Below are 144,179 nucleotides of genomic sequence, written 5' to 3' on the forward strand. Positions count from 1 at the left end.
GAAAATATCATCAATGTATTTCAGGTATAACATTGGTTTTGTAGTGCGTTTTCCCAGAAATTCTTCCTCAGTGTGGCCCATGAAGAGCTTGGCCTACTGGGGAGCCATCCCAGTATCCCTGTGTTCCCATGGTTTGGACAAAGTGTTTGTTGTTGAATGTAAAATTGCTCTGGGTAAGGATGAAATGGATGAGTTTGGTGATGTGTTTGGGGTGGATACTGAGTGTTGTCCATTGTCTTGTAGATATTTGATGCAGGCAGAGATGCCATCATTGTGAAGGATGTTGGTGTATAGGGAAGTGACATTCATAGTGACAAGGATGGTATTCTGAGGGAGGTTGTTAATGTTGCAGAGTTTCTGGAGGAAGTCAATTGTGTCCTGGAAGAAGTTGAATCTTTGTGTGATGTATTGTTTAAGGATTTTTTTTTGTTTTTGGAGTCTTGAATGATATTCCTTCTGTAAGAGTGCTATGGTCAGATATGATGAGTCAGCATGGGTTTCCATATTTGTGCATCTTGGGAAGCAAGTAGAAGGTCCCTGGGATGGGTTCGTGATGACTATGTTAACGAGGCCAACTGACAAGTCTCCAACACCACCTTCTATAAAGAACTCAAAGACGACCCCACACCACAATTCACCCAGGAATTTAAGGATATCATCAACTCCTTCCTGAAAAAACTCCCAAGACAAACTCTACAACCTCTTCCCCCTTCTACTATCAGAGCTATGGTTTGTTAGCCAATAGCCTAATAATTTAATATCCATCAGGTTAGTCATTCATATTCCATACTAGGTCATCTGGATGCTCTTCGTAGGAGTATAGCCCAAAAATACCTGCTGGTTAGTGTTCTCTCCTAGTGTACTGTCAATTGCAATTCAAACTGCACTCCACTTTCAGTACTGGATTAATTAATTCATGCCCTGATTTCAGAGTTGGGTTATCAGTAGTCAGCTCTTTAGAGCTCAAACCTTCAAAAAAGGGTTGCAGCTATGTCTGCACTACAAACTTTGGTTGACACAAGTTACAGCAGCATATAGCCACCAAAGTTGGCATATCACTCAGAGTCGTGCATATTTGTTTGCCTGCATCAGTGCTGCACGTACTCATCATGAGCGCTTGCTGTATGCAGGGAAATTCTTCCCCAACAGGCAGAATATCATTGGCGATGTGGAAATGCTAAACTCAGTCTAGCCCCTTCTCCGCTCTCTCATGAAGCTGTACATTGGCCAGCTGGACAGCACCAACTCTTGGCTCAGAAGGTGCAGAATGTATTATGCAGTACACAATATGCAGCTAAAACTATTGGGATGTTTTTCTTGCTGAAATCTAATCTAGTGAGTAAACTATGTTAATGACACTTCACTCTACAAAAGCATATTCCAGAGTCGTTCTGTCCGGAAATAGTGTCTGCCTTGTGTAATTTAAATTATGTATTTGGGGGTTATTCCCTGCTGTAGCTATTCTGTTGTGCCTGCTGCAAATTATAAATACTGCTGGGCCCAGGGATTTTCCTCCTGCCTTGAATTGTGTGGGGACGCTTGCTTTACATTTATGAAGATGGCTGGGTGTTTTCCTGATGTGATGAAGTCTGTGGTGTTTGGTGTGCATTTATAAGTACCATTTGATTTTGTGGCTGCTGCTATGCATTCTGTAATATTTGTTGTGAACTAATAAAGATATTTGGAGAGCAAAAATTCAGTGCACAAAATCAAAGTGCAAAGAAACATGTACAAGGTTATGCAAACTTCTAACATAACAATGTCATGAACTTCTAACATACCCATTGAAAAGTAAGTAAATATTGATGTGCATTTGTGTAAACAAAAAGGTAGTCTAATGTAGTCTGTTGTGCTACACATACACCAATCTGTGGTTTTCAAAAGTCCGTGTATGTGAAGCTGTGATTTTCCATGTTGCCCCTCTCCCCACCTGGCATGGAGCGGTAGGGGTAAGGATGCAGTCTGTGATGCTGTGGGTGATGTAGATAGCAGCAAGCATGGAGTTCTCCAAGGACTTCAACAGGTGGGCAGTCTAGGATTTTTGGACCTGTATATCAGCCAGGGTCTGCAGCATTTGGGTGTGCTGCCTAAGAGGACCCATTACATCTTGGTGCATTTCCCGCTCCTGTGCTCCTGGGACTCTCAGGCCTTTTGCCTGTCTGTAGACGTCCGCTGTTGGGGTCGCCCCTCCCTGGGGCGACTGGGAGCCAGGCCGCCTCACTACACGAGTCCGGTGAGCTGGTGAATTAGCCTGGTGAGGCAGGAAACAGTCAGGAGCTCAGGCCCTCAGGCAGGGGCTGAGCAAATAGTTCCGTATTGTAAGCCCAGGCCCTAGAGCAGGGCAGGGCAGCGAACAACAGTTCAGGGCTCAGACCCTTAGGCAGGGGCTGAACAAACAGTTTAGTATTCAAGCCCAGGCCCTAGGTCCTGAGCAGCCAGGGAGAGGGGGAGTCTGCCACCCGTGAGTGGGGTGGCAGGGGGGACGCGGGCCCACCCACTCCTCTGTGTCCCAGCCCGGGGCCCTAACAGCGGCAGGCAGCCTGCTGCTGTGTCAGTGGAGATTCCTGGCCGCAACACACTGACATTGGCTCTGGGTGTGCTGCAGCCAGACTAGGGTCGGCTGCCCCCGGGCTACTTCCGACCTCCCCCTCTACCAGTATCTGCATCTCAGCGGAGTCTTCCAGGGCGTCCAACACCATGGGCTCCTTGGGATACTGAGCGAGGGGTAAACTGGGCAGCTCCTCTGGGTCCCTTTGTACTGGTCGGCTTACTGGCTCTTCCGGCGTCTGGTCGGCGTCCAGCCTCTGCAGGTATGGCCAGTCCTCGGGTCGGTCACAGGCGGCAGGAGTCTCCCCAGCGGGAGCTAGGGCATCAGCGTCTGGCCTCTCCAGTGGCCAGCCAGCTTCTGAGCCCTGGGGTTGGGCTTTTATACTTCCTGCCCTGTGCCTTGACCTCTGGGGGGCGGGCGCAGGCTCCAGCAACTCCGCCCACTTTGGCATCCGTAGGGGCTTGTCCCTCTCTGGGGTGGCTGGGGCCGCCTCGCTACACTGTCCTTTCTGTTTTTCTCAGTGCCGCTGATCATATTGGTCCTTTGTGCATAGTCTACAGCACTGGGTTGTAGGAACTCCCAGAACTTCTCCTCCCTCGTCCTTTTCATTCTCATCCTCATCAGGGCCAAGCATTCTGGGGGTGCGGAGGGGGCCCTCCATATGGCCACTGTGCCAGAAGCTTCTGATAAAAACAGACAGACTTAGCACTGGATTTACAGTCACAGCGGAAAGGGAAAAGTAATTTACAAAATTCCCATCCTGTACTCCCATAAATACTTTAAACAAGAAATGCTTATTGACATTTCAGCAACACACTCCAGCTCCGCCCATGGTGAACACAGCCTGATGGGAGTGGGTGGGGTTTTCTGTTGCATGAAGCTATAAAATTCTGGCCCCTATTCCATGGCTACGAGTATAGGGCAACAGCAGTGAATACTGGCACTATTGTTCACAGGCAGAGGTGATTTTGGCTGATATTTCACTCCTGGGGGTCACAAAGGCACAGAGAATCCAGCTGCTACTGGTGTACCAAAGCTGCTTGGGCCCATATGCCACTAGCCTATTTTCTGCAATGGTGCCAGCCAAACTCATCAGAGTGGCATGGGAAAGTGTCCTACCACAGAAGAGGAAGCCGCCATCCCTAGATACCTTCGGGTGAGGATTGTGGAGTATCTCCATGGAAGCTGAATGGAAATGTCTCAGGAGGATAAAAGGCATATCCCTGTTCACATAAACAAAGGGCTCCCAGTGCCCTTCTCCTTCTATCACCCAGCCCAACAAGGGAATGAAAAGCAGCTGCTGACTCTACCTCTTCCTGAGCTCAGGACATCGAAATGATGCAGATCATGTAACTGGACTGCCCTACTAGGGGTCAATACTTTGTTTTGAATTTGCTTCCTAACTTTTTAGTTTCTCACAATATACCAGTAAAGCAGTGAGGTTGATACCTTTGTCTTGTAAACTTGGGGATTGACCAGGCGCCATCTTTCAATGCCAGGGGGAGGGAGGAAGGAAAAACAAATAAAACGTTGTAAGGAAAAATGCATGTACATACTTAACTAAGCTCCTTTTCTTCACTGAGCTCCTTCATCAGCAGGCTCATCCATGCTTGATGGACTGGCTAGACTCCTGCAGAGTTTCAAACAGGTCCTGGTTTGTAGCACGGTTGGAGTCCCCCACTGTATTTCCCCCTTCCTCCTCTTCCTCACTGTTCAGAGCAAGGAGTCTCCGTCTTGGTCTCCTTGTAGGTATCCACACTTGTCTGTGGGGCGCTGGTGGGGTCATCGCCAAGTATGGCATGCAGTTCACTGTAAAAGTGGCAGGTCTGTGGCTCAGCACCAGATTTCTTGTTGCCCTCTCTTTCCTTGTGATATCACTGGCAAGATTCCTTTGCTTTCACGCAGCACTACTGCTGAGCTCTGTTGTACCCCATTTCCTGCATCCTCTGTGCAATCTGCTCATAGATGTCCATGTTTCTGCAGTTGGTCTATAGCTGTGCCTGCACTGTTTTCTCCACAGGCTCAGGAGATCTAATACTTTCTGTCTGCTCCAGGCAGGAGCATGTTTAATGCATGGAGCTGGCATAGTTGGCTGGGCAGTTGCACACTCAACTACAGTCAAGGCTCAATTACTAGGAGTGCTTGCCATGGTGGGCAATTAGGAAAGGGCATTACAAAAACATGTAGGATTTTTAAAGGGGGAGAGGGGCTTCTGGTTACTGTGACGCTAAGCACTGGCGTTTAAAGCTGTGAGCAGAGCTGTCGCTGTCACAGTACTGGGGCATTGTGGGACAATGGCTGAAGAACTTTTAGGGTCAGCATAGGTCATACAGTGTCTACATTTATACTGTGTCAACCAAAGTAGGTTGACCATGGCTCTACACTGTGCAGGGAGATGGTTGTCCCGTGTTGCTGTAACAGAATTCTTATGTTGGCTGGAGACAAATTTAAGTGTAGACATACACATGTATAGGTCAAAGCAAGGCAACTTATATTGACCTAACTTTGTAGTGTAGACCAAGCCTATGACTTTGTAATGTAGACCAAGCAGGCCAATCTGCAAAGCGTACATTCAAAAGGAGACAGCTAGTGTATCCTCTCCCAAACCAATTGCTAAGAATTCCTTAAACCACAAATGAAGGTTGAGGTTGAACAAGTCCAAACCAGTCTTTGACAAATGCACTCCTTTGTGATGGAAGAGCTTGAGATACTCTAACATAATGTTCTAATGGTCCAGAACCTTCCACCCATGCTCAAATGCAAATAGCTTCATTTCCCAGCAGCCACTGGATTCCTGGCATGTGGCTGTACTTGCTGGGGAAGAAGGCTGGAGAATACCAGTACAGCCCTTGAGACTAGATGTGGTCATTCAACACGCTCCCACGAATCCTTCTCAAGGGATGCTCATTCCAATTCCTTGCTGGTTTTCACTGGTAGGCAACTCACTATAGCCTGGACGGATGCAGTGCAACCTCACATGGCGCACCAGTGACATCTAATATTCTCAGTGCATGCATCTGAAGATGTAGAGTGTGAATTCAAAACCACCTCTAAGAGCCCTGCTTCCTTTCAGTTGCTTGTTTTTATGTCCAGAAAACAATACCGTGACTACATAACCATACTTGAACTGGAGGGTTTCTTCTGGGATGAAAGCTTCTAGAACATTTGAGGCACATACATAGGATACGATGCGTAGGTCAGATGCCCTCTAGGTGTACGTCTGCTTTCAGCAGTCTGAAAAGCACTTCCTATTAGCCTGGATATGGAACGTGCATCACTGAGATAGGCTGAGGTAGCTGCCCCTATCTTTGAGTAATGGGTGCTAAATTAATTTTTGGAGGGGGTGTGCATACAAGAGAGAGAACGAACCCCCCAGAAAAGTCAATGGTTTGCAAAATACCACTGAAAATTAACAGCAAGTCAGAGGGCTACCCCCATGGCTCTATGTACATGAACAGCAGCCCTTCCATGCTTGGTTGAATTGAAAATAAGTTCCAAGGCATTTGCCAAGCAGGCTGGCTTGGTGACACTACAGAGCCATTCTGCTATCTTTAGAGTAGCATCATCAGAGTCCAGGCTTTCTGGACTCCATTGAAAATCAGTCAAGAGCAGAGCCCCTGGCATGGCATAACCCTGACTCATGGGCCTGCAGCTATACTGCCCACCTCAAAGGCCTCCAGCAACGTAACAGTGAACACAGTCCTACAAAGGAGACACTTGGTACTGGAACTGGCCACCCTGGACAAGGCCTAGTAACCTTAGTAACTCTGTTTTGACTGGGTGTCACCTGTCTTGCATCTGGCCCAACCCTTTATCATTTTCTGTGCCCTAAGGCCCCAGTGAGGGTCAGAATAGCTGCCAGCCTATGATGTGAAGGTAAAACCAAGTGGTCAGGTGAGCACTGAGTGGCCAGGCCCTATGTAGCTAGAAAAGCACTGAAAAATTCCACGTATTTCTCTGGCATTGGCTAATTATGAAGTAAATCTGCTTTTGCGCAGAATTGGTAAAACGTCTGAAAGACAACATGAGATGCTTGCCATGTTCCTGGAGCCAAGGACAGCAGTCATGAACCCAAACCCCATGAACCCTTGTCTCCCACACTGCTTCAGGCTCCGCTCTGCCTCCTGAGCCAGCTGGAGGTAACTGTTCTGTCTGGAAATAGGAGAGAGAATCAACAATATTTTAAAACTTGCTAGGCACAAGGCCTGCCTGAAAATCTGTAACACAAAGGCCTAGAAAGCATTCCTTACTACAGGCTCATTGACAGGTGTGCCACTGAACATGGACCCCTTGTGGTTATGAGCCTGGTCCTGCAGACAAGGTGCTGGTATAGGCTAGTTTGTTGCCCCATTCATGTGTGGCCAAGGGAACCTATAGGCCGTGCATGGTTAGTGCCAGGCTGTGCTCCATGTGGGCACCCCCTGGTGACAGACCATGGAGTGGAGCAGACTGAAAGATAGTGACGTTTTTAATGGCTAAATTTCAGAACGTTTCAGCCAGATGTAAACTGGAAGCCAGGTGGCAAGTCCATGGCTGGAGGCTAAGTTGGAGGTGCTCCAATGTCAGTGAGATGTTCTTTTCCCCTGGACACCCTACTTTCACCAAGTTCCAGAGGCTCTCCCTTCCTCAGGGGCCTCCTAAGAGGCACGGCTCCTCTTGCGGGAGCAGTTCGGACAGATCATGCTGCTGAAGCATTGGTGTGGCTGCAGCCACAGCATTGTGCTGTACTATTTACACAGGAGCCAGTGGCTGCTACTGCGCTAGCCACCTCCTGTCACTGAGTTTGTTACAAGACCTCCTTCTTTCCCCAGACTCTTCTCCCCTGTTCCCTAGCCCAGCTCCAGAGGCCACCTCCACTTCATCTGTTGCTGCTCCAGCTGGAGCTGCTTTCTTTAGGACACTGGTGTTCATCTGGTGAGGGCGGGGGCTGGGTGCGGGGGGAGTTACAGTTTCTCCATTCACCCCACAGCTGCTTCCTGCAGACTGCTGTGACACTAAATGCTCCTGCAACTCCTGGATACATAGGCATCCAGTATGAGCCTGATGGAAGGGAACCATCTGCAAATGACCCAGGAGACCAAAATGGAGTAAGATGAAGGCCTGACTGGGCAATCCATACAACTAGGCAATCCAGATGGCAACTTAGCGCTCACTCTTTCTCTCAGCATAGTAGTATAAGCAGTTATATGGCATGGAAGTGGCTAAGCCTCAGTCTGCAGCTGCTCCCTTGACAGCCACAGCCCCATGCTGCAGCTAAGAGCTCTTTGCTTCCACAGCTGGAAGAAATTCACGTAGGAGTGGTTGGAGTATGTTTTGCAGCCTCTTTGAAAGGATACAGGCCCCAGTGTGTCTGGCTGACCAGGAACGTGCTTCCTGGCTGCCTGGATTGATCATTTTCTGTGGTCTCTTCTCTCCATGGTCAGCCCAAGGGGAGGCAAAAGGATTGTTGTGAATGTTCACAACCTACTAGAACCCATTTGTTATTTTCTTGGGGGGTGGGGGAGGCATGAAACATACTGAAAACACACGACACTTTTGTGAAATGAAACACAAATGAAATGAATCATGTGTTGTGTGGTTCAGTGTGTCAAATATTAATTCCTCAAAAACACACAAAGGCACATATTGTCCAAAGTGTAGAGTTTGCAATTTTGTAAGTAAAATGAAAGGAAACTTAAGAATCTAGAGTCCTAGTCTACCAACTAGTTAGGTAGGTCCCTGATATTTTGTATTTGTGTTTAGCTACCAGTACAGTTTTGCAAATTTACTGCTTTTTTAGCATCCACCCTACTATGAAGTTTGAACTGATCCTAATATACTAAAACCACAATCGACTGATTCAGAGCTGGCTGGATGAGAGTGCAAGTCTGTTAAAAATTGGAAACATTCTGAATTCAACTCTCCTGCCCCCTGTGACTTTACTCCCATATTATTTTTACTCTTGTGATGCAATAAACTGTGATAACCTTCTTTGCAAACATAGATTTCAGATACAAAACTGGATCTCCAGTTTAAAATGCTAGAAGAGAGGGAATGAACTATTCCATCCTTGTGGTGGTTCCATTTCTTTGTTGTTAATTAGCTTGAGCTAGATTTCCTCGTCAGCCAATAATCCAATAAATCCCTCTGAAACCTCCTTCAATTGCTTTTGTAAATTTAGTATCTCTTGGTACCATCCCTTGATGTACAAAGTTTATGCTATGTTTTGATCAAAGTCCTCCTCATCCTTAGTGCAAATTTCAGCATAGTTACATTAGTTGAATAGAAATACAGTGACAGCTGTGATCAGCAGAGACAATCAAGATGAAGTCTCTCAGTTTAAGTGAGAAGGGACTGATAATGAGGGCCTATCAGTTTTGACACCTGCTCCTCACCTTGGTCCCAAATAATCCAGGACTAATGCCTTTCAGTCTAATGCTCTGAAAGTCTAATCAGTTTACTTGATCTTTTGGAGTGGGACAAATTTAATAGGGGATGGTGTTTATGCAGTAGGGAAGTTTTATTGGAGATCATCAGTTGGTTAGCTTATGATTTTAATATATTTTTAAAAAAATTATGTGCTAGAGTGTTAGATGTTTTATTTATATCACACCAGAAGCCTAAATTAATAAATGTAGAGACACAATCTGTCTGGGAGTTCTGGACAGTATTGTGAAGCTGTGTCATCAATCCTCTTGTTCCTCAATCAACCAATCACAGAGATGATAGTGACTGTGGAAGAATTTTTGAATTCCCACAACATGTTATTGAAGCGTGTTAGATGTTAAAACATTTCACCAAGGTTCAAATAGAAGCTTAGCAGCCTCATGTCAGAAGTTTAGGATGATTGTACCTGAGAAGTTGTCTGATTCTTTTCATTTTATTCTTGTCTGAGCAAACGGACAAGACCTCCTTGTCAAATTTCTTTCTGCATTGTCAGGCAGCATCTTCAGCAGCTTGGACGAAAATGCCACAGTTTCATTTCAGCCGTAGAATGAATAGTATCATGTAGGAATGTATTATTCCTTATAAGGATGCTTTTAGGAATTTTTAGATCATATCTCGAGTGTGGCTAAACAGCTTGCTGTAATGTGAATGTTGGTTCTTTTAATTTTTACTATAGTTCTTCACCAGTCACATCTAGTAGCAGACCTGCAAGTTGAGATCTGTCTGTACAGGTACATCTGCGGTGAAGTGCCTCAATCGTAAATTGCTCATTTTGTGCTTCACTGCAGGCACAGTAGATGGAGGTGAGGTGCAGTAAGGACATGCCCACATTCTGCCAAAATATCCACAAGGATCATCCATGTTTAAATGAAAGTCTGTAAGAAGCTTTCACATCAGAGTACACTTTAATTGTACTAAACCAGCTGATCACTAGATGGCCTCATAACCTAAGAGATTCGGGCAGATCTAGGTTTAGGACATTGTGCGATTACCAGCCTTACTTTTCAAAGCTTTGGGATTTATAGTTGTCACTTCAGAGGACAAGCAAGACTCCCTTTAAAAGGCTGTTTGCTAAATTTCATACTGAGTGTCAGAAGGATTCTAGAACAAGAGACTTGTGCTTTTGTACTCAGCAACTCAGGCTGTCAGTTGAGACTCCCAAAGCGTATCACCAGGGAGCTTCAGGGCCATGCACATGTGTGAAGAGAGGTAGAAAAAGGCAGGTCATAGCCTCAAGAGAGCCCTGATGTGCAGCAGCAGCACCACTCCTTCCATTCTCCTCTGGGGGGTTGCTGATCAGCCACACAAGGAGGCAGCACCAAATTCAGTCAGCAGAGGGAACAATAGACAAGAGTCCAACTTTCACCCCACTGGTTGCACACAAGGGGATTTGCCTGGACTGACTGGGGAAGGAAGAGAGGAGGGAGGCCCGCTGCTGGTTAGTAACTAGGATGTGGGCAGTTGGGCCTTGTGGGTAGAGCAGGAGTCAGCAGCTAGGAATAGGAGTCCAGAGTCAGAACTGGAGTAAGAAATCAGGAGTCAGAGCAAGGTTACCTGGAGTGAAGCAAGGCAGGAGCAGGGCTGTGTCACAACACAGACATGAGCAGCTGCCAGCTTGCTGCTGGGCTGAAAAGCTGATCTGCTGACTCTTCCCTGCAGTCAGGTGGTGTAGCCAATCATGCAGCCTACTACAGGCCAGCTGTGCCCATTAGGTTGCCTGGAGACTAGTTCTGCTGCAGACCCTGATTCCTGACACCACCCTCTTCCCAGTCTCAAAGTGTAAAGGCAGTGCTGGGAGAGAAATGGGGGAGGACAGAGAGGATCAGATGAGGGGATTTGAGGGAAAATTGGTGTTGGGGCAGAGGAAATCCATCAGGAGGGAAACACATAGGTGGGAGAGACAAAGGTGACCTTGTGGAAGAGACAGGGAGCAGAGGGGATCTGTAAGAGGGAAGCATACTGTAAATTTGCTTGAGGGACAGATACAGTATCTGTTTGCAAGGGGAGGGAATGGTCCCAGTAAATCCTTTTGAAAGGGGCTGTTATAGAAAGGCTGGCAAACCCTGATCTAGGCTGAATTAACTTTATTTCACAGAGGCTCTATGAGTGAGTGAAGGGGGAAAAAAACCCCAAACCTTCACTATTGTTAAAAATAGGTACAAGGTGTAAATCCATTTCCCATCCGGATTGCTTTTATTTCCATTTTTAAATGTAGGGTTAGTTTACCCCAGTTTGCAAGAATTTTTCCAAAATCTTTTTTTTATGTTAGGTCCATGCTAGAAGTTTAATCTCATATCTGTATGACAGATGGTCAGATTTTTAAGAAAATGATACTATATTTTATTGAATTTGGTGCTGATGAGTTTGAGTTTTATGAATATAGATATCTTATAATACACAAGAACATAGTGATAGCAACAAAAATAAATACAGTATCATTAAACAATGAGATATTTCATATGCATTAATTTAGGTTACACTTTCCACTCCTCTTTCAGAGTTTGATAGAATTTAGATGGATAACTCCTATTACAGTCAATGACAGTGTGATTGAAGCCTGTACCAGCCATTGAAGAGTCAGGCCCTGATCGTATAAATATTCATTCACATGCTTAATTTGATGCACTGTGGTTGAAATCCTGCACCACCCCCACCCCCTAAGTCAATGGCAAAACCCCCAATAACTTTGATGGGGTGAGGTTTTCACCCTGTGAGTAGTTCTGTTGTAGTGAGTGCAGGATTGGAGCTTTAGGGTTTTACTTCCTAGAAGCCAATATTCACATAGCAAAAACAATCTCAAAATAATATGGTTTTCAGTTACAAAATTCTATCAGTGTTTTTATCTAACATCTTGAATTTCTTCCACATAACTGATAAAACTAATAATTGATGTTTTTTCCCCTACAGGAACATGTTAGAAAATAAGCAGGACAGAGGCCTGTGAGCAAGACACAGGCCCTCGAACATAAGCAAGACAAAGGCCTTGGAACATAAGTAGGGAGAAAGGCCCGTGTCAGCTATTATCAGCTTACGCTTGGCCTGTGTTAGCTAACGCTTATCAGTCGGCCTACGCTTGGCGTAAAGTGTATGCAGCTGTCTTCTCATGCTTGTAGCCAAAAGTATTTAGTATAATGGGTCAAAAGGGATATCTTATGTCTTCCTTACAATGATAAGTGTATCCGCCACAGCTGTACCATTGTGCTAGGGCATGAGAACCTGAAAATGAAACTGACTAGTTTATTTTCAATGTCCTGGCTGAGAGAAACACAAAGAGTGAACAATCCGTGTAAGGAGTGAAAAGTAAATTAGACTGCAAGGATTGTTTCTGATTTTGTAATCTGAGTTGCTCTCTTTCCCATAAGGAAGAACATTTGGCTTCTTAAAAAAAGATGATTTTTAGCCAGACTATTCCTATATATAATCCCAATCTAACCTCACCAAGAATCGCAGACGTTTAGAGATGGCAAGAGGCCTGTCTGAGCTGTCTCCCTGCCATTGCAGGATTTTTCACTCAAGGCAAATCCAGCAGCAGTCCTACTATATCAAACACTGCCCCCTTTAAGGGATGTAAAGGAAAAAGCATGCACGGGGCTTCCAGAGCAGATCACGAGCCTGATGATCTCACCGTGCTGGTGCACGTGAAACAGGAAACAGAAGCCAGGCAAATGCCATTTGCTCTCTCAGCAACAACACAAATTGCAAAAAAAATAACGGAGAAGGACAAATGCATTGTGCAGACAGACTCCAGGTTAAGATGTCACAGTAATAAACAAGGTAGGTTTTTAAAAAAAGTTTAAAAGTTAAAATCTTTTCTGCAGTAGCGTTAGCACAGTGTTAGCAGCACTTTCCTAACAAAGACTGCTTTTACTAGCTCAGTCACTGCTCCCCTGGCCAACGAAGGCAGGGTTGGAACTGTTAGAACATTGTACAAAGCTATGCTGAGCAGCAGGCTGAAGCCATGAGGTTTTTAAGAGCGGCTGGGAAGAGAGGTACATGGTCAGTGATGCAGACCTGGCAAGTCTCACTCTTTTGGATTAATTTTAAGGCCGTTTTAAGAATCCCTTATGTTTGGATTAATTTTATCCAAAGAACACAATTAATTTGAAATCTAAAAAAGAAAAAAAAGGGTAGTGCTATACCTGCATTTGAGTCCTTCTATCAATGTATGTATTTTTACACTCCACATTTATTTTTAAAAACAGATTTTTTTCCTCTCCTGTTGCTGAGGACAAACCCATACAACTAGGAAAACTGACTAAACAAGGAAAGTCATGAAACTGACCATAAAACAAAGTGCTATCAAATGCACTGTACAAACAAACTGAAAATTCCACCCCCCTTTTGATAGATTCAAAGATTTTAAAGACAGAAGTGACCATTAGATCATCTAGTGAGTCTGACCATCTGTACAACACAAACCACAGAATTTCCCATAGTTCTGTAATGTCTCTCAGCTTCATAGATTCATAGAGTTTAGAGCCAGAAGGGACCATACTGTCATGTAGTCTGACCTCCAGTATATGAGCCATTAACTTTCACCCAGTTACCCTTATCCTGAGCCCAATAACTTGTGTCTGACGAATGCTTAAGTTATGTTTGACTAAAGAATATCTTCCAAGAGGGCATCCAGTCTTGGTCTGAAGACATCAAGAGATGGAGGATACACTACTTCCCTTGGTGGTTAGTTCCAGTGGTTAATCACACACACTATTAAAAATGGCAAAGAGTCCTGTGGCACCTTATAGACTAACAGACGTATTGCAGCATGAGCTTTCATGGGTGAATATCCACTTCGTCGGATGCAAGTAGTGGATAAATGAGGTTATCGCTAGCCTGATTCTTGCTTGCATATTTATACCTGCCTCTGAAAATTTCCATGACATGCATCCGACGAAGTGGGTATTCACCCACGAAAGCTCATGCTGCGATACGTCTGTTAGTCTATAAGGTGCCACAGGACTCTTCGCCGCTTTTACAGATCCAGACTAACATGGCTACCCCTCTGATACTATTAAAAATATGTGTCTAATTTCTCATTTGAATCTGCCTGGCTTCAGCTTCCAGCCATTGGTTTTTGTTATATCTTTCTCCTCTTGATTTGGTACCTGGCATTTTCTCCCCAGGAAGATACTTATACACTGTAATCAACTCACTTCTCAATCTTCTTTTTGATATTCTTAACGGATTGGGTTATTTAAGTCTGTAGCCCCCAAACCATTTTTGCAGCTCTTTTCAGAATCTTCTTCAATTTTGTTACCTTCTTTTTTAAATGTGAACACTGGACATGTACACAGTATGCATCTCACTTATGCTGTATACCAGGGGTGGGCAAACTACGGCCTATCCTGCCCGGCCCCTGAGCTCCATACTTTGTTTGAATGGACCCAGGTTATCAAGTGATCTAGATGGCTCTGTATTATTGTCCTGTTGTCGTCATTTAGCACTCCACTCAATTTTGTGTCATCTGCAAATTTTATCAGCAGTGATTTTATATTTAATGCCAGTCTGGCTGCTCTCCCGAAAAAGTGAACACTGAAGCTTATATAGATCAAAACCACATTTAGTTACACATACTTCCTTATTAATATTTCCCCTTGTTAGGAATACAGATAAACAAGCTTTTCCTGTTATTCACAGGTTGTTCTTTTGCGGTTAACGGCTTTCCTAACACTAGTTATTGCAGTTACATTAAGCAAGATTGGCTGTTGCAAATGTGTTTAGGTCTACTTAATTTTCCTTTATACTGGCCTATAATTATCCACTTTTAAAATTAAGAGATTTTAAATATCTTGCTCATTCAGATTGTTCCCACAGTTTGACAGCCCAGTCAGTGCAGGATTTTAAGCAACATTTACATCAAAATCCACAGGAGAGTCAATAATAGAGCTCTTCTTGAATGACAAAAATTAGAGGAAAGAGAGACCTTATATTTCCATCAACTTTCAAGGCAGCACAAATTGTCCGCAGAGGTGTGAGCTAAGTGATAACAGCTTAGTCATTGCTCTCATTAGTTTTCGGATTTGATTTTGACAAGAGGTTACAAAAGCTTAAGGCATGCATTAGGATGCACTAAGGGCCCAGCCCTGCACTCCAGTGGCACCCCTTGGCTCTGTTAGTGTTCTGGGTGCACAAGAAATGCATAATCATGCCCTACAGGTACATTTTTGGTCAATTAATGCCTATTCCATGCCTGCCAGGGACTTCCTTTACATTGGGGAAATTGCATAGGGGACAGCAAGGCAGCTTTTTGGCCACTTTGCTGGCAGAGCTGGTGTAAGGTGGTTGTGGGGCATCAATGAATTGGAGCCACAGCCTCTTTGTTAGGGTCCTCCTCCCAGTGAGTAGCTCATCTCTGTCCCCCCCCAGGAGCAGTGTGAAATTGACTGGAGTCATGGCAGTTTTGTTGCTGCCCACCGTGTTTTGAGTGGCAGCAATGAAGCTGCCCAGTGTTGTTAATTGCACTCTGCTACTGCGTGGTAAAGCAGTGAGCCTCAGCACAGGTGCTGAAGCCCTCCCTTTGCAGACTGCACTACAGCTCACATGTGGCTGGCACCCGGTCTTGTTTTAGGGAAAGCTTAAAGTCCCCAGAAATTGATGGTTTAATGCCTCCCACTTGCCAGGGAATACTTCTTACTCACCCCTGGAGAGCAGATAGTTAAGTACTGCAATATAAATATCTTAAAGAAATTCAAAGCAGCCATTGGACCTTTAATTAGCATTTCTATAGCCACTTTAAAGTTCAGGCCACATTTAACAACAAGGAGGGCTCTCTGCTATGCCTGTGCATAATTGCTTAGATTAAACATTCACTGGAAAGCACTAAGTGTGAACATCCTGCTGTTGTGTTTATCTGTGGGGAGCAGGAAGGCAGATGCTAAAAAATGTGTGTATTTAATCTTCAAATCTCAATTCAACCACTGGCATTGTATGTCCTTGGAAGTGTTTGAGACACTTCCCCATATGCAGTTCCCTGACTTGTTGACTTTAATGGCTCATTCCCTTGAACACTACCACCACTGTCATGGGTTTTATTTTAAGTATCCAAAGGCACTGTAGAGCACAATTAAAAGTAATACCCTTCCCCAAACCTTTTCAGGCAAAGGTGCCATTTAATGGTTCACTCTCTGTGTCATCCTCCGCTTTGTCTTTGCTTCTCTCCTTCCCAATGGAAATACCTGCTGCAGAATGTGAGATTAGTAGCTGAGGCTTAGACCAGGTCAATGCTAAGAGCACTCGGCCAGTATAGCTACTCTAGCATACTGTACTGGACACAGATCCCCCACTTGCACCCGCCAAGTAAAATAAGCTATGCTGGCAAAACCACAGTTTTACTGGTTTCAGAGTAGCAGCCGTGTTAGTCTGTATCTGCAAAAAGAACAGGAGTACTTGTGGCACCTAGTCTCTAAGGTGCCACAAGTACTCCTCTTCTTTTCACAGTTTTACTGGTATAACTGCATCTACACTTTTGCCGGCACAGCTGTGTCGGTCAGAGATTATACCTTCACACCCCTTCCTGACGTAGCTATGCCAGTAAAAGTTTGTAGCATAGACCTGGCCTTAGATTTAGAGACACAACTCACATGCCTGTACCAGTTGCCATCCAAGGTCTAAAGTTGAAATTAGAAATCAAATCCATCTAAATGGCAAGCCCAGCAGTAACAGTATGTGGTGTAATTTATGCACAGTGCGTGTTTATGTTTCCTTAGGGCCACTTCTTAGTCATACTGAAGTCAGTAAGAGTTTTGCCATGGACTTTAGTGGATCCATGGTTTGGCCCATTGGGTTGACTTTATCTCCTCCTGCCATAACAGAACTAGAGTAATGAGCTGCCACATGAACTGTTGCTTCCCATCCAACCCCCCCCCCCCACCCCTTTCCCCACCCCACTATCCTCCAAGTTTCTCCATCCCAATGTAGGATTTGCCTTTTCTGGAACTACATTGTAGACCTGTGACCTGGGGAAATATGAGCCTGATAAACTTGAGACCTTTCATCAACATACAGCAACTCCCATCCAGCTGCTGCCTCTTACTGCATTGATGGTTGTTAACCTTGAAATAGATATTTTATCATTAATACGTTGCTCTTGCTTTCAGGAATTGCCATCCATTGCTACAAAACGAAACCGCTTCTGAGTTGGTTTCAAACACGTCTCCCCACACACTTACAAGATAAACCTTTGCTGTGCAGCTGGTTTGAATTCAGATCAGGAAGGATTTTACCAACGGGGAGGCATGGTGTTCTGCTGCTTGAAGTGGTTTATAGGCTTTGGCAGTAGGGCTGTCCTCACAAAAGCTTCAAGGAGCAGTAACAGAAGCACCTCTTTGATATGGAGATGCTGCTATCACAGGACTCCAGGAAGCTTCCTGGATCCTGAGATGAGAGCATTTCTGGAGGAGAACACTGAAATCAGTAGCAGCGGGCACCTCACACCAGAGATACGACTGCGACTTCTGACACCTCGCTGCAGATTCTGGCAGGAAAGAGCTGACTTGTGGCCCTATGGCGACCCCTTCTGGGCAATCTACTGGCCAGGAGGCCAAGCCCTGTCCAGGTACAGTGCACAGTGACCGACTAGAGTAAATATGTACTATCACCCCCTGCTGCATAGAATACCAGATTTGCTTGTGATAGTACTGCACTCTAGTGGCTGCAGCCAAAGGAGTATATAAGCCCTAGCACAACTACACCTAACACAGATTCTCCTTTAGCTCAAGTGATAGAAACCTGTGGCTTTGGAATAGAAGTACTATGTCCCAAGTACCATGTCTGCTGATGACTATGAAGTCCATGCAGCTGCTGTATGTAGAATAACTGTTGGCTGTTAAATCTGTTGACTTCAATGGAGTAGCATGTGTTTACACCAGGACTGAATTTGGATGCGTGGGAAAGTTTTGCATTTTCCACAAAAATATTGCAGGCTATTTAATCACATCATTTAGTGTCACTTCAAGAGGGGAATACTTAGTTCACAATAACTCAGGGTTATTCCAGGAGGAGACAAACATGCTCATGGAAGCAAATCTGTGTCCACTGAAAAAGGTAGAATTCTGCTGGTGCAACCTTTGAGTGTAGACAAGGCCTAACCTATATCCAGATTGGTTCTAAAATCCTAAAAAAGGGGGTGAAGATGTACATAGGATTCTTTTATAGTCATCTGACAGTGTTGCACTCGTTTACAAACTGTGTGCCATATTTTGTTTCTGACAGTATGCTGTCAAAATGCAGATGCTATCTCTGATTCCCAGGGGCTGTTGATGTTCTTACATCACCCAGAAGTATCTTCTCATACCTAACGACATAAAAAGTCACGAGTCATTACTGCAAACAGCCAACCTTCAGCCATCTCCCATTGAATAAAAAGGGAAAGGTTTGATTTGGGGTTGGTTTGGGGGTTTAATATTTTTAATTTTTGTCATTTTATTTATTTTTTACTTCAAAAAAGCAAAAATCAGAGGCTTTTTTAAGTTGGAAAAAAGAAGTCTCACAGCTAAATTATGAAAGTTGATTAAATTGACATTCAACACAATTAAAGTGCTGCTAAAAACAGTAAGTCAATTAGGTACTGCAGTTAATCTCATCTCCATGTTTTGTTATCAGATGGTGCCTTTTCCAACTAACCATGCGGTTAGCAACATTAGTTAATTCTCTGGCATTTCACCAGCTGATTTAACAACTATTTGCTGTTTTGCTGACTTGAGAACTTCAGTAATTAATTGCATAATCTGAAAAAGTGAAAAATGGATGGTGCATAGGGGAAAAAATGCTCTTTCCACAATTACTATTTTCCACAACATCTAAGGTCTCTTATGACAAAGTTTCAGAGTACCCTTCACAATGTAACCTGAGATACCTTATTAACCTAGCCTTGCAGACAACTGGCTCCAGCACTAAGGCAATCTATTTCCATGCTGAGCATTTAGGCCCCACCTCTTTTTTGAACTTCTGAAGTGAACATCAATATAACAGCCAATCTGAGAAACGCTGAGTTGGAATCAAGGTACTTAAAAATATTCTGGGCACAATCACCCTCTCTACTTGCATTACTTCAGAGCCAAGCAGGGTTCTGCTGCATGCTCCTCCTTTTCTATGAATCCTCTCCATATATAAGTTATGGGTTCATCTGAGAGAGAGCAAGGCTGCCATAGGGGAAAGGGTGCCAGCAGGGCTGGATTAAGGTTATGAGGGGCCTAAGGCTAATGGGAGGGAAGGGCCTAAGTATGAACCGCATATTGCAAAAACAATTATGAAGTCATCAAACATTTATCTACATATGTATTTACATATTATTTATTTATGTAAAATTAACAAGTTTATTCTTCTCTCACGACACTCAATTATTCAAACAAACAATTTTTCCCCCTAGCTTTAGCTGTGGCAAAGTCATGAATGATGTCATTGTAATTCAAAGACCTGACAATTTCATTCTCAATGTTGAAGAGGGACAAAGCACTGAGATGCTCTTGAGTCATGGTGGATCGGAGGACATTTTTGACCCTGGTTAGAAGAGAGAAGGAACGTTCTTCACTACAGTTAGTGATAATTAGTGACACATACAGCCGTAATGCATTTTCAACATTTAGGAAACATTCTATCATATTGGATTCAATGACAACTCGGTACATCCAAATAGATTTGCTTTCATCATCTTTTCTCTATATATCCGAGAGCGATGCGAATTCAACAAATTAGTAAAATCTATGGGGAGCTCATCTGGGTACTTCTGACACAGACATTTGATACCTTCACTGACTTCGGAACTTGAAATCTTAGGCAAAAAAATTGTCAGTACACTGTCAATTGTCAGTGACAAGTTTTTGTCAATATTTTTGTAAGCCTCGATCTGATGTTCTAGTGCACTCTTCAGTTTGTCGATGATTGTGATGAAGGTATTGGCTCCGAAGGCCTCCTTGTCACTGAATGAGTAGGCAGTTGCATCATTGTTTGTCTTCTGTCTTTTGCAGCATTTGGCTGACTTACACTCCTCATTAGCAGTCCTTGCAGCCCCCTGAATTTCATACTCATTAAAACTATCCTGCATTTGTTGAAGAACAGTTCCAAGACTCCTCACTAGGTTTACAGGAGTGGAAAGGTCAATTTGAGCACTTTGCAAGCTTAGACTGCACCTGCTGAATGGCTGAAGTATATCATTCCAGACCTCACACAAAATATCAGTTTCTAAAGTGTGCATTGCATCACTCAGGATCTTTGCATCTTTTCTTGTTACTGATTTTTGAGATTCATCATCCTTGATGCTCTCTAGCACTTCAAGGATGTTGGGGTATCCCAGAACAACTGCATTCACAGCTTCAGCATTGGCACTCCACCATGTCCCTGAGAGTGATTTGGGCAGTGGGCATCCCTTTGGTAGTGAATCTCTAAGAATCATCCAACGACGGTTGATGCAGAGAAAAAAATTGTACAATTCTTGGACAAATCCAAAAAAAGAAACTACTTCAACACAACAATCCATGGCAGACTGGCCAACAAGGCTGAGTGGGTGAGCAGCACATGCTATATAATCAACAAAAGCATTGTGCTCTTTTATCTTTGCCTGCATCCCTAAATATTTGCCACTCATATTACTTGCATTGTCATAGCTTTTGGCCACGACAACTGCTAATGTCAATCCCATTTTCGGTGAGGAAATTGACTAGGTATGAGCAAGTTTCTCCCCTGTGTAGCCGGTGATGTTTATGAAGGTCATGAAAAGCTCAACTGGTCCGCCGGGTAGCACATAACGCAAGATGACAGTCAGCTGATCTACATGTGACATATCTGGTGCTGAGTCAACAGACACTGAAAAATATCCCACATCTTTGATCTCATCTACAATGGCTGATAGAATCTTCTTTGCCAGCAGTGCAATGAATTCATCGCAACGTCTTTGATAAATATGATGCATGGTCTTTTCCACAATTTGCATCTTCATTAATGTACTGAGCAAAGAAAGGTTGAACTTAGCAATTAGCTTTAGAACACCAAGGTAATTGCCATTGTGTTTCAATCCAGCAGTCTCATCTGAGCCATGGAATGGCAGACCACGCTCTGCAAGAAAAATTATGGTTTCAATTACACATCTGAGAATGTTCTTCCAATAAGCATGAGCTTCCAAAAACTGGTTTTCCATTTGGGTATCAATTCTGCCGCTAACTTCCTTTTGGGCATGGTAGCTGCTGACAATGTATGCTGCTCACTCATTGCATGATTGGTAATGTATGCAGTATTCTTCCAACCACTGAAGCCTTTGCAGAACATTCCTCACTTTTTGGTATCAGAAAACAGACCGCAATAAAAACAGTACACTTTCTTCTTAGAAGGCGAATAGATGAGCCATTCTCACTCGCCAATCTGTTTGTTAGGCTTCACATATTCAAACATTGATTTGGTCAGATAACGATTCTCATTGGTGTACTCTCTCTTTGTCAGTGACAAGTCAGTATCTAGATTCTGGCATTTCTGTGAGCCCTTCTCAGTCCAATACGTAATGATATCTTGAGAAGTCATGTCCCACACGCCCGGATGGCTGGAGAAGGATATTTTTGTATTAGGTTTCAGAGTAGCAGCCATGTTAGTCTGTATCAGCAAAAAGAACAGGAGTACTTGTGGCACCTCAGAGACTAACAAATTTATTTGAGCATATTTGTAGCCCACGAAAGCTTTTGTTAGTCTCTAAGGTGCCACAAGAACTCCTGTTCTTTTTGTATTACTATCACTGGGAAAGTCTTGAGAGACACTGCAGCTAGAGAAGTCACAGGAGGCTGCTCCTTTTCATCAAGCGCAGGCCCAGCAGGTTCACTTGGACTGGTATTCTCCTGGATTTCCTCACCACCAGACTTAGTAGGAGGAAAAACGTTAGGAGCGAAGGAATACCTTTCAGTGCTACATCTTGTCTTTGCCATCTTTCTTTGCCCTCCTTCAATTTCTGCCATCCTCCTTTCTTCGACATGGTTTCTATTGTCCAGTGTAGGCCTACTGTGTACAAAGTTCAATATTGCTTGGGCCCATAAACACTTGCTTAGCCCACAAAGACAAAATCTCAACCACCATAAATTGAATTCACAATCTTGATAGATTAATTTGTACGGAGCAATATTGAATGAGAAAAAAATTCTGATGGCCCTGCTACCATTGCTCAGCTGTTACTTCAATATGGAATGGAGAGCCTAAAAATTAGGACCTAAAGTAGGGCCTAAAACTAGAAGGGCCTAAGGCTATAGCCTTCTTAGCCCATGGGTTAATCTGGCCCAGGGTGCCAGGCAATATTGCTACTGGGCCACCACATAAATTCCAGTCCCTTTTTTGTTGGTGCCCTCTGATCTACAGAATATCCCTGTGGATCTCAGAACATCTGCACATTAGGAGGGTTATGCTGCCTGCCCACTGTATGGAATAAGGGAAGGATGATTGGTAAACCCCATCCCCATGGCAGAATAGTTTGAAGAAACCTATGGGGAAGATTCTCACCTGGTGTATATTGTCATAGCTCCTATGAAGCTAGGACAACTTTCATCCCACCCCCCGCACATAGGGGAGCAAATTACACACTGTATTTAATAATAATACCTAGCTCTTATATAGTCTTTAGGATTTTCCTCCTCAGTTCCAGGTTAGAGGTATTTGTTTGTTTGCTGATTCTTCACAGCAGGATGGTTCTGGCTGTCATGGTGCCTAGCATAATCTCACATTTATTGTTAGTCTTATTTTTCCAGTTACTCCTGTCTGTGTCGTATTTCAGTGGAATATGAGCATGTGGCTCTTAAAAACCAGAAAAGGAGCTCTTGTTGCAAGTTGTCAGATAAATCATGTGGCAAGACGTGAGTGAGTTGCTTTTCAGTTACAGAACTTACATCTCGGAGGCTGAGTGCTGCATCAAACTATCCAGACCTTGCTGTTAAAACGTTCATATTTGTACTGATCGTTGTAACTGTAAATTCACTACTATCAGTTACAGTTGTTCCATTTCCTGCTTTTAGTGTCAAGCTTCATAGCCACCATCCAGTTTTAACCCATTCATTCCATGTTTTAAACAGACAGAATGATCTGATTGATTGAAACGAAGGCTGTAGCTTGTTGCTATTATCTCACTGCGTGCACCCTCTGGTGGTTTTTGGTATTAGCACAGACACGCTGGTTTGCATGAGAGACTATGTGCAAGGGCATACATGGAATATCTTCTGAATTAATATCATGTATCATTACATCTATGAAGTGGACGCTCACACAGTTTTCATTTTATACTCAGGTATATCTTAGATAACCCGGATGCTGTCAGAATGGGATCAGTACTAGATCTTGGAAGTGGATGTGGAGCAACAGCAATCGCTGCTGTGATGAGCGGTGCATCCCAGGTCCAGGCTAATGACATCGACCCCAGTAAGACACTTCTTTCCAAGCCCTGCAAAAGGCCATTTTTCAAGCACATTTGAGGAGTAGCTTTTGTTTCAGTTGTTTGGAGAAATTCATGGTTTCAAATAAAATTAGAAGGAAGCAAAAAAGTTACACAGGTCCTGCCCAGTGCTTCAGTTTACAGCACTATCAGCAGAGCTGTCCCTAGGGGATAGCGAATGGGGGAGACTGCTCCAGGCCCCACGCTTTGGGGGCCTGCGGTCAGTGTGATTGGCTGGCGCCACATAGGTGGCAGGTGAACTGCCTCCCCCAGCCCCGCCCCTTCCACCAGAGTGAGAGCGCGCCGGGAGGAGGAGAGCGCGTGGCAGTGGGGCGCCGTGGCCCCAGCCCCCTGGAGCCCAGCAGTGCTGCCAAAAAGGGGCCCTGGGGGGATGGAGTGCACACAGGGCCACGCCTGTTTTTTGGGGGGAGGCACCACCTCCCTCAGCCTCCCCTACCTGCCCTCAGTGCGGTCGGTCCCTTCTGGTAACATCACTTCCACCCCAGGCTCCCCATAGGAAAGGCCCTGACTATCACTCTAGCGTAGTGGTCCCCAACGTGGTGCCCACGGGTGCCATGGTGCCCGCCAGGGCATCTATATGTGCCCGTGTACTGTCTGGCGTTCGAGCATCCGCTGAAATGCCACCAAGAAGAAGCGTCATCCAGAGGCGTCGCCACCGAAATGCCACTTTTTGGCAGCGACGCCTCTGGATGATGATGCTTGACGGCATTTCAGCGGCAACGCCTATTGACGTTGCCGCTTCTCGGTGGCATTTTGGTGGATGCTTGGCCATGGTCCTCGATGGCTCGTCGTCAGGCGCCCGCTAGACGAAAAAAGTTGGGAACCACTGGTCTAGCACCTTTGGCAAAAATTAAGGACTACAGTCTGTCATCCTTACTCACATGACTAAGGCCATGTCAACACTACAGATCTTACAGCGGCACAGTTGTACCGATCTCTCATGTAGAGCTCTATGCTGAGAGCTCTCCTGTCAGCATCATTAAATCACCTCCAATGAGCGGTGATAGCTTCTCCCACTGACATAGTACTGTGAACACTAGTACTCATGACGGCGTAATTTATGTCATTCAAGGGGGTGGAATATTCACACTCCTGAGTGACATACGTTTTGCCGACATAAGTGGTAGTGCAGACATGGCCTAAGTAGTACCTCACTCTGTGATCATGCCCATTGAAATGAATGGGAGGGTACATTTTCTAATGTACTGTCCCTAGCAAGATGGCTTCCTGTTTTGGAAGACCCTCCAGGGGAAGTGGGTAGTTTAGTCTCTCTGCTGAATCAGGCCTTGACCTCTCTGCCAAGCCTGCAAATTTTAGTGGTGCTTTTTGTGTTGTGGGCACCAAGTCACTAGGAACTGGACTGCAGTGGAAGGCTGTCTAGTGATAGACCATAGGATTAGCAGGAGAACTTGGTTCCATTTCCAGCACTAGAATTGACTTGCACATTGACCTTGGGCAAGTCACTTAACTACTCTGTGTCTCAGTTTCCCCGATGTAAAAATGGGGATAATATTTATCAGAGTGGTGCCATGAGGCTTAATGTTTGTACAACTCTTGGAGTTCTCTGGCCAAAAGTGCATAGTAATTTTACACACACACACACACACACACACACACACACACACACACACACACACACACTCTATTTTTTCACAGTGGCCCTTGCAACCATCTGTCATGGGATAACAAGTATAAGTCATTAACAGCCTGGATCACATCAAAACTGGTGATGCCTTTAATATCTTCTGCAGCATTAAAACTTGATGCAAAACTGGCTCTGTGAATTTACTCAAGGCCTCTTGTAACAATAAAAATGTCAGACTTAATATATTTTTTCAGCTATCTCACAGAGTCACCTTCAAACCTGACAGATACTTGGATGGTGATTTCTTTTATAAGAGTTGCCAAAAAGCCTCCCTGCCTGCCTCACAAACCTTGGCAAGTCTCTGCTTCTGTTTTCTTGACCTAAATGTCTGCGTTCCCTTGGTAACTTGGATATACACAGCTTTTTAACCACAGCTTCCATGTAGCAGCAGTCCTGTATCTGAACTCAATACTGTGTCACACTCAGTATACACCATTGGTTAGCGGCTAAATGACTTCACCTAGGTGGTCAGTCAATAGGTTAACTTGCATTTATGAACCTTTCTTTGCTGATACATTTTGGTAAAGAAATAGATCTATTCTCTCCAATTTCGATTGAAAACAAACAGTCTATTCACTATTTATCTCAATACTGTCTTTAATCAAATATTTTCTGTATCTGTTTTGAAACAGCTTATCACCTCTAGAATGGGATAAGTCTCGTCCTTAACAATTTGTTCTTCATACTTAGGTCAAAGAAACCCAGACTCGATTTCTAAAGTATGTGCAAATAATCCAAGTTAATATTTGAAAGATGACTGCTGATTATCACTACCAAAACGTTCCCCACACTCTTCAGTCTGCTGGATTACACTGCTTTGGATTTGTAATCTAGTTAAAGCAAGATTACACACACATGCCCCTCCTCCCCCCAACACACACAGCTTCTAGAGGAATTTAAAAATTAACACTTTTTACATAGGAAATGTAGAACTACATGTTTATACTTTAAGGCTTGATTTATTTTCAAAGTGATTGATTTTGAGTGTGTCAGTTTTGGGGTGCCCAATTTGAGACACCTTAAAGGACTGATCTGAGTACTCATCCTCTGAAATTAGGCCCTGTTACCTTTGAGCATTTAGCTCCTGATTCCTAACTTTTATGCACTTTATCCATATTTCAGCACTTACGTGAGTGAGGTCATTTTCTAAGGGGTTGCACACCCACAATTTTGACAGCTGGCCTGTGGTTTTAGTTGCCTTAGGGAAAGAGACTAATGAGCTTTATTTTATGGATTTTATTTTTTAATAAACCACACTGATACCGTCTCCATTCCTGAGGTAACTCTGACTTCTGGGAAGTTACACCAAGAATGATTTGTCCCTTATTTACATGTTCTAATAATTATTTTCTGATTATGTGGCTAACAGCAATTTACATGTTATTTTTACTTGTTTTCCCTTTGGCACCCTTTACATTTGATTGATTCTTATTAATTTACTTAACATTCTCTGTTGACTAGGGAGGAAGTATTGTCTAGTGGCAAAGGCACTGAACTGGGATTTACACTAGTGGGTTCAATTCTTGGCTCTGCCACAGATTTCCTGTGTGACTTCAGGCAAGTCACTTCATCTGTGCTGTGCTTCAGTTCCAGTCTGTAAAATGGGGATAATGCCTAACAGGGATGGTCTGAGAATCAAATCCATCAGTGATTGGGAGGTACTAAATTATTACCTTAATGAAGGCTATATAGATACCTAATAGAATAACACTGATATTTAAGGGATTATCCAAACAAAGAATTTGTGAAAATATTAGAAGAGTTTACCACTACAGATGGCATTTAAGTATAGAATTCTAAATCACTTCTCATGTACTTTGTGCTTGTTCTCAGTTGCAGGAATGGCCATGGTATTAAATTGTGAGCTGAACAATGTGAACCCCTTCCCTATTCTAAATAAGAACATCATTGATACAGAGCTGGACAACTGGGACCTCATTGTTTTGGGGGATATGTTTTATGATGAACAACTTGCAAACCGTCTTCATCACTGGTTGAGGAAATGCATCAGGACTCATGGAACTAAAGTGCTAATTGGTGACCCCGGGAGGCCTCAGTTCTTAGGCCACCGCATTCACAGTCAATTGCACAAAGTGGTAGAATATTCACTTCCTGAATCCACTAGGCAAGAAAACAATGGATTAACCTCAAGCACTGTCTGGAGTTACCAGCCCTGAGCTCTCCGTTTCTCCAAAAGCTGCTAACACTGGATTTAGAAGAAGTATGGTCTTTAAAATAAGAAATGTGTTCTCTGTTTATGAAGTATGAAAATGGAACATTGGAAAATGGGCAGATCCTCCGCTGGTGCAAACTACTGTAGGGCCACCGAAGTCCACACAGTTACAATTCACTCCTGCTGAGAATCTGGCCCATAGTTTGGGAGAAGCCTTACAGGTATATTCCACCCTCAGATGTGCAGGTGCCCCTCGCCCTGCCCCATTGAAGCCAATGGAAGCTAAGTGTGCATGTTCAAAGGCTGAACAGGATGTAACCAAATAAAATATCAAGATAAACTGGGAGACGATCACAGAAATTCAGTGTAGCGGCGTGCAGCTTAGCGGGTTACCACAGACTGTTCCTGCTAACTGCTGCACCAGTTGATAAGAATCTAGTTTTCAATGTCTGGTGACGATAAGTGTGTTGAACTATCTGGCCGCTTCACAAATTTCCTTTGCTAATTATGAGGCTATTTTGTCCCAAGAAGTGACAGTTTTATCCAGCAGCATGTGCCTGCAGTTCCTCTGGGGGGATTTAAATCTCCTTCCTGTGTGTAATTCAGTTATGCATATCCAGGTGGATAGAGCATTCTTGTGAGCTTTGTGTCCCCTGCAACTAGGATGTATTCACGAGAATAAAAATAGCTTAGTCCTGGTGCTGTACATGTACAAACAGTGTGGCGCTAGCCCTTTTAAGACCAGTGCATCTGTGCTGCATCAATTGGCCCATATTAGGCTTTAAAAGCAGGCACTTGGGCTGAGAAAGAGCGACACTAGGTGAGTCAGAGCTAAAAAAGCTGCAGGAAGCAGCAGGACTGCCAGAGTCCCCGGGAAGAGAGACAGTGAAAGCCTGAGTAGTAAAGGGGAAAAGTCCCCTGGGGATTGTAGCCCAGGGTGAATTGAGGAATTGGGCTTGCTTGAGTTTTGTTTAAGTTTGGTCAATAAAACTGCCTCAAAAGAGACTGTGGGCATGGCAGTGGATCCTAAAGAAGCTGGGGAGAAGTCCGGGCTAGTTACACATCTGTCTTCTGGATTGCGCTTGGGGTGAAAGTAGAAAAGTGGGAGCACCATGTCTTGGGAGTGTTGGTATATTGTGTTCCTCTTTTAAATAAACTTTCCCATTGACCTGAGGTAAACAGGGTCTGCTTTATGAGTCCTCTCCCTCTGAAGTGCTCTGTTCAGTGCCATATCCTGTATCATACTGCATGCTGTCCAGACTTCCTTTATGACAGCCACCACTTCTTCTTGGGTCGGCCTCTGTCTTTTTCTTTCAGTCTTGATATTTTGGACTCTCTCACCTATGTAGTTGTCACTGCTGCACTTTTCATGACAAAACCTACTGAGCCTGCTCCCCCCTCATTTTTTCATTTATGGATATTACTTTGAGCATGTCTCTTACATATACATTCCTCACATGGTCTTTCTTGTTTTCGCCACTCATCCTTCTCAACATTCACATTTCTTCTTTGTTGCCCAACACTCGTTGCCAGGACAAGCCACCATTGTATAAATGGTGCCTTTTAATCGTACTGTATCATGGCATGGCACTTCTTTCCTAGGAACTTTTTTCCTTTCTAGAACTTCCTGCCTTTCTAGATTGGGCCTTTGAAGTCTGCAGCTGCATGGGTTTGCCAAATTTAAAGTGATAATTCTGCAACTGGTAAGAACTTACGTTTTCCCTCTCTCTTATTGGTGAGGAGCTGGCAAATTCTTATGTCAGAGGAATTGCTTTGTCAGCATACAAGTGCTGCCTTGCATAGATCCTGCAGAGGCAGGAACTTCTGGACAGAGATGAAGGGGCAGGTTCCAGGACCACATTGTCTGATTTTTAGAGGTTAGTATATTGTTATACGCTCTCCAATTTATCTGACCAGAAGATAATAAGGTTCTTTTTCTAGAATCAGGCTACACTGCATTCTATATCTTATAAGGACCCTTGGGGTTTATGGCAAGAACACTCACACTGAAGACAAAGCAGCCTTAGAGACTTTTATTAAAATAAGTGAAAAGGTTACCAAAGTTCCAAACCACAGAACCAAAAGGGAATAGTACAATTCTGGGAGTACCTATAGTATTACCCTTACAGAAGTTCCTTGGGGAACTGGTGGTAAGAGACAAAGGACCAGCCTCATCCCTGGCATGCGAAATGAGGGATGGTCCAGGTTCCTCAATGCTTGAGATTGATGGTGAATAATAGAGCTGAAAGGTCAAATTAGCTCATTCTCAAAACCTGTTACATCTTGCCTGAACTGATTTCTGATTGTTACTTCCATGTTTCTGTGATCACTGTTAAGCCTTGACTTTCTTAGGTAAACATGTCTAGTTTCCCAAAATTGACAAGGGTGACTTTTAGGCCATTTATATATATCAGAATCATAGAATATCATGGTTGGAAGGGCCCTCAGGAGATCATCTAGTCCAACCCCCTGCTCAAAGCAGGACTAATCCCCAGACAGGTTTTTACCCCAGTTTCCTAAATGGCCCCCTCAAGGATTGAGCTCACAACCCTGGGTTTAGCAGGCCAATGCTCAAACCACTGAGCTATCCCTCCCCAAGGGCAAAGGTTCATAAGCCTCCTTAACCATACTTATGTTAACTTCCTTAAGCTAATCATGCAGGATACAGGCTTGTAAGTTCCTTGCATTACAGACAAACAGAATAATTCAATACAAAAATACAAGCAATTCATCAGACAAAAAACTATATATTATATAGATATACACACAGTATGCATTTTAAACAAACAATTTAATACTGTTCACAGCTATGATGATTGTGAAGCTTGGTTGAGGTGGTGAAGTTAGAGGGTGGAAGAGGGAGGAATATTTCCCAGGGAATGCCTTGCTGCTAAATGATGAACTAGCACTTGGCTGAGCCCTCAAGGGTTAACGTTGTTAATGTAGCCTCTCACACAAGGTAGCATGAACAGGAGGGAGGGGAGACAGCACAGAAGACAGAGACAGACACACACCTTGTGTGTCGGAGAGAGAGAGAGACTGACCCACTCTTAAGTGCATTGTCTTTTTAAGTGGATCAGGAAGTTGAGACAGCAGCTGCTGCCCCAAGCTCTCTGTCTCTCTCCATTGGTGTCCCCTCCCTGCTCTATATGGAGAAGAGGTAAGCGGGATGCAGGAACAGGGTGGAAGGGGGACACCCTGACAGCCCCCCCCCTTCCCTCCCTGCACAGCAAGCAAGAGGCTCGGGAAGCAGCTCCAAGGCAGAGGGCAGGAGCAGCACATGGCAGTTGGGGAAGGGATAGCTGCAATTGCAATGCAGGCGGCTGCCAAAGGACGTTAGTAGGGAGCACTGCACAACTTTAAACGAGCATGTTCCCTAATTGATCAGCAACATAACAACAAAACAACATTAACCGGGAGGACCTTAAGTGAGGAGTTACTGTATAAACGGGTAGAGCGTGTTCAAGAAGGACAGGCAGAGTAAAAAGGGAGCAGGTGTAGCATTGTACATCAAGAACATATACACTTGTGCTGAGGTCCAGAAGGCCATCTGAGAGTCTCTGGTTAAAGATAAAAGAGGTAAAAATAGATGTCACGGTAGGGTTGTCAATAGAACAAACAACAGAAATATCCATAACTCAAGACCTGGTGGTAATGGGGGATTTTAACTTCTGGGATTATAGTGGATCACAAATTGAATGAGAGTCAACAATCTGATGCAGCTGCCAAAAAGGCTGGTATAATTCTGGGGTGTATCAACAGGAGTGTTATAGGGAAGACACGCTAGGTAATTGGCCTGCTCTACTCAGCACTGGTGAGACCTCAGCTGGAGCACTGTGTCCAGTTCTGGGCACCACACTTGATGAAAGATGTGGACAAATTGGAGAGAGTCCAGAGCAGAGTAACAAAAATGATAGCAGGTTTATGACAAATGGATGAAAAAACTGGCCATGCTTAGTCTTGAGAAAAGAAGACGGAGGGGCAACCTGATAACATTCACCAAATATGTTAGGGGCTGCTATAAAGAGGAAGATAATCGATTGTTCTCTATGCCCACTGAAGGCAAGACAAGATATAATGGGCTTAATCTGCAGCAAGGCAGTTTTAGGTTTGATATTAGGGAAAACTTTCTAACTATAAGGGTAGTTAAGCTCTGGAATAGGCTTCCAAGAGGAGTTGTGGAATCCCCTTCACTGGAGGTTTTTACAAAGACGTTGGAGAAACACCTGTCAGGTACGGTGTAGGTTTATTTGATCCTGCCACAGCACAAGGGGCTGGACTTGATGAACTCTCAAGGTCCCTCCCTTCCAGCCTTACATTTCTATGATTCTGAACTGCTTTTGACAGCTTGGAAGTATACAAATATGTCAATACACTTAAGGAACCTTTTAAAAAATATCTATCCAGCCCATCTAATTTAAAGGATTTAGTTTTCAGTACAACACAATTTCTTTTGCAGTACTCCTCTCCAAAGTGCACAACCTGACAAAACTTACCATAAGTAAAACAACTAGAGCCAAAATAGAATCTGAAGAATTAAAGCAAATCTTCATATAACTGCAGACAGTAGGCTAAGTTTCCATTCCCCCCCACAAAGCACCAACATTTTTACACACAAGTATTTTATAGTGCAATCACTGATCTCTGTTCCTGTGTAATGTGTTAGTTACACAGGTTATGGAAAACTGTTCAGTTCAATAACTCACTTATATGTAACTGAGGGAACAATTTTCTAACTTTGTTGCCTAAATTTCTATTTATTCACCAAAATCAGCACTAAGGCCTTGTCTACAGTGGGGATTTGCTCTAATTACAGTGTATCTATTGGGTTTCTGGGAACTGGGTGGGCGAAAGCCCACCCAATGCTAAAGGATCCCCCTCCCCAGCCTAAGGGGAGGATCTACAGGACCTCAGAAACCCACTGACTTCGGGGGACAACTAATAAAAGAACAGGGACAGGAGTGCGGTCAAAGGGTCATAAGAAGGGAGCCTGACGGGGACACCGAGCAAAGAACCCCGGACAGCGCCCACTGCTCCTCGAAGGCGTCAAGGGAGCCAGTGGACGCCGCCCAGAGGAACTCCGCCCAGATACGTGAGCAGACTAAGGACCGGAAACAAGCCCCACAGTCGCAGGAGTCTCCATTGGCCAACCTCCTCTCCCTGGTTGCGTAGACAGCCATTTTATCCAGGGCGAGGAGGAGGTTGACCAGGGGGTCCCGCGGCTTTGTGGGGCCATGGATAGGGAGTGCATAGAGAAGGAGGTGAGGGGAAAAGTGCGGCCAGAAACGTAACAGGATATTGGTGAGGAGCCGGTATAGGGGCTGCAGCCTGGCGCACTCTAAGTAAACGTGCGCCAGGGTCTCCCTCACGCCGCAGAATGGGCAGGTGTCTGGGACGGGTAAACCACACGAAGTACATGCCCGTGCTCACAGCCCCATGGAGGAGCTGCCAACTGATATCCCCGGTAGGCCTCGGGACCAGGGTAGAGTAGAGGCTGGCCCACCGGGGCTCCTCACCCTCCAGAGGTGGCAGGAGGTCCCGCCACTTTGTGTCGGGGCAGGACACGAGGGTGAGGAAGTGAAGGGTGTGGAGCACGAGTGTGTAGAGATGTTTCCTTGGCGCGGTTTGGAAGTGGAACAGCTGCAGATCGTGCAGCCGGCTTGCGGAGAAGGGGCGGGGGGGCCAGTCGGGTCCACGGGGCAGGGGCCCGATGAAAAGGTCCGGAGGGCTCGGGGTGGGGGGTGGGCGGGGCGTGCCCTCACGTAGGATTACAGTGTAGCGGGGTGAACACCCGCTCCAGCCTGGAAGGGGTTGGAAAAGCCCTGCAGAGGCCTGGGGCTGGGCAAGGGAGTAAAATCCCGGCTGATTGGGGGAAGTGGCTGCAGCCGGGGCCATGCCCCAAACTAAGCAACTGGGCCTTATAAGAAGCAGTCTCGCTCTGACTTGAGAGGGAGACAGGCCTGGCTGCTGGGGAACTCACCCAGGGGACCTAGAGGGAGGCAGGGCTTCGGAAAGGCCTTAGGAGCTGGGAAGCCCTAGGCCAGCAACTCCCCAGGCTGCAGGGTCTAGTTCTAGTCCTCCTAGGTAGGGGGCTTGCAGAGGGGCAGCCAGAGGGTGGGTGGGTAAAGGCAGCCAGTCCAAACCCCTGTGATGATCGACTGATAGACTGCAGTCTGCCCCAGGGTGCGGGGGCTAAACAGAGACTGGCAGTAGCCACGACTGAGGTGATGTGGGGATAGGGGGTGGGGAAACCCAGTAAGACTGTGGGGTACTGCAGGAGGCAGAACCCTGAGATAAGGGCACTGGGTTCCTGGGAGGGACACGGGGGCTTATGGCAAGCTGTCAGAGTCTACCCTCACTTGAAACTGGGCGGTTTCAAAGTGAGGACCCGCATGTATTCCCCCACCCTAAAATCTTAGGGTAGGTCTCCCCTTCGGCTGCCACCACCCGGTCAATTCCGTGGGCCGGGACACCCCTGTTCCCCCCTTGGGAACACAGATCAATTCACAGAGGAGGAACCTCCCCCCTCTTCCCTCTCTCCCCTGCTCCGGAGACAGAGGTGCCTGGATTCAAATGCCTTGAATCTCTACACACAGGGAAGCAGCCCACTTCCCCCTCCCCTTCCCCTGAATTTCCCCAAGGGAAGGAATTAACCAAGTCCAAAGAAAAGAAAAGAATTTATTAAAGACTAAAAAGAAAATACAGAATCTCTATGAGCCCAAGCTGGACACTCATAGGGTATAACCTTATCAATCTCTGGAGAGAATCCCCTCTCCCCCTTTTCTCAGTAAAAGCAATATCAGCAAACAGGAATAAAGCATTTCCTTTAGCAAACACACAATTGCAAATATAGAAATCAAATCATAAGACTAATTCGCCTTTCTAATTAATACTCACTATTAATTAGTAGAAACTACTCCAGGAGAACTTGGAGACATGACTGTCCTCTGTTAGATTTAAAAACAGTTCTTACTAAGACAAAGGCTTCCCTCCACAGAGATTTGAAAAAATCTTATCTCTGATTGGTCCTCTGGTCAGGTGGTCACCAGGTACTACATGTTAACCCTTTACAGGGAAAACAGACCTTAACCCTTAACTATCTGTTTATGACACGCCCCCCAAATCGCCAACAGTGGGAACTACTGGTGGTGATTTCCTCCTAGCACTGTAACATAAACAGATAAACAAAACACATGCACTATTACATATACTACTAAGTATGTAAACAACAAGATATTTGACACTGAAGAACACTTTGTATGCATTTGAGCGGACATACTTGGCATCGTCCTTGCCCATCCCCTCCCAGTGGAAGGAATGTTTTTAACCTGTTTTTGCTTTGTTGACCCCAGAATGCCCACTGGGATGTCAGGGCCCAAGCTTAAGAGCTTGTCCCAGTACTTAGTTGGAACTGCCAACTGTCTTTGAGGATGCTGGCCTTCCTGGTATTGACCAGAAAGAATGTCCTTATATAAAAGTCCTTGTTTTACAACAACCTGGAATTGGGTAGAAGAGCTGAGAGGCGGTGGGTTGCTTCGTGCCGCCGCCCAAGCTTTATTAAGGCTGTAGTCGGCTTCCTGCTCTGTCTGGAACTGTTCCCTTGAGGCGGGAGACACCAGTTCCTTTGGGAGCGATGTAGGTGATGAGGTTGTTTCCATTGACTGTGGACCGCTCTTCGCTGGTGCACAAGGTGATATTTCAGGCTCTGGCTGAGCCTCTTGGGTAGAGTTGTCTGCTGCTTTTGCCAGTTTAGGCCCGTTGGCGCCCCCTGGCGGTGGAGTTGCAAGCGCTGGCGTCAGTGCTGGCGCTGGTTCTGCCGCTGGTTGCTTTTCCAGTTCCGGTCCTGGGACTGGATGTACTATGGCTGCTGTAGTTGTTGGCATGGGATCCGGTTCCACCACCTCTGTCTGGGTCTATGGTAACACAGACGGGGTCTTGGTGGATGGCTCAGGAACAGGGATGGGAGTGCCTGCTTGTTTGGCCTGGCCGCGGGTGACCACTCCCCCCCTCTTGGCCAGCTGCACATGGTTGGCCAAGTCTGCCCCCAGTAGCATGGGGATGGAATAATTGTAATAGACAGCAAAAGTCCACTTTCCTGACCAGTCCTTGTACTGGTCTTCAGGGATGCTGTACCCATGGCAGGTCCTTTTAACCTTTTTGAAGAAGGCCTTAGTGTCCTCACCTGCCATGTAGGTGGGAAATTTGTTTGGATGGGGAACAGTGCCTTCTGGTGTTGGCCACACCCCTCTGCAGTCAGTGAATTTTATGTGTGGCTTGCTGGTGTTGCTTTTTGGTGCTGGCCACACCCCTGTGCAGTCAGTGAACTAGTTTCCCCAATTCCTAACCCTTTCTATTCCGAGACTGAATAGAAAAGAAACAAAACCTTTTCATTTGCAAATGTGTAGTTGCTGTTTGCTGATATACTGAGAAGACCAAAAAAACTGGTTTGTCCTGTTTCTAGCACTTGCTAAGTACTTCACAGTGGGGGTCCTTTATAACAAGCCTCCTAGAAAAACTTGCACCTCTTTCCTAGCTGTTTTTAAGCAGACAGAAAGAGAAAGAAAAAAAAAGGAGAAAAAAGAAAAGAAGAAGAAAAAAAAATCCTTTTCTAACACAGCCTGTTAGAAACCTTATGCCTCAGCTAAACCCAGCTGAAAATTTGTTTCCAAAAAAACCAATCTTCCTAATAAGCCCAGCTGACCGGCTGGTGCTACTTAGTACCTGCAGAAAAGTGTAGTAAATCCTTTCAGAGATTTGTATTCCCTGGCTCCAGAGGATTTGAAAAGACACAGGGAAAAAAAATCTGGCTGGAGGGTTTCTGTCTCCCCCCCCAAACCTGTTTTCCCTGTTGGATGGGAATGTACTTTGTCGAGCACTTCCCCCCACCTTAGGAATCCTGAGTGATACCTGATATCACAAAGGAAGGACACACCTCTAGGGAAGAGTTTTTTTCCTCAGCATAGCCAGCAGAGAAAAAAACTCCTCCTAACCCTGAAAACTGCTTGAAACTTGCCTTTTCCTCAAGCTGCCTGTGCAAGCAACAAGAACGAAAATATGCTTCCAACAAAGCCTGCTGGAAAACTAAATTGCCTCCAGCCAACCTGGCTGAAACTGTAAACTGCCTCTGCTCTGAGTTGCTGTACTCAGCAGCCCAGCTGAAAGGCTGCTGCTAACAATACCCCTGAGAAAAATCTGGTCTATTTCCTCAGGGATTTGTTTTCCTGTCTCCTGATCCTTTGAAAAGACACAGGGAGAAAAAAAAACCTGGCTGGAGGGTTTCTGTCTCCCCCCCCCCAAACCTGTTTTTCCTGTTGGATGGGAATGAACAAGAAGATACAGGAATAATTTATTTCTTCATATTTGTTTAACTTGCCATTAGCACAACATATGGATTTTTTTTTGTTTGCTTCATAATCTGGGAATGGATATTTGGAAAAAAAAAATCACATTTCAGATACTTTTATAGCTGTAATAGTTCAAAATTGTGCTGTTTTTTCTTTATACACTTCTACCTCAATATAATGTGACCCGATATAACACAAATTCGGATATAACGCGGTAAAGCAGTGCTCCGGGGGGGCAGGGCTGCAGGGCCGGCTCCAGGGTTTTTGCCACCCCAAGCAGGAAAATAAAAAAGCCGTGATCGCGATCAGCTCTACCGCCACCGCTTCAGTCTTTGACGGCAATTCGGTGGCAGGTCCTTCGCTCCGAGAGGGAGTGAGGGACCCGCTGCCGAATTACCGCCGAAGAGCCGGACGTGCCGCCCCTCACCCTTGGCCGCCCTAAGCAGCTGCTTGCTGGGCTGGTGCCTGGAGCCGGCCCTGCGGGGCTGCGCACTCTGGCGGATCAAAGCAAGTTCGATATAAAGTGGTTTCACCTATAAGGCGGTAAGATTTTTTGGCTCCTGAGGACAGCGTTATATCGAGGTAGAGGTGTACCTATAATAATAAAGCACCATCAAGCAACCAGACACTAGATTACAAGGACAGATGTTGGCAAGGTAGGGTTTTTTTTCTTTTATTATTTAATAAATACACTCAACAATCCCTCAACCGATTCAGTACTAGTTGGTCTTTTTTTTTTTTTTGGTAGGCATCTGAAAAGCTGTGGGTCTTGAGGTGGTTTGAAAGAGAAGAGGATAGTGGCCTACAGATCAATTCAAGAATAGCATTCCACATACATAGGGCAGCACGGCTGAAGGTGTGAAGATGGTTATGGAAGCTTGAGCTTGATGCAGAGGAAAAAGGGGAACCAGTGGAAGATTGAAGAGGGTGGGGATGGGAATGACAGGGTCAGAATGACAAGTGAAGATAATAACCTTAGCACCTTCTTAAGGGCTTTTCTGGTGCACTAATAAAAAAAGATCAAACGGAATGACAGGGTCAGAATGACAAGTGAAGATAATAACCTTAGCACCTTCTTAAGGGCTTTTCTGGTGCACTAATAAAAAAAGATCAAACAGATTTTTGCGGGCAATCTGCTTTTTTGTATGTTTAAAGTTTAAGTAATTCCTGGGCTAAGGCCAACATTGTATCCCTATTTAACATTTATATTGTGCTGGCAGGTCAGGGCTTCATTGTTCCAGGCACTAAGAAAAGAGCACCACCTAATGTTTAAGGTAGAAACTCAAAAAGAAAATGAAAGGACCAACAAAACAATTCCAAATTAAATCCAGCTGAACCACCTCCAGGGTAAATCCTAACTAAGGCCTTGATAAAAGAGAACACTTAAGCCAATGTTTAATATTAAAGCATCTGTTTAAGCACCTTCCTGAATGAGGACTAAGATACTTTGAGTCAGATCCCCAAAGAAAACTGCTTTTTCCATCTTTTCATTGACTCAATTCACTTCTCACTGCTGGAATGACCAATTACTCTTGCATCCAGGAGCGCAACCATACTTTTCCTAAGGAAGATGCCCAGAGCTCTCCCTCCCCAGCCCTGCACCCAGCTCCACACACTGCCCTCCTGCTGCTCCCACATGAGACTGAGCTCTCCCTGCCCCACACCCAGCACTGAGCTCTTACTCAGAGAGATGGTCAGGCTGAAGAACACCATCTCCAGCAGGGGCCAAAGGTCTGAGATCCCCAGATCCCTTCCTCGTGCATCTCCACTTCCCCAAGTGCCCAAAGTCCTGATCCAATCTGCCTACCCTTCAGGGGACTGGGGGTTCGCAGTGCCCATGGGTGCTGGAAGGATGGCAAAGGTGGTGGTGGGTGGGATGTGGAGGATGAAAAGTAGGAACATGGAGCCACAGTGATACTCAGATTTGGTCTAGCCACCCCTCCTTGGTCATGACAGAAGTGTGGCTGGGACAAATTTCCAGCTCCAGTCAGGGGACAAGGGGAGGGGCTACCCACCCCTCAGTGCACCCCTTGCATCATCAATACCAACTGAGTTTATTCATAGCTTGCTAAGTATTTACTCTTGATATTAGTTTTACCAACTGCAAAGCCACTATATTAATGCACAGTTAAAAACTGGCATTTTAATAATCACAAAAGACTCAGGAAAGATAAAGTTATGGCTTCCCATGGCAGCTATAACAGTACTCTTGAGCAGCCTGAATCTCCTCTCACACTAGCATAACTCCACTGACTTCAGTGGAGTTCCTCCTGATTTGGATCTGTGAGAAATTAGAATCCGGTTCCGCGCAATGTATTTATTTACTAGTTTCTACAGAGTCAACCACTGTGTGAGGTGGGTGGTACATGGACACACCAGATAGGTCACTTATGAAAACTAAGAACAAATGGGAGGTGGCATAGTCAGGTGGACAGTGGACTAGATTGGGAATCAGAAAACCTGAGGTCCTATTCCCTGGCCTGCTTGGGGATCAAAAAAAGTCACCACTATTGACACCAATATAGTTTCAGCTGCATACAAGGATTGGAAACAAAGCTCAGACAAATCAAAGAAAAACCCATTAAAAACAAAATCCTTTTAAATAAGGTATCAATTTTACCCAGTAAATTTTCAGAGCAGAACAGCACTTTAAAACCTACTACTTTTGCAACCTCTCCACCAATGCTGCATCTACACCAATATGTGCCTGACCTGTTGTTTCTTGGTTTTGTCTCTGTTCAGCTGCCAACTCTTGGAGGCAGGAACCTTGCCTTGCTGTTTTGGAAAAACCCTTGTCTATTTACATCACTGTCATTAATAATCATTTGTTATTTGTTTTCAGGAGCATCCACAACTTGGTAAGTGCTTTCAAGACAGAAAAAAGGCACACTCCCTGCACCATATTTTGGGCTGACTTTGGAGTGAATACTTTGCTGGCAATCTGCTTGATTTGACTAACCTGTTATCAGTGGGCATCCATGAAACAGCAGAATATAGATCTCCGGACAGCAGGTAAGGACAGCTTCCACAGCTACATCTGTCAGAGTCACACAGCGTTCCATGTGGATCTCCTATTATGAAAAAAAAAACCTGGTAACCACATCCATAACTTCTAAAGCACAACTTTTATGTTGTCCATTCTTATGTCATAGATCTGCACAGATGGTGATTTTTAGGTTAAATATCCAGCTCTGTAAACCAACTATGAAAATGAAGTCCTTTTTTATGCCCAAAGATTTCTGAGCAAACATATATTCACAAAGATGGGGGGAGGGATAGCTCAGTGGTTGGAGCACTGGCCTGCTTAAACCCAGTATTGTGAGTTCAATCCCTGAGGGGGCCATTTAGGGAAATGGAGTTTAAAAAAAAACTCAAAAACCTGTCTGGGGATTTGTCCTGCTTTGAGCAGGGGGTTGGACTAGATGATCTCCTGAGGTCCCTAAGTACCTAAGAAATCTTGGTACTTAGGTTGAACCTTAGTGGATAACTGTGACAGTCAGGATCCAGACACCCCAAAAGGGGAACAGAAGGTTTAAACTCCAAAAATGAGCACCTGAACCAACTGATCACATCCTATATTATTGTGCTATAGAAATGTATTGAGCAAAGTCTTTTATGAAAGCTTGTAATGTTTTGAACTTGATGATCATTATGAGGTATGTATACAGACTGTGGCTATGTAGTTTGGTACATATAAAAACTGAGCTCATAATTTGTGCTGCAACATTCAGTGCCTCCTCACTGTGAGGGAAGTCAGGCAGGGAGGGGCTTTCTCCCCTGCTAGATGAGACTAGCTCCAAGCACCAAACATTGTACAACCCAGGAGAAGACAAATGAGGAGATATTCAAGTTAATGGGAAAACACTGAAACAACTTGAAACTGAAAAGAAAACCCCAGTCTTGGAAAACTAAGGGTATGTTTACACATAGGGTATGGCTACACTTGCAAGTGTACAGCGCTGCTGCGGGAGCACTCCCGCGGCAGCGCTTTGAAGTGTGAGTGTGGTCGCGGCGTACTCCACCTCCCCAAGGGGATTAGCTTACAGCGCTAGGAGCCGCGCTCCCAGCGCTGGGGCACTGTTTACACTGGCGCTTTACAGCACTGTAACTTGCTGCGCTCAGGGGGGTGTTTCTTCACACCCCCAAGCGAGAAAGTTGCAGCGCTGTAAAGCGCCAGTGTAGCCAAGGCCTTAATATGCTACAGCAGTGCAGTGTAGCTGCAGTGCTGTAGCATTTCAATGTAGACACTACCTGCACTGACGGGAGGGCTTCTCCCATTAGCATAGTTAATCCACCTCCCGTGGGCATAGTAATCCACCTTCTGTTGACCTACCGCTGGATTTTCCACGATATCGGATGTAAATTCTGAGTGTAGACCAGGCCTAAGAAGGAGGGAGTTTTCCCCACGAAGAAAAAAACCCTGCAAACCATTAAAAGTGGAAGAGGTTTGAGCAGAAGAGCATCCAGAAATTGAGGGACAGCATCTAGGCTGCAAGAGGTCTGTGAAACGCTAGATCCTCCCTACTGTTAGGAGGGACGCTGGAAAGCTGTTCAAAGCCCATAGGTAACTTGTATTAGAAAAGGAAATATTAATGTAATTTAAAAGTGTAAAGCTTAAAGTTGCATTTTTATGTTTATTTTCTGCTCTTTTATATTTGCTTCCCTTGCTGTTTCATTTTTTAATCTGGGATTTTTTTCTATTAAATAAACTGTTTATTTTTATCTCGAACAGGTCTCTGGTGTGCAAAGTGTACGGAATGTATGTGCCAAAGCAAGTTGGTGTCTGGGGGGCTGGTTTCATGCCTTTGGGGGTGACTAACCAGAGGGGAAAAGTCTGAGTGCCTGGTAGTTGAGAGCTTGGGGTGGATGGATTTGGGGAGGCTTGGGACTGGACAGGCTGTTTGGATCATCCTCCAAGGGGTACCTAGGCTGGTGGAAGGCAGCATGAGACCTGTATGCTTGTGGGCTGGATACTGGTGTTAGGGCTTTGTGACATAGCAGCCCAGCATTAGGACACCCAAAGTTACAGGCAGGCAGTGACATAACCTCTTACTGGTCTGGGTGATCCCCAAAACATCACAGTAATTAAATGAGGAAATGTATGTAGTCAAAAAGGAATTAGTATAATCTTATTTTTCTGAATCTACTGACCTGTGAAGAATTGCATCCAGATGTCCAAAGAGGGAATACTGGTAATTGACAAAAAATGATTATCACACGTGTTCTGAAACACTGGTGATGAAACACTGGTGATTAACAAAGGGTGCCTATTACTAAGGCTATGTTTTAGTCATGGGTATTTTTAGTAAAAGTCATGGACAGGTCACGGCAAGAAACAAAAATTCACAGCCTGTGACCTGTACGTGACTTGTACTATAAACACCCCTGACTAAATCATGGATGTTCTGGGGGATGAGGGGGCAGCCCGGGGTGCTGCGGCTACTCTGGCATCTTCCGGGGCAAGCTGCCTGGGGCCACTTGAACAGCGGCCTGTGCAGCTGGCCCCAGGGCTGCCCCAGCTGCTCAGACAGCCCTGCGGTCAGCCACACTGTCACTGCAGAATCCGTGACTTCTGTGACCTCCATGACAGACTCACAGCCTTACCTATTACCAAAGATGTGTGCTGTGATTGACAGATGCTGGTGATCGACAAGGGTCTCCTATCAGCCACATGTTCTCTAATTGATGGGATAATGAACCATTGATTGATTTCTAAGTCAATAAGAGTCATTTGTTTTTATGGATAGTTTTGGTAATAATGTATTAGTTACAGATGTCTTTTACAATTAAGTAACTAGAGACACCTAAGATAGAACTCAGTTAAATCAATCATGAGAAAATAATTTCTTTGTTCAAACCCTACATAGGAAAAGAGTTTTGAGGCAGTTGAGTTTGGAGTGAATTGTGCTGCACTCACTTCTTCAGTTGTCAGATCGGTTTGGTAAAGTATAATATGCCACTGATGCCAGCTTTGATCAGAACTATTGGCCCAGCTGAAAACAGACAAACTCACAACAGGAAGTTAGGCCAGTTCACTTATGTATTAGCAGATAATCAAAGGAGGCTGTTAAATGTCAGTGTATATATTTGGTGTTTAAACATCATAAAATTAATGAGATTTTGCATGTACTGTTTTCATGTACCTGTATCTTAACTTTTTGCATTGTATATGACCCCCAATATCTAAATAACCCCCCAAACATGGAAAAAGCCTTGTATAATGCAAATAAAGTACTCTTATCAGAAAGGTAATGCATCTTCGCACTTCAAAGCAATTGGTTATTGTGAGGGCATTCAGAGTTCAAAGACTCTAAAAGCATTCCTCTCTCACTGCTATCTAAGAAAAAATCACCCCACGCACGGGATAGCTGTCAAGTCAGATTGTTCTAGGAGAACGAATAGAAATCTGGATATAAAGGAAAATCCTTCATCTCTGGACTGTTTGGATTCAAACAGGGCAGAATAACTGAACAAGAAGACAGATCCCCAGAATTATTCTCAGTAGCCCTAAAAGACTTGTGGGAAACTGGCAGATTATTACATCTCAGCTACCATTTGAAATTATAGACGGTGACTCATCTGTACATATATTTTACCTGCTTTAACCTTTCAATAGCTCTATTTTCTTTTTCTTAGCTAATAAACCTTTAGAACTGGCTACCAGTGTTGTCTTTGGTGTGAGATCTAGGATGCAACTCGGGACTCGTGGGACTGCGGGTAACCTGGAATATTTGTGATTTTTGGTGTAAGTAATCATTTATCACATAGTCCAACTTGCCTGGCTGGCAACATCGTATATAAGACTACTGTAGTACTTTGAGATTTCACTGGGTTGGTGAAATCTAATTATAAAACATACCACCAGACTGGGGTGTCTGCCCTGCTTTTGACAGTCTGCCCTGAGGTAGGCACTCACAGTTGCGAGCCACTCCAGACAACATGACATATACATTCATCTCTGAGTCCTGCTGTATAACTCTCTATTCTATAATCTCTGATTAAATATATTCCAATTAAGATAATTATTTGGCATCTCCTATTATCATTATTAAAATTCAAATATGCAACATCAGAAAAGACTAACTCTACCTCCAAAGTCTGTTTGGGCCCTTCTTTCAGGACACAGTTTTAGTCTTCAAACATAAGACTCACACGGTAACACCTGAACAAAGCTATTCTGCTAACCAAAGCAGGCTGCAGGGGCTGAGAGGTCTTTCCCTTGAATGGTCACAGGTGAGGCTGGGCCCAGCTCCCCTTAAAGGGCCAGCCACCCTGTGACACAGCCTCTTAGAGTTGTTAATTAAAAAGAAGAGACTGATTTTTAAGTTTTGAATGCACTCCTAGGAATTCAACTCTTCCTGCTCTGCTGACCCTTGTGTTGCCGCAGATTGCAATTTGCACTGGCGCAGCTACCTTACTGCAGCTACACTGATGTAAAAAAGACCACTGTAGAAAGGGCCTTAGTCTTTATGAACAATTTTTTCTATATGACTTGCTTTTTTTATTCCACTTTGGGCTGCTCTACTCTGAAAACTAACATTGGCATAACCATCTCTCAAGGGTGTGAAAAAGCCACAATCCTGAGAGATGTAGCTATGCCAATCTAACCCCCAGTGCTGACAGTGCTAGGTCAATGGAAGAATTCTTCCGTCGACCTAGCTATTGCCTCTCAGGGAGGTGGATTAACTACAGCGATGGGAGAACCCCTCCGAGAAAGTGGAGGAAGAGACAGTGGGGAACGGCGGGGATGTGGGAGGAGGATGGGACACGGGATAGTGGAGAGAGGAAGTGGGAGGGGATGGGGAAGAGAAGGGGATATGGGAATGGGTGGAGGGAAGCAGGAGCACGGCATGTGGCGTCCCGTCGGCAGTGGCAACAGCCCCAGCAGGGAGGCGGCCGCAGCAACAACAGAGCAGTGACATCACTGCAGCAGCCACTGGGGCTCCCCTGTTAAGCCGTCCTGTCCGCCCCCAGCACTGGCAACCCAGGTATCACTCCAGGCGGGGGGAGACAGTCAGTGAGCCACGCGTGTGCATTGCCTCCCACAAATGTAGCAGTCACACTATGCCTCTGACAAAAGCTGGTGACTTGAAGGCTGCCTAATACTTGATTCATGCCCACAGTCAGGGACGTCCTTAGGCATACGCAGCATACGCGGCTGCATATGGCACCCAAAAATTTTGGGCAACACCCTCGCTGGCTGCAGTGCAGAATCCTCTCCTCCCCCTCCCCCATGCTGGGCCGACCCAACCCCTTGGCCCCTCCCCTCCGCCCACTGACTCCTCAGCGGCCGCCTGAGGGCTCTGGCTTGGGCAGGGCATCATGGGGCCAGGAATGAAAGTTTGCATGTGAGTGAGCAGGAGGAGCCAGGCGGGGGAATACCTGGAGGCCGGGAAGAGATCGGGGAGCCAAGCTCGGGCGGGCGGGGTGAGCCGGGCATGGGACTTTGGGGAGCAGGGGGGTGCGGGCAGAGGAGGAACTGGGCTGGGGATGGCTAGGGGAGCTGGTCCAGACAAGGGGCAGGCTGGAAACAGAGTGTCGGGGGGGCGGGGGGGGGGAGATACGTGGAGGCTGGGAAGAGAGGCGGGGAGCAGAGCTCGATGGGGGGAGGGGTAGAGCTGGGTACGGGACTTCGGGGAGTGGGGGGGCAGAGGAGGAATCAGGCTGGGGGGAGCCAGGCTAGGAAGGGAAAAGAGCGGGGAGGTGTCTGTCTGGCTCAGTGAGCGAGCAGCGAACGCACTAGGGCCTCCTGGGGAGCAGGCTGGTGGCCCCGGGGGAGAGGTTCCGAGCAGCCCCACACTGTACCTGCCCTTCTCCCCTCTTCTGCCCACATGCCCTGCCCCATCGGCAACTCCCTGCAATCTCTCTCCTAGTCTCCTTTTCATTCCACCTCCCTCTTCTCAGAAGTTTAAGCCCAGATGCAGCATCCCCTTTGGACCGTCACCTCTCCTCCCTTCCCCAGCAAGGATCAGCAACAGAAGCGGGCTGGGAGGAGGGAGAGAGGCACACACACAACCAGGCTGGGGAAGATGGAAAGTTAAAGGAAAATAAAAGGTGGCGTTTGCTTTTTCTGCCCATGCACGATATTCCAGTGTCAACAGGAGGAAACTGATACTAAAACAATGGGAAGAGGGGGACGTAGCTGGAGCAGAAAAGCAGCAATCAGGGTTGCAGAATGCAAGGGAGGGAGCAACCTCTTAGCTGGGCAGGAAGATGGACTCGCACTTGACAAGGCCAGAATAGCTGAAAACTTTTATTTAGAGAAAAGGGACATGATTTTTTTTCTTGTGGATCCCAGTATCTCCAGGGCTGTCTCTTAAACTGGTAGCATTTTGAACGAGGGAGAGTTCTCAACAGTGCAGAGTTGAGTGGGATTTTAAAGGTCCCTTCACGAATGCAGCACCTTCTTCCTCACCCGGGGCAAAGACCTTTAAAAACGGCCTTCAATAATCCAAAACAAGAGCCACTGTTCAAATGAGACATGGCTGCTTATGGCTCCAGCCCCACTGTTGAAGCATTGTTGAAACTGCGTGCTGAGTTATACCCAGTACAATCCCACTGAGCCGTGTGTGGCAACCAGGTGTGTAAATCAGGGCAGAAAAAAAGGCTGGGTCCTGAATATAATTCCTTTTCTTATTAAACTGCACATCCCAAGCACCTCTTTACTTTTCAGGTTTAGAGAGAAATGCTCTATTTTAGGGAGAATGAAAAGCCATTTGGGAATTGATGGTCCAGAGCAGTGGCAGGCAAGGGCCTGGATGAGGGCTGGACTCAGCCATTGGTATCAGCTATTTCTTTTTTGTCAATCAAATGGATTCTGGGTCATGGCTGACATCCCAGCCATCACGTAAAATGCTTCCCTGTGGCCTTTTGACATGCACACAGAGATACCTCACCACCAAGTCCCTATCCTAGGCAAGGCCGGTGCCATTCTGCACCCTAGTCGAAACTTCCACCTTATACCCCCCCCTCTGTCCTGGGGAGCCAGGGCTGTCCCTTGCTATTTTGGTGCCCTTTGCAGCCCCCCCACAGGGAGGGGCTGTGTGGGGCCCCAGGCCTCCATGGGGGAAAAGGGGGAGCCCAGACCTACACGGGGAGGCTGTGTGGGGCTCTGCTCCAGGCCTCCATGGGAGGGGGGGCTGGTCCCAGGCCTCCATGGGGGGATGGCCACTTCCTGCAGGAAGTGGAGTGACCCGGCCCCAGCCTGGTCCGCTCCCCTGGCTCCCAGCCATGCCGCCGGCGAGTGGGGGGGGGGCGCGGTTCCCCCCTCCCCCTAAGCCTGGGAGCCATGGGAGTGGAGCAGGCTGGGGCCGGGTCACTCCATTTCCCACAGGAAGTAGCCAGCCCCCCTTCCCGTTCCCCATGGAGGCCTGGGGCCAGTCGTCCCTCCCACCGCTCCCTTCTGCGGAGGTCTGGGGCCTCAGCCTGCTCTGCCCCCCTGGCAGGGGCGGCTCTAGGCACCAGCGGGCCAAGCGCCCGCTTGGGGCGGCTTCCTGGGGAGGGCGGCATTTGGCCCCGGTGGAGCTCCCGCCGGCATGCCTGCGGCAGGTCCACCGGAGCCCGGGACGAGCGGACCTGCCGCAGTCATGCCTGCGGCGGGTCCCGTCTTCCCGCGGCTCCGGTTGAGCTCCCGCAGGCATGAATCTGGACCTGCCGCTGGCATGCCGGCGGGAGCTCCACCGGAGCCAAATGCCGCCCTCCCCAGGATGCCGGAGCCGCGGGAAGAGGGGACCCGCCGCGGGACTGGGGAAGGGCGGCGCAGCGCTCCGCGCTGCTTGGGGCAGCCTACTTTGTAGAGCCGCCCCTGCCCCCTGGCTCCCAGGCTTGGAGGGAAGGGGGAACCACCCCCCAGCACTCGCTGGCGGCGCGGCTGGGAGCCAGGGGAGCGGACCAGGCTGGGGCCAGGTTGCTCCACTTACCATGCGGTGAGTGCAGGGTCGGGCCTGGCTGCAGTCTTCAAGGGAGTGAGAGCGGGGGCCATGGGGAAGAACCAGGGACCCCCTCTGTGGCAACTCCTCGCCCCCCCTTCCGCAGCTCCCAGCCCTGCGGCACCCACCCCCAGCAGCTCCCTGCCCCCCCTCTGCCTGGGCAGCCCCTCTGCAGCAGCTCCCCACCCCAGCTCACCTCTGCTCCGCCTTCTCCCCTGAGCACGCTGGCACCGCTCCACTTCTCCCACCTCCCAGGCTTGCGGCGCCAATCAGCTGTTGGCAAGCCTGGGAGGGGAGGAGAATTAGAGCAGGGGCGGCGTGCTCAGGGGAGAAGGCGGAGTGGAGGTGAGCTGGGGCGGGGAGTGGTTCCCCTGCACATACACCCCCGTTACTTGCTGTGGGTGGCCCTCCCCGCGCCCCCCTGCCCCAGCTCACCTCCACTCCACCGCCTCCCCTGAGCGCACTTTTTGGCGCCCCCAAACACTTGGCGCCTAGTGGTTGCACCGGCCCTGATCCTAGGAGGCGGGGGAAGGCTGCAGAGTGATCTCCCACCACCATCCAGCCAGTGGCCAATGCTTGCCACTGCCATGCTGGAGCCTCCACATTTATTTATTGACAAAGTTTAAAGAATTTTAAAATATTGTGCACAGAATTTATTTTTTTGGTGCCAAATTCCCTCAGGAACATGAGGTGCTGGGCAGTTGGGATGGGGGAGCTGTCAGAGGGGCGCTGGACAGTGGGGGGGAGTCTGTGTGGGGGCGATCACTGGGCATAGGGACCTGTGGTGGAGATCTCTGGGTGAGGGGCCACTGGGCATGGGGGTTGCTGGGCATAAGGGGGCGTCGAGTACTGGGCAGGGTGATGGTGTGGAGGGGGACGCTGGCAGTGCAGGGCTGGGTTTGGGGGTGCAGGTGGGAGGGAAGTGTAGGGGCTAAGGGTGAAGGTGGCACAATTAAACTGTGTTTAATAAGGTGCATGTGGCAAGTTTTCCAATACTGTAAGCTTATGTTTGCATTACTAAGAGCAAGTCAGGCATAGGGGCACCCGTTTAATAATACTGTGTGGGCTCCATAAATCCTAAGGACGGCCCCACCCACAGTCATGGTAATTGTCCATGCAAATGTAAATGCATAACTTGATAATATAAATAAGATTTTTCCTCTGGAATTTAAAAAATGTACAAATGCATTTGCTTTTAACATTGCTTTGTACTTAGAACAGGTTAGATGAGTTACCTTTAAATTCTTTGAACACATCCCACTAACTAGTGCTATGACACCATTATCAGTCACCTAGAAAAAAAATAATCCATTATTGGCATATTGGATTAAAGAATGGCACGTACATATCTTTTTAAAAAGCAGTAATTTTGGAAGAACACCAGAAAGGGTGCAATGACGCATCCAGTGCGGTAATGCAACCGATCCCAGAGAAGCAGGGAATGTATTTTCAGTCATTAAACTTACACACTTTTTACATGCCCTGTGCTTTAGACTAAATCATTTAGTTTTCCTCTGAACTGACACAGGAGAGTTATGCAAATACATATTTTTACTCTACTTAGTGGTTTAAAATCTAGACGATAAAGGCATCCTGTTGTAGCACGTTCTTGCTGTATGATCCAGTTGACACTGCCACACTTGGGCTGTATCTACACTAGCTTTCTGTTGAGAAATTGTCAACTATTGCATTGCCACCGGTGCAGTTCTACCAGAGGTAGCAACAACGGGAGCGCTAGTCTAGATACAGCATGGGCATTTTTAATCCAAGGTGTTGAAAAATGACATGCCTGTTTCTAAAATGACTGAGTTGGGCCACAGGGAGATTTTCTGAAAAGGGGCAGCGTAGGCAACTTTTGGCAGTCTTCTCTCGGCTTAAAATTTTATTTCTGCCAGCCTTGAACTAAACATAAAATTCAAATGAAATACACACTTTTTAAAAATATAGAGCCAAATTCACGGCTAGTGTAAGTAGGCACGACTTCACTGACATTTACACCAAAAGTGAACTTGGCTCACTATGGTTTTGAAACTGGGTCTTTTAAAATGGGGGGACAAGGTGGGTGAAGTGATATCTTTTATTGGACCAACTTCTGTTGGTGAGAGAAAGAAGTTTTCAAGCTACACAAAACTCTTCTAGGTTTGAAAGTTTGTCTCTTTCACCAACAGAAGTTGGTCCAATAAAAGATCCACTTTGTCTCTCTAATATCATGGAACCAACACGGCTACAACACTGCACACAACAATCTTTTTAAATGGATCAGGCTGCCGTCAGCTGCCCAAACCAGGAGTACATTGTAATTTTAATCAGTTTTAGAACTGGTTAGAAAATGTCTCCAATGCAGACATACATGCCCATGTAGTTCTTTACATCCAGACAGGCAGACGTTTACTAGAAAGACAGCGTAATGTAAATCTTCAGACCCTTAATGAGAATTTGAAGTTTGCAAAATGTAATACATTCAATCAATGTAATTAACCTATTCATACAATACAGAGGAAAAAGCCCGCAAAACCATATCGGCTGCATTTGACTTTTTAAAATCAGAATGTTTTGATGACAACACGTGTCAAACCCCAATGCCCCAGCCCCACAGCCTTGTGTGTCCCTCCCCAACTAAATCCCAAACGAAATCAACCCAGGTGGGCCCTGCACCTCCCCAGGCAACACCCCGTGAAACCACATATGTCCCATCGCCACCTAACACCCCCCCCCAAAAAAAAGTTTGTATCCCCCTGGGAACAGTGGCCCCTACCGCTGAAAGAGGAAGACCTCCATCCATTCTGCCAACGCTTACGGTTCCACTGGGAGGGAAAAATTTGGGAAAGACGGCTCAGATGGACTACCAATGGGAAGGTACATGGGAAGGTATTCAATGTCACAAAAAAGTTTAACATGCCATCCAAGTCAATGCTCCACTCTGACAGCTGGCATTAAAATATGGTTACAGTGTTAGTCCCCAGACTATCAGCACCTATAGATTGCAGAGGGCAACACCTGGCAACTCTGGCCTATAAAACCCCCTCAAATGGTGTATAAAAACAAGGCAGTGCCAGGCCGCTATTATGAGGTGGGTCAGCACATCTGTTGGGAAGGGGAGGCATTGGAATATACCCCCACTGCAACACATCTGTTTACCAATACCTCAGCATGTGTTTGGAGAACCACCAACCCCAGCATGCTTCTCAACTTGCTGTTAAAATCACAAAACACAAAATTTTTCAGTGCATTGGCCTGCCATTATGCAACAGACTGTTAATGTTTCTAACTATGTTGTGTTTAATTTTTCGTAAATAACACCCATTGGCGCACACCCGAGAGCAACTTTCCGTATTCCAGACAAATGCCTCCTCCTTCACGATGTTGCAACACACATTTAACCTATAAAAAGCTGCCTTTGCAACAGCCATCCGGAGGGGGCATCTATGTCAACAGGAAATGTGTTATGCTATGTTACTAATAAAGCCAAAAGTCATTATTGGCTAGTGCAGTGGTTTCCAAACTTTTTTGATCGTGCACCCCTATCAGTAAAAAATTTTTGAGCACGCACCCCCTGCCGCACCGGCTCTACCATTTTTGCCAAAAATACAACAACAACAAAAAAACAACACCAGACTCACGCCCGAACTGCGGAAGCAAATAATAATAATAATAATAATTTTGTGCATGCTATATTGCTATTTATGTAAAAAACCAACAGTAACCCTTGCCATCTAAGTGGTGACCCCTCTCAACAAAATGTTGATTCGGGGTCAAGGAGGGGGGGGGGGGGACTGTCACACTCCAATGCTCCCTCTCCCTCAAGGGATCCCCTGGAAAAAGCAAATCAGCATTGTATATGGTTAATGCTATTGCAAACATCACAAAACATTTTGGGAAGCGTCAAAAGTTTAAGTGTAAAATGAAAAAATCCTTTGCAGGTCGCAAAAGGCCAGGGGGGCGGGGCGAAAGGGTTAACACCATGCTCCTGCTAGGCCCAAAAATAAAACGCTAACTCCAGCCAGCTCAAGGCCACAGCACACATCTAACTCTCGGCTGCCTGCCAAGAAAGGCCCAAAGGCCCCAAATCCACCAACTAGCCATAAAAAAATAAAATAAAAATTCAGCTAAACAAACCTGCAAAGCCCGCCTATAACAAACAAGGCAAACAAAAGCCAGCACACAAAAAAAAAAAACAAAAAAACCCAAAAAAACCTCCAAAAGCCAACAAAGTCTAGCCGGTGTGTTTTGGGAAAGTCGAGGAGACCACAAAAAGCCGGTTTTAACTGGCACAAAAAGCATCAAAAGCAAAGGTCCCTAAACACCTCCCCCTCAAACCCCCCCCCCCCAAAAAAAAACTTAAAACCCTCCTAAAAGCTGAAGCAATTCGGAGATCAGCAGCGGACCTCGAACAACCTGGGCCCAGAACAAAACTCCCGTCCACCCTCCTCCCTCTTCTTCATACCTTACACCCAGGTTTGGCCAGCCTCCAGTAAAGTCTGTGTAAGTATAAAAGTGGGTTAGGGCTTGGGGCACTAACACTTTCTTCCTTCCTCTGCGTGACGTGAAAGCTCCCGTCACTCACCGCTGTTATTTTGTTATTTTATTAATAAAGCTTTAAAACTTAAACACTTGATGTGTTTCGTCATCTCCTCCCCAAACGATCCTGTGGCCTCAGCCTGATCACCTGACGCCTCAAGCAAATTGGTAACAAAAATCTGCCACACATGAACCACAAGAACCACAGAAATGCGCTTTGAGTAGTGTGTTTATTTCATCATAAACCAGAAGTGAGATAAAGACCTATTTATAAAAATGGTAAATTTTGCTTTGTTCATTCCCAATTAACCTAATGTTACCCCCCTTTCACTCAACTGACTAACCAAAAATACGAGAACTTGTAGATTGTTTCTGTTGGGAAGATACCTTGGTGATGGAGACAGGTACTACTTTAATGCACTTTTGTTTATTTACAAAACTGTACAAAGTCCTGTTTCCCTGAACACAAGAGGAACCAAACAACAGAAGGTTATTTCCTTGCTCACAATCCCCCAACCTCATTTAGCCAGCATCCAACCCAAAGGCACCCTTCCATGCTTCTCTCAGGCCACACAGTGGGTTTTTTCCATGCTGCATCTGGAGTTTCCTCCTTTGTTTCTGTGTGCCTCTCTGTTTGTCTCTCACCCACTCTCTTCGCACTCAGAGATTATCTAGCAAGGCTCCTAGGCCTAACAATGCCTACATTGTTCAGTGGCCTTGGATGTGCCTTTGTTTTGGTCAGGGACTGCTATTATTTCATCAAGGAGCTGAACTATTGCAACTATCTTAAAGGAAGTGCAGGGGTAAGACCCACCAGGTGTAAATTAGGCTTAACCTAATTTATAACAAACACCGTGAATTTTTCTCATGGAAATATTCAATAATGTTACATTTTGTGTATGTTCAAGTAATTTGTTCTTTTTTGCTTGTCTACAAATAACACTAATTGTTTTGCCATTTAAGCAGTAAATCTAGCTCAGCTGACATTTAGTTGCTTTTGTAGTATGAGAATTTATTTTTAGTGGAAGTTTTGCCTGAGGAAGGAAATAGCAAAGACCACAGAATTTGTCCATTAGACTCTCAAAGTGTGATATAATTTATTTGAAACATTTATATGTCACACAAATCAACAGACATGAAACTGCCATACAATGAAATGAATACAAAACATTAGGGAAAGAACAAGTTAAAAATTACTTAGACAAGTTAGATGTCTTCAAGTCACCAGAGCCTGATGAAATGCATTCTAGAATACTCAAGGAGCTGACTGAAGAGATACCTGAGCCATTAGCGATTATCTTTGAAAAGTAGTGGAAGACTGGAGAGATTCCACAAGATTGGAAAAGGGCAAATATAGTGCCCATCTATAAAATGGGAAATAAGGACTGCCACGTTATTGATTTGAACTGGGACCGTATAGAACATGGTTGCACCCAAAGTCCTGTAGTGGCACCAAATGTTGTATAAATGGGGTCAAATGAGGTGTCTAAGACAAGGTTATGGTTTGCTGGCTATGATTATACTGTCTATATGTGTGTGTATCAATTTTGTAGTTGAAGTTATGAATATTGGCTCTATACTGTCTGTATTTCAAACTTATGCTATGCTTCTGGGAAACATCCCAGACCAGTTGGTGTTAGCTCTGCCTAGCCTGCTTGATGGCCCATTAAGGACCATTAGCTATACAATTGACCCACTGCGAGAAGGCAGATATGCCTTGTAACTCAGGAAAGTATGCAGGAACTTGCCCATGTGACTCCAAACTCCATTTTGCTATAATTTTCCACAATAAGAACAAAGAGGTGTTCTTACACCTGGAAAAGACTATAAATGGCTGATGCCTCATCTCCATCTTGTCTTCAATCCTGCTTCTTACCTCTGGAGGGACTTTGCTACAAGGAAGCTCTACACAAAGGACTGAATGACCCATCCCAGCTGTGGATGTACTGTACTCCAGAGACTTGATTTAAACCTGCAGTGTATTCTATCACTGCTACAAGCCTGAACCAATTACCCAGCGGTTCACAGTCATGCTGGAAGGGCATAACGAGTTGGGTCCCGCAGAGATCAGTTCTGGGTCCGGTTCTAATCAATATCTTCATCAATTATTTAGATAATGGCATAGAGAGTACACTTATAACGTTTGCGGATGATACCAAGCTGGGACGGGTTGCAAGTGCTTTGGAGGATAGGATTATAATTCAAAATGATCTGGATAAACTGGAGAAATGGTTTGAAGTAAACAGGATGAAATTCAATAAGGCCAAATGCAAAGTACTCCACTTAGGAAGAAACAATCAGTTGCACACATACAAAATGGGAAATGACTGCCTAGGAAGGAGTACTGCGGAAAGGGATCTGGAGGTCATAGTGGACCACAAGCTAAATATGAGTCAACGGGTCTTCGGGGCACTTCGGCGGCGGGTCCCGGAACGGAAGGGCCCCCCGCTGCTGAAGACCCCAGGCCCCCGGAATCCTCTGGGCGGCCCTGATGGGCTTAAATTGTAGCAGGGAGGTTTAGGTTGGATGTTAAGAAAAACTTCCTAATTGTCAGGGTGGTTAAGCACTGGAATAAATTGCCTAGGGAGGTTCTGGAATCTCCATCACTGGCAATTTTTAAGAGCAGGTTAGATAAACACCTGTCAGGAATGGTCTAGATAATACTTAGTCCTGCCATGCGTGCAGGGGACTGGACTAGATGACCTCTTGAGGTTTCTTCCAGTCCTATGATACTGTGATTAAAATAATAAATGAAGATGCACCAACACAAATATAAAGCTAACTTAAACCAAGCAATTGGGCACAAGGGCAACACAGATAGTCCATGTGTGAGCCACCCTACCAGAAGAAAAGAAAAACTTCCCATATAACGCAGGGCAAAACTGTGGCCTTTAGTCTCTGGCCTGCAAGACCCACCAGCCAGACACCTGGGAGAAAATTCTCTGTAGTAACTCAGAGCCCTCCCCATCTAGTGTCCCATCACCAGCAGTCACAGATTCGCTAAGTGCCATTGTAGGCAGTCTCATCATATCATCCCCGCCATAAACTTATCAAGCTCAGTCTTGAAGCCAGTTAGGCTTTTTGCCCCCACTGCTCCCCAAGGAAGGCTGTTCCAGAACGTCACTGAGGTGCTAATATCTGTCCTGCTCCAGTCCTCACTAAAAAGGTTATTGGTGCACTGAACACAATTAATATTAACAACAAGAGGGAAGGAGTGCCTCTTGCCAAAATTGGGAAAGAAGAGGTTAAAGAATATTCAGATACATTAGATATAATCAAGTCAACAGGGCCTGATGAAGTTCATCCTAGGGTTCTTAAGGACCCAGCTGAAGCAATCTCGGAACCATTAGTAATTATCTTTGACAACTCCTGGAAGACAAGTGAGATGATTGGAGAAGGGCAAAGACAGTACCTGCCTTTAAAAAGGGGAACAAAGAGGACCTGGGGAGTTACAGACCTAACTTTGATTCCTGGAAAGATACTCAAACAAATTATTAAACCATCAATTTGTAAGCACCTACTGGATAATAGGGTTATAAGTAATGGCCAGAATGGATTTGTCAAGAACAAATAGACTCATAGACTTTAAAGCTGGAAGCGTCCATCATGATTATCTAATGTGACCTCCTTCACACTGCAGGCCACAGAACCTCACCCACCCTCTCCTGTAATAGGTCCATAATCTATTCAAGGTACGGAGAATCCACCATTTACTCTAGTTCAAACCAGCAAGCGACCTGTGCTACATGCTGCAGAGGAAAGTGAAAAACCCCCAGGGTCTCTGCAATCTGGGGGAAAATTCCTTCCTGACCCCAAATATGGCAATCAGTTAGACCCTGAGCACATGGGCAAGACCCACCAGCCAGACACCTGGGAAGAATTCTCTGTAGTAACTTGGAACCTTTCCCATCTAGTATCCCATCTTTTATGTCCTCACTACTTATCAATGCTAAATCTAAAATAGGTTCAGTGACTATGTGGTGAAGAAATCTGTCAGCTATCACATGCAGGACTATCTGGGCTCTACCATCAGAAGTAGCACTTGCCCTCCGATCTATATCTGAGAAATTAATCTCCCATAATCACACAATTCCCAGCTGTATTTATTTCATTATAATATTAAATAGGTCTCTCTCCATATCCAAATTGGATCCTGGGGGCCTTTAGCAGACCACAAGCACTATCCCAGTGCAGCCTCTGTTACCCGTCTTCCCCAAAGTAATTTTGATCCAAATAGAGTTCCTTTTTATCCATTCCATCACTTCTTCTTTCTTTACAGTCTACCTCATCATTAATATACAAAGTTACTGCATCACCTTTACCTTCACTTCTGTCTTTCCTGAACAGCACATACCCTTCAATACCTATATACTCCAGTCATGTTTACTATTCCACCCTGTTTCTGTTACCCCTAGAATATCTGGTTTCACTTCCTGCACTAGTAGTTCTAGTCTACGTTAGTGCTTCCATCACTGAGAAATGAATGGAGCTGCACTTATGCTAGACCAATGGTGGGAAAATTGCTGGTAATTCTCCTTATACCTGAGGGAACAAATTATTATCTCCAGACACTCTCAATCAGTACGACTCAGCTCCTACTTAATATCACACAGCACTGGAACACAAACAGTGTCATATTTCAACTTGTCTCTGACTCAGGGTCCCATGCAACTGCAGGCTTGTTAGCATTTTTGAACTACCTTTGCTTGGCAGAAACTTTAAGAGAAGCCAGGGAAAGCACAAATCCCTAGCTTTCATGGCAGCAGCATTTGTGAGGGAGCTCCACTGACAATTTTTTTTCTATCACAGCTTTCCCAAGATTGAAGCCAGGTTTACACTTCAGACATATATCAGTATAACTATGTAGCTCAGGGGAGTGAAAAATCCACATACCTGAACTATGTAGTTATACCAGCTTAGCACTGTGTACATGGGAGGTTATGTCAACAGGAGAGCTTCTTTCGTCAACATAGCTATGGTGGATTAACTACACCGACTCCCATTGGTATAATAGCCTCTTCTAATAAAGAGCTACATGTGAAGACAAACTCAGAAATGATTCAGCACTTTGAAAGCTTGTGAAAGAATTTCAGATCTGAAAGTGTCTATATAATTTTAAAAGTTATCAAAACCATTCCCAAGAACTATCCTCTTTAACAGTTTTGACGTGTGATAAATGAAAGCTAATTGTTTCCTTATATTGAATCAATACATGTTAAAGAGGAAGAGGAGTTGTAGCCATGTCAGTCCCAGGATATTAGAGAGATGAGGAGAAACATTTCCCAGACCTGAAGAAAGTTGGTCCAATGAAAGATATTACCTCACCCACCTTCTCTCTTTCTCTGTTTCTGCTGACACTTTTACTAGTTTGAGGATACTTCTTCCCTGGACATCTATTTTACCACATACTTGGAGGCACCAGTTTTAACAAAGTACAGTCTAATAATCATGTGAAATTCCTAAACATAGGTCACTCTCAGGTTATAAACCAACACTCTGGCCTTATTGTTCAAACACACTTTTTCTTAACGCTATCAAGATTTCGGGAGAATAGTTAATATGTCAAGAATTAAAAACACAAAAAGGAAAAGGGGACTAAAATGGTTAATATCTACTAACATTATTAATAAAGATACTAGAAGAGACGTTCAGAATGATTTCTGATTTTATACTTCTGGTGAAAGTGAAGGAGATAAGAATGGTATTTAAAATAAAAACCTATTATGTTTAGTCTCAAATCTCAGGGCTTATCTCGACTTACCGGGGGATCGACACAGAAAGATCAACCCACCGGGGGTCGATTTAGCAGGTCTGGTGAAGACCCGCTAAATTGAGTGCCGTTCGCTCTCCTGTTGACTCCAGTACTCTACCGGAACGAGAAGCATAAGATAAGTTGATGGGAGAGTTTCTTCCGTCGATCCAGCGCGGTGTAGACACTGCAATAAGTTGACCTAAGCTACACCGACTCCAGTTATTCATATAGCTGGAGCAGCATTACTTAGGTCAACTTAGCTTTGTAGTGTAGACCTGCCCCCAGATTTCAACTCCATAACTTGCTCAAACTCAACATAAAGAAATCCTTACATCAGTTTTGACTGAACTCCTTATCTTTCTTTGCCCCCAACATCCTCCCCTTTCCCTCCATGCCCTATCACTGTCCATAGTTCCACTATCCCCCAGTCACTAAGGCTTGAAACCTTGCTGTCATGTCTGACTCCACTCTTTTCTTCTCCGTCCAAATCCACACTTTTGACAAACCCTGTTGATTCTTCCTCCACAACCTCTCCAACCTTTCTTGTCCATTCCTTCCACTAAAACCCTGTCCATTGTTTGTTCATCTCTTGCAACTTCTCATACTCAGATTTCCAGCTCTCACTTCAGTCTGCACACTAAATGCTGCAGCAAAAAGCAGCTCTCTCCCTTTCATTGCCAAGACTATGTCACTCCCCTATTTTAAATCCTTCAGTGACTTCCTCTTACTTCCAAGTCTCTGGTCCATGGCGTTCTCAAAATTTGTCAGTTTGTTTTTCCTTAAGCGAAGGAAAAACAAAAACCAATTGTGCCTCCCCATAGTTTACTAAAGACAACACAAACTGAAATTCACACGTTCCAAACCTAGATGTGAGCAGCCAACTAGAACACCAATAATCTGACTTGTATAATATGATCTGGATGTAACAAGGCTTCCCCCACCCTCCCCTTGGAATGGAAATCACATGGCAACTTGCACTGCAAAACCACTGCAGGCTCCTTGCCTCACCTCTTATTCAGATCTAGCAAATGATTCCCTCCCCCAAAGCACAGGAGCCCTCCATCCACTGCTCTCTCTGAGGCAGCAGGCTGCCTTGGCAGCATCTCTCTCTCCTCCCAGCCCCCTCTCCTCACTCCATGTTCTCTTTCTCTCTCAGGCTGACCAGACTTGCTCTGGACTGCTCTATCAGAAGCATGCCCAGGCCTCCCATGATTTACCTAGCATGGGTTTTCTGACTCCCATGCTGCCACCTCCCTTCCCAATGGGTCTGGCAAATGTCCTCCTGCTCCCAGCGCAGGCTCCTTCCCTCTCCTGCAAAGAGGCAACCCACCTGGCCCCATCTACTAGTACAGGCTACCCCTCTATCCTGCACTCAAGCCTATGAAAGAATTTCAGATGTGAAAGTGTTTACATTCCCCTCCTTCCCCCAGGGGTAGCTGTCCCCCTTCACTGATTTGAGGCAGCTCTTCCACCTTCCTCTTTGAGGCAGCCCCCAGAGCAGGGTCCTGTAGCCTTTTGATTAATTTGGGTGCAAACTGCACAAATCACTGTTAAGCCTAAATAAAATGTAACCCAAAGCCAGTTGTGTCAACCTGAACAAAGTCAAGCTAACTACCTAACAGAGGTTTATGGGTAATTCATAAGTGGAAAGTCCCAGGGAGTTGCAGGTCTGTGTCTCACAAAGTTAAGCAACCATGAGATAAGAAAGGGACTGTATTCCTAGCATGGTACCAAACGTACTGAGGTAGAAACAATTCATTTAAAGAACTCATAAGAAGCCAAGATTTCAAACTTCCAGACTCCCTGTGCAGTACTCCCTGTTTCTGTTCTATGTCTATTCCTAACAATTACATTTTAGATTGATTAGTGATTGTTAAGGTATCATAAATCATGTAAAACATTTAATCTCGTAGAACATAAAAAAAGAATGTATGGTAACAGTTTCTAGTTTCAAAAGAAGGGGGTGGCTACTTAACTAGGTAATTGCAATTATGATGATGCGACGGAGCTGTCTATATAAACCTAGGTAATTTTGCAAAGAAGCTAGCTGGTTCTCTTTGGAGACGAGCTCGCTCACTATTGTCGTGTGCACTCTTCAATAAAGAGCATTATATTTGAACTTTGCTGGTGTTGCCTGTCTCTCGCGGTCAGACAACGAACTTTGCCGTTTGGAGTACCGGGGTCCCAACATCACTAACAGGTCCTTTACTCGGGCAGTTACATGAAACTTTTAAGAGTGAGAATGGTGAGTCACATAAATAGAGACATGAAGACTTGATTTAAAATCCAAATAAGCAAGAGTATTAACCCAGTTGCACAAAAAGTGATACATATAACACAACAGTCCCTAGTGTTGTCATACTCGCAAGCCCCCGGAGACCACTGAAAACAAAGACAGAAGGAAGTAGCCAGTGGAGTACATCACAAGTGGGATATGACGCTCCAGTTTACAGCATCCTGTCAACCCAAAGTGCCCAGTGAAGGTTGGGCAAACATCCTTTTTATACACCTTTTCCTTTCATCCCCCCCACAGCCAGGTCCACATCTGTGTTAGCTCTCAGCTCCCTGCCTGTATCTGGTATTCCAGAGGGGCCATAATTAGTGTTCCTATTGCTTACATAAGCTATTTGCATCAATACATTTTCCAATGGTCTCGATAAGTCAATGCTGTTACACTCACTAAAAATCCCCCAAAACCTACTACTTTGGTCTTGTTTTGCAAAACCTATTCAAATAAAATATATTTTGTGTATCCCCAATTGCATTACAGCTTTAATGGCTTTTATTATTATCATTATCTTAAGCATGCTAGCATATGAATTATAGTTAAGTTTAGATTAGGGGTCAACTGTCACCACTCTCCTTCCCCCAGTCTCTGAGGCAGCCCCCAGTGTAGGCTTCCCACCCCAACCCCCAGACACCACAGTGTATTCCCCCGCCTTCACCGAATTATTTTCACGTGGTGATTCTCTCAGAGGGAGGGAGGAGAGGAAGCAGTGGATTCCCCCTCCTTCTCTCTCCCCCCTGATTGGCAGCTGCACCAGGCCCACCAAATTAAGGCCCTTGGTGGACTGGTCTGGTTGCCAGACCAGGAGATGCTCTCTCTCCTTTGCTCCAGCAGAGAGCAAAGGACAGGCAATCAGGGAACTGACACCTCCCTTGCCGCACATGAGAGCTGAGCCCCATTCTAGTTTGCAAACCTCTGCTCCCCGCTGTTCCTGCATACAGCTCTGCTCTTATTTCTTCCTCATCCCCACTTCTCTGCCGCAAGTCCAACCAAGGCACCATCCCAACCACTCCTTCTCCCACTCTGGTTTCCATGCATTCTTCCATGCTCCCGCCTTCCTCCTCCTTGTGCAGCAGACAACTACCCTCTTCTCCTTCAAATCTGTCTCCTAACACATACTTCTTTCACAAGCCTTTAAATGAAAAAAAATCAACAAAGGAATTGTTTCAGCTGTGAGGCCTGTCTAAATTAGAGAGTTAACTCTGTAGGTCTGAGACAGTGCCTTCCTCTACACCTTGTACGATTGAACTAAGAAGTTTCTCAAAAAGGAAAAAAGAAAAAACCAAAAAACTAGCTTTATATGGAACATAAAATACCAGGACACTTATTATTTTGAAGAAAAAAAGCCACAAAACAGGACCAAAATCCCAGCTTAATCCAGTGCTTAATTTGTAATGAAAGAGGTGCCGAGCCTCAAGCAATTTTTTTACTTTCATAATTGACGCGGCAAGTCCAAAGGTGGTGGGGCTATGAACTGCCAAGCCCAGAGGTGCCGAGCCCTGGCAAGTCCCGGCACAGATTAAGCATTGTCTTGATCATATTATTAATAATGCATTAACCGAGCAGCTGACTCAGTGTACAATGCCACTCAGACCTTTGGTTTTGCACACTACTCTTTCTTTCAAGAGTGACTGAACCTTGAGAAGTGAAAAATTAGTTATCAGGAGTTTATAGTTTGTCTTATGCTTTTACAGGTTGTATGACTCATACAATTCAGCATGTTATCCCCCACACAGGCCAATTGGTCCTTCTAGCCACAGGAATTTAATTAACTGGTGTAAGATTATATTCCAGGGGTGCCCAACCTGAGCCTGAGAAAAAGCCAGAATTTACCAATGTACACTGCCAAAGAGCCACAGTAATAGTCAGCAGCCCACCATCCGCTCCCTAGCCCTAGCCCCTCCCACCTGCCGGCATCCCCCAACCAATCAGCGCCTACTTCCCCCCCACCCCGCAATCAGCTGTTTCACGTGCACAGGAGGCTATGGGAGTGAGGGGGGAGGAGCGGGGGCATGGCAGGCTCAGGGGAAGGGGCAGGGGCCTTGGGGGAAGCGGTGGAGTGGGGGCAGGGCTTGGGGCAGAGCAGGGGGTTGGGCAGTGAGCACCCCCCCACACATTGGAAGTTAGCATCTATAGCTCCAGCCCCGGAATCAGTGCCTAGGTAAGGAGCCGCATATTAACTTCTGAAGAGCCGCATGCGGCTCCGGAGCCACAGGTTGGCCACCCCTGTTATATTCTTATGGCACAGAGTAACACCAACAGCACTATAAAAAAACCTGATACCTGATAAACTTTAATGAAAAAAAATGCATCTGTGCTCCAGGCTCGATATCATTAGTAGTAACTCATATTTGGAGAAAATATGTTTATATTATCAAAAGACAGAACATATTTAATACCATTTCATTGGGAAATAGTGTCTGGATCTAGATGTGCCTTTGGCGTTTTGAATCTTAAAAACCTGCTAAAACACAGCTAAATAAAAATGCCGTTAATAAAACTCACCTCTTCCTTTTATTTATATCACTGTCATTTATATTTTTATTGGTGCCGTTTAGTTACCTGAGTAGATGAAAAATCCACACTATGTAGAAATCTGCAGTTCTGTCCAAGCGCATGCAGGGATGCATCGGTGATGCCTGAGCAGCTGCCTAAGTTAACTATTTGTAGAAGATGGCAATTGAGTGCCAGAGCAAGAACTCCGCTGTCTGATACATTGCAGCATCTTTTAAATGAGGCTTCACGTAAATAAGGGCAAGACAAGGCCAGAGCTCTGACTCCTATTGAAGAAATAAAGCAAGTCATTCTTATGTAAATAAGTTTTCATCTACAAAAATATTTTATTGTGTAACACTTCTTTATAAAAATGAGTCTGTCAATTCAAAAGTCTCAGTCTGCCCAAACTATTTTTACAAATAACACAAGTAGAGAATATTTTCCAATTTATTTACTTTGCACACAGTTGGTTACCTATTTCTCTTTGTGTCTGTGTGGGCTTTTGGCTTAGTCTACATTCGCAAAGTTGCACTGATTTAACTGAACTGATTTTTAAGTGGTTAAATCTCTGCAAGCCCCCAACACACACACAATTCAATCAGATAAAATGGGGTTAAATTGGTTTAGCTAAGGGCATGTGTACACACAGAAATTGCACTGGTTTAGCACATCAGTTTGGTTAAACCACTGCAACTTTTGAGTTTGAACTCTTATATTGGTTTAAAACTGGTTATACTGATTTAACTTCTTAGTAAATGATCCAAATTATCATAACCCTTTTTATTCTTTGTAGGTGAAGCAAAGTCCCAGCATGCCTTGTATTTATAATTCTTTGTATTCAAGCTGAACCTAAACTGAACTTTAAATGATCTAGTCCATATGACCAGAACCAATATGTGGGAGTTGTTTTCTATGATTAATAAGATAATGATCTATCGAGAGATGCTTTTAGCTTATCAAGAATGACTCTAACAGATTATTTCTGTCATAATGACTCAGTTACAGATATTTTTGTAATTCATAAAACAATGGATGGTTGAAGTCTTTAGTTTATCAACTATGTAAAGCAGATGCAAGAAAATAGCTTTACAGTCAATAGGTTAATTTCTTTGTCTCTTTTCTGTAAATACTCATTGTATATAAAGGGAGATCTGTTATTAAGATGGGTGTTGTAATGGAAAAATGGTGCAATTGATAGGGGATGTTCAAAATGCAATGTAATTGACAAGATTAGTAATTGATCAAATGAATCAAGCACCTTTGGTATAGCAAGTGTGTTCTATAATCAATGTAACAGCAAACAATTAATGTATTAATTAATGTCTAAGAATTAAGAAGTAATTCTGATCACAGAAGGTCCCTGTAGTGATAAATTAGTTATAAATGTTACTGTCTTATTGATTCAAAATAAAATCAAAGTATGAGAAAGGACTTTCTTTTTTCTAAACCACTGCATAAGAGATGAGTGTGGGGAAGTTAGTTATTAGTGAAGTGAGCTGCTCATCATTTTCCCAGCCTCAGATTGGAATGTATGTTTAATTTCTATATTATGTATAATGCACTATTAAGTATTGCTTGACTGTCGTACTTAAATCAAACTTCAACTAAGTTATTAGACTAATACATTCATTAAGTTATGTCTTATTAAATTCAAACACATAATCAACTTGTACCTTCAAATCCACTCTTTGGCTTCTGTTGAAATTAATTACTCTCTATAAAATCAAATCAGTGGGCATATCCTCGGTTGTAGATGAAAGAGGTTTTTTTCTTTTTCTTGAGGAAGTGCCAATAATGCAATTTTCCTAAGGTTTACAGGTATCTTGTCTCTTTTGTTTGTGTGTATTACAGTATTTGTCGTTTTGGGATATGGGTGAGAAATCTGACTGTTGTCTCAAAGAAAAATGGGAAACATAGGTAGAGATAACAATTTTGTGTAGAGCTGAGATATCCAGCTAAGATATGTGGTTTTCCCCAAAGCACAAGGTCTTCTTTTCAGATAGCTCAAGTCTGGTTGGTTTCCCTAAAAAATGGGGGAATCAATAAGCCTATTAAATGAACAAGGACTCTGGGTTACCTAGAAAGAGTAATATGGTCTGCTTCAGGCAAGCACACTTTAACCACGCAAGCATTCCAATCCAAAATAATAGGTAGAAAAAGTTTATTTTTCTTCATATAAAAATATGGGATGGGGAGATCTCCCCTGCTAATGCATTTAAAAAGCCCAGTTTAAGTTTATGGCTAAGAGTGAACCCAGAAGCCTGGTTTCTATTAATTGTGTGTGACTTGCTGATATCATGATCACTGCAATGTTGCTTTCGATCAGTGGCTCTGAAGCTTTCCAGACTACTGTACCCCTTTTAGGAGTCTGATTTGTCTTGCATACCCCCAAGTTACACCTCACTTAAAAACTACTTGCTTACAAAATCATACATAAAAATACAAGTGTAACAGAATACTATTACTGAAAAAATTGCTTACTTTCTCCTTTTTACCACATAATTATAAAATAAATCAATTGGAATACAAATATTGTATTTACATATCAATTTATGTTATATAGAGCAGTATATACAAGTCATTGTATGAAATTTTAGTTTGAACTGACTTCTTCAGGCAAATATCTAGATGAGTTAATGTACCCCCTGGAAGACCTCTGCGTACGCCCAAGGGTACACATACCCCTAGTTGAGAACCATTGCTTTAGACATCCTGTGATTGGATACCTGGGGTGCAGCCTGGGACTGTGGGACACCCCCCCCTTAACTCTCTCAGTCCTGGGCTGTCTCTCACAATGCCTTGCTAGTGACCAGCAGCAAACCCCTCCAGGTGCTATCATCACTCAGCACAACAGCATGTGGAGACCCCATACTCAACTGGATTGCATGAATGCTCCCAGAGCCACCCATGGATCACACAGAGAAAGGCACCAGAGCCAAATCCCTCCAGCTCCTAGCGCTGTACCTCAGGAATATACCGTCTTGCACTGCTCAAGACAGGCAGTGCAGATTTATTAATTGGTTCACCACTTCATCAATGGAAGGTGGATATACACCAGCCTTTGCGAAACCCTAGTAGGTGAGTCATTGCATTGTAGCTCCCTTGCTGGACGATGGTTACTGATGGGTTGATTAGTGCCCCTCCTGGGTGTTGATTACTTTCCTTGCTGTTGCCTCTGGGGAGCGAATATCTGGCTGACTCCCCAACTTACAGCATGTTTTAGTGACAATCATACAACACAATTCTCATAACTTCCTATGCATTAATGATATACACATATGGATAGAGAAATGACTTTCAGCAGATCATAACCTTTCCCCTGATACATACAAAGCATACCTTGTAAGGTAAGATCACAATCATAGATAAATGAGGAATATGGGGGTTAGAGGGCGCCCCCCCAAGGTACAGAATGTCACACATCTAATGAGCGTGTCCTTTTTAACAAGTTCACACAATTTCAGCTCTCTGTGTAAACTTATTATAAAGGGCAACAAACACTACATTTTCCATACAAGGATAGAAGGTGTCATAACCCGATGTTCATATGAGCCAGCAGTCTCAAGCATCTCACAAGTGGTTGGTTTGTTTCTTTTTGGAGGCCTCTCACTTCTCCTTTTACTCCGACACTATTCTTACTATTGACAGGACATTTTTTTTGTTGTCAATTGCTTCTTGTCTAATATAGTTCTCAGGTATGATACTGGGACAATCAGTATTTCAGACCATGCCTTCCTTGGTTTGTTTGGACCTTAATCTATTCCAGTTCAATCAAGAATCAAAAATAAAAATAAAAAAGCAGGAGATTAATAGGCTACAATGACAGCATTCCTTAGTACCAGAGGAGTTTAAGAGAGCTAATACATGATAATATTGGCAACAACAATATGACTAATGTAGATTCAACAACCCTTATCAATACTGCAAATGCAATTATATGGGGAAAATAATTACAATTTCTTCAGGACATAAGCAAGCTGTTCTATGTACACTTACTCCACCCTTAAGAAATTTAGAACCTAAACACGCACAAACACAAACCCACCCCCCCTTCACTCAAACATCTTTTTGACCCAGACCAACTGAACAAAATAATTAACATCAGGGGAGACAGCAATACTTTAAAAACCAACCAAACTGGACACATACTCAGGAAACAAATTTTTTTATGTCAACAAAACAGAGTACGGTTTAGATATTCTGCAAGTAAAAAACCCAAACTACCTATCTTACAAGTTAAAAATAGGAAATGGTGAGATAATGCAAGATCCATATTTGACATGTATGCCGCACTGCTTCACAGTCTATATAACTTGATATTGCACTCAAACATCAACAACAGAGATAGCACGATTATTGCTTATCTTTCTGGCATTACCCTTCCTAATCTGAATCCTGTAGAGATGGAAAGTCTTAAAGTTACCATTGTCCCCAAAGAGTGACAAACTCATCATATGGAAAGGCCACAGGACCTGATAGCCTATTAGTGGAATTTTATAAGTTCTTATCAAATAATTATCCTCTTAAATCTGTTTAACTTTTGAGGGGACTCTTCTCAAGATGTCTCACAGAAAGTACATATCAGGAAATTACCACTCTCTGTCCAAAAGAAAGCCACCCACTAGAATCTTGGGCTAATTCCTTTTATTACACTCAATACAGATGTACTGATCCTGCCTATGTTACTCTCTCTTTGTACTGGTGCTCATCACTACTGTATCTGAGCATCGACCAGATTAATTAGACTGGCCCAGCGAGCTCCAGGGACTTCATGGAGTCCTCAACTACTCTGCCTGCTCTAATGATCATTTGCATGATGGACTGATGCTCAAACAGATGAATGCTGATCAAATGGGGTTTCTCACGGGCTGGCACAGATCTGCACCAACTGGTCAAAGTTCTGCACATGGGGGGGGGGGGGAAAGCCTTTGACGATGTCAAATGGGGATATCTTTTTCAAAGTCAAGGACACAAACCCTTAATATTTTTAAGTGGATCTTAGCATTATATGAAGATCCTACTTGTCTTCTAATAAATGGTTCCCATTCTGTTCCTATTAATCACAAAAGGGACCCCAACTTAGATTTTCCCTTGTCCTTTGTTCTCTTCAGTATTTAATTGGAGCCTCTGGACTGTCATCCTTTAATCACTGTAGTAACAGTTTACAATAGAGAGCATGAAGGAGTTACACATTTTCCTTTATCTTACTAACTCCACAGTATCTATGCTAAGTATATTAAAGCTCACAGAGAAATCTCACTCTTGATTCAAAACAAACATGTCCTAGTCATCAGCCATCTAACTCTACTAACTCTTGACCCTTCCCAGCTACATAAAAGCTAATTCTGAATGTGTCTTTTCTCAAGTATCACAGGATCTAGTTTTAAGAAGGATATTCCATCAGTTGGTTGGGTTATACTAATTCATTCAAAATGATTACCTTTCGGCACTTTGTGTACATAATCACCAGATTCCCACTTTCTACCCATACATTTTTTTTAACACTCTCAATAGATAGGTTAGTTGATTTGTTTAGCATGTCCTTTGTAAGTCCAGGGAAGAAGGGCAACTTGCCCTACCTAACTTTACACCTGGGCTGCTGTATTTAGGAGAAAAGACCCCCTCTGAATGCTTCACTAACACACATACACTGGGGGCTGATGAAAAATGCACTTTTAGGACCACTTAAACTAAATTTAGCTTCAGCTGACAAGATTAAGAGGACCCTAGAATGATAAGAATCACACATTCAGCATGCTTCATCTTTCCTCAAGCTATTCCAATGCAGAGGAAAACTAAGAAGAGCCACAGGAGACCAATATGGCCGCACAAGGAGCTTTTTAGCTATCTAAACACCAAAAGGGATACATACAGGAAATGGAAGGAGGGACATGTTACTAAGGAAGTATAAAAAGAAATAGCACAAATGTATAGGAACAAAATCGGAAAAGCAAAGGCAAGGAATGAGTTACACCTGGCAAGAAAAGAGAGTTACCTTTTCCATAAGTGGTGTTCTTTGAGATGTGTTGCTCATGTCCATTCCATATTAGGTGTGTGTGCTCACCACATGCATCAATGCCATAAGTTTTTCCCTTAGCAGTATCCATAGGGGACCGGCTCTGGTGCCCTCTGGAATGGCGTCCATATAGTGCGGTACAAGGGGCGCCGCCGCCAGCTCCCCCACCCTTAGTTCCTTCTTGCCGGAAACTCTGACAGTGGGGAAGGCGGGCAGGTCATGACATGGACATGAGCAACACATCTCAAAGAACACCAGTTACGGAAAAGGTAACTGTCTTTTCTTCTTCGAGTGCTTGCTCATGTCCATTCCATATTAGGTGACTCTGAAGAAGTACCCCTGGAGGCGGCTAGGAGTTCATGGATGTGTAGATTGCAACATAGCTCTGCCGAACCCAGCGTCATCCCTGGCCTGCTAAGTGATGGCATAATGAGCCATGAATGTGTGAACAGAAGACCATGTTGTGGCTCTACAGATGCCCTGGATAGGGATGTGCACCAGGAAGGCCACCAAAGACTCCTGAGCTCTTGTCGAGTGGGCTCTGACAATCGGCAGGTCATAACAGGTCCTTATGCACGAGGTGATCCAATTGGAAATCCTCTGCAAGGACACCGTAAGGCCCTTCATCCTGTTTGCTGTAGCAATGAAGGGCTGAATTGATTTACAGAAAGGCTTGGTACATTCTAAATAAAAAGCCAAGGCCCTTCTGACATCCAGCGTGTGAAGCTGCCTCTCTTCACTGGTCTTGTGTGGTTTGGGACACAACGCTGGGAGGAAGATGTTCTGGTTCATATGGAAGGTAGATACCACCTTCAGCAGGAAGGCCGAGTGGGGCCGCAGCTGAACTTTGTCTTTGCAGAAGACCGTGTACAGCAGTTCTGAGGTCAAGGCTTTAATTTCAGAGACCCATCTTGCCTGACGTCACCGCCACCAGGAATGCGACCTTCCATGGGTGGGAAAAGGAACAGGAACCCAGCAGCTCAAAGGGTGGGCCGATGAGCCTAAAGAGGACCAAGTTAAGATCCCACTGCAGGACAAGAGCTCATACCTGCAGGAAGAGTCTCGAGCCCTCTCAAGAATCTGACCATCATGTCATGGGAAAACACCATCCGTCCTTGGATCGGTGGGTGAAAAGCAGAGATGGCCGCAAGATGCACTCTAATGGACGAATGTGCCAGGCCCTGGTTCCTCAAATGGTACAGGTAGTCTAAGACAGCCTGGATGGAAGAACGCAAGGGAGAGATGCCACACCTGGACGCCCAGGGGAAAACCTCATCACCTTGGCCAGGTAAGTCAGTCTAGTTGAGGGCTTCCTACTTCCCAGGAGGACCTGTTGGACTCCTTCTGAACAGGTCTGCTCCTCTGGATTCAGTCACATAGCATCCACACAGAGACGTGGAGGGACTTGAGGTTGGGGTGTAGGAGATGACTGTGGTCCCATGATAGCAGGTCAGGTCGGTTGGGCAGGAACCAGGGAGGGCCAGCTGTCAGGCTCATAAGCGTGCCGAACCAATGCTGGCAAGGCCAAGCCGGGGAGATCTCGACAACCTGCGCTTTGTCTCTCTTGATCTTTTCCAGGACCTTGCTGATGAGTGGAATCGGAGGGAACGCGTTGTGACATTCTATACCTTGGGGCAGCATACTGTAACCCCCATATTCCTCATTTTCATATAATCCAGAGGGCGCCAAAGCCGGTCCCCTACAGACACTGCTAAAGGAAAAACTTCCAGCACTGGTGCATGTGGTGAGCACACACACCTAATATGGAATGGATATGAGCAAGCACTTGAAGAAGAAATGTTAGAAACAACTAGAAGGGGTTCTACAAATATGCCAGGCAATAAAGAAAGATCAGAGATGGCGTGTGTCCGCTGCTCAGTGGAGAAGGTGAGCTGGTAACGGAAGATGATAAGATGGCAGAGTGCTCAGTGCCTACTTTGCTTCAGTCTTCACACAAAAAATAATGTGACCAGATGACTAATGAAGGGGAAGGGATGCATATCAGGATAAGTAAAGAACACATCAGAGATCTTCTGACTAATTTGAATGAATTCAATCAGCAGAGGCGGATACTATTCACCCCAAGGGCTGAAGGAATTAGCTGAAGAAATCTCGGAACCACTGGCAATAATATCTGAAAACTCATGGATGACTGATGAGGTTTCAGAAGACTAGAGAAGGGCTAACTTTAATGCTCTTCTTTAAAAAGGGGGGAAAGGAGGTGCCGGGGAACTAAAGACCATTCCACCTGACCTCAGTACCTGGGAAACTGCTAGAGCACTGTATAAAACATTCAATTTGCAAATACTTGGAGGATGAAGGGGTGATCACTAACAGCCAGCATGGATTTACTAAGAACAAATCATGCCAAACCAGCTTGATTTCCTTCTTTGACAAGGTAACTGGCTTGGTGGTTAGGGGGAATAAGGTGGACATAATATACCTGAACTTTAGCAAGGCTTTTGACATAGTCCCATATGACATGCTCACAAGTAAGCTGGAGAAATGCAGGCTTGGTAGAACTACACTACCATTAAGTGGATACAAAATTGGTTAAACAATTGCAAACAAAGAGTAGCTATTAATGGAATGACATCAGATTGGAAGGTCTCAAGTGGAGTTCCACAGGGATCTGTTCTGGATCCCGTGTTATTTACCATCTTTATAAATGACCTGGATGTAGAAATAGAGAGCATCTTGATCAGATCTGCATATGACACGAAGCTACAAACACTTTGGCGGATAAAACTAAAATTCAAAGGGCTCTTGCTAAATTGGAAAACTGGGCTACTGACAACAAAATGAAATTCTACAAAGACAAAAATGTAAGGTGCTACAGTTAGGGAAGAAAAACCAAATGCACAGACACAGAATGGGGGATAACTGGCTTGGCAGCGGCACTGCTGAAAAGGATCCGGGAGTTGTGGTGGATCACAACCTCAACATGAATCAACAATGCAATGCTTTTGCAGAAAAAGCAAATGCTATTTTGGGTTGCATTAACAGAGGCATATAATGCAAGTCACAGGAGGTGTCAGTACTGCTCTGCTCAGTGCTGGAGTAGTGTGTCCAATTTTGGTCAGCACTGTATAGAAAGGATGTAGAGAAACTGGAAAGGATCCGGAGGCGAGTGACAAGGATGATCAAAGGGATGGAATGCAAGCCATATGAGCAAAGGCTGAAGGAATTGGGTATGTTTGGAAAAGAGGAGATTAAGAGGGGACATGATAGTGGTCTTCAAATACTTGAAAGGCTGCCATAAGGAAGATAGAGAAAAAATGTTCTCTCTTGTCACAGGGGGCAGGACAAGAGGCAATGGATTCAAACGACCTCATATGTATATTAAATGTCAGGAAAAACTTCCTAAGTGTAAGAAAAGTAGGACAATGGAACAAACTGCCAAGAACGTTGTGGAATCTCCTTCACTGGAGGTTTTCAAAAAGAGTCTGGATATCCATCTGTCTTGGATGGTTTAAACACCACAAATCCTCCATCTTGGCAGGGAACTGGACTAGATGACTCTTGCGGCCCCTTCTAACTCTATGGTTCTATGATTCTATGGCAACTTAAATGTAAAAATCAAGACAGAAAGCATCTATCTTCCCCAATGCCTCTCCCTATTCACTCCCTTTAGCAAGCATGATCACAGAAAGTCTCTGGCTGAGCAAAAGATCTCCTTGATGATCTCACTGAATGTAACATAAGCCAATTAGTTTAGTGACACAGCTGGGGGAGGGAAGTTGTCTGGGACATGTTATTTTGAGAATGTCATCAAGTGACTGTAACCTCCACTTTGCATTGTCACCTCCATATTGGGTTAAAATATCTAGGTGGTGTTGGGAGGGTCAGTCTATTCTGAATACTGTGTGATCATGCTAAGGGATGGGAGGAGAGGGCTAAGAATGAGCAAGCCATTATCACCCATCAATACCAAATGACTCTTCCCAACTGGAACAATGGGTTTTCTACCAACAGGACCTTTGACTTTGAATGGAACTTATGCAGAAACTAGTCTAAGGAGGAGTGGGCTAGCATCCCCCACATAAGCATATGGCTGGGAGAGATGCAGATTCTACATTTGACAACCTGACTGAAGAGGAGAGGGAAATAATGGGTGAGATAGATAATATCTTTTACTGAAGCAAATTCTGTTGGTGAGACAGACAAGCTTTTGAGCTTACAGACCTCTTCTTCAGGTCTGGGAAACATACTCAAATGTCAGAGCTAAAATACAAGGTGGAACAAATTGTTTAGCATCAATAGTTAACACGTATTTCAAGGGATTATTCAAGGTGAAGTGGCTCATTTATATCCCTCGAGTCATAGGGGGGAAAGGTAGGGACAGGGATGGGGAAGGCAGCGGGGGCGGGGGGGGGAGGGGGGTGTTAGTAGGTTACAGATTGCTGAAATAAGCCATAAATCCAGTGTCTCTATTCAGTCCATGATATTTAGTGTCTAGCAAAGTTATGAATTTAAGCTCCCAGGCTCATTTTTTGCAGATATCCTTTGAGAATGAGGACTGAGGGGTCAGTGTCGTGAGGCGGTATGGTTCCCCACCGCCCCGGAGAAAGACGAATCCCTCCGGACACCAGAGTGGGCAGAGCCAGGAAACTCTGAGCCCACCTCCCAGAGGGTCAGGCATTGCCCTGGAAGTATAAAGACCCGACCTCAGAGCTCACTAAGAGAGCAGCCACCGGGGAGGCCAGACACCTCCGGCCTAGCTCATGACTGGGAAACCCCAGTGGCCTGCAGTAAACCCAAAGAGTGGCTGAGCCTTCCCCGCACCAGCTACCCAGAGGAGTGGCCGAGCCGGCCCCGCACCAGCTACCCAGAAGAAGTTGCCAAGTCTACCCCTTTCCAGCTACTGCGAGGAACCCACGCTGCTGGAACCCCCGAAGGACACCACCCTGACCCAGGTACCGCAAGAGGGGGAGTCTGGAAGTGGCCCGGGGGCAGTCAACCCTAGTCTGGCTGCAGCACTGCCAGAAGCCACGTCAGTCTGTTGTGGCCAGGATCCCCACTGATGCAACAGCAGGTCTTCTGCCGCTGCTAGGGCCCTGGTCTGCGACTCAGTGGAGTGGACGCGGGTGGCAGTCTCCCCCTCTCCCCGGCCCTTTGGAACCTAGGGCCTGGGCCTATTGCTATTATATGCTGTTACTGCTCAGCCCCTGCCTGAGGGCCTGCACACCTGACTCACCATTGCCGTGCCCTGAGCTAGGGCCTGGGCTTACTATTATATACGGTTACTGCTCAGCCCCTGCCTGAGGGCCTGACTCACCATTGCCCCGCCCTGAGCTGGGGCCTGGGTTTACGATTATATACTTACTGCTCAGCCCCTGCCTGAGGGCCTGACTCACCATTGCCCCGCCCTGAGCTGGGGCCTGGGCTTGCTATTATATACTGTTACTGCTCAGCCCCTGCCTGAGGGCCTGACTCACCATTGCCCCGCCCTGAGCGAGGCAGTGGAAAATACCTAAGAGTCCCTGAATGAAAAACAATTTTGTCATATCCCTTACTGTTAACATGTAACCGCATAGAATAGATAATCAATAACAGGAAAAGCCTAATATAGAAGAAATTTACTCTTGCTCCAATCAGCTTTAGCCTTGCAATGTTTTGTAACCAGTTATTAAGAAAATGACGTATGTAACTTGCGTATTAAGATTGTGGTTTTAAGCTTTATAAGGCTGTCTGTAACCAGCTTCGGGGAGGCCGTTTTCCATAACGGTTCTCCCCTGCGTGCTTGTAATCAATAAAAAGGCCTCAGGCTGATCTGACTGAAAACACAACGTGTGGATTGATTTTTCCACATCACAACCAATTAGGGGAAGGTTTATTGGAAGAGCCAGTCAGGGCCAGGCTGGCTCATATAAGAAGGGGCTGCAGAGCAGAGCAGAGACAGTCACTCCCTGGAGTTCGGGGAAGCAGATTGGCTGTAGAGGGCTGGAGCACCATGGACAGAGCAGTGTTGGGCAGGGTCAGCAGAGTATGAGAAAGCTCCAGGTTGACGGCTGCCAAACTGAGGTCCAGATACAAGGGCAGAGGACCAAGTGTCAGAGGGGTAGCCATGTTAGTCTGTATCCACAAAAACAATGAGGAGTCTGTTGGCACCTTAAAGACTAACAGATTTATTTGGGCATAAGCTTTCATGGGGGGAGGGGCAGTATGTGGCTTGACTGCCGATGGGTGCAGAGCACCCACTAATTTTTCCCATGGGTGTTCCAGCCCCGGAGCACACACGGAGTCAGTGCCAACATTCAAGCAACGGCTCGAGTGCTTGGACTTAAGAACATTTAAGTACTTTAGAAAAAATGAAATAAAATATCATTGTAAAGTTTCAGGGGAACTGCACTTGTATTCCTGCCTCACCATTGCCTGTGGCCCCTGCTGCCTTCCCCAGATGCCCCCCCGGCCATCATCCCTGGCCCTGCTACCTCCTCCCCTGGGCTCTCTACTCCACTTCCCACGACCCCAGGCCTCCATTGCCTCCTCTGGGCTTCTCAGACCCACCTGGCCCCACTGCTCCCCCCACATCATTGCCCTGAGCCCCCACTGCAGCCTCACCTGCACCTCAGGCAGCTCCACTGTTGAGCCTCCTGCTAGCCTGATCTTGTTTCCCTTATCCAGGTGCCACCTACAGGGGCTCAACAGGAGTGCATGGTGTCGGTGCCTTTCCCAGGCACATCTCACTCAGCTGCGCTCAGCCCCGACTCCCACCCTGACAGAAATCGGGGGCGGGGGGGAATGCATCTCCACACGCCCTCCCACAATGTGTTGCCCATGCCTTTGCAATATTTTTGTAAGAATTGTTATGTGCAGGATAGAATAATTTTAGTAATAAATTTTATAAAAATTGTACAACTCACAACTAACCAATATTTGAGTTAGCAAAATGTAATGTGACCACCAAAAGGACATAAGTAAACAGTATATTTACTAAATATAATGAAAAGTATATGTTGAAAAGTGGGAATAGTAAGAATATAAACAGCTAAGGTAGAAATAACATTCATAGATTCCAAAGGCAGAAGGGACCATTGTGAGCATGTAGTCTGACCTTCTGCGTAACACTAGCCATAGTCCTTCCTCAAAATAACCCCTAGAACAGATCTTTTAGAAAACATCCAGTATTGGATTGAAAAACTGCCAGTGATGGAGAATCCACCATGACCCTTGGTAAATTGTTGCAATGGTTAAATATCCTCACTGTTAAAAATTTACACCTTATTTCTAGCTTTCGCTTCCAGCCGTTGAATCGTGTTATACCTTTCTCTGCTAGGCTGAAGAGCACATTATCAAGTATGCAAAGCTGTAGGCATAACAGAACCAGACAGTATCAAAAAATCAGACTGTCATTGGCTACAAGGCTTGGTCTTCCAGATTTTGGTAAGATATACCTTTCTGTTATGCGATGACTAACAATTGTTAATAAACTCAATCTAGTTGAGTTATAGGAGGTCTCTTTAATTACTGAATATATTCAAACTCAAGAAAACATCACTTACTCATCAATTGTTACAGGGTCACCCTGCGATACATCAACCAAAGTACAAAATTGTGATGTTATTTGGTAGGGCTTAGCCACAATAGATGCTGAGGCCCACACAGGCACAGGGACCCATTATGCAGAAGCAATTTCAGGGCTACAATTCTACGATTATTAGTTCATAAATTAAGTAATACTACATTTTAAACTTAAACAAAATGTTAAAATGTTATACAGTTTATACTGGGCTTTCAGACAGCAAAGGATCTTAAAGGGGAAGAAAACCTGGTCAGGAACACATCCTCTGATAAAAGTCCCTTATCAAAACAAAACTATGTGGGGGATGCGGCACAGGAGGCAGCAAACAGGGCTGCCAACAGGGGAGTTAGCGTGGGAGTTGGCAGGGGAGGTGGAAGGGGAGGCCCTGCGCCCCCCAGGTAAGAACACCAAGCGAGGCGGAAACAGCAGCAGCCATGAGCCAAGCAGCAGAGGACACACCGAGGATGAGAGCATGCAGCAGCTGTGGTATGTACCTGGTCCTAGCAGGGGACCCAGAACAGTACTATATATGCATGAAGTGTCGCCTAATAGAGCTGCTGGAGGAAAAGATCCAGGGCCTAGAGCTGCAGGTAGAAACCCTGATAGAGAATAGAAGGGGGTCTGAGAGGCTGATGGAGCAATGGCAAGCAGTAACTGAGGGGGAACGCCCAGGGGCACAGGGGGGAGCAGGGGCTGAGGCCAAGGAAGGGGGACCACCAGAGGAGGAAGACGGGCGGTGGAAGCCTGTGACCGTGAGAAGCAGGCCAAGGAAAAGGAGAGCCAGTGAGGGGGAAATTGAGCTAAGGAACAGGTTTGAAGGTTTGGAAAATGAGGAAGGGGTACAGCAAGTGGTAGCTGACAGTGGGAGGCCAAAGAAAAAGAGGCGAGCGGCCAGTCCCATAGAAAAAGGGGAGGAGTCGATGGAAGTAGCACCAAGTTTGGGCCCAGGGAGGATACAGGATGGCTTAAGGGGAACCACAAGGGATGATAGGAATGGAAGGAGCTTGCAACCAGGGGGAACGGGGGATAGGTTAGAGGACCATGCTGTCCCCAGGCGAAGGCAGGTCTACGTGATTGGGGATTCCATACTGCGAAGGTTGGACAGGCCTGTGACCAGGGCCGATCCAGAGAACAGAAGGGTGTGCTGTCTACCGGGTGCTAAAATACGGGATGTGGACCTGAGGTTGAAAAGGATCCTAAGAGGAGCGGGTAAGAACCCTTTGATCATCCTTCATGTAGGAACGAATGACACGGCTAGATTCTCGCTAGAGAGGATCAAGGGAGACTATGCCAGGTTGGGTAAGACGCTCAAGGAAATTGAGGCTCAGGTGATCTTCAGTGGGATTCTACCTGTCCCTAGGGAAGGGCGCCAAAGGGGTGAGAGGATCGTGACGATTAATAGTTGGCTGAGGGAGTGGTGTTACAAGGAGGGCTTTGGGATGTATGGGCACTGGGAGGCTTTTGGGGACAGACAACTGTTCTCAAGGGATGGGCTCCACCTAAGTAGGGAAGGAAGTAGACTTCTAGGAGGGAGGCTGGCTCATCTGATTAAAAGAGCTTTAAACTAGACACTGGGGGGAGACGGTCGGGAGAGGTCCTAGTGCTCTCCACGCCAAATTTTCACATTGGGAGTGAGGACAACAAGATAACAACAGATATAGCCAGAGGGGGGCGGTTACGTGTAAGGAAGAGGGGGGGACAGATTCTAGATCTACAAGTCATACTGGAAGTACTGTGTCCCTACCGAGTTGGGTGAAAAGAGTGAGAGGAGCCCAACAGGAAAAATTAGGATGTTTGTTCACCAATGCGAGAAGCTTAGGTAACAAAATGGAGGAACTGGAGCTCCTGGTCCGGGAATTGAAACCGGATATCGTAGGAATAACAGAAACATGGTGGAACGGTAGCCATGACTGGAGTACAGGTATGGAAGGGTATGTGCTGTTTAGGAAAGACCGATGCAAAGGTAAAGGTGGGGGAGTAGCACTGTATATCAATAATGAGGTAAAATGTAATGAGATAACTAGCACTGCAATGGACAATACAGAGTCTGTTTGGGCAATGGTCACATTGGGGAAGAAAACTACCAGAGCCTCACCTGGGATAGTGATTGGGGTGTGCTATAGACCGCCAGGATCTAGCTTAGAGATGGATAGAGAGCTCTTTAATGTTTTTAAGGAGGTAAACACTAATAGGAACTGCTTGATCATGGGGGACTTCAACTTCCCGGATATAGATTGGGAAACAAATGCTAGTAATAATAATAGGGCTCAGCTTTTCCTAGACGTGATAGCTAATGAATTCCTTCATCAAGTGGTTGCTGAACCGACGAGGGGGGATGCCATTTTAGATTTGATTTTGGTGAGTAACGAGGACCTTGTTGAGGACATTGTTGTAGGGGACAACCTTGGCTCGAGTGATCATGAGCTAATTCGTTTCCAAATAAATGGGAGGATAATCAATAGTGCATCTGAGACTAGGGTGTATGATTTCAAAAGGGCTAATTTTACTAAATTAAGGCGACTAGTTAGGGAAGTGGACTGGGCTAACATATTTAGGGATCTAAGGGCAGATGACGCCTGGGGTTACTTCAGGTTGAAGTTGCAGGAGTTGTCAGAGGCATGTATCCCAAGAAGGGGGAAACGGCTCATAGGTAGCAGTTTTAGACCGAGCTGGATGAGCAAGCGTCTTAGAGGGGTCATTAAGAAAAAACAGAAAGCGTACCAGGAGTGGAAAATGGGAGGGATCAGCAAGGAAACCTACCTTATTGAGGTCAGAGGGTGCAGGGAAGCTGTGAGAAAGGCAAAGCGACGAGTGGAGATGGACCTAGCGAAGGGGATTAAAACCAATAGCAAACGGTTTTTTAGCCATATAAATAGGAAGAAAACCAAGAAAGAAGAAGTGGGACCGCTTAAAACTTTAAACGGAGTGGAGATTAGGGATAATCTTGGAATGGCACAATATCTGAACGAATACTTTGCCTCGGTCTTTAATGAGGCTAATGAAGGGCTAAGGAATAGTGATAGAGGGACCGATGGGAATGAAGATATGGGGGTAGACATTACGGTATCTGAGGTAGAAGCCAAACTTGAACAGCTTAACGGAAGTAAATCGGGGGGCGAAGGACCTCCATGACTTTAAGATTAAGCTAGATAAGTTTATGGAGGGGATGGTATGATAGGATAACGGGCTTAGTCAATAGGTCAATTAAGTGCCACACTGGTAAATAGTACAATGGGTCAATGGTATGATATAACCTTTTCCAGAGGGTTTGGCTGGAGAGTCTTGCCCGCATGCTCGGGGTTCAGCTGACCGCCATATTTGGGGTCGGGAAGGAATTTTCCTCCAGGGAAGATTGGCAATGGCCCTGGAGGTTTTTCGCCTTCCTCCGAAGCATGGGGCAGGGGTCGCTTGCTAAGGAGTGGGTGGATCGGCTTATGTGGCCTGCATCTTGCAGGAGGTCAGACTAGATGATCATAATGGTCCCTTCTGATCTTGAATTCTATGATTCTATGATTCTGTAGCTGAAATCCAGGAAAACCAGCAGTAAGAGAAACTGCTAGTAACCATATCTGGCAGCAACTTGGGGCAACCATATTTTCTAAATAAATTGAAAAACAGGCAGCTGTGATTTCTGGACTTTCTGTCATATGAACCAGAGGGAGACTATAGGCAAAAGAAAGTATCTGCTGTATCAAAGGAAAAAGTTAGCCATGACTGTATACACTCTATGATTTGTGATGACTTTGGTATATTGCAATTTGATGTACAATTTCTTGATAAATTTTAACCAGGTAAGTTAAATTAATGCCATTAAAACATCAGTCAGCATATCACATAACTATCTTTGTTCTACTTTCTATAATTTCTTATCTATCTTCAAATTCTGTTTTGATTAACACAATATACAGGTGAAATCCTGACTCCACTGAAGACAATGGGGGTTTGCCATTGACTTCAGTGGAACCAGAATTTCACCTTACCACTTTATACATTTTTTTAAATATTAGAACCAGTCAGAAAACAGAAAATCAATTCTGCAGGAAATTCTGATATTTCAAAATATGTTTTCATTTCAAATTATAATAAATGGTTGAAATTTACAGCAAAAAACAAAGTTTGTTTGGGTTTTATTTAGGAAAAACTGAATTGTTTTGATAATGTCAAACTAATATAAATGATAAAATAAAAGTTTAAATAAAACAAAAAAGTCAAAATTAAACATTTTGATGTTATCCATATAAAATGAGTCAAAACAGTTCAATGCTTTTCTATGGAAAAGTTTGTTAAAATTGACACATTCCCGCAAAACATTTGGATTTCGACAAAACTGCATTTTCTGATGGAAATAGTCTGCTAAAATTTTTTTGACTAGCTCTACTAAGAATTTACATTAACCAAGCAACATGAACTTAAACAAATTCCTGGGGAATGCAGTGTCTGTGTGTAATTGATTAAAATGACTTCGCCAACGTGTGTATTTAATATTTACTCTATTGCTTTCACAATTTACTCCAATTCTCCCAACGAAAAGAAAGAAAACAGAAGGTAGATTCAAATTGTATCCATACAAGAAACATACCTTCTGAAGTGATGGCTAGTCTGTTTTCTTTACAAGAATTTAAGTTAATTTTTTTCAGTTGCTTGCAATTACAAAGTTGCAGCAGGGCAGTATCTGAAATATCACAATCTCTAAGATCTAGCGTCTCCACTGCTGGGTGCAGCACCTGTAATGCAAGCACAATATTCCCATCAAATTATACATAGTGTACCACAAATATGCACATTGGATCTGTGATTATTGCATTAGAAATTACATATGATTTTTAAAAATGTTCTTTTGAAAGGTGCCCAGTTAACAGCCCGGGGAATGAAATCCTCTCTACAGAATGTACACAACTCTGAGGTGACGAACTACCTCTTGGGGTTAGAGAGCAGTCCAGTTTCTATGTATGATCAATTCTTATCTTTCCAATAAGAAATTAATCTAATCACACACAAAAGCCCATTACAGGCACTTCTGGAAACAACCAGCTACAACATTTCCACACATGGTGAGGGGGGAGGGCGGTTATACAGTTATACACTCTGTGATCCTGCTGCTGTTCCTGAAGCTCCACCAGACGCCGGAGCATGTCCGTTTGATCACGCAGGATCCCCAGCGTTGCATCATGCCTCCTCTGATCTTCCTGCCGCCACCTCTCATCTCGAGTGTCCCTCCTGTCCTCACGTTCACTGGCATCTTTCCTGTACTTTGATACCACGTCCTTCCACTCATTCAGATGAGCTCTTTCATTGCGGGTCACTTCCATGATTTCCGAGAACATTTCGTCTTGCGTCTTTTTTTTCCACCGCCTTATCTGAGATAGCCTTCGGGACGGAGGAGGGAGACTTGAAAAATTTGCAGCTGCAGGAGGGAGGGAAAAAAGGGAGAGAAGTATTTAAAAAGATACATTTTACAGAACAATGGTTATACTCTTTCACGGTGAACACCACTATTCACCTTACATAGCACATGTGATCTCACTACAAGGTCGCATTTTGCATCTTAATATTGAGTGCCTGCGGCTTTGGTGTTAGAGATCACAGATGCAGGTCCGGGCATCAGAATTCGGCTTGCATGCGGCCATGGTAAGCCATTGTCTTTCGGCTTCTGCAGCCTTCATATATCCAGCACCCTCCTTTCCCAAATAGCAAGCAAAGCCTGTTGAGTGCTGCTTCTTTCCTGTTAACGTGCAGCACCAGAACCACCCCCATCCAAGTCTCTAGGATGATCGCTTTACCCCTCCCCCCTACCGCGTGGCTGGTAGCAGGGAAGATCCCAGCTAGCCAAATGCAAAAAAGCTCAGCGCCAGTCACCCACCCCCTCCTCCCCCTGCTTGGCTAAATGCCGGGAAGGATTTCTTTTAAGCCACAGGCAAACAGCCCAACCATCTCTGTCCCCTTAATTAAATTCCTGAATTTCAACCAGGTTACCATGAATGATATCACTCTCCTGAGGATAACACAGCGAGATAAAGAACGGATGTTGCTTGAATGCCAGAAAACACTGGGACCATACGCAGCTAGGCTTTGTCATGCAATGATACCAGATTATTTGCTACATGCATGGCGTGGTCAAGTGTCCTACCATGGAGGATGGAATAAGGCTGCCCTACCCAGAAACCTTCTGCAAAGGCTTTTGGAGTACCTCCAGGAGAGCTTCATGGAGATGTCCCTGGAGGATTTCTGCTCCATCCCCAGACATGTTAACAGACTTTTCCAATAACTGTACTGGCCGCGAATGCATCCCAAGTCCTCAGGGCAAATTAATCATTAAAAAACGCTTGCTTTTAAACCATGTTTTATATTTACAAAAGGTACACTCACCAGAGGTCCCTTCCATGGCTTCATTGTCTGGGATAGTGGCTTGGGAGCGCAATTCCGTCAGGGTGAGAAAAAGCTCCTGGCTGTTGGGGAGAACGGAGTGCTGTGTGCTCTCTGCAAGCTCGTCCTCCTCTTCCTCCTCCTCATCTGCCCTGTCCGCAGAATCCTCAGGCATGGCTGAGATTACCACCCCCACCTCGGAATCCACGGACGGGGTGGGGTAGTGGTGGCAGACCCCCCTAGAACTGCATGCAGCTCAGCGTAGAAGCGGCATGTTTTCAGCCCTGCCCCGGACCTTCCGTTTGCTTCTTTGGTTTTCTGGTAGGCTTGTCTGAGCTCCTTAACTTTCACACGGCACTGTACTGAGTCCCTGGTGTGGCCTCTCTGCATCATGGCCTTGGAAATTTTTTCCAACTGTTTTTTCATTTAGTCTTTTGGAACGGAGTTCTGTTAGCACGGAATCCTCTCCCCATACAGCGATCAGATCCAGTACCTCCCGTGCGGTCCATGCTGGAGCTCTTTTTCGATTCTCAGGAGACTGCATGGTCACCTGTGCTGGTGAGCTCTCCACGCTGGCCAAACAGGAAATGAAATTCAAATGTTCGCGGGGCTTTTCCTGTCTACCTGGCCAGTGCATCCGAGTTCAGATGGCTTTCCAGAGCGGTCACAATGGTGCACTGTGGGATACCGCCCGGAGGCCAATACTGTCAAATTGCGGCCACACTAACCCTAATCCGACATGGCAATACCAATTTCAACGCTACTCTCCTTGTCGGGGAGGAGTACAGAAATCAGTTTTAAGAGCCCTTTATATCGATATAAAGGGCTTCGTTGTGTGGACGGGTGCAGGGTTAAATCGGTTTAACGCTGCTAAATTTGGTATAAACGCGTAGTGTAGACCAGGCCCAAGAGAAGGTAGTGATAAGCTATTGAAAGCAGATTAAGGCTGAGAACAGAAAGAGGCAAAGGAGGAGACACTCTGTTAGAGAATATGGGGGTAAAGAAGAGGGAGCTTGAGTTTTTGTAAACTGCTTTTACTCATATGTATGCACAGATCACATATGAAAAAATTATGCAAAGCCCTTATGACGCCTAGAAATGTTTGTTCACTGCAAAAATGACCCTTGCATGGCTCAAAGCAATTCAACAGGCTAGTTAAAAGAAACTGCATGTATAAGATTGACCCATTTCTAATTTTGTCTCGCTTTTTTATTACAGTTCAAGAAATGTAGCATGTTAAATGTGAAGTTTTTGTTCAGTTTTTTCACAACAATTCTGGTATGCTACCCCTCGCCTCATACTCTCATTATTCTGACTTTCAGGCACTGATAATATTTGCCTGTCATGAGTCACAGATCAAAGGAAGAACAAACTGGGGAGTTGTTCATTCCTCCTATTTCACCAAGGTCAACCTTTAGTTTTCCATAATTTTTACACCTTCTTTCCAGACTGAGTTGATATAAAAGGATACAAATGATAAAACATCTCAATTTACAACTGAGGCCAAGTCAGTAAAAAATTTCATCCTGGAACACTGACAAGCATTAATGAGCAATCGGGATAAGAGAATTTTGAATCACTGAGCTCATAGCCCTCACCTCACCATCATATTTCAAAGAAAATCAGGATTTAATGGAATTTTATCCTAAATCATAGACCTAAAGCCCACCTAAGATTAGAAGAATCTCAGATTTCCTTGAGAACTTTACATTATTTAAATATCAGCTGGTAGAAGCCCATTTTGGCAATTGCTCCTGTCATAGTGCTTTCCCATTGCTACCAGAAGAAACAGCAGTGTGGTCCAGCACTTAGAGTCAATCTGCTGATCCTGCTGTATTGTAAAAGGAAGCATTCTGTGCAGCAGCCTCAGGAAACAGACACAAACCACTATTCCTGCTAGGGATATTCTGCAAAAAGGTTTAAAAAAAATGCTGCTTGGCTATTAGGCCACTGAGTTTGCAACGGCGATTAATGTGCATGTTACACACTTATTTATGTAAGTTAGACAACTTAATTAGAAACTGATAGCAACATGAAAGGCAAAGTGCTACTGTTTCTGAATTGCTTCATAAATTGCACAGGATCTTATATTCAAGTGTGTACACTGAACAACAGGATTCCCCCAGATTAAACTGATCCAAAACAAAATGACATACAAGTCAACTAGAAAACTTTTTCATTGACTTGTGTCCATATTCATCATCTTGATTTTTAACCAAGGTTGTAGGCATTTATGGAGCTTTACAGACAGATAAAAGACACAATCCCTTCAATCAAGGCTAGGCATGGCATGACATGAAATAGCAAGAGATAGCATTAGGAAGAAGGAAGGAGGGGAAGTTTACATAGTACAAGGTTTCGGCTCACTTCTTGAACTGCATACATAATTTTAGTTGAGCTCATTATTTTGTATTTTGCTGTGTAATAAACTGGCATGAATGTGGAGAGACAGGCAGAAGTGAATTTTGAATGGGTTCTTACCTCACTGATGTTTGAATCAGTTATCCGCCCTTGCATACTCATTAATTTTATCAGCTTATCTTTTATGTTGGGAGGCAAAGGCTTAATATCTGCAACATATCTGGAAATGTTCTTTGTCAAGCACTGAAGACACCTGAAATAAATGTAAGTTAAAATTCAGTCATACAGAGGCACAATGTACTGGTACTACACTGAATTAAATACAATTATTAATTTAAAATAGGACTGTCGATTACTTGCAGTTAACTCGTGCAATTAACTAAAAAAATGAATCGCAATTAAAAATATTAATCGTGATTAATCACAGTTTTAATCGCATTGTTAAACAACAGAATACCAATTGAAATTTATTAAATATTTTGGATGCTTTTCTACATTTTCAAATATATTGATTTCAATTACAACACAGAATACAAAGTGTACAGTGCTCACTTTATACAATTATTTTTTATTACAAATATTTGCACTGTAAACATGATAAAAGAAACAGTATTTTTCAATTCACCTCACATAAGTACTGTAGTGCAATCTCTTTGTCATGAAAGTGCAACTTACAAATATAGAATGTTTGTGTTACATAACTGCACTCAAAAACAAAACCATGCAAAACTTTATAGCCTACAAGTCTACTCAGTACTACTTCTCATTCAGCCAATCGCTAAGACAAACACGTTTGTTTACATTTACGGGAGATAAGGCTGCCCACATTTTACTTACAATGTCACCTGAAAGTGAGAACAGGAGTTTGCATGGCACTGTTGTAGCCAGTATTGCAAGGTGTTTACGTGCCAGATATAGTAAACATTCATATGCCCCTTCATGCTTCAACCACCATTCCAGAGGACATGCTTCCATGCTGATGATGCTCATTAAAAAAATAATATGTTAATTACAGTTGTGACTGAACTCTTGGGGGAAAATTGTATGTCTCCTGCTCTGTTTTACTTGCATTCTGCCACACATTTCATGTTATAGCAGTCTTGGATGATGACTCAGCACATGTTCATTGTAAGAACACTATCACTGTAGATTTGACAAAATGCAAAGAAGGTACCAATGTGTGATTTCAAAAGAAAGCTACAGCATTCGACCCAAGGCTTAAGAATCTGACATGCCTTTCAAAATCTGACAGGCATGAGGTATGCAGCATGCTTTCAGAAGTCTTAAAAGAGCAACACTTCGATGCGGAAACTACAGAACCTGAACCACCAAAAAAAATCAGCCTTCTGCTGATGGCATCTGACTCAGATGATGAAAATGAACATGCGTCAGTCTGCACTACTTTGGATTGTTATCAAACAGAACCCGTCATCAACATGGATGCATGTCCTCTGGAATGGTGACTGAAGCATGAAGGGACATATGAATCTTTAGCACATCTGGCATGTAAATATCTTGCAACGCTGGCTACAACAGTGCCATGAGAAAACTTGTTCTCACTTTCAAGTGACATTGTGCACAAGAAGTGGGCAGCATTATCTCCTGCAAATGTAAACAAACTTTTTTTTGTCTGAGCGATTGGCTGGACAAGAAATAGGATTGAGTGGCTCTAACATTGTAGGCTCTAAAGTTTTGCATTGTTTGATTTTTAAATGCAGATATTTTTTGCACATAATTCTACACTTATAAATTTAAATTTCATGATAAAGAGATTGCACTACAGCACTTCTATTAGTTGAATTGAAAAATACTATTTCTTTTGTTTTTTATAGTGCAAATATTTTTAATCAAAATACATATAAAGTGAGCACTGTACACTTTGTATTCTGTGTTATAATTGAAATCAATATATTTGAAAATGTAGAAAACATCCAAAATATTTAAATAAATTGTATTCTATTATTGTTCAACAGTGCGATTAATCACATGATTAATCAGGATTAATTTTTTTAATCGCACAATTGTGATTAATTTTTTTAATCTCTTGACAGCACTAATTTAAAACATTAAAAGGAATCTTTTTACAGCTTTTTTTAAAAAAAAAACTTCTACTCTGCAATGCCCACTTAGAGGCCTGAAAATATAATGGATGTTGCTCTTGATATAGTCCTTTTCCATTAGATAGAAGTGCGAAGGGGGCATTATTCGTGATGCATACTTCTCAGAATTATTATTCATGCCTGAAGAAACAGTTTGTCCTTGCAGCTGGTTGTTCTTAATCTGAAGGCAGCACACTGTAGGGCATATTTGTACTAGTAACAATATCAACACGTCCTGTTTGAGACACTTTTCTCTATGTTGTAAATTCACCGCTCCCTACCTTTCCCACCACCCACGTCTCACAATAGCTTTCTGTTTTGAGAGATTTACTGTGTTTACTATAATGTATGTACATATAAGCAGCAGGAGTGCCTTTGGGTGGGACCGGCAGGATTTTGGATCCCTTGGCCCCCATTCTCACCACAGCACACGTCACTCAAGCCAATCACACCAGGACGCTAACTCGGGGGTTACCACAGTTCTACACTAATGGCCCAACTCGGCCTGCCCTTGTTTCATGGCAGGAACACAAGGGAGCAGGTTCCCAGGCATTTTCCTTCTAGCAAACCTGCAGGAAGGCGGACAAGGGGGGGGCGGGCTGACAGAACAACCCGTGGTCCCCATACATCCCTCTCCAGCCCTGGGCACCAGCCTTCAAGCCAACAGTGCTGCAGTAGCCTTTGAGCTGACGGTACGGTTTCCTGGGGCTTCCCTCCTCTCCGAGGAAGGGAAGGGAGCTTATGGCTCCGGGGGGGGGGACAAAAGGGACTCTGCGGCCTTTTACAAGGCAGTGCTCAAAGAGCAGTCACAGGGCCATGGGGATATGGAGGGGTAAGGGACAACAGGATAGGGAACACACAAGCACCCTGACTGGTTAGCCACTTACCAAAGCCTGCCAGTCAGGGAAGCTTTTCAATCTCTCTGCAAACGGGTTGTGGAGCTTGCTTTCAGAACACCTCCGGTCATTAGCTATTGCTTCACAGAGGGTCTGGGGCGTCTTTCCACAGCCGACGCACTCCGGCCGCTCGGCCTTATACACACGCACAGGCCGCACGGCCTCACTCACACAGGCACGTTTCCTGGCACAGCCGCCAGGGCGAAACTACCCCTGGTCCCTCCCAACCTAGTGGCTCCGGGACGCCGAACGCCCAGCTCTAATAGGCGATCAGTTTTCTCCGGACCCAAAGAGCGCGGTCCGAGGGGCTGCCGGCACACCCGAAACACCGGGCCGAGACGGAGCTCAGCCCGGGGTTGAGCCGGACACTCAACCTGATTCCTGAGACAGCCCCTGAAACGTAAAACTGCCTCGGGGCACTGAGGCTACCCCTGAAATGTACACTGCCTCGGGGCACTGAGGCTACCCCTGAAACTGCCTCGGGGCATCTGAGGCCAAGATAAGGGCGTCAAGTGAGTCCGACTTTGTCCCAAGGTAGGATCCAGCTTGTGACTTACCCCAGCCAGAGCCTACGGGCCAGTCCTCTCCCAAGCCCCTAGCAGCAGAGATTTCAAAAGGTCTCTTACCTCTCAGATGGGCCCTGGGGTTGGAAGGGAACTGCCCGCGGTCCTCTGATCCAGGGATGTCATCTGTGGATCCCGGACGAGCCCTCAAATTGTCGTAGAAAAATGGACCACGCCTTTGATTTATGGGTCAGACTCACTGAGGCACCTTTATTCAAGTATGCATACAGGGAAGGTCGACAGATCCCCCAGCATGGGGTCTGGCCGCCTTAAGCAACTTGTTATGGCTTCCAGCTTATAAGGACAAAAACCGCAAAGCATCATCACACATTACAAATCTTATTATCCTTATTAGGTATATTCTTAATAGCAGACCTATCAGAATCCCCGGGGGCCGCGCTTTGGACCCGATTGCCTTCTAGGGTTTTTCCTGTTATTCTCTAGGGGCTTCAGATTTCATCAATTTTCCTTTCTTGCGCTAACCTATCTTGCGTATCTTATTGTTTACTAAATTGCTTAATATAATTGCAGTTAGATGTCTTGTACAATAAGCTTTGTTTCCCAAGTGCCCCTTGTGCCCCCCTACGTGCGGTTTCAATTGTACAAGACCAAAATTTTCCATTGCTATCACACTATAATATGAGACCAAGATACACAATTATCAGTTGGTGGTAGTTCCTCTTTTCTTTAGGCCTTTTTAATTACGCCATGTCATACTATTACACATTTTCCACTTGGTCTATAGTAGCCTATTGTTACTTATGCTAAGCTAACTTAATGCTAGGCCTATTGCTTATGCCAAGCCAACTCGCTTGGGCCTGCGAGACAGAGTCTTGGGGTTTTGTGCATGGGTGCTGGATGCAGAGTTTAGAAAATCCCCAACAACTGTTATAAATTTCATGGTTTCTCAAATACTTATGAATTTACCTTGCTCCAGATCCATGTCTTAATCAGAGTAGACTTATATTTTGCTTTTTGAAACATCTATGAAATAGTGCTGGATGAGGAATAATGGTGCTTGTGCAAATTAATCCCATACATTCACACCAGTAAATACTTACTTGGAATAGAAGGACCAGAGAACAATCACATCCAAAAATGTGTAACACATCTTTATTAATAAATGTACACTTGAGTATTTAATTCCGCTACAAGTGCGCAAAATTCAATAGTGTTTTAAACCAGGAAGGCTTTAAATCCCAGAATGCTCCTATATTTTGGCAGGATCACTTCTCCCTCTTTTAAATAAGACAAGTTTAGTTCAAACATGCAGCAAGATAAGAGTCTCCAAATGGGATGGATCTTCTGGAAAATTCTCTTAAAACAATCCCCTCACATAGAGAAAACAAGAAGATGACACTTATCCAGATACCTTTAGAATGGTGTCCAGAGGGAGTATTTCAGTGATGCTGTTCCAGATCAACTGTACATGAAACTGTACAAAACCTCATTTTGCAGATGGAGGGGGAGACTTTCAAGCACATGGCCTACATCTCAGGGAGTGCTTCACACCTGGTTCGGTTCAGGCAGCATTTGCACACCAACTTTCCCAGAGGCTATTTTGAATTGCAGTCAAGGCCCTTTAGGAATCCCTTCAGCAGAGGCTGTCTAGGCATGTGTAGATTTAGCACGTCTCTGGGACATCTTGGCCATGCCCGCCTCCAGAGCTAGCAGCACCCAATGCTTGGAATGTAACAGGTGACTGCAGACCCCAGTAGAGGAGTAGAGGTTGTAAGCAACTTGCATCACCACAACTCCTCCTCTCCGGTCCAGTGTGTCACTGTAAACCAGGGATGAATCTAACTGGCCAAAAAAAAAATATTTTTTTTTAAAATGGAATTTCCATCCTGCATGAAATTCTGAGAATTTGAAATTTCATTTATTGCCAAATTGAGCCAAAAAGTAAAAATCTCAGAGTTGTTAATGAACTATTTTGAAATATTTGTTTTGATCTTATCAAAGCATTGTTTCAACTTTACCATTTTGATTATTATGATTACCAAAAGTTGAAATGATAAAATTAAATGTTTCAACCCTATCAAAGCCCTTAATTTACTGTCTACAATTCTGACAAAATCAACATGCTCCCAGAAAATGTTTAGCTGCTGGCCAATCAGCAACAAAACTGTTTCAACAAAGATTTTCAACCAGATCAACTCAGTAATGACAGCACACCATGAAGTCAAAGTCAATACCCCCATTTCATAGATAAGAATCTGAAGAACAAACTTGTCACAGGTGGAAGCATAAGAATATGGGGGAGGATGGGGAAGGAAGAAGAGCTATTATTAGGAGTTCCTGGTTCTCCAATGTTAGTACCTGTTAGTAAATATTAATGCTTTATTAGTTCTTTCTTTCTGTATATTTGATTCATTTATATATTAACTATTCTTTAGAATCTTTATCTTCAACAAAGAGTACGTATGAATTCTAAGGCCCAGACACTATGCGCATATATAGCCTTGGGAAACTAATAAGGGATGATTGTTACAGCAGATGTTTTCTGTTGGGGAATCAACAAGGAAGAATGACTGTGGGGTAACAAGGACCCACTGAGAGAGATTATCTCGAAGAATTGTTAGTCCTCTCAGCTGTAAATACAAATCATGCCTTCACACAAATCAGGTAAACTGAGAATGTATAGAAAGAACATCACAATATATGTTTCTGGAAGAATATTCTTGGCAATGAGGTTTCCTTTGTTGGAACCCCTATATAACGATACTGGTATGGAAACTTAGTTGGGGGAATGAAAACAGAGTCCCTTCCAGAAGCAGGTGACACACATCCAGCTCTTAGTCTGACAGCAGTGACTCTATTATTTCTGTATAATGGTGTATTAATCTCTGATTGATAATTTTAGATTAAAAAATTCCAATTGAGCCTGTTATTTCGACAGTCTTGAGTCATTAACTCAGACATGCAACATCAGCCATTACAACATAATACAGTAGTAACTAATGAAATCAAAATATTTGACATCCACTGACAAAGTATTACAAATCAATAGGGCTATCAATTAATCACAGTTAACTCACACGATTAACTCGAAAAATTAATCACGCAACAATAGAATACCAATTAAAATTTATTAAATATTTTTGGATGTTTTTCTACATTTTCAATATTGATTTCAATTACAACACAGAATACAAAGTGCTCAATGCTCACTTTATATTTATTTTTTGTTACAAATATGTACGGTAAAAATGATAAACAAACAAATAGTATTTTTCAATTCACCTCAATCAAGTAATGAAGTAAAATCTCTTGGACTCGATGACCTTTCGAGGTCCCTTCCAGTTCTACGAGATTGGTATATCTCCAATTATTACCTTATTACCTTATTGTGAAAGTGCAACTTAAAAATGTAGATTTTTTTGTTGCATAACTGCATTCAAAAACAAAACAGTGTAAAACTTTAGCGCCTACAAGTCCACTCAATCCTACTGATTCTGCCAATTGCTAAGACAAACAAGTTTGTTTACATTGACAGGAGATACTGCTGACTGCTTCTAAGCCCTGGTCTACACTACAAGTTTAGGTCGAATTTAGCAGTGTTAGAGCAATTTAACCCTGCACCCGTCCACACGACGAAGCCATTTTTGTCAACTTAAAGGGGACTTAAAATCGATTTCGGTACTCCTCCCCAACGAGGGGATTAGCGCTAAAATCAACATCACCGGGTCGAATTTGGGGGTAGTGTGGACACAGTTCGACGGTATTGGCCTCCGGGAGCTATCCCAGAGTGCTCCATTGTAACCGCTCCGGACAGCACTCTCAACTCAGATGCACTGGCCAGGTAGACAGGAAAAGCCCCGTGAACTTTTGAATTTTATTTCCTGTTTGGCCAGCATGGCAAGCTGATCAGCACAAGTGACCATGCAGAGCTCATCAGCAGAGGTGACCATGGAGTCCCAGAATCACATGAGGAGGAGGAGGTTGAAGATAGCGCACAACAGGCAAGTGGAGAAACTGTTTTCCCGGACAGTACATCTCTTTTCGGCAACAAGCTTGTCGTATTCGGGGGTCATATTTGAAGTGGATATTTTCATAATGTCTTCCAAATGGTTGTCAGTCAGAGAAGAACATTGCTTGTTTTTATTCATGTTCATGATGGAAAATGTTTGTTCACATATGTAAGTGCTGACCATTTTCAGTGCAACTTCGATAAGATTCTTGTATTTTTCATCATCCAGACTTTTGTAGAAGTCGCGCAGGCTGCTTTCTCTGTGCTTATTTCGGTAAGCTGCCGAACATGGAAGTTATTGAACTTCAAACTGCAAATCTAGTGGCACTTCCTCTGGATCCACAGAAAAGGGATCTTCAATCAACTTCAACTGGATGTCTTCTTCTTTAGACAAAGTAAGTCTTCTGTCAAATTCTTCAATCAAAAGATTAATGTGCTTTGCGTATATTTCTCCTAACTCGGGGTGTTTGTGCTGAGGGATACACTGTGCACAAGTGAGAAAGTGACACATTTCACCTTTTGACAGCTGACTTCTGAAAAGTTTCAGTTTCATTTTGAAAGCTTTCACTGCTGCACACGTTTGAAATATAAGTTGATTTTTCCCCTGAAGTTGAATGTTGAGATCATTCAGGTGTGCTGTCATATCACAAAAGAAAAAAATATCTTGATTCCTGGACTCATTTTCAAGCTCTGGGAATTTTATGGACCCATGTTCTAGGAATTTTGCTACCTCCTCTTTCAAAGCAACGAAACGCTGGAGCACTCTTCCTCAACTCAACCACCTCACTTCCGTATGGTAGATTAAGTCACTGCACTCGGCGTCTACCCTTTCAAGAAAGACTGAAAATGTCTTATGTTTTAGTCCTCTAGAACGGATGTAGTTTACAATGGAAACTACCACTTACATTACATGCTCAAATTTTAAGACTTTGCTACACAAAACCTGCTGGTGTATAATGCAGTGATGTTTGGTTATTTGTCCCCAATAAATTCTTCAAGAAGAGTAACTGCTCCAACATTTTTTCCGCACATAGCTGGAGCACCATCGGTACAAATGGCCACCAAGTTTGTGAAATCTAATCTTGACTTATCATTCGTGCACTTTATCACTTCACTGAAGATTTCTTTTCCGGTTGTGTGACCTGTCATGGAGCACATGCCAGCAAGTTCTTCAGTAATTTCAAAGTTTTTATCAATACCTCTAATAAAAATAAGAAGTTGGGTGGTGTCTTTTAAATAAGTGCTTTCATCCATAGCTAGGGAGCAAAAGCAGAATTCACTGACTCACTGCTTTAACTGATCACTTAGATTGGTAGAAATGTCAGCTATTCTTCTCTGTACAGTCATGCGTGATAGACTGACATTCTCAAATATTCCCCTCTTTTCTGGACATAACTCAGATACAGCAATCAACATAAACTTTTTTAAAAACTCACCTTCTGTGAAACATTTCCCAGCAGCAGCAATTTCCTTAGAAATTTGAAAGTTTAGTTTAGGGTAACCATATCATTCTCAGTGCTCACTTTCTTGAAAATTTGCTGTTCTCCACTAAGGTTTTTCGCTAAACTGGCTGCTTTATTTTTTCATTTGGGTTTAATTTGGCGAGATTGGGATGTTTAGTTTCAAAGTGCCGCTGAAGGTTGTATTCTTTCGGAACGGCTAATGTTTCACGACACATGAGGCACAGTATTTTGTCTTTGAAAACAGTACGTAAGTATTTATTCGTCCATTCAGTGTTGAAAACTCTGTGCTCTGATTCTATTTTTCTTTTTCTTTTCACTCATGGTATACATTATGAAGCTCAAGATTTTGTTGAATAAATTCACACACAAAGGAAACACTCACAGTCACACACAAAGAGAAGAGAGATCTCACAGCACATGGCACACTAGCAAGGCACTGACTGTGTGTGGAAGCCTGTAGAGGGGGAAAGAAACGGCATGCATAGGATGACCAGATCACAGCAGTAAAGTAGGACCCACCCCCTCCCAGCTCGGCCCCACCATCACACCCCTCTTCACCGCCTAGCCCCCCGCTGGCTTGCTGCGTCCCTCCTAGTCAGTCCCCCACTTACCACTCGCCTCCTTTCACCTCCTCCCTCCCCTGCCAGAAACCCCCATGCCCGCCCCTTCTGCTGGCTCACTGCTCGCCTCTTTGCTCACCCACCACTTGCCCACCTGCTCGCCCCTGACTTTCCGCTCACCCCCTCGCCCTCCCCCAAAGTATAAAGCCTCATTCAAAGACCCAGGGGTCACTATATTACTGCACACAGCAGTCAATCAATGCAGTTGTAGATAAATCTCTGCATTATGCATTTTTGTATAACTTTTATATGACTTTGTATTGAACCTTGGTAATATGTTATAGCAGGCCCCTAAGGTAGTATAATTAAGGTAAAAGAAAAATGTCTTTTTGCTAGAAGTAGAATAAGATCTTTCCCCCACTTTGTAATCAATTGCCCTGTTGAATGAATGAGGTGTGAATGAGGAAGGCGTGGAAGGCAGGCACCTCCAGACAGCTGCAACTCTTGGAGAGGGGACGGGAGCCAGACCAAGGACAATCAAACTTGTCAAGTGGGCTGACTAGAGAAGAGCAGACATACTGACAGCCTAGAGGGTTAGAAGCAAGCACCTTCTCTTGGGAACACCCTCTTTGCAGCATTGAGACAACCCCCAGCGCAGAGAAAAGCAGCAAAAAGTACCAACGGACCCAGTCCCAGATTTTGAATCTGGGAGATTTGCATAAGAGGGAAGCTGCTATTAAAGTGAGGTGTCTTGCAGAAAACCCTGGGTTTCGTCTTTTCAACATCGGAGCATTGATCCAGATCGGCAGAAGCCCAGCTCCACACCTCCCCCATCTAACTCACCTGGCCAGTGAAGTTAAGGGGAGCAATTCGTTGGTAACAACAGCAAGATGGAGTGTGTTTGTGTGTGTGTATGTGAGTGCATGAGTGTGATATATATCATATGCATATGATAGTGTTGATTATTACATGTAGTACTAATAAATGTGGTGTTTTGCCTTATTCCCCCGAAAAGATCCTGTACAGTACTTTAAGTACAACACAGTAACAAAAATTAAAATACTGAAAATGGATGCCCCCCTCCAGCCACCAAGTTGCCGCTCGCCTCCTCAACCCTCCCAAGTATAAAGCCTCACCGCCACTGCCCACTCGCTCGGCTCATCATTGCTCCCCCTCCCCGGCTCGCCTCCTCACCCCCCGCCGCCTGCTCGCCTCCTCAGCCCCCCCTCCCCTGCCGCCAGCTCACCTGGCCCCCTGCCACTGCCCGTCTGCTTGCCTCGTCATCCCTCCACCCCCCTGGCTCGCCTCCTCACCCCCCGCCACCCGCTTGCATCCTCAGTCCCCCTCCCCCACCACCAGCTCACCTGCCCCCCTGCCACTGGCCTCTTCACCACCCCGCTCACCTGCCGGCCAGCCGTTGGCTTGCTCCACCCCACCGCTTGCCTACTCACCCCCCGCGGGCCGCACAGTGAGCCCACATGGGCCACATGCGACCCGGGGACCATATGTTGTGCAGGCCTGGCTTACAGGGAAGTAGCGTTAACCAAGGGGGCAGGTTTTCATCAAGGAGAAACAAACAGAACTTTCACACTGTAGCCTGGGCAGTCATGAAACTGGCTTTCAAAGCTTCTCTCATGCGCAGCATGCCCTGCTGTGCTCTTCTAACCGCCCTGGTGCCGGGCTGCGCATAATTAGCGGCCAGGTGATTAGCCTCAACCTCCCACCCCGCCACAAACGTCTCCCCCTTACTCTCACAGATACTGTGGCGCACACAACAAGCAGTAATAACGATAGGAATATTGGTTTTGCTGAGGTCTAACCGAGTCAGTAAACTGCGCCAGCGACCCTTTAAATGTCCAAAAGCACATTCGACCACCATTCTGCACTTGCTCAGCCTATAGTTGAACAGCTCCTGACTACTATCCAGGGTGCCTGTGTATGGCTTCATGAGCCATGGCATTAAGGGTGTGGAGGAAAAATTAAGCTGGTCCTAATACCAGGCTTCTACTTGCTTGGTCTAGGCCTGCCTTGCAGCTAGCAGGCCCAAAACCTGAGCTAAGCTAAGTGTTGTGCTACCTGACAACGGCGGTCAAGGGTTAAGCCACAGAGGGGGGAGGGGCAGAGGGAAGACGGTGGAAACCCCTGAAACAAGAACAATTTGCAATGTGTCTACTGCTTTTAAAATACAATAACCGCTTGCATGAAGCAATAAAATAACCTAGAGCATGAAGCAATTATCTAAACTAAATGTAATTCATGATTTCCCCTATACCACTTGTGTAACTACCCCCATTGTGTAACTGTACCCGGTAGAAGACAATTGTGTAATTGCGCCCCATAAAAGGCAAGGTGGTGACAGAATGCTGGAAAGTACCAAGGAGACCCTAACTCAATTACATGCATACAAGGCAAGGTTGCAAAAGGGTGCTGGAAAGTACCAAAAAGACCCTAACTCTTGACTTGTACTGATTTTGCAATGTATTCCAAATAAGGTAATTATTACTCAGGTATGTGTAATTTGTCTGTGGTTTCAAGCTTTAAAAGCTCCTGTATGCTTTGCTTCGGGGGAGCAGTTCCAATAGCTGCTGCCCCCAGCGTGTTGGTGTGTAATCAATAAACGGGCCTCAGGCTGAGTCTCTGATCAAAAATGATGCGTGGGTGAATTTTTCCACAACAAGGGGTAGGCTGGGTCCCCAAGGATAACTATAGGCATTTCAACATCCCCAGTGGTTATTTTCTGGTCTGGAAAGTAAGTCCCTTGCTGCAGCCGTTCACGCAGACCAGAGTTACTGAGGATGCGAGCGTCATGTACCTTTCCCAGCCATCCCATGCTGATGTTGGTGAGACGTCCCTTGTGATCCACCAGTGCTTGCAGCACCACTGAAAAGTACCCCTTTCAGTTTATGTACTCACTGGCTTGGTGCTCTGGTCCCAAGGTATGGATATGGGTTCCGTCTATCGCCCCACCACAGTTAGGGAATCCCATTGCAGCAAAGCCATCCACTATGACCTGCACATTTCCCAGAGTCATTACCCTTGATGGCAGCAGCTCAGTGATCACGTTGGCTACTGGGATCACAGCAGCCCCCACAGTAGATTTGCCCACTCCAAATTGATTCCCGACTGACCAGTAGCTGTCTGGCGTTGCAAGCTTCCAGAGGGCTATCACCACTCACTTCTCAAATGTGAGGGCTGCTCTCATCTTGGTGCCTGTGCGCTTCAGGGCAGGGGAAAGCAAGTCACAAAGTTCCATGAAAGTGTCCTTATGCATGCAAAAGTTTCGCAGCCACTGGCAATCATCCCAGACCTGCAACACTATGCGGTCCCACCAGTCTGTGCTTGTTTCCTGGGCCCAGAATCGGCATTCCACGGCATGAACCTGCCCCATTACCACCATAATGTCCAAATTTCCAGGGGCCGTGCTTTGAGAGAAATCTGTGTCCATGTCCTCATCACTTTCGTCAACGTGCTGCCATCGCCTCCTTGCCTGCTTTTGCAGGTTCTGGTGCTGCATATACTGCAGGATAATGCACGAGGTGTTTACAGTGCTCATAACTGCTGCAGTGACCTGAGCGGGCTCCATGCTTGCAGCGGTACAGCATCTGCAGGTGGCAGCGGAAGCGTGACGATGGTTTGCAGCCCTACTTCACCGTCTGCTGCCAGAGCAGGAGAGCAGAGTGGCAGCGGAAGTGGTCACTCGATGAGGATGATTTGCAGCCCTATTATATCTTCAGCTGCCAGAGCAGGAGAGCAGAGTGGCAGCGGAAGCGTGACGATGGTTTTCAGCCCTATTGTGCCGTCTGCTGCCAGCAGCACCCAGGACACAACAGCGGTGGCTGAGCTGAGCAGGTTGCACGCTTGCCGTGGCATGGTGTCTGCGCAGAAAAAAGGTGCGAAATGATTGTCTGCTGTTGCTCTCATGGAGGGAAGGGCGACTGACGACATGTACCGCAAACCACCCATGACAATGTTTTTGCCCCATCAGGCAGTGGGAGCTCAACCCAGAATTCCAATGGGTGGTGGAGAGTGCGGGAACTGTGGGATAGCTACCCACAGTGCAATGCTCCGAAAGTCGATGCTAGCCTCGGTACTGTGGACACACTCCGCCGACTTAATGTGACTTAATGCGCTTAGTGAGGACGCACACAATTGATTGTATAAAATCGCTTCCTAAAAAATCAACTTCTATAAATTCGACCTAATTTTGTAGTGTAGACATACCCTTATTTACAATGTCACCTGAAAGTGAGAACAGGAATTCGCATGGCACTTTTGTAGCCGGCATTGCAAGGCATTTACATGCCAGATATGCTAAACACTTGCATGTCCCTTCATGCTTCGGCCACCATTCCAGAGGACATGCTTCCATGCTGATGATGCTCGTTAAAAAAATAATGCGTCAATTAAATTTGTGACTGTACACCTTGGCGGGGAGAATTATATGTCTCCTGCTCTGTTTTACCTGCACTCTGCATACATTTGATGTTACAGCAGTCTTGGATGATGACCCAGCACGTTTGTTTTAAGAACACTTTCACAGCAGATTTGACAAACGCAAAAAAGGTACCAATGTGAGATTTCTAAAAATAGCTACAGCACTCAACCCAAGGTTTAAGAATCTGAAGTGCCTTTCAAAATCTGACAGGTATGCAGCATGCTTTCAGAAGTCTTAAAAGAGCTACATTTCCATGTGGAAACTACAGAACCTGAACCATCAAAAAAGAAAATCAATCTTCTACTGATGGCATCTATCTCAGATGATGAAAATGAACATGCATCAGTCCGCACTGCTTTGGATTGTTATTGAGCAGAACCCATCATCAGCATGGACGCATGTCCTCTGGAATGGTGGTTGAAGCATGAAGGGACATATGAATCTTTAGCGCATCTGGCATGTAAGTATCTTGCGACGCCAGCTACAATAGTGCCATGCAAACACCTGTTCTCACTTTCAGGTGACATTGTAATCAAGAAGCAGGCAGCATTATCTCCTTCAAATTGCAACCAACCTTGTTTGTCTGAGTGATTGGCTGACCAAGAAGTAGGACTGAGTGGACTTGTAGGCGCTAAAGTTTTACATTGTTTTATTTTTGAATGCAGGTTTTTTTGTACATAATTCTACATTTGTACGTTCAACTTTCATGATAAAGAGATTGCACTACAGTACTTGTATTAGGTGAATTGAAAAATATTTTGTTTTTGTTTTTTACAGTGCAAATATTTGTAATAAAAATAAATATAAAGTGAGCACTGTACACTTTGTATTCTGTGTTGTAATTGAAATTAATATATTTGAAAATGTAGTAAACATCCAGAAATATTTAAAAGAAATGGTATTCTATTGTTGTTTAACAGCGCGATTAATTTTTTTTAATTGCGCAATTAATTTTTTTTAATCACGCCACAGCCCTACAAATTAATATTTTATTCTCCAGTATTTGAGCAAATAAACTTGGATGCTTGCACGACTCATAGTCTTTTTGTGTAGTTCCCCTTTTTGAAGTTAAACGCAACTGTGGTGGACTTCTTGGGTATTTCCTCCCCAACAAGGATGTTAAATTTAATTACATTATGATTGCTATTATCAAGCCGGTTCAGATATTTTCACCTCTTGGACCAGATCCTGTGTTCCGTTTAGGGGTAAATCAAGAATTGCCTCTCCCCTGGTGAAGTCCAGGACTAGTTGCTCCAAGAAGCAGTCATTTATGGTGTCTAGAAATTTGTCTCTGCATCCTGTCCTGAGGTGACATGCAGCCAGTCAATATGGGTATGGTTGAAATCCCCCACTGCTTTTGATTTTTTTATTTTTGTAACATCTCTAATCTCTGTGAGCATTTCACAATCACCATCCTGGTCAGATAGTTGGTAGTATATTCCTTCTGCTATACTCATTATTCAACCATGGAATTTCTATCCATAGAGATTCTATGATACAGTTTGATTCATTTAAGATTTTTACTATATAAGATAATAAGATAAGTCTATAAGGTTTTTACTGTTAGTTACTAACAGCAAAGCTAGGAGGAGGACCTACCACATCATTTAGGAGGTGTCTCATTGTCTTGGCAGTCAAATGGGCCCTCAAAGTGAAAACTCATTGTTCAAATCCTCCTTTCATATTCTCTACCTATGTATGAATCAGTGTTCCACTTCTCTCTGATACATCCTCTCTCAGTGATTACAAGCCTACAAACCTTGCTCCCTTTAATCTTATAAAAACAACTTTAATTTGCCTAACAAGAGCAAAGCTAATTATAACCAATTTTATCTAACAACCACCTTCCTCCTTATTTTTATATCAGGCTCCATCTTGTACTATCTATATTCCTTCACCCTTGTTAAAAATTTTGGCAGCACATCACCACCTTATTCTATCCTGTACATTCTTCAAATTCCTGATCTTCCCTTGGGCTCTATCCTTCTAAATACTAGTTTCTTTATTTGTTTTTTGTAATTGAAGTGTTTTACAGGGATAGTTGTGTTCTACTTCAGCTAAGAGGAACACCACAAAGACAAAAACACAGTTTGGAGTTTCACAGAGAATATGGTTACCATGACTTCATTATTATCTCTAATTTTTCTCTCTCCCCTATCTCTTTAATAGCCAATTTGCTCTGCTCTTTTGGAGTGAGGGGAGCTCTGGTACAATAATACATACAGTAATTGCCATGTTTTCATAAACTTCTTAATAAAGAGTGAAAATACTATTATTCTGTATGGAGAGGTTGCAAAAATTCAAGTATCTTCTCCTCTTAGCTAATTTCTTACTGTTACTTCCACTGAGTTGCTGTCTAATGCTTCTTCTAACAGTGGTTATGATCAGTAAGATAAGAGTTGTGGCTTTTTGGATACACATCGCCTACATGTGACATATACTTATTTGCCCCTCCTTCGTATTTTGTTTCCAAACAAACTTGGATGGCTCAGGAATAAACATGGCAACAACCAAAGCTGATGGGGGGGAGGGGGGGGGAAGAAGAGAGAGAGAGTGAGTGAGTGTGTGTGTGTGTGTAAAATTCTGTCCCAGCCCAACTTTCTGAAGGAAAACATTAACCTTTCCCCTCATTTTCCTGCAATGACCTGATGTTAGACAAAAGGGCCAGATATATGCTTAAGCCAAATAAGGCCAGATATGTGCTTAAGCCAAATATATCCTCAGGCATTTGTCATTTTCCCCGCTTGTTTTTCCAGTTGCTACCCCCGTCCAAAATTACATGGACACAAGATATATATATATATATTGTATACCAAAAATGGGAATGAGTTAAACAAATGTGCCTGCCCATGGGAGAGGATGTAAAGAAAGGGGGGAGGCGAACAGGTGGTCCCTAATTTCTACCAGACACAAATGTAAAGAATGTATAGGTTAGCAGAATTTGACACGCTAAGTCGTTTGTTCGTAGGTATAAAAGAACATGCTTCGTGCCTGTATAGTGTGCTCCTTCTCAGGCACGAGCCGAGAAAGACACCCACTCAGCTGATTGAATAAAGAATGTGGTAGCCGTCCCCCTGTCTCTCCGTGCCTCCTTGGGGTAATTGGAAACGCTCCAGGGGGAACGAGCCTATTTGGCTAACACTGAGAACCTATAAAATCCCTTGTTACATTTTTTCAACTGTTCTGCTCCCCCATCTCTTCTTGCACCATTCCAGCCAGGCTTCTAAAACACAATTCAATTAGGCCTGTCTGTAGTGAACAGTGCCCCTTCAGGGATGTAATTTATTTAATCCAAGGCCCAACATACATGCAAGCAAGTCTTCAGACCCAGCATCCTAGCTGGAAGGAGCAAGTTAATATTAGTCTGTATTCCTCGTCTAAGTTCACCTGTCTCTTCTGCCCAGGCTCTTCACCTCTTTATTGGGACACCCCTTCTGGAGTCAGGCCTACTGCCATCACCAGGGGAAGGGTTCCTTCACTTGTCTCAGCGTCCCTGCAGGGGTCAAACTATTGCAGCTATTCTCTGGAGTGGCGTATTTTGGAATCTGCTCCCTGCCCCAGCAACACCTCTCCTAGATTCCCTTTTCTGCTGAGCTCTCTAACCAGCTCTCCTGACAAGTCTCTTTCCTCAGGAGCTTCCTCTCCAAGTATTGTGGAGCTCCCTGCCTGAGCCCTCATAAGTCTCTATGAGGCCCTGGTGTTCTATAGCTAATTAACTGCAGCCCAGCCACCTAGGTAATTAACTCCTGACAGGTGGATCTGGGTTGGCTCATTTTCCTTAGCGGAGCCTGTCACAGGTAGGCTAGTCCCTGACTCCCTGGAAATGGCCAGCTCCCGTAACACAAAATGTGATATCTAGGCACAATAAACAATACGTTTCCTTGGAAACAGAATGATACGTTTAAATATAGAATTTTCAAAATTCAGTGAACATTATCCAAAAACTTTGTTGTCAAGTCAATCTTCAGTCTCAAACAAGTAATCAGTGCCCCTGGCAAGACAAGTATACATGTTCAGTGCAATTATATACCCATTGTTGCTATGCAGGACAAATGCCTAAGGACATGAAATGACAAGGCAACATATTTACTAACATCAACAGTGAGGAAATCCTGTTATCATTTGGAATCAGAGCCAGGGTTAGAAAGAACTCACAGGTACTTGATTTTTATCCCTATATTCATTCCTCTGTAGACTCTGTTGCCTCTTTCCAAGCAGTCTGGTAACGCCAAAAGTGGAAATGGAATACCTTAGGTCACCTTTAGGTCATCAATTGCTATCAAGCCCACGTTGCTAGTAGCAGTGATCAAAAGTCACCTTCTAATAGTTTTTTGGTGATTACAGTCTGGTTACCATTGAACAATTGTCCACATTACAAATGTAAAGGAAAAATAAGAGTAGGCCTAAACTGTGGTCAAGAAAACTGTATATGTGGTCAAAGGGCAGAAGGAGAGAGTGAGGAAAATTGCGAAGTAAAGTATTTGCAACAGCCAATCTTAAGAAACATGGAGTTGCAACAGCAAATGTTAGGAAAGCCATTAACTGCAAAAGAACAACCTGTTAATAAACAGGAAAGCTTGTTTTTTCTGTATTCCTAATAAGGGAAAAATATTAATAAGGAAGTGGGCTTGATTTAATGTTGCCTTTGAGCTATATAAGCTCCTGTGTTCCTTTTGGGGGCAGAGCAGCCAGGCTGGTTGTCTCTTCCTGCATGCTTGTAATAAAGGAGCCTCAGGCTGTTCTGATCCAAACACAACACGGGGTAAATTTTTCCACAACACAAATATCACTACGGATAAGCTAAGGATTCAACGGGACATCAACAGTGAGAGACAATATTACCCTGATCAGGAGTGAGGAACATAGATAGGACCATGGAGAGGAAAATGCTCTGCTATTACCTATTCCTGTTCTATGGATTAATAGAAGACTTCAGGCTCCATGGCTTTCAGGCTATGAAATTCACTTGAATTAACTCAGACACCTTACCTCAGACTCATTAATGCATGAGTAAACACAGGGGCAGTTCTACGTCCCCAGTCCCGCAGATTCGGCGACTTGCCTGTGGGAGGTTCGCTGGTCCCGCGGCTTCGGCGTACCCGCTGCTGAATTGCCGCCGAATCCGTGGGACCAGCGGACCTCCCGCAGGCAAGCCACTGAAGGCTGCCTGACTGCCGCCCTCGCAGGGACCAGCAGGCCGCCCCCCGCAGCTTGCCGCCCCAGGCACACGCTTGGAGCACTGGTGCCTGGAGCCGCCACTGAGTAAACAATCACCTTTTTAAGGTTTTAAACCGACAACAAGCTCCACACAGACAGCCCCCAGCACCTGTGAAGATCCCTGGCTCTAAGAGTCTGACGATGGAGGGTATGTCTACACGGCAATTAAGAACCCATGGCTGGCCTGTGTCAGCTGACTCGGGCTAGTGGGTCATGAGCAAAGGGGCTGTTTAGCTGTGGGGTAGTCGTTGCAGCTCAGGCTGCTGTCTAAGCTCTAGAACCCTCCTACCTTGCAGGGTCCTAGATCCTCGGCTCCAGCTCGAACCCAGGCTCCAGCCCAAGCCTGAATGTTTACATTGAAATTAAACAGTCCCTTAGCCCAAGCCCAACGAGCCTGAGTCAGCTGACATGGACCAGTTGCAGGCTTTTATTTGTAGTGTAGACGTACAGATAGAGCTCACTGTATACTTCTGATGGAATTCTGCACCACTGCACATGTGCAGAATTTATGTCCCCTGAAGATTTCTTTGCTTCCCTGCAGAAAAATGACTTTCTGACAGGGAAGCAAAGGGAAGGCATAAGAGCGGTCATATGACCCTCCCCAACAGTACGTTTCAGGTATCCAGAGAGGTAAAGCACTGTGGGGTAGGGGGCGGGGCTGGGAAAGACCCGTCTGGTGGCTCTTACCCTGCACTGGGCTCAGCTGCTAGCCCCGACTAGGTTGGGGAGGACGGAATGGGACAGGGCCCTGGAGTGTTTCCGGGGCAGGCCTGGTCCTTGTGTGTCAGGGTTGTGTGCAGCCTCACCGCTGAGTCTGTGTCCCGGGGGGAGCTACGCAGTGATCTCCCATCTCTGTGCAGCTAGTGGCCTGTGCTCCTCCATGCCATGCTGGAGCCTCCACATTCATCTGACAAATAAAATTTTGCAGATTTGTAAAATATTGTGCGCAGAATTTGTAATGATTTGGCGCAGAATACCCTCAGGAGTAACTGTAGAATAGGGTCTTAAGTGTTTACAGGACCGAAGCCTTAATGAGACCATATTAACTCAGCTTTCATGAAAATTCCCAGCTCCAACATTAAAATCTCCTCATGCTCCCTAAACTAAGGAAAAAGTTATAATAAATAAAATAATAAATAATAAAAGATATTTTACCTCCTCATTAAAAATATTGTCTTGCACAAGGGCAAATTGATTTTTGCAAAGCTAAATTAATGTAGTTTTCTGCACTTAATTTTCTTAACAAACTGAACAACAACAAAAAAACTGGGCTTCATTATAAACCCTTTGCATACAAGCAAATCTCACTGGCTCTGTTCTGATGTGACAGTTGCATAATCAGGTGGCAGAAATTTGAGAATACACAATTAAATATACACACATTAAGTAGTCCTTCTAGATGCTGCATATTCAAATAAACACATCTGAAGCAGCATATTACAATTTCTATCCATATTTAATTTGTACTGCACCATAAAAGGTGTGCAAAATATGAAATTTTAGACAAAGGTCAGTAGGACTTGCTGGGCACTGATGCTACTTAACAAGAGAACTGATGAACAAAGCCTTTGCAGATATTTAGCGTAAGATGTAAACAAATAAGGCCAAATTCTGCTCCCACGTACACCAATATAAATATAGCCTAATTCCCCTGAAGTATTTGTATAGCTGAGGCCTGTAGTCTTGTTATACACAATGACATGATGCACTCCAATGCTCTTCTTGCATGTTTTGTAAAATATCAGCTACAATAATAGGATGGGGGAAAAGCTTCTTTGAAGGAGACTGGATTATTTGAAGAAGGGAGGAATACAATTGCAATGTGTATGGTTCTTGGAGGCAACAAGGTGTGGGCTGTGCTGAGAGCAGGGGCCAATCTACATCTGAAATCTTACCAGAAACAAAAAGTGAGCAACATGGACATGTTTTTTTTAATTGTTTTCATATAGGAAAACATTTTGATCTTTTATCCTGAGTCCTTTAGATGACAGTTTAAAAAGATATAAACAACATGAAAAGGAAGCAAAAGTCTCAAACTCTGAATCATGAAACACCTTTCATTATAATCTTTAAATGTTTAATCTTCCACATTTCTGAATCATTCATGCTGTAGGACACGGAGCCCTCTTTCCCTAGACTGGGAGGGAGCATGATGACAGTAGTCAGAGCTGCCAATGGCAAAGATTTTTTTTTACTAGATGTGGCCAGTAGTAATACCCAACATTTCTACAGCATTTTTCATCTTCAGAACACTTTAAATAAAACTCATTAACTAATGTAATGAGTCTGGTAAAGGGAGTCTATAGTGTGCCAGCAGAGTTGACTCAAAGACTGTGCAAGCATATGCAGATAGACACATACCTGTGGGCAAAGCTGATCTACACTAGAAAATTACTTCAACCTATACATCTTGCTGGGGCCCTAGAAATGATTAAAAATATAACCAAAGCAGGCCTTTTTAGAATAACAGCACTAGGTACCAGCTAACCACATGACTACATTCCTAAGAGAATGGTAATTGATCAGGTAAGCACAAATACATTCCTAAGAGGATGGTACAGAAACACACAGACCCTTTGTAAGATAAGACTGGAATGACAGGATAATGCAGAGGCTTTCAAAATGGGTGGCAAGGAATGTATTCTGGGGGAACATGGGAAGCTTGCGGGGGCAGGGAAAAGAGGGAAAGCTTACTGCACTCATTCAGAGCTGGATGGCCAGAGAGCAACGGCTGTTGGCCAGATGCGGGGGGGGGGGGGGGGGGACCGGGGAGACGTAAACTACTAAAGGCACAAAGAAGGGGGCCACGATCAAATAAGCTTGAGAACTACTGGAATAATTGATGAGATTTTGTTCAAATTATCACGTACAAGGATGGTAACTAATAACATCTGGAATGCAATATATAACTTGTTTGTATCAACACTTAACAGGAGAATAATAGGCTAATACAAAGCTATTCCTCCTAAGGGATAATGCTATGTTGATTTGAGCTGATACCTTATCACTAGCATACAAGTGTTAGCATACTCATAACCCTGCTATATGGGATGCTGAGATGGTGCTTTGTTGACAATAAACCTAGCCAAGCCTTCGCCACCAAACCGAGCAGTGGTCTTTCTTTATTATGAACATCAAGGTCTACTGAATCAACAATCTATGCTGGTGCAGGGAATAGTGGAGCTCCAGGAACAGCCTGGAGGAAAAAAAAATCGATACCCTTGAGTGATGTAGTTAAGTTGACCTAAGTCCTAATGTACACAGTGGTACATAAACTGAAGAATTCTTCCACCGATATAGCTACTGCCTCTCAGAGAGATGGATTTCCTACAGCAATGGGAGAACCCTTCCTGTCACTGTAGTAAGTGTCTATTCTGAAGCCAGGCCAGAGGAATCCAACTGGGGGGCACTATGTGGCTGGGGGATGCCTTAACAGAGCATATTAACACTGAGCCACAGTAATGTGTGTGGCTGTAGTGTGCTGAGCCTGTTATTATTTGTTTGCACCATGCTATGAACCTTGCACTGATTGCTCTGTGCACCAAAAGTAACACATTTTAAAACACTTTTTAAAGTAGCACTGGGTAATAAAACTGAACAATAACACAAGAAGCCCACTGAAGTGAGTGTGTGCATGTATGTGTGAGAGAGAGGTAGAGAGAGAGAAACAGAGTCTGTGTGAGCTGGGGGAAGCTGAGAGACTGTAGAGGGGGGGTGTATGTGAGAGAGAAAGACAGTGTGTGTATGTTGGGGGAGAGTGACTGTGTCGGCAAGCTGTCTCTTTAAGTTCAGACTGCAACCAGAAATAACCAATCCTGAGGCAGAAGCTGGTGCACAGATAGCTGGTGTTCCCGTCCCCCATCCCAGCTCAGCAGAGATCAGTACACGGGCAGTGGGAGGGGGAAACCCTGACATTAGCCCCTGCCTCCCTACCCAGCTATGCACTGCACAGCAGTCTTCCCCCCCAACCCCTGTAACAGCAGTCTGCCCTGCCTGTGTGAGCTTTCCACGATTCAGAACTTCCTGGGGTTTTTGAAATGGGAGGGGCGCATGCCCATGTAGCTGGATGCAGGGCAGCAGAGTTCAAAACAGTGAGCAGAGGGGTCACAGTGGGTATTGTGAGATATCTCCTGGAGGTCAGTTACTGCAGCGTAACGAACGCAGCATTTACACTGATGCTTCGTCGATCTGACTTTGCTGCAAAAAGCTCTATGCCTCTTGTCGAGGTGGTTTTCTTTTGTCGGCAAAGCAGGAGAGTTTTGTCAGCAGGAGGAGCATTGTAGTGTGTACACCTCTGCTGTTTTGACAAAAAAAATCTGCCTTTTGCCAACAAAACTGTGTAGCATAGACCAGGCCTAAGCCTTTGCCTATACTAGACAGGCCTTGTTGGAAGAGCTGTACCAGCAAGTCCTCATAGCATGGACATAGCTTATACCCGCAAGACTGTGCTTTTGCTAGTATTGCTTATATCAATTCCCCAAACAAAATATAATATACCAGCAAAAAACACTTTTTTGATGGTATAACTGTATCTACATTAGGTTTTTACCAGGACAAATATATATATATATATATATCACACCCCTAAGAAACATTACTGTACTGGCAAATTCTAGAGTAGACCAGTGCTCAGTATGCTGAACTGGTAATGATGCTAACATATTGAGCAAGTGCAAGATGTTATGCTATGTTGTTCACTCAGAAAGTTGACCAAACTGAGAGTCCCATAAGGCTCTATGGCTAGGCCAAAGGTGAAGTGGAAAATTACTGCTGGGGGGGGAGGGATAGCTCAGTGGTTTTAGCATTGGCCTTCTAAACCCAGGATTGTGAGCTCAATCCTTGAGGGGGCCATTTAGGGATCTGAGGCAAAAATCTGTCTGGGGATTGGTCCTGCTTTGAGCAGGGGGTTGGACTAGATGACCTCCTGAGGTCCCTTCCAACCCTGACATTCTATGAAGCCACTGTTAGATATAATGCAGATCTGGCATTGGTAGTTTTACCATGTAAGAAAGGGAATTGTATGAAGAGCTGTGCGATTGGCTCTTGCAAACAGATGTATTAAGAAAAAATATGTAAACTGATTTATTGCTATCACCTTATCCAGTTATGCTTGCAGTATGGTATGTAACTAAGGGTTAGTCTACACTGGGAAACTAGGTTGATATAACTGTCGCTCTGGGGTATGAAAATCCACCCCCCCAAGCAACACAGTTAAATTGACCTAAGCCTGGGTGTGGACAATGCTAGATCAGTGGGAGACAATAAGGGCTGAGGAATATAACATGGGAGAGGGCAATAAGGGGCTAGGCAAGGTATAACATGCAGGAGTTCTGGGGCAGTAAGAACTGGGGGTAGTTATAACATGCAGGAGAGCATTAAGGGTCTGGGGGTATAAAGTGCAGGGGACATGAAGAGGCTGGGGGGTTATAGCATGGGGGTCAATAAGCGGGGATTAAGGGGAGGAAGGTATAACACACAGGGGACAATAAGGGGAGGAGGGTATAACGTGCAGGGGGCCCAAGGGCAATAAGGGGGATATGACACATGGGTCCAGGAGCAGTGAGGGGGTGGGAGGTATAACAGGCAGGGGAGGGGCAATAAGAGCTGGGGGTGGTTATAACACACAGAGAGCAATATGGGGAGGAGAGTATAACCCAGCGGGGCGGGGCAGGGTAATAAGGGGGATATGACACACAGGTCCAGGGCAGTGAGGAGGTGGGAGGTACAACAAGCAGGGGAGGGGCAATAAGAGCTGGGGGTGGTTATAACACGCAGGAGGTAATAAGGGGGAGAGTATAACACGCGGGGGGCAATAAGAGAGGAGGGTATAACGCAGCGGGGGCAGTAAGAGGGGAGGGTATAACGCAGCGGGGGCAATAAGAGGGGAGGGTATAACACGCGGGGCAGTAAGAGGGGAGGGTATAACGCAGCGGGGGCAGTAAGAGGGGAGGGTATAACGCAGCGGGGGCAATAAGAGGGGAGGGTATAACACGCGGGGGCAGTAAGAGGGGAGGGTATAACGCAGCGGGGGGGCAAGGGCAATAAGGGGATCTGACACGGGTCCAGGGGCAGTGAGGGGGTGGGAGGTACAACAGGCGCCGGGGGGGGGGGGCGCGGTCCGAGCCACTCACAGGTCCAGGAGGAGCCGGACGCCCCCGCAGGCCCCGTCCCAGCCCCCGCCTGGAGCATTCATGGCTCAGGCCGCTCGCTCCCGGCCCTGCAGCCCAGCTGCTCTTTAGGGACCATCCGCCATTTCCGTAGGACGCACAGTGCCGAACCGGGCCGCTTTTCACTCCCGCTCCTCACGCGTCCAACGGGTGTCGGGCTACCGAGGCCCCCAGCGCGCGGGGCTTTCCGTGTGGTCACTGCCTCGCCGTGAAATCGCGGCGCCACGTTTTTCAAGAAGGCGACGAGTTTGTAGCGATCCCCTTGGAGGGGGGGGGGGATGAGGGATGATGGGAAATGTAGTCTTGTCAGGGAGCTGCTTCTTCCCTGAATGGCGGGAGGACTCCTGAGAGCACAGGTTTTCCCAGAGCCCCGGGGAAAACCAGACAGACCCGCAGCTAGTGCTCAGTCCAGTATTGCCAACCCCCAGGGGTCAAAAACAATGAGCCAAGCCCCCAAAAATCACTAGACTGGTTTAGTAATAATGAGATTTGTAGAAATAAAACAACAATCAAGAAATAAAACAAACAAAAAAGAACAATCTTCTTTTATAACCCTCTTGCATCTGAAGAAGTGGGTATTCACCCACGAAAGCTCATGCTGCAGAACGTCTGTTAGTCTATAAGGTGCCACAGGATTCTTTGTCGCTTTTGTAGAAATAATAGAGTCATAGAAATGTGACTCTGGAAGAGACCTTTGAGAGGTTATCAAATCCAGCCCCCTGCACTAATGTAGGCTCATAAACCTGGATCATACCTGCCAGGTGTCTGTCTAACCTGTTCCTAAAAACCTCCATGCAACAGGGATTCCATAATAAGTAATAAATAGTTTTGGGTTCCTTTTGTTGCCTTAGTTTCTAAGGTTCATGCAAGTCACCTTTTCACGCTTTTCTCCACAATCTTGAGGATTAGAAACTTGTTTTAAAAAAAGAAAGAAAAGAAAGCTAAGAATCTCAGCTGCAAGAGTTGGTGCTTCAAGAAAAAGAGTAAATATTGTGAAACTCATGAGATTTGGCAACAATGTTGTTAGCCAAATAGGGCTCGTTTCCCCCCGGAGCTTACCTAATTACACCAAGGAGGCACGGAGACAGGAAGACGAGTACCACTTTCTTTATTGATCGGTCAGCTGAGCGGGTGCTCCTCTCGGCTAGTGCCAGAGAAAGAGACACACCTTTCATGGCCAAGCGGCCTTCTTTTATAACCCGAAACAAACAACTTAGTTTACATCCTTTTATGTCATTTTGCTGACCCATCGAACCTGTAAATGCATTCATAAGGGCCAATTAAAGCTTAATTGGGTACACAGGATACATATATCAATTTAAAGAAGGAAGCAAGATACATCTATTGAGGATACATTTATCATTCTGAAGGGGTAACGAGAGACAGTTGTTGACCCTTTGTTCTATATATTTGGACACATATATGGGAACGCAGCTGGATATACTTGCGAGCCAAATAAGCTGATAAGCAAAAAGCTGACACAGGTTGTTATGCATCCCTTACTATTACGCGTTCCTTCTCCTATCTGGTTCATTAGGCCTACTTAGTTTTCCAAACTTTCCAACAGTTCCCCCCCTTTGAGAATACTCAACAAACATTTGACTGAGTTTTCTCATAATCTAAGGGCCGTTAGGTCCCCATTCTTCCTTTTCTACTGGGCGGTATAATGTCATCACCTGTTGATAGGTAACGTGCGTGGCCAGGCGGCGAACAATCGCAATCAAACATGGGGTAAAGCAAGCTAGGGTTAATAAAGTGATAACAAACAATATAAAGAGAAGAAAACCTTTTCGCAGCCACCCAAATTGTGGTAGCCAAGCCGTAAACCAATCTGTGTCCCAACCGCCCCAGGTTTGGACTGTGACATGGGCTATCTTTCGCATTTCCTTTGTTAGTTGTTTGACTGCTTGCCCATTGTCATCTATCTGTAAGCAGCAGTTAGACTCATTGAGTTTTGCACAGAGTCCTCCTTCTTCCGCTAACAAATAATCAAGCGCAATATGGTGTTGAAGAATTGCATGCCTCATTTGAGTTGATTGATCAGCCAAAAGGTCAAGTGCTGCAGCTGTCTGGTTGGTTAATACTTCCAGGATAGCCTGCAGCCTAATGATTCGATTTAGATTATAAATTGGCTCCCTACCCCCTGTTACAAGTTCACTAGGGTTCCAGGTGGCTGGGCCATAGTGTTTGATGATCCTCTCAGGGGGCCACTCCTGAGCTCCCCAGGCCTGGGAACTCCCGGCAGTTAGAGTGGAGTCCACAAACTGCTTGTCCCTAATTAGATCATCATATACTTTAATTTCTAACGTGTGTCCCTGGTTTTGTGGCAAAAGAAAGAACAGGGGCCTAATATACCCCACATAACAGATTCCTGACCAGTTCGGGGGCAATCTGCGATATGCATAGGATCCGCAGATCCAATAATGGCCTTTCAGGGCCCAGGTCCCATTAGCAAAGGGGCCATCCCAGGTGTCAGAGTCCAATGGTCGCTCATAGTATAAGTTATTGCCTGTCCCTAAGGGACCTCCGAGGGGCCCTCCCATTATCACTGACGGTATACCGTCCGGACTACAGTATTCACATTTCCATGCCCCAGCTCTAGCTTTCCAAACACAATTACATCCAGATCTGGGCTTATTAGTACTAGACCAGAAGTGCCGAAAATGGGTCACGCGGGTTCCATTAGGGTGTTGCCATGCCCATTGATACCACCGGACCACGTGATCCTTACTGGTGGTATTGTCTCGTTGACAGGCCAAAAAGAGGGAATCAAAGTACCCATCCAGTCCTACTGCCTTACAACCATAACCTGTATGGTGTTGGTAGGAACATTTCACCCAGGTATTGTTGGTTAATTTCACATGGGTATGGTTCCATCGTCCTTTATACTTGGAACAATCGTAGGTGTGGCAGCCAGGATGGTGATAGCAATCAAAGCCTAGGGACAGAGTCCAGCTACATTTACTGTTTCCTAGGTACTGTCCCTCGGGTCTTGTTCGATTAAGGCAAAAGACACCCATCCCAGCTGAATAGAGTCGCCAGGGACCACCATCCTCAGTCCATTCCCCTGTGCCATTATGCACGATGCTGAGGTTACTCAGCAACCATTTAGGCTGTACTGGCTGGGCTACCCAGGGCCACTCATTTAATTCCCCTGGACCGCCGCACACCCAACAGTTCGTGAGATTAAAAGAACGTGCAATAATCTCCCCTAGCTGTAAAAACCTGTTCTCCCAACCATAAGAGCAAGCGAACACATAAAACAAAAACAGAACGAATAACTTCATTGTTTCTTTCTTTTGAATAGTCCTTTTAGCCCCTCTAGTCCCAGGCGGAGTCTTCACCTGTACCACCCCGGGCGTCCGGAGCAGGGGTGGACAGAGGGCTGCTGTCCTCTTCAGCCGGGTCGTCCTCTGGAGTCTGATCCAGAAACCGTTTTACCCGTGTGCAATGGGTCCATTTGTCGCTTCCAAGAACTTTAACGGCAGCCTGGCTGACAAGTGAAACAACGTGCGGGCCGTTCCACCACGGTGTGAGGGGATCACGCTTCCACTTCTTGATAAGGACTTGATCACCGATCTGGAATGAATGCACGGGTTGATCCAAGGGAAGGGTCTGGAACGGCGCGGCGTATCGGTGTAGCTGTAACAAGACAGATTGCAGCGCAGAAACCTGCTTCCACAAGGAGTCATTCCCCACCTCCCAGCTTACATTCTCGCGGAATCCCAGGATAAGTACTCAGGGAGGGAACCCAAAAATCAGTTCAAAAGGTGACAGTTTAAGACCCTTGCGCGGGGCCCTTCGAATACGTGTAAGGGCCAGCGGCAAAGCATCAGGCCACTTTAGACCAGATTCCATACACAGTTTTGTTAGGGTATCCTTAAGGGTTCTATTCATTCTTTCCACTTGACCTGAGCTCTGTGGCCTCCAGGGCGTATGTAATTTCCATTGGATACCGAGAGCTTGTGATACCTGTTGAACCACCTGGGAGATGAAATGGGTTCCTCGGTCCGACTCAATTACTTCCGGGAGATGGAAGCGGGGAAGTATTTCATGTAGCAGTGCCTTGGTAACGGCCCGAGCCTGGCAGTGTCGGGTGGGGTAACACTCTACCCACCCCGTAAGCTGGTCAACAAAGACAAGTAAGTATTTATAGCCCCTACAAGGGGGCACTTCCGCAAAGTCCACTTGCCATCTTTGGAAAGGGTAAGCCGTCCAGGGCCGGCCTCCCATTGGGGCAGGAGGGCCACCCCCTTTCTGGTTCGTTTGCTGACAAACAGAACAGTTTTTAACAATTCTTTGGGCCTCCATATGTATACCCAGTCCCCTAAGGGACCGGGTAGCCAAATCGACCATGGCTCCTGACCCCAAATGGCCCTCCCTATGCAAGGAGCGGAGAATCTTGTGGAGGACTGGTCTGGGCACAAAAATTTCTCCCCCAGGCAACTTCCACCATCTAGAGGCACTCTGTTGGGCCCCAGCAGCTTGTGCATGGGAGATTTCCTCAGCTGTATAGTGGGGAGCAGGGGTTTTAGCCTCTGTATCTTGGACCAAGAGGAGCCATGTGGTTCCCTCTTGGGCGGCCTCTTTCGCGGCCAGATCAGCCAATCGATTGTATTTTTGTTGTTCAGTCTCGGGGGCTCTTCCGTGTGCATGCACGTGTATTACGGCGGCCCGGAGGGGAAGCATCAGGGCCTCGAGTAGTGACTTAATTAGGGTCCCATGGGCAATTTTCTGGCCTGAGGCTGTAATAAAACCTCTTTCCCTCCACAGAGTCCCGTGGGCATGCACCACCATGTACACATAACGACTGTCGGTATACAGATTAATTGTCTTCCCAGTTCCCTGCCGGAGAACCTCAGTGAGAGCCACCAATTCCGCCGCTTGGGCGGATAAATTGGGGCTAAGCTTAAACTTGTACACCTCCTTATCCTTAACTATGACGACTGCTCCTGTATATCGCTGACCATCTACTACATAGCTAGATCCATCAACATATGCTTCAACATCGGGATTGGGCCAGGGCAAATCCAAGAGATCGGGGCGAGGTTTAGTCTCTTGTTGCAAGACTTCAATACAGTCGTGAGTGGGGCTGGTCCTACAGGGAGTCTGAGGATCAGGCAACAAGGTAGCCGGGTTGAGGGAACTAACTGTCTTGAAGGTCAGGTTGGGGGCCAACAGAAGCCCCACCTCATACCTAGTATGTCGACTAGGATTTAAGTGCTTTTCCCCGGCTCCTGTCCCTAGTATCTGGGGCACCCCGTGGGGCACCACAACCTCAGTATCCCCACCCAAAGTCAATTTTTCAGCTTCCTGTACAAGAAGAGTGGTGGCAGCAATGGCCCGCAAACAAGCCGGCCAACCTTTAGCAACAGGGTCCAGTACCCTGGAGTAGTAACCAATAGGTCGCCAGGTCGGTCCCGACCTTTGGCACAGGACTCCAGATGCCACCCCTCCCCTCTCATGGACATATAGGGTAAATGGTTTCTGAGAGTCCGGGAGAGCCAAAACAGGAGGCTGAACCAAGGCCTTTTTAAGCTCTTGAAAAGCCTTTTCCTTCTCTTTGGTCCAAGTCCAACGGAGCAGACCGTCTTTGGTAAGAGACTCATACAGCGGCCTGGCTTTTCCCCCGTAGTCAGGAATCCAAAGCCGGCAAAAGCAGATCGCTAGTAGTAAAGGGGACATAGATCATTGTCAGGGCACCATCATGGCCCACCGCTTCCTGTAAGGGGCACAAATAACTGCGCTCTAACGCGGGCACCGGCTTTGATTTCGCCATTGTGTAACAAGGGGTAGGCGTTCTCACTACCCTAAAGTGAGAACTCCCAGGAGTGTAATCAGGGGCCACTTGCCACGTCTCAGCCTGACTTATATTGGCATGACTTCTTGTATTGCGGAATACCCCATCCTCCTCCTCCCTAGCCGGGGGCGGAGGGGTTTGAGGGAGGCTTTGCTTAAAAGGCTCCTGTTCTGGTACCTTATCCTCATCCTCCTGAACAAGAGCGGAGGGGCTAAGGGTCCCTGTCACTCGTGAGGGTAATTCCACGAACCCCGGGTACATAGGGGGAGGGGGCATTGGAGGGGGCATTAAATCAGGGGCAGAAGGGATTACTGTCGGCGGGCAGGGTTTTTTAATGGCGGGACCAGGTTTCTTGACAGGGGCACGGGCCATCAAAGCTCTAATGGCTCGCACCCTACATTCCCGCAGCCATGGGGGGGGGGGGGTTGCTACAAGATCCTGCCAGATATCTATATAGGGATACTGATCCCAGTGCTCATCCCGTGTCACGATTTTATGTACAGCCTGCACAGTATCTAATTTGAGCGTTCTCCCCGTAGGCCATTCCACCCCAAATGCCACCCATTCCAAAGTACAGAATTTAATTAAATCATTTTTGCATACTACAACGCCATAGTCAGCCTGGCGTCTGAATGCTGTCCAATTATCCAACATACACTCTAAGGGTGTCCCGGCATGGGTACTTTTTCCGGACCCCATTAGGCTCGTGTTTGATATAGCGGACTAAATCAGGTCACGGGTTCGACCGACCCCCCCTTGCGTTCGAGATCTCCCGGTCACGGGGTTGCCCCTCGCGGAAGTCTCGGTGCGGCTAGGGTTGGTTTAAGTCCTAGACCTGGTTATTACAATTTCGGCCTCCAGTATATCAATACAACAAAAAACAAGAGTACCCCTACTAGGAAAAAGAGCAGATCTTGGGGCTGTTCCAAATCCCAGTAATGGTTTAACACAGCCCACGGGCTAGTGAAGTTGGTGGAATTGTTCATTGAGCATTCACTCCCCCGCAATGCCTTTTCTTACTTAAGGCACCTATAGTGTCCAACCTGCACCCCGGGGGCGTTATCCCTCTAGCCCAGGAGGTAAATGCACTTACCGCCTGGAGTGGCCGCGTCCAGCAGTTGGATTTCCCCTCTTCTGGTACTGTCTCGTCTCCGTGTCGTTTGGAGTTCTCTATAAAGGGGGCGCAGCCGTCCCGGTCGATTGTGGCGACCCGGAGCTCGAGCAAACCAACAGCCCGAGGTGGCCACTCCCCAGAGTCGTCCTGGACCGCCGGTCAGCGCCCCCTACAGGGAGAGAAGTCCTGGCGGAGTCGCCATTTGTTAGCCAAATAGGGCTCGTTTCCCCCCGGAGCTTACCTAATTACACCAAGGAGGCACGGAGACAGGAAGACGAGTACCACTTTCTTTATTGATCGGTCAGCTGAGCGGGTGCTCCTCTTGGCTAGTGCCAGAGAAAGAGACACACCTTTCATGGCCAAGCGGCCTTCTTTTATAACCCGAAACAAACAACTTAGTTTACATCCTTTTATGTCATTTTGCTGACCCATCGAACCTGTAAATGCATTCATAAGGGCCAATTAAAGCTTAATTGGGTACACAGGATACATATATCAATTTAAAGATACATCTATTGAGGATACATTTATCATTCTGAAGGGGTAACAAGAGACAGTTGTTGACCCTTTGTTCTATATATTTGGACGCATATATGGGAACGCAGCTGGATATACTTGCGAGCCAAACAAGCTGATAAGCAAAAAGCTGACACAGGTTGTTATGCATCCCTTACTGTTACGCGTTCCTTCTCCTATCTGGTTCATTAGGCCTACTTAGTTTTCCAAACTTTCCAACAATGTCCTCCCTGTCCTTGAAGTCTGACTCCACTGAGGGTTAAGACTGGTCTATAGACTGTTTTTGCACCAATTTAACTAAATTTATTAATGCAGTATAAACTAATATAAACACTTAAATAAATCAGAAAACAAGATAACTGCATCCACATCAGGGGATGTCATTAATTTAACTACACTGGTTGCTATATTAATTTAGTTGAATCAGTTCCAAAACTATGTCTAGACCAGCCCACAGTAACTGGGGAACTGGGATCAGTTTTAATTAAGTTACTTCTGTTGCAAGCCTCATTTGTGAAAGATCTGCCTGTAGTGGAGAGAAAGAGGCTCAGATTTTCTTCTTAGAAAAAAAATGTGCTTTTTTTTCTGTGGCATTTGAGAAAATAAATGCTTGTTTTTTTTTCAAATATCACAGTGAAACCAGTGTTTTGTTATAGGTGGAAAAGCAGGCTTTAGGCAAGGGAAATATGAATCAGAAAAACAATATAACCCCCTATTTTGGGTAAATTTGGATCACGGTGGGGCCTAAGCCTAAATGTCTCACCTGGATAGGCCCAACTGTATTCCTCTTCTAGTCAAATCCACTTGACTTTTATATCTGTCTACAGGTATGTTGCACCACTGAAAGTACTCATATTTTAAAAGTAGGTTTCAGGGCCTGAGAAATCCCCCAAAAGCTAAAGTCTCCCACTCTTCTCTGTTTCAGAGTAGCAGCCATGTTAGTCTGTATCTGCAAAAAGAACAGGAGTACTTGTGGCACCTTAGAGACTAACAAATTCATCTCAATTGATTGGCCTCTTACAGTTGGCATGGCTACTTCCACCTTTTCATGTTCTCTGTATGTATAAATATCTTCTTGCTGTATGTTCCAGTCTATGCATCCGATGAAGTGGGCTGTAGTCCATGAAAGCTTATGTTCAAATACATTTGTTAGTCTCTAAGGTGCCACAAGTACTCCTGTTCTCTTTCCATTCTTCTCTCTGTACTTTCTTCCACATCGGCCCCAGCACTTGGAACTCCCTCCTTATCAGTCCAAATTCTACCCTCAGATGAACATACATTCCAGCTGAACTTACTGGGGCCTTATTTACATTAGGAACTTTTGCAAATGTTCTTTTCAGCCCTAGTCCAACTTCATGGGTAGCAACAAAGGTAGAAGCTGTAGTGGAGAAAGATTCAAGTGTTTTAACTGTGTGTTGCCTAAACCCACAGCTTCCATTATTGCTACTGCTGGCGGAGCTATACTGGTGCCAAAAAAATAAAAACAAAAAACAAAAAAACTTTAGCATTCCCACAGTTTAGTGCAGGTTTGTCTAGTTTCCAGCTTGTGGCCAAAGATTTACAGCCTCCGCTGGCTCAACTTTCTGGCTACTTGCCAGATTTTTTTTCCTGTGCCTTTGCTTGGTAGATGGAATCACCCAGAGCAGATGGAGTTATCTTTCTGTGAACTGTTTTCCCCTCCCTTGCTTCACCCTGCCTTAGAGGTGGGAGTTCAGAGCAGAAGCTGAGAAAGCTGGGCATATCCATGCATGCAGGCTAACAGAAGGAGGCAGGCCAAAGCTGTCATAAAGGGGAGCTGAGCCCTAGAAGGTACCAGAAGGAGTAACTGATTTTGGACTGAGGAATAGGGAAGTTGATATATTTTGGGTGGAGAATTCAATTTCAGGGTGGATGGGAAGAATTGATTTAGGGGAAGAGAGAATTTATTGCATAGGGGATTAAATACTCAGTAGATTGTGAAGGGAATCTGAGAGGAAGGAGAGAGTTTTATGAGGTGGTTTTGCTTGAAAGGAGCCTTTCACAAATTGTCTTGCCATCTTGTTGTCAACATTGGGAAGGAAAAGACTTCAAGGGTGGGGGAGTGAGACAGATAAGGGAAGGGCCAAAGGTAAAGATCTGTGGGGAATCCAATTAAAGGGCAAAGGCAGCTTGGTGGGACCAAGAGGAGAAACCTCAACCCAGGAAGTGCAGCAGTAACTGAGACCTTGTATACACACAAAATTTGGATCAACGTAGCTACTTCGCTGAGGGTTGGGAAATCCACACCCCTGAGTGCAGTATCTATGCTGACCTAACCCCAGATGTAGATGCAACTTGGTCAACAGAAGAATGCTTCCATTGACCTCACTACGACTGCTTGGGGCACTGGATTACCTACAGTGACTGAAAAACACCTTCTATTGTTGTAGAAGCATCTGTGCTACCGTGCTACAGCAAAGAAATTTAAGGATGCCCAAGTCATGAGGGTAGTTGTCATGCTGTCTGGAGTTGCTCAACACCTTGAGTGCTTACCTTAGGGCAAACTGCCAAAAGCAGGGCAGACATCCCAAACTGGAGGTATGTTCTATAATTAGATTTCACCAAGACAATAACGAATGTCAACTCCTGGATCACTGTAACAGTCTTAATATGGTGTCAAAGACAGTCCCCTTAGACACTCCAGTCTATCTTGCCACCTGGGCAAGCTGGACAATGTGATAAATGGTCACATAAATAATCACAAAATATTCTGGTTGCACCCAGGCCCAAGAGACCAGTCATGCGTCCAAGTCAATTTGTATCTCAGATCTCACACCAAAGACATTGCTGATAGCCAATTCTATAGTAAACTAACTAAAGGTTTATTAGCTAAGAAAAAGGAATGAGAGTTATTGATTAATGTTGGTTAAAGTGGTTAAAAATATATGTACAAGTGAGTCACAGTCCATAATTTCAAAAGGTAGCAGATGTAGTAATTTGCCAGTTTCCAAAATGTCTTTTAGGGCTACCCAGAGTAACTCTAATGATCTCTGTCTTCTCACTCAGTTATTCTGCCCAGTTAGAATCCAAACAGTTCAGAGATGAAGAATTTTTCTGTGTCTTTATTTATAGTTTCTTCTCACAGAAACCAAGCTGACAGCAACAGTTCCCACAGGGGTCTCTTCTTCCTGGAGTGGGGGGAGGAATGCATTTAACAAAGTCTTTGATCCTTCATCTTGCACAATAGCTTAAGTGCCAGGATTTAACATCTTCTTGCAAGAGACTATCAGCTGCATTATATAGGGTTTTTTCCTCGTTTGATGTGTTATTTAGTACAGGGGTTTATACAATGCAAATGTTTGCTGTTACAGTATAAGTATAGTTGAATGAGAACAATACATGCAGCATCCAATTAGTTTTCATGAAGTTTAAACACCAAATACATTCTTATACAATAACTTAGATCTTCTATACACAAGTGAATTGGCCTGGCTTCCAGCTCTGAGTTTATCTCAGCTGATATCTAGGCCTTGGCCAGAAATGTCACTTGGCTTACCAATGTCCCAGCAGTGATCACAATGGAAAAACATCTGTGTGTCACACATAAGCCCTAAATATCTAAAGAATGCAGATTTGGGAAGAACTGCATGACCAAGGGGTGTGTTTTTTATTTCTTGGAGGAGTGAGAGGGTCCATGGAAGTTGGATCTCCTCTGGAACATGAAGGGTTATTGCGATCATTAATAATTATATTAGAACTCTTAGTAGTATAATGTCCTACTGCTATTTAGTGCTTTTAAATGTAACTCCTTTCACTGACCTACCCTACATTCTAGCTGACTCCTGTCTTTTCCTTTATGTCTGCCAGACTGAGAGTAAAAGTCTTCTTTTGTTTTGAACCTGGTGTGTAAGTGTCATTCATCAGTGAAAGCACCAAATGTTAGATAACCACATGATTAATAGTTGGTGTATTCACCGGGCTTGCATTCAGGATTTGTGTTATGGTTGGCACAGCTACCAATAGTGCCAAATTTCAGTGTGCCACTGCTCATGCAGACTCAGGTCTGTCTACTTTAAGGTCAGTTATTTATTACTAAAATAAGTTTTTAAACGTTCAATAAACCTTTGTAGTTCACTTTTAAATACAGAGGTTCTGATCCTGCAGTCTTTTCTTCAGCAAAACTTCAATGGGAGATTGGGATCAGGCATCAAGACAAGAAGATTCATAATGGTTAATGGTTTAATATGGAAGAGTCTTTGTGGTAGGAGGAGAATCTACACCTAAAAACTCGTAAACCAAATGGCTTGGACTTGTGTTTAGAGTAAGTAGTCTTACTTCAAAGATTCCAGAGCCCAGTCTGGTACTTAAAGAGTCAGGATGTCACTGAGCTACATGAGACTAGATTGACAGAGATGTATTTTCTTTTAAAGATAAACCATCTTTGCTTTAGAGCCAATCACAAGATTGTGAAACCTATTGTGAACAATCCTATGATTCAGTCAACTAGGACTTTATTTTAAAATATTTTAAAAGAGAGATACACTCTGTTTAATTAAGCCACCAGGCATTGTTCCTTCTCAGGTTTTCTGAAGGAGAGGACCCCAGGATATCACTGGTATCCGGAGGAGTATACAACCCTAGCAATCCAGCCACGCATGCATTAGCAAACAGTTGTGAATTCTGTTCACTGTTTCTCCTTTGTATAAACAAATGATTCAGTAAGAAGGTACCACCATATCAGTGGTTCTCAGACTTTTGTACTGATGACCCCTTTCATACAGAAAGCCTCCGAGTGCAACCCCCTTTATAAATTAAAAACACTTTTTTAATATTTAAAATTATTATAAATGCTGGAGGAGAAGTGGGGTTTGGAAGTGGAGGCTGACAGCTCGCGACCCCCACATAATAATCTCATGACCCACTGAGGGCTCACAACCCCCAGTTTGAGAACCCCTCAATGTCACATACTGCCAAACTCCAAAAAAGCAATTAGTAAGGACAGCTCAGGTAGGCAAACTCTTGATAGCTATGAAGGGAGGAGGGATAGCTCAGTGGTTTGAGCATTGGCCTGCTAAACCTAGGGTTGTGAGTTTAATCCTTGAGGGGGCCACTTAGGGATCTGGGGCAAAAATTGGTCCTGCTAGTGAAGGCAGGGGGCTGGACTTGATGACCTTTCAAGGTCCCTTCCAGCTCTAGGAGATTGGTATATTACCTTATATCATTCCACACAAATTTCAGAGTAGCAGCCATGTTAGTCTGTATCCATAAAAGGAACAGGCGTACTTGTGGCACCTTAGAGACTAACAAATTTATTTGAGCATAAGGTTTTGTGGACTACAGCCCACTTCATCAAATAAATTTCTTAGTCTCTAAGGTGCCACAAGTACTCCTGTTCTTATTCCACACAAGATTATACCATCTTGTGTAGTGGTGAACAGGAGCGCCGCCAGCTTTTTTGCCACTCTAGGCGGTGGAAGGTCCTGCCCCCGACAGAGGCGGCAGAAGGTCCTGCCCCTGAAATACTGCCACTGACCAGGGCAGCCGAAGATCCGGCCACTGCGGTCACCGCCCCCAAAATGTTAGCACCCTAGGCGACCGCCTAGGTCACCTAATGGATTGCGCCGGCCCTGGTGGTGAATGTTGTACTAGTAAAAAGAGCAAGATTGATAGGTTAGGAAACCAAAATCTTCTATCAACAGAAAAGTTGCAGCACCATGAGTTCCTTACTTTCTCTCACTGGTGTGCTTCAAGCCAGTGTCATTGGGTTTATCGGTCAACTAAGCTAGTTAGATGTATCATTCTTTTGTATTTACACCCAGGCACCAATATATTTCTCCCCATTTATTTGTTTTTTGAGTACCTACTGGTTTACAACCAGGTTTACTAGCCTGCTGGTTTGCTTTATTATATTCTGCCTTTATTTATTGGTTTGCTTGTCTGGTTTATTTTGTTTGTATTTTGTTTTCGATCACTTTATTGGGTTTGGCTGTAACACAAGGAACATACAGGCCTGTATCCTGTATGATTAGCTTAAGCAAGATAGCATAAGTATAGTTAAATAGGCTTGTGACCTTTGGCATAGATAAATGGCCTAACGGTCATCTGTTTAGATTTTGGGGAACTAAACATGTTTACCTAAGAACAGGAACTTAGTAGTGACCACAAGGAACATTGCAGGAAAATGGGAGTAACAAGCTTAAGCCACTAAGGGCAAGAAGTGGCAGGTTTGAGAGTAAGCTAATTGGCATTATTATGCATAGATGTGATTGCCTATAGAATAAGTGCACAGTATTATGTGGGCGAGGAAGCTAGATTTGGGCATGGAAGGTTGAGCGTTAGTATGAATACTCAGAATAGTGCTCAGGCCCTATAAGAGGGAAAACCACCATGTGTAGGGAGCTTTTTCTTCTTCTTTAGCTTTTGAGTCTCTTAGCTGTCTGTTGTTAACTTAGCTACTCAGCATTTGACCCTTCAGCTCTATTATTCACCATCAATCTCAAGGATTGAGGAACTTGGACCATCTGACTCATTTGTAGAGCCCTGTAAATCCGCAGATATCTGCAGACACTTTTTGCTGCTCGTGGATTGGATGTGGATACAAATTTTGTATCTGCGCACGGCTCTACTCATTTGGCATGCCAGGGATGAGGCTGGTCGTTTATCTTGTACCACCAGGTCTGCAAGGAAATGTATGAGTATGCTAATCTAAGTAGCTTCTGTAAGGGATGATACCACCAGTACCCCCCAAACTGTACTATTCCCTTTTGGTTCTGTGGCTTTTTCACTTACTTTAATAAAAGTCTCTAAAAACTAAAGCTATGTTTTGTCCTCGTAAGAATTCTTGCCATGCACCCCAAGGGTCCTTACAAGATATTGAACTCACTATATTTTATTCTGTGTAGCCTGATTCTGGGATAAGAACCTTATTATCTTCTGGTCAGATCAATTGGTGAGCCTATATAATGTTAACCTCTAAAAATCAGGCCACACCTGATCGGAACATGGTAAACATCTCAGTCCATTGATTTTGAGCTGTCTCGAAAATTCTTCTAAATATTGACAGAATTCTAAATTCAACTATTCCATTCTGACTTTGATGCCACAAGTTTCCACAATCTTGATGGAACAAACTTCTACACAACATATTTGCAAACACAGATTTGGGACAAAAATTTAGATTTCCAATTTTAAATGCAAGAAAGAAGAAAGGAATACAGAATTCCATTCCATCACTCACATGTCATTCTCCCCAGATCTGATATCACTCGTGTTAGCTAATTAAGGTAAAGGTTCCATAGCTTCTCTGTATCAGTTTTATGCTTGTGTAGTTACAATTCTTCATTGTTTCCACTTGAGCTGGAATAGTAATCACATCAACCTGAGCTGTCAAGTCTCTTTGACCCCTTTTTTCAATTACTTTTATAAGTTTTGTGCCACTCTGAAAAGTCCCTGTGTAAAATACATGTTAACTCCAAATTTCAACATGTTTATGGTAGTTAGATGCCAGTGTAGGGACCATCTTTTTCAGAGTTCCTGGGACATCAACCCTCTATTTTCAATTAACCATCCATGAGGTTGATAGTTATTCCTGAATTTTTTTTTAAACTTCTATCATATGCTTTGTGACTGTTTTGTTCTAGCTTAGGAAAGTTCAGATTGTGTGCTGAACACTCATAGGTCCTAAATTCAGGATGACTGCTTCTGAAGTTCCCTCAACTTTTTCATTTTATTCTTATTGACTACATAAATGGCAAAGACCTGCTGGTCATACTTTTTTCTGCATTTTGAGCTGGCATCTTGAGCAATTTTGACATAAGACTGTTTTTCTATTTAGATGTAAAGTTAAGAGCATTAGATAGGATTGCATTTATTACTTATATTATCATAGTCCCTAGGAGCCTCAGTCATGGACCAGGATTCCATTGTGCAAGGTGCTGTACAAACACAGAAGAAAAAGATAGGCTCTGCCCCAAGGAGTTTACAATCTAAATATAAAACAAGAGACAATAGGTGGATATAGACAGATGCGGGAGTACAAGGAAACACTGAGACAATATTACCGGTAGTCAGCCTGATAGGCTGTAGTCTCAGCACACCAGGAGCCCAACTTTTACCAAATTTTGTGGGCATTATGGAAGCCTTTACTGATCCTCAGCTAACTGTTTTGCATTTTGGCCAATGTTGATTCTTTTAATTTTAATTCTGTCTCTTCACTCACAACATCTAGTAGCAGACCTCTGGGTTTGTTCGTCTGTACAGGTATATCCCAGGTGAAATGCCTCAACCGTTTCTTTAATTTATTGATTTTGTGCTATACTGAAGGCACAGCAACCAGAGGTGAGGCAGGGTCTAGCTGCCCTTTCAAACCACTCTTCTCTCCCTCTACTCCGAGGGGACCAGCCAAATACTCAAATGTTCAAAAACTCTGGGGCTATGTCTGCAGGAGCATAGCTGGGGCAAAAAAAAATAATCCTTCAATAATTTATTTAAATTGCTAATATTGTGTTACAGTTATGATTGTTACTATGAAAGAATGCTACAACTTTCTTACCAATTTCAAAGTTTGGCTTTTCAGTTATTTTTGTGGCATAATCACTGACTGACCCTTGGCTGGTTTTTGGGTGTTGAAGATAAACATAGGCTACTCCTGAGGGAAGCTGATATTGAAGAGCTGCTAGAACAGGGGTGGGTAAACTATGGCCCGCGGGCTGGATCTGGCCTGTCAGGGCTTTGGATCTGGGCCGCGAGATTGCCAACCCCATGGCACCGTGGGACCTGCGCCGCTGCTGGAAGCAGCTGGCACCACGACCCTGCGGCGGCAGGGGGCAGAGGGCTCTGTGTGCTGCCCTCGCCTCCAGGCACGCCCCTTGCAGCTCCCACTGTTCAGGAATGGGGAACCGTGGCCAATGGGAGCTTCGAGTGGAGGTACCCACAGGGGCGGGCAGTGCACAGAGCCCTCTGCCCTGCAGGGGCTGCACAGACGTGGTGCTGGCTGCTGCGGGGAGTGGCGCAGCGTGGGGCCAGGGCAGGCAGGAAGCCTGTCTTAGTCCCGCTGTGTCCTGCTGCCACCCTGGAGCAGCTCAAGGTAAGCAGCACTAGGCTGGAGCCCGCACCCCAACCCCCTGCCCTGAGCCCCCCTGTACCTCTCCTGCACCCCAACTCCCTGCCCTGAGCCCCCTCCCACACTCCAAACCCCCTCCTGTGCCCCAACCCCTTGCCCTGAGCCCCTTCCTGCACACCACACACCCTCCCAATCCTGCACTCCCTCCCGCACCCCAACCCTCTGCCCCAGCCCTACATTCATGGCCCTGCATGCAATTTCCCCACCCAGATGTGGCCCTCAGACCAAAACATTTGCCCACCCCTGTGCTAGAAGGCCTAAATCAGGGTTGTGAAATATTATTCTGACTACATCTGGATGAAGATGGTGTAGTAAATATTAATCTTAATTAATATTAATATTAATTCTTTTCTATATAAAAAACTTTCATGATTTGTTGGCCACACATCCCAGAATCTTTTCGGTGTTAGCCAGAAGTGCTGGCTAAACTTTACTGATATGGACACAGTGACAAAACGAGGACAAACACATGCATAGAATTAAGTGGCAGGCTGCAACTTTTATTAAACTTCTAACCCAAGGAAGGGCACTACCTGCCCATCATCCAGACTCTCCTATACCAGGCATTTAATTGGCTCCAGTGCAAGGCTTACAGGGCTCCTAAATGTATAATCTAGTGTTAGTCCTGCAGCAGGGGTCTCCCCACAAGATAGGGGAGCAGGCAGATACTGGACAAAGTGTTGGTATTGTCACCCGTTCTTGGAACCAGCCAAGAAATCACACACAAACACACACACACACACACAAGTTTCACAGGTGGCTGAGGCTGGCCAGATGACAGCTGCCCAGAGATCGGTTGTGAGGTGACGAGAGTCCCTGAAGTCCCTTCGGATCTGTGGGAGAGTTCTACTGCTTCCGGTCCGGTCCCGAGTTTAACGTGCTGTTACATTTCCTTGTTAATACCCCTGATTTGGCCACCCATCTCAAGATTTATACCTTTACCAAGATAATACCATGGTTCCATAAAAGATGATATTTGCCTCTGTGTTTGCCATTCTCTCACTCATTCCTTACATTAATTGATTACGTATTCATAAGCGTGAATACAATTGATCATATAGAGCAATGCAGCTTTAAGCAAGTATCTAACATCATAGAGCGCTTCCTCTGCTTGTGGCTTTTTAACAACATAACAGGAAACTGTGCAGACTGCACTGAAAAGAGCAAAGGGGCGGGGGCACATCTGGCTACATGTAATAATCCACAAATACTCTTTATTGCTTACAAAATAAACCACTCACTCCATTCATAACCCAAACATACTACACCAGAGTCTGAAGATCAGAACTGAAGTCCCGATGGCTAGTCAACGTTCAGTGCAATTACAAGATGCAGGGAGCCAGCATTACCACATCTTAATCTAAACAGGGCTCTGGATCCACGAACGACTCCAACTTACAAGTGTATAGAACATCTTTTATAATCCACTCCATCTCATCAGTTGTCTGGGCAATTTCAAAGAGACAGTTCTGGGCAAATTGCCAAAACCCAAGATGTTTAGAAACAGTCCCAGGCCCAAGCTGTTCCTCTTTCCCCAGTTCTCATTTACAACTGCAGCAAATACATTGCAACAGGTACATTGCCATGGCAATGCCCACAATGTTATTTCCTTACCTGGTATTTCTCCATCTTTCTCATAACAAAACTATTTTTCACAAACAGCTCTTGATCTCTTAAAACCTCAAATTCTTGCTTCAGTTGTCAACACACAACTCACATCAAGCACACTTCATCCACACTAGTCCAATAACATCTTACATGGATATATGGATTAAGTATGGATATGTATATATATATGTATCCCAACACAGTAACTGGCACCAGGGTTACAGGGCTCCTTATCATATAACCCAGTGCCTACCCACCCATACTCAGCTGTCTCTGAGTCCTAGCACTGTCCCATCCCTAAAGGGTGGGGATCTCGGCCTGTGAGGGTGAAAAAGTCTCACCCTATCACATTAGCTCAGGGTCCATCGCCAAAATTCCAGGTCTTTTACCTCTGGGAACCGTTCATTTTATTCTCTTAACCACACTGGAAACTGGCCACAGGGGGCACCAGCAACTAGCTTGGTCACTTCCCCCCACCCAACTGTGCTACCTGGTATCACTATTCTTGTCCAATTGTAATGGTCCCCACTTGGGGTCTGGTTGTGAAGTGTGGCCTAGTGGTCACGGTCACAACCCCGGACTGCCGAAGGGGTTGTGGGGAGGGGAGCCCGGGCCATCCCACTCCACTGGGCTCTGACCCAGAGCCCTTTGAGCTACCAGTAATCTGGCAACCAAGGTTACTTAAAGCTGTCCTCCCTGGGCCTCTTCCTCTCATCTCCCCTCCTTCTCCCCCACACCCCTGGGGTCAGCTCAGTCCAAGGCCTTTGCCTAGTGGGGAAATCCAAAAGAAACAAGAGGGAGTTGCCACTGTTCAGGGCCACATGATACTTCTCTTTGCGCTGGGTCCTCCCTTCCCTCAAGCAGGACCCCTTTGGTCAGCTGTGTCTGAGACTTGAGGTTTTGCTCTGCTCTACTGGAGCTGTGAGCTGCAGGTCTGCTCACCTCCAGCTCTGCCCCCCAACTGAGCTAATTCACTGCCTTTTAATTCCTCCAGAAGATGGAGCATTTGCTGCAGGTGTGGTGGGGTGGGGCTGGCTGAGCCCAGAATGAGCCCTTAAACCCTTGTTGTTCAGTGTGGGGTTTGTACATCCCATCACACCAATCCATTCCCTCGCAGCCTGTAGCCATATGCCAGCAGCTCTATGTGACAAATGTATGCCATCAACCCTGAAAACTTCTGGCTGACTGTAACAGATGTGCTTATGCTGTATCATTGAACCCCCTGTTTCCAGGAATATCCTGGTGATGTCTCTATTTACTTTCTTTCTAGCCTTGTCAACGTGGGTTGGGTCTACTGCTCCCCACCAGACTCGGCTTGCGAGCATTTCTGACCATAGTAGTCTCATCTCCAGCAAGGATTACCTAATTAAGCTAACATCCCTCTGGATCCTGTCCCTTAAATTACCTTGTGTACAGCCCCTGAGATCATCTCCCCAAGGGGAATAACAAGGACATGAGGTAGGTGCACTTTGCTTGTCAGTGAGTGCAGAAGTGGGCTGAGCTGATACTCCTCTTCTGCCGAACTACTGCATGCCAACTGCTTTGGCCCTGATGCCTAGCTGAGATCCAGCTGCCAGCCTGGCTACCCTCTTGTGGGCCCAAAGCAAATCCACAGATATTTCTTACGCTCCTGAAACCAAACAAACACATTAGGTTAGATACGTTTTGCTGTTCCCTGCCATCTTTTCCTTGGTGCAGACGTAAGTCCTGTAACACCTGGGTTTCCAGTGTCCTATTCCCTGCACCTGCTGTGGGCCAAAACTTCTGCAGCTGCTGACGTCTCCTCTCCGATCCTGAAAGAGTACCAAATTTTGGGGGGGTCAAGATTGCAGAAGTGGTTTTTCTCAATACTGCATTGAATTGGTACCTTATCAGGCAACTGCCATCACCATGTATGAAAAGCGATCCTAACTGCAGGCCCTGAATTTTTATTCCTTATTGCATTTACGGGGCACAAGTGCCCATCTGCACATTCCTTCAACACCACATAAGCTCCCTTTCCCTTCTGGTATGTTTTCAAGTACCTTAAGTGCAGGCACACCACTCTTGCAGATAGTTTTACATCTGTTACATTTAACACATACTGGGACCTGTCTGCAGCTGCCATAGGCACCAGGTCACTCACTCAAAAAGCACAAAGAAGATAACAACAAATGCTGCCTTAAATAAAGTGGCCTCCTTCCCACAGTGGAAGACCTAGGGTAGAGCCTCTACTAATCCTGTCACAGTTTTCCAGGGTAATGGGTAACCTGTAATCCCTCTGGCATCCACCTCTTCTGACCCCCCTTCTAAGAGTTTCTGTACTATAAAACAGCCACATGGATATGGGAAACCCACCAACCTACTCCAGTAGGAAAGACCCACTAGCTGGCCAGAAATAGTGGACGGAGTCAAACCACAGTGGGCGAAAGGCACCATATGTTGCACCTCCTAATTCTGTGAACTCTGAAAAGGCTAGCCTTGTAGGCCTGCAGAGCAACACAGTCCTCTTCTAGTCCCACGGCTGCTCTTGAGCCAAGGTTCCAGAGTTGTTGGGGCATTGCCTGCAGATGCTTGATGGCTTGTGGGGTGAGTTCCTGGAATCTGTTGTCCTGAAATCAAGATAGTTGGCTACCTCTGTGCACACCACTCTCCTTTAAAGTAAACCCCAAAACGTATGCTTCCTGAGGCATCAGACTGTACCTGCCCTCAGTTTTCAGTCACCAGTCTGAATGCCATATAGAAACACCATTAAACTCTTCCAGGAATCTTTCCCACACTTCTAAAATATTTTATTCATTCCCCTTGTCATTCTGATAAAGTGGTAGGATTTTTGCACTCCAGAGGAGGCAGGCACCAGACAGACACAGAATGCCTGACCAGGAACCTTCCTGCAAATAAGTTGTTGTGAGAGTGTACCACGTGAGGCAGGCCAGTCTCATGTATGATTGCCTACTCCAGCATGGAGCTGACTCATTCAAAAGCTGCACATACCATTAAGCACCTCATGGGCATGGCTTTGTCAGAATAGTAATGTCTCTCAAACTGAAACCCAAGCAGGTTAAAGTCCCTAGGATGCAGTGGAAGCAACTGGAATGCAGACTTGATGTCCCAGTTTGTCAACAGTACCCCAGTGCCACGCTCACTAACCATGGCTCCCGCAGCATCAAATGACGAATATCTCACTGAACACAGCTGGGGGTTAATATGGTCATCTGCTAATAAGACTGTATTCCCTGTTCTCCTTCTTTGGCACCACACCCAGGGGAGATATATGCAAATCTGGCATTGGAATACATTGGAAGGGGTCTGCCATTCTCCCTGCTGCCACCTCTGAGGTGAACTTTGCCTTTACTATATGCTCAAAGCCTTTGAGCTTGGACTTCAAGTTCTCTGCCCACTACTGGCACCTCCTGCCTTCATAAAGGATTTGAAAATTGGCTGTAAATCCACTCCATAAACAAGCAGCATCTGTTTTCTTACGATAGTCAGATAACAAGTTCCATAACACCCGCATCTTAATTGGAGAAGGAGCTTCCCTGTAGCATCTCTTGAAGCAGTGGGACCTTGCAGATCCCCTTTCCTACTGCCCTGTTGGAAGTGCCTTTCCCCCCATATCAGGAGAGTGTGCTATGCTGCCCCTGCACTCTCTACAGAGGTGTTTGTACTTGCATTGGGAACAAAAACATTTCCAGTAGTTAAATGCAGAGCACATGTTGGCTTTTATACCTGCATTTTGAAGCTGAGGTTTTGGCACTGGCAACCCGCTGTTGTGAATGCCAGCTGAGTGGGGCAATAAAGAGTCACACATTCGAGCCAAAGTTCCTGGTCTAGTTTACCCCAAGGTAAATCAGGCTTCTCTGCTGCCCTCTGCCTAAATTCTCTCTCATACCTTACCCACGCTACCCATCCATGTGTCTGCATACATAAACAAGGAAATATGCTTTTCACATAAATATATATGAGAGATATATTCACACAAATGTGAAAGGCTGCAGACCAGTTCTCAGCCATTTAATGCACCTTATGTCTGTGGCATTTGTCCTCCTTGTTTTTGTACTTTTTGCCCCCTTCCTCTGTCTGCTCTTCCCTGAACAGCAAGGTAAATCAATCCACAAATTCCCCTTTCCAAATGCAAATTTTTTTAGCCCCTTTAGACAGATGATTTCTGAGTGGGCAATTGGTACCCACATAAGTGCTAGGGACGTGAGCTGTTGTGTCTCCTGCCCATGTTATATTAGGAGTGATGCCACCTGGCAATGGGAGGGGTGGGAAGGCCCTCCTTAATTGCTCTGTATTCCTTTGCGGGATATCAGTCCCACCCCAAACCTGTGACTGTGCTACCCCCTTGTAAACAGACTAGTGGTCCGCCTGTTTCAGTAGTGGCCACTGACAGTCATGGTCTCCCCCACCCTGGGACAGACTGCAGTATCAGCCCACTCATCACAGGCAAACCTGCTGCTTTGTCCCCTGGGCTGCTCTCTGCAACTCCCGCCAGAAAGAGACTGTCTGCACCCTCATCTGAGAGGGGCTCACTCTTATCAGGCAGACAGCCCAACCTATGCACCAATACCAATGATTTTGCCAGGTCAGCCCATATCTCTTGGGGTGGGGGCATCCGAAGGAGAAAGGACCTAGGCAGCCACCCTTGTCCTAGTGTGCCAAGGTTGACAATCCCCCTTTTCAGTGCATGAGGGCTGCTGGTGAACTGCACAGTTGCATCCTGAGGATGCCTGGGGGACTCCTGTCAGGTGTTGGGAGTGAGGCGCAGACCCGGGGGCACTCAGCTGCTCCTCATATTCTTCATTCACTTCAATAAGTCTCAGACCCTCGCTATCCGCCAACTCAGAATCCAAATCCATTCCCATGGACTTCCTGTGTGAGGGGTTCTGGGCCCCAGCCAGGAAGGACACATTCTTCCGACTCATGACCATCTTCAAAATGAACTGTCCCTGCTGAGATCAAAGCTCCTGCCCAGCTGCTCCCCTTGACCTGTGACTCTCCTCCAGTGCCTGTCACAGGCCACTGGTTCTCACCAAGCACATCCTTCCCTACAGGACTGTGCTCCGAAACACACAATTCCCCAGCAAAGTTGCTTGAACGAGCCCTGACCCCGCTCTGAGGCCAGCACTCTCAATCCCTCCATGGCTGAGCAACTCGGAATTATGCCAGGGAGGAGGGGGAGTTCTGGCTCTCTCTCCCCCAGTCCCCAGCACCTGAGCCCAGAGGGGAGAGAGAGCTCAGTGCTAAACCCAGGGTTGTGAGCTCAATTCTTGAGGGGGCCATTGAGAGATCTGGGGAAAGCAAAAAAAAAAAACAAAAAAAAAAACCCCAACCAACCAAAAACAAACCACCACCTGTCAGGGACAGTACTTGGTCCTGCTAGTGAAGGCAGGGGACTGGACTCAATGACCTTTCAAGGTCCCTTCCAGTTCTATCAGGTAGGTTTCTCTCTATATATAGGGAGCAGAAGCCACCTCCCCAGCCAGGCTCTTTCAGGCAGCTGCCACAGTGAAAAGCAGCATCTCAGCAGGTCCCACTCCTCACCAGTGGGTGCTGAGCACCCACTATTATTTTCTGTGCATGCTCCAGCCCTGGAGCACTCATGGAGTCAGCGCCTATGCAGGGCTGAGTCACTCCTGTGACTGTGGAAGAGGACCTCTGCTACCGGTGCCCCAAGTCCTGCTGTCTCGCCCTGAGGGGGCAGGGGAGATAAGGACTGTACATCCTGCCTGGCTCCTTCAGAGCGGCTCTTGGAGCAGGCACCTGAAGGCAGGCAGCCATGCTCTTGGTCCAAGCCCCAGAGCCCTTCCCCTCCCCACACCAGAAGCTGGATGTGGGGGAGGCAGGGGCGGCTCTAGACATTTTGCCGCCCCAAGCACGGAGGATCCGCTGGTCCCGCAGCTTCGGCAGACCTCCCGAAGGCGTGCCTGCGGGAGGTCCGCTGAAGCTGCGGGACCAGCGGACCCTCCGCAGGCATGCCACCGAAGGCACCCTGCCTGCCGCCCTAGAGGCGACCGTCAGAGCGCCCCCCGCGGCTTGCCGCCCCAGGCATGCGCTTGGAGCACTGGTGCCTGGAGCCGCCCCTGGGGGGAGGTGTAGTAGGACACAAGGAGCAGTGCACCCCCGTGGCAGGTGAAGTACACTCACGGCTCCTCCTCCCATGTGCAAGGGCAGGGGCTGAAGCAGCAGACTTGGCTCCGTCAGGGATGCCCAGATACCCAAGGTCCCCCACAGCCACAGTAGCTGCATCACATGACCCCTCCTCCCGCTTCCTGGTGAGTAGTGGAAGGGGCACGGGCCAAGGCAAAAGCCCCAGCTCAGGCAGGACTGCCCCCACCCTCATAGATGCAAGGTGTGACCCTCAGACCCCCCACCTGCTGGATAGGGGGATAGAAGAAGGTTCCCTAGATCTGACTGTAGCAGGGCTGCCTGGGCATATGGAGCCAGGCCTTTCCTGCTACTGTAATGGTGCCTCCAGCAGGGAGAGTGCTGCAGCAGGAAACTGCTCTGGCCGGGGCCGGGCCATTTGCAGCTGCACCATGTGGCTCCTGGTCTCTCCTCACCCACCATGAGCAGGAGGGGATTGGCTGCAGGTCCAACCTGGGCTGCACCCTTCTGGGACCCGGAGGCTGTGGCTGCTTCCCCATGCAGCCACTGGCCCCCTGCCCCTCAAACAGGGAGGACCACCGGGGAGCCCACATGGTATCCATCCCTAAGGGCACTTGTCAAGGCTGAATCCCCACTCTGGCACTTTGAGTACAGAAGGTGGGGGGCCCACAAGGATTTAAAAAATTAATACTTGCCACTCCAGGATTGTATTAAACTCCCAAGGTTACAGCTTTTCTCTGACCGTGGCTTGGTAAACACTGCCACCACCCAAATGCAAAAAAAACCCCTTGTACCCGGGAAGGAGCACTTGGGAATTCCTCCCTGTGGGATACCCTCAAGCCCTTTCACCCCCCCTCTAAGGGACAGCTGAGAAAGAAAAAACGAAGGAAATTTGCTGTTTTCCCAGCTAATTAAACAACATGCTGTACCTATTGGGTTTCTAGGAACTGGGCGAGTGGAAGCCCGCCCACTGCTAAGGGATCCTCCCCAGCCTAAGGGGAGGATAAACAACATGCTGTAGTGGGGTGGTGACCCGCTCTGGCCCTGACAGGGTTGGAACCAGCCCTGGGAGAGGGCTGGAAGGCTGGGAGAACAACCCAGGCTGAGTGGGGAAACAGCTGCAGCTGTGGCCATGCCCCAAACAGACTCAGCTGGTCTGTATAAAGAGGCTGTGAGCCAGCAGCCTCTCTCTAGCTGTAGAGGGAGATGAGCCTGGTGGCAGGGAGCTAGAGACAGGGTACCTGAGTGGAGCAGGGCTGGGGAAAGGCAGAGGAGCTGGGGAGCTCCAGCCTGGAAAGGCCCAGGCTGCGGCCTAGCACAAGAGGGTAGCCCAGGGGTAGGCAAAGGCAGCAGGTCCAAACCCACCCTTGTCAGTGATGAGTAGGCTGATACTGCAGTCTGCCCCAGGGCATGGGTGCTAGACAATGACTAGCAGTCGCCTTATACTGAGGTGAGGTGCGGATAGTGGGTGGGGGTTTCCTGACCCAAAGAGAAAGGAGTTACTGCTAGGGGGCAACACCCCAGATAAAGGGGCACTGGGTCCTGGGAGGGACACGGGGCGGTGGGGGAGTGTCAAGAGGCAGCAGATCAACAGCCTGCGGAGAGTGCGCTGGAGGCTGGAGAGCTAATTCCTGAAACAGGCCAGCAGGAGGTGCCGCAGGGGTGAGTCTGCACATCTACACATGCACAAACCTCAGAACATCAAATATCCAATCTTGTTCTTAAAAAAATGTAAATTTTATTAAAAATGGAAGAAGACATTTGGAACCTAAGCTTTTTCTAGATTTTAAAAGAGCAATTCCAAAAATTAAGCACCCAAAATAGCTTTCTTGGAGGTTAGCTTAAAGGTTACAAGCAAACAAAAGCATCTGGGGTTAGCACAGAGGCGTCCACAAGCCTTAAAATAAACCTAATTACATCTTCCTAAGCATTCCTAACTTACTTACTGTGGCAAACCCAGGACAAATGGCTACAAAGGGAGGGGTAGTAATTAGTCCCAGGGGGTTAAAAGGCCTCTCCCAATCCACTGAGGAGAGATAACCAGGGGGAAATAAGGTTCAGCTGGAAAAGGGGTTACTGGGAACTAATTAGGTTCAGCTGGCTCCAACTGCTGGAGACCTTTTTAAACCCTCCCTGGTGTGGAAGCAGTGGGGGAGAGTGAGGGAAGCTGTCAGCAAGTTAGGTGCAGCAAGGAAGGCTGCATCCTGTCCCCAGAAGGGGAGAAAACAAACACAAGGGACTGACTGAGGGAAGGATTCGCCAGACCCTGTGCTACCTGGAAGGATTTGCTTTGCCCATGCCTGTGTCTCCAAGGCTAAGAAGGACTGAGCCTGCTGAGGGGAAGTACTTTGCCACATTATGTATTTGGGTTGTTAAAAGTAGTTCTAGATATGAGCTGATTTTCATATGTGGTTCAAACTTTATACAGTTTTCTCCCTGTGAGTGTTTCCTCAGGCCTGCTCTGGAGCAGAATGTCAGACATTGTTTGTTGCTGTGGCAAATAGATCCAGCTGGAGATAACCCAAGGTCTGGAGAATGTTGGAAAGAATGGTGTCATTGGGTTCCCACTCGTGCTGTATGCATTCCTGTTGTCCATCTCTTCAGCCCAGAAAAAACAGACCAAGGGAAAGTTTCTTTCCCAATTGTAAAAAGTTCTAGCCTTCCCATTGGCTCTTTTTTGGTCTGGTGCTCACTTTTTTTCTTTACCTGGGGGACTTTTTAACCCTCTACAGGTAAAGCAAGTAGAGAACAGCTATCTAGAGGGATTTGATATCTGTCTGGCTGGGTGTCCATCAAAGGGAGGCCCCCCCTTCATTTATCACAGCACACCTGCCCCGATAGCAAGCAGAGTCATGGGGACAGGAATAAAAGCCCCCTGGCTGGGGCAGACCCTCTCCCTCCGGAGAGGGCCCCTGAATCCTCACCCATCTTCCTTTGTATCCTGAAGAGGAGAAAGACCTGCTGAAAGCTGGTGAGTAACCCTTTCCCTGCTGGAACAGTTCCACATGGCCCCTGCTCTAGGCTAAATCCTTGGAGCTGGAGAATACTGGCCAACCAGCACCTCTCCCCCACAGCAGATCAATGTGTACCAGAGACTCCCATGGGAGGAGCTACCTCTTGTCCCTTGGCAAGTGCCTCCCTCCCTTGCTACTGGGACTGTTGCCCTTTCACCACTGGCCCTATCAATTTCCCCATGTGGGCGGGTGGCATATGTTAAAGACTGCTTTGTTTTGGACAAATGAATGCCTGTAATCATAGGAGGCCTATACTCAGTGGTCCACTCTGGTTTTTATTCTGAACTTTAGCTGACCCTATCAATAAGCTGAAGTTTAGCTGGACTTTAGTGTGTTATTAAATAATGGATTATGTGCCCCTTTGCCCTGGACCCTTAGGGAAATGTGTCCAGGTAGCCAGAAAGGACCCACTTGTAACTGTTATGGGGCAGTTAATACTTAATAAGACCATCTATTGAAAGATGGTTTTAGCTTACCAGGAATTACTCTAACAGATGATTTCTGTCATAATGACTGTTATGGACCAGGACATAGGCAGTCTGACCTAGGGTCAGAGCAGGAGTCAGGTGTCATGGATGGAGCAGGCATCCATGTTGGGGAACAAAGCCAAGGTTCGGCACCAGAGTCAACTGCCAGTTATCAGAGCCAGGGGCCGAGCCAGAGTCAGAACCAGGAATTAAAGCTGAGGGTCAGGCCAAGGTCAGATACCCAATGCCAGAGGCAAGCATCAAGCCAGAGTCAAGGTCAGAAGTCAGAGGCTGGGGTCAGAGCCAGGACTGGGCACTGAGGATTGGAGTCAAGGTGTGAGGACAGGCAAGGATCAAGCATGGAGCAGAAGCTCAGTGGGAACAGGAGCGAGGGCAGGGGTAAGGCAGGAACCAGGAAAAGGGTTGAGTGCAGGAGGTGGTCACAAGCAGGGTCAAAGCCAAAACAAGAAACCGCCTTATTGTTCAGACAGACTTCCTGTTCCTCCTCTTGGCTTAAATAGTGTAATTGGACCAATTGGTGGAGCCAGGCAATCCTCCAATCAGAGCTCCCCTGGGTGCCTTGGATAGTAGCTTTCCAGCCACCTGGTTTGACAGTAGCCATTGGTTGGAGCCCAGGCCTGGGTTCAAGACCTAAGACATCACAATGACTTGGTGTCATAGGTCTTCTCCCCCACTTGGAGCTTTTGGGTTCCAAGATGGGGACCTGCATGGGCTCCTCTAAACTAAAATCCTAGTTTAGATCTGGTTCTCGCTGCCACCAGTCAGTTTTAAGTGTCTGACACACTCCCTGTTCCCCCAAAAACTTCCCCTGGGGAACACAGATCCAAACACCTTGAATCTCAACACAAAGGGAAATAATCCATTTCCCTCCTCCCCTCTCCTAGTACTTAGGAGAGATACCTGGATTCAAATTCCTTGAATCAAACAAAGAGGGATTCACTTTTTCCCCCTCCCCTTCCCCTGAAAATCCAAACAAGGGAAGAAATCAATCAAGTTCTAAAAAAGAAAAGATTTTATTAAAAGAAAAAAGTACACTATCTCTGTATTACCAGGATGCAAAAATACAGGGTCCAACTTATAAACCTGGAGAGGCTCCCCCCCACTTCTCAGAATAATCAAAGTAACAGCAAACAGAAATAAAGATATTTCTCCAGCAAACACACAATTGCAAATGTAGAAATCAAATTATAAGACTAATTTGCCTTTCTAATACTCACTATACTGGATAGTAGGAAATACTCCAGGAGAACTTGGAAACATGTCTGGCCTCTCTTAGATCCAAAGAGAGCACACAGCTCAAACAAAACACAGACAAAGCCTTCCCTCCACAGAGATTTGAAATTATCTTGTCCCTTGATTGGTCCTCTGGTCAGGTGTTCATCAGGTTACTGAGCTTGTTAACCCTTTCCAGGTAAAAGAGACCTTAACCCTGATCTGTTTATTTATGACACTTGATTATAGATATCTTTTATAAGTCATAAAATGATGACTGAACAGATGCCTTTACTTATAAATGATGCAAACCAGATACCACGAAAAGAGATCCATGGTCAGTAGGTCATTTTCTTTGTCTCTTTTCTGTGAACATGCATCGTACAGAAAGGGATGCCTGTTACTATAGAAGCATGTTGTAATGGACAAAATGGTGTAATTGATAAAGGATATTCTTAAATGCACGCTAATTGATAAAATGGACCTGGAACACTTGGTATAGCAGATCTGTTTTGTAATCAGTGTAATGGCAAACTATTAATTTATTGATTAATGTCTAAGCCGGGGTCGGCAACCTAAGGCAGACGTGCCACCTTTGGCACGCAAGCCAATTTTGCTTGGCACACGGCTGTCAGCCGGGGTCCCAGCCGCCAGCCCGGCTCAGCGTTCAGCCAGCTGAGTGAACGGAACCCCAGGCTGGTAGGAGGCTGAGCGGGACCAGCAGCCGGGACCCCAGACTGGTGGCAGGCGTGCCCCCGGTTCCCCCCTCACCGTGCTCAGGTTCTGCAGCTCCTGGGAGTGAGCCGACAGGGCGCAGGGCCCTGAGCCTGCTGCAGGAGTGGCAGTGGTGGCAGCTCACACTCCTGGGAGCCGCAGAGCCCAAGCACGGCGAAGAGGGAGCCGGGGGCACACGGGGACTACTGCCCGCATGCATCTGCTGCAGGAGCCCCCCGGGGGGGGGGGTGCACCAGGCCACAGCCTGGGCAGGCACACACACCCCCGCCCCCCAGCCTCCCCATCACCGCGCTCGGGTTCTGCAGCTCCCGGAAATGTGAGCTGCCGCTGCCCCTCTCGCAGCCCCCATCCTCCAGCTGCCTCAGTGCTCTATGTGGATTTTTGCCTCCACATGGAGCCAGCATCTGACTGACATGGGCCTGGTAAGGGGAGTCCCAAGGGGCAGTCAGGGAGCAGGGGGCGGGTTGGATGGGTTGGGGGTTCTGTCAGGTGGTTGGGAGTGCCTGGGGGTCTGTCTGGGGGTGGGACTGTCAGAGGACAAGGAGCAGGGAGACTTAGGTAGGGGGTGGGGTTCTGGGGAGCAGTTGGAGGAGGGGTCCCAGGAGGGCGCAGTCAGGGGGCAAGGAGCGGGGGAGGCATTGGGGGTTCTGACCAGAGCAATTGGGGTGGGAGGGAGTGGATGAGGGTGGGGCTAGAGCAGGGATCGCCCTTTTTTTTTTTTTTTTTTTGATTGTTGAAATGATAACCCTAGGTGAGGGGGGTGCATGGGTGCAGGCGCCCGCATACATCCACTGCAGCCTGCAGGAGCCCCTGGAGGGGGCACCATGCCACAGCCTGGGCAGGAGGGGCGCAGCTTCTCCCCGCTAGTGGCACCGCTGCCTGTGCAGGGCTGCTGCCCCTTTGCACAGTGCCAGCTCCTCCATGGCTGGGGCTTGCTGCTGCCGCGAACAGGACGCTCTGGCTCTCCAGTGCCTCTGGAAGGCAACTCCTCCCTGCCGAGCTGCTCCAGATGCCCAAGCCCGGCAAAGCCAGTGAGTGGACTCGGGGCGGGGGCCACCTGGGTGGGGTAGGCGGGGCTCGTGGGAGGGCTGTGCACCCTTCAGGGGAGTTCAGGGGGTGAGGAGGGGGGAACCTGGTCTGGGGAGCAGCCCCTGGGCACGGCTGGCCCCTGGGGTCTATAAAGGCTTGTCGGGGTTCTCTCTTATCACAGACAGCTTAGGTTTCGTTGTCTGACTGCAAAGAGACAGGCAATGACCAGCAAGAATCCCACTATCAAGTTCTTTATTGTAGCATGCCATACAACACAGAACTGCCCATCTCACTCCATACAGAACCAGCCCCCCTTCACAAATTCAAACTGCTTTTTATTAGCTATTCTGTCGCGTCATCACTGTACCTTCCCAGCATACAAAACAAAGAACTGTTACTTCTTGATAACTTCATGCTTAGTACAAAAAAAAAGTTACTTTAAAAAGTGTCTGTAAACATTTTTCTTTCCCAGCCTCTACAAGCACTGTCTTATCTAGCGAGGTCACCCATATAGTCTGTGCTGGCCTGTCTACCCCAGCCAGTAAATTAATCAGCAGGCCTTGCTGTGTTGTTGCTAAGCAGAACTAGGCCAGAACCACACTCATCAGGCTCATTGGGATTTGCCCCTCAATGAACCAATGTGCGGGGGTGGGGGGTGGGGGGGCGCCAAGGTGGAAGTTTCGCCTAGGGCGCAAAATATCCTTGCACCAGCCCTGCCCCAGGGGGTGCGTGCACCCCAGGTTAAGAATCACTGTATGAAACTGATAAGATCTGCATTTTAATTTAATTTTAAATTAAGCTTCTTAAACATTTTAAAAAACTTGTTTACTTTACATACAACAATAGTTTATAGACTTATAGAGAGACCTTCTAAAAACATTCAAATGTATTACCGGCACGCAAAACCTTAAATTAGAGTGAATAAATGAAGACTTGGTACACCACTTCTGAAAGGTTACCAACCCCTGGTCTAAGCATTAAGAGCTAAGTGTGGTCACAAGTAGTACCAGTAGTAATAAAGTAGTTATAAATGTCATTGGCTTATTGATTCAAAACAAAATCATATGTGTTAGCCAAATGGGCTCGTTTCCCCCCGGAGCTTACCTAATTACACCAAGGAGGCACGGAGACTGGAAAGACAGGTACCATTTTCTTTATTGATCGATCAGCTGAGCGGGTGCTTCTCTCGGCTAATGCCAGAGAAAGAGACACACCCTATGGCCAAACCGGCGTACCTTTATACCCAGTAACAAACAACTTTGTTGATGTCTTATTTACGTTATTTGGCTGACCTATAGACCCTGTAAATGTACCTATAGGGAATAATGGAGTACATAGCATGCATATATCAATCAAAAAGGAACTAGATACGTAGAGCTGTCACGGACAATTTATCATGATAAGGGTACAGCTGTGGCGGATACACTTAACATTGTAAGGAAGACATAAGATATCCCTTTTGACCCATTATACTAAATACTTTTGGCTACAAGCATGAGAAGACAGCTGCATCTACTTTCGGCCAAGCGTAGGCCGACTGATAAGCGTTAGCTAACACAGGCCAAGCGTAAGCTGATAATAGCTGACACAGGCCTTTCTCCCTACTTATGTTCCAAGGCCTTTGTCTTATTTATGTTCGAGGGCCTGTGTCTTGCTCACAGGACAAGCCTCTATTCTGCTTATTTTCTAACAATATGAGAAAATATATTTTTGTTTTGGTTCAATTTTCTTTATCTTAAGATAAGAGGTGAGTTTTAGGACGTTAGTTAAGTCAACTGAGGTAAGCTGCCACATTTCTCCAGTCTCAGATTTGATATGTCCGAAGTATTTGCTGAAAGTTTGAGTTAAAAAGTTGTTTTAAAAAAAATGCACACTAAAGAGTTTCAAAACAGTCTAATTTTTCCCTTCCCCTCTCTCTTGCTTTGGTTTCAGTGTCTTGTTAAGAAATAGGCCTTGTCTACAAACAAACTTGCACTGGTTTAGTTAAATTGGTGCAAACCAGTGTTATATTGGCTAAGCCTAAGGCTCTTTGAATTAAGCTAACCTGTGTTAGCACATAGGTCAGACTCTCATGAAGCTTTGAGTGGTTATACAGATCAATTTTATATTGGGTATGGAACAGAGATATCTAGGGGATGCTCCATTTTTGCAACTGCATAGGATGTTCCAGTGTTATGGGAGATTTTTTTGTTAGCCCAGCAAATGCCTAGGCCACTGCCAGTAATTGAAATATTGATTATCGTGCTTATTGCCACAAGCTGCTATAAGGCCTTTGGAGCAATCTTATTATAACTAGGCAAGCTGGAGAGAGGGGGTGAGAGACCTCGAGAGTTGAGCATGACCATGCTGCCAACCTGTTGATCTTCTCTTTCCAGACTGTTGAAGTGTGCGGCTTTAAAAAACAGGAAGTCTAGCTATTTTTGATATGGAAATACAGCTGCATAGCTAACAGCTGGAAAATTGCTTTAACTTATCTATTCATTTTATTTACATGTTAATATTGTAACACTTCCTAGCATGAAAAGGGTAAACCGGTCTCAGTGAGTCAGATTTGACCTTCTGGGCACCTCTTGAGATCCCAGAGACAGGCAGATGGTTGGCCACCTGAACTTTGTCATTTGACCACTCGAGACTACTCCAGACTGGAGGTAAACTATAGATTCAGGGTGCCCTAACCTTTTTCCATATCTGTGTGCTTGAGATTTCATCCAAAATTTCTGTTTTATTAGAGCACTCTGGTTTGTGCCAATCTTTTAATCAGATGGATGTGCTGTGTCCTCCTTTGATTTATTCCTGACACTGCCTTGCAAAGAGTACAGTTACCAAGAGCTTTGGGTTGAAAGAACCCCAGGTAACACCAGTTGCAAAGGGCAAAATGAAATGCAGTATGAATGTCTTCTTAGCACTATTAATAGATTCTAATTGATTCCCCCCATGTTTTTTTTAATGGATTAGATTTATGTATATAAATCTGATTTATTTTTACAAGGAATTAAAACTGGGCATAGGTTCAGGAGAAGTGGAAGACATGGTAGGAACTGCCTCTGAGTATTTTATTACTAGACTTATAAGTGAACAAGGATACCACATAGATATGAAGTGTAGAAACCCTCAGCTACTGTGGTCAGCTGTAGTGTATTTAACATGGTAACACAGGTATCCCTGGACATGCCAATTAAGTTTACTGACTTGTAATTTACAACTGTTTGATCAGCTCCACCATCCAAAGCAACCTAGCCTTACCACAACATTCCCTCTTCCTGCTGCAGTATCTTCTTGTAATGCTTTAACAAGCAGCACAACCACCCCCTTATGTGGCCAAACCTTCTTCT

General features: G+C 45.3%; 2 protein-coding genes across 4 annotated transcripts; one reads left to right on the forward strand and one right to left on the reverse strand.

Moving 5' to 3' along the window:
* Positions 1 to 12,288: 12,288 nt before the first annotated feature.
* On the forward strand, positions 12,289 to 28,375 carry ETFBKMT (electron transfer flavoprotein subunit beta lysine methyltransferase). Its single transcript, XM_039522125.1, has 4 exons — positions 12,289 to 12,748; positions 17,071 to 17,528; positions 23,220 to 23,350; positions 26,863 to 28,375. The coding sequence occupies exons 2-4, from the start codon at positions 17,209 to 17,211 to the stop codon at positions 27,204 to 27,206; spliced, it is 795 nt and encodes a 264-aa protein (XP_039378059.1). The 5' UTR covers positions 12,289 to 12,748; positions 17,071 to 17,208; the 3' UTR covers positions 27,207 to 28,375.
* Positions 28,376 to 39,493: 11,118 nt separating this feature from the next.
* AMN1 (antagonist of mitotic exit network 1 homolog) lies at positions 39,494 to 110,399 on the reverse strand. Of its 3 annotated transcripts, none has more exons than XM_039520917.1 (6): positions 110,127 to 110,399; positions 84,913 to 85,045; positions 80,648 to 80,792; positions 62,594 to 62,811; positions 48,710 to 48,766; positions 39,494 to 39,617 (listed from the first exon to the last, which is right to left on the reverse strand). In XM_039520917.1, exons 1-6 carry the CDS (start codon positions 110,186 to 110,188, stop codon positions 39,501 to 39,503), a joined length of 732 nt encoding a protein of 243 aa, XP_039376851.1. In that variant the 5' UTR covers positions 110,189 to 110,399; the 3' UTR covers positions 39,494 to 39,500. The 3 variants fall into 3 exon arrangements, with proteins under 3 accessions (XP_039376851.1, XP_039376852.1, XP_039376853.1); XM_039520918.1 differs by lacking the exon at positions 110,127 to 110,399 and adding an exon at positions 99,952 to 99,970; XM_039520919.1 differs by lacking the exons at positions 39,494 to 39,617; positions 48,710 to 48,766; positions 62,594 to 62,811 and adding an exon at positions 66,265 to 66,284.
* Between the last annotated feature and the right edge of the window lie 33,780 nt (positions 110,400 to 144,179).

Source organism: Mauremys reevesii, linkage group 1 (assembly GCF_016161935.1).
Source record: "Mauremys reevesii isolate NIE-2019 linkage group 1, ASM1616193v1, whole genome shotgun sequence".
Lineage (NCBI taxonomy): Eukaryota > Metazoa > Chordata > Testudines > Geoemydidae > Mauremys > Mauremys reevesii.

Coding starts and splice junctions, on each gene's coding strand:
- ETFBKMT (XM_039522125.1), top strand. CDS start 17,209: ATGGTGTTCTGCTGCTTGAAGTGGTTTATAGGCTTTGGCAGTAGGGCT. Junction 17,529..23,219: donor GGAGGCCAAGCCCTGTCCAG/GTACAGTGCACA, acceptor TTTTATACTCAG/GTATATCTTAGATAACCCGG. Junction 23,351..26,862: donor GGCTAATGACATCGACCCCA/GTAAGACACTTC, acceptor GCTTGTTCTCAG/TTGCAGGAATGGCCATGGTA.
- AMN1 (XM_039520917.1), bottom strand. CDS start 110,188: ATGAATGCTCCAGGCGGGGGCTGGGACGGGGCCTGCGGGGGCGTCCGG. Junction 62,812..80,647: donor ACTAGCCATCACTTCAGAAG/GTATGTTTCTTG, acceptor TTTCTTCAATAG/GAGTCAGAGCTCTGGCCTTG. Junction 39,618..48,709: donor TGTGTTCAAAGAATTTAAAG/GTAACTCATCTA, acceptor TTTTCATAATAG/GAGATCCACATGGAACGCTG.